Below are 121,896 nucleotides of genomic sequence, written 5' to 3'. Positions count from 1 at the left end.
TTTATTGCTATAATTTCAGTTAGAATGTAGTAATTCTTTTCTTTCAATTTTAATTTTAGACGCATGCTCCGCACGCATTGCGTACTCTTGTACCATTAGCAGCGCTTCCAATCTATACAAAGCGAACACTGAGGAAATACAAAATTAAGAAGCTAAGAACGGTGCAAAGGAACACATCACGTGATACTAGGAACCAAACTTGCAACCAAACTTTTTCTAACTTTTTATTCAGAACCGAATAATTAGGGAAATCCATCTCAGCGAAGCGATATGCAATATTTAACAGATTACAGGGGTCACTCGGAATTTGGAATTAATGGAAGCAAATGCAAGTTTACAACGAATCGCTAAATTCTTGGGTAACTATGCAACTTCTGAAAAAGACAGTTTTCGAGAAATTGTATCATTTCTCTTAAAAAGAGAATTAAAAATTACTCTTTCGATATTTTGCTTTATCGCGTCTTGCGATAATAAACGTGTTATAATTTCTTTACTTGTATCTCGTATAAAGTAGTTTAATCTGGAAAATATCGAACTGATTTATACAGCTTCTACAGTTAATCTAAAGTTAAAAAGAATTATTTCTAACAGGTCTTTGTTTTTTAAAAAGAACTTCAGCTAATACAGGTATGAAAAGCTTTATTCTATTCATCTGTTTATTCAGTAACAGTTTCAAAGTGAGGATCGTGATGTAAGAAATGTAGTGAGTATGAACGTGAGTATGAAACGTGAATAAAAAATTTCCGAGATACTCGTTCCTCTTCCTATTTTAAAAAAATGTTCTGATTAGTAGCTATCAAATATTTAAAACGTGTTATATTGCATTCAACATGTTACTTTATGCAAAGTGTGCTTATTAAGCAAAATACGCATTATATTTCTTAAAGAACGTTTCTCGTAACTATTTTAACCAATTTATTTCCTTTGGGAACTTACAGAATAAATCATGACCTGAAATTATGCAAAACATTTAATTTCACTGATACATTTGTAATTTTACATAATTTTTCTGTTCAATAAATGGAAAAGTAAGAACAGAAAAAAAATATGTACATGCTTTTTTTTAGGTTGCGTAAAAATAGTAGCTTTAATAATCTGCATTTATGTAAGCGCTATAAATTTAAAAAAAAAAAATCCCTTTTAAAGTATAAATATTTTAGCAGTAGTCTGAGAGTATTTCAGTATCTCAGCATCGCACCTGGATTTTGGAATCGTTTGGAAGAATGATAACTTGATCCTAAGTATGGAAGTCGAGCTGAACTGTCCATTTCATAGTACGTGGCACTTGAAGAAGCCTGAAAAACAATAACATGTTAAGTTTATTCGATAATAATGAAGAATTTAAGTACAAAATTATTTTAACATATTATGATAAATATTTGAATATTTTCTTAATTGAAGTACAATAATTATTTGAACTTCTAACGCTAAATGTTAAACAACGTGAACGCGGAATCGTTTTATGCAAATTGAATGCTATACGTTATTTTCTACCGAAATGTTTTAATCTAGCATTACAGTAATACGTTTAAAGTGGATTCCAGATAAAAAACAACTTTTATTTTAAAATCCCACTTGAATGAACGCCACATATTTTTTAAACTGAAATTTCATTTTAATATTGTAACAAACATCTTTTCCAACAAACCAGTAACTTCTATATTCAAAAAAGAAACTGCTATGTATTCGTTCCAGTTTTAAGTTTATTACTTCACTTAGCAGTAGTATATTTACTATATTTACGGCTTGCATTCACTTCTGCTAATTGTAAGATTACAGTTTTATAGAGATCACACATGTAGTTAAATAATTTGAAAGACCGATTAAAAAGAGGTTTCCGTTTAAAGTTAGAACCGTACGAAAACTTTGCTGTGGAATTGGAGGCAAATTTATCAAGCAGAAGGCCACCTGACCTGAACTTCCTCTTCATAAGACACAGCATACATTTGTCATTTTTAATCTTTTCACGAGTAGCACCGGCTTTAACGGCCTTAAGCACTTAAATGATGTTCATGCTCCTCCCTCCCATATATATTACAGAACAACGGATATTATTCGAGCTGACCTGCTATTCGAAAGTTTCGATTTCAAGGTGAAATTGCATATTAGATTAATTAGCTAAATTATGATACGATTTAGATAGTTTGAATTGGCGAACTTGTGTACAATGTGATAATGAATATTATTGGATCATCTATTTAAGATGGAAAAGGTATAAAGTATTAAAATGCTTGTGACGATAATAATTCAGATAGACGAAATATTTAGCGTAAGACAAATTTCACATTTGACTCTTTTCATATCTGCTATATTTCGGATATAAAAAGCATAATAATATGTAGTATGTGCATCAAACAACATAACGGAAATAATTTGTAAGGACTTTATTTTGTACTTATCAATTACTTTTTATTTTACGAAATTTTCCTTTCTCTTCTGATTTCAATTTCCTGCCAAAATGCAAATTTCATTAAATTCGGAAGTAGTATTTAAGTAGCAGAATTGAAGAGTTCGCAAGTAGAAGAGTTAGAACGGTTACGACGCGAACGAGTTGTGCCGCGTATCTTCAAGTGGCTCTGTAGCTGAATATTTATGCTAGCCATTTACTTTATATTGATTTCTAGACTCGGCTTTGCTGTATGAAGCCGATAAAGCGGATTTAGACTGAAGTAGGAGACAGTTCGTGTAGTTAATATTTAATTCGTTCTGATTGTACATACTATTTTGGGTTTATGTTACTTAGCTACAAGTGGCGGTTAGTTGTAAGCACCGAGTGTGTGCATGTTCTGTTCAATTTTTTTAAAATAAAAAGGTTGTTATAACCTTCGTCGGCAGTCATCTGTTTTTTTTTTTCCAAGACATTGCGAGAATTCGCTATCTCGTCTTCAGTAGGGTCTCCATTTTATTCTCCGAAAAAGAGTTAGACTCCATAAATTTAGACTTATAATTTCACAGGACAATAAGTCTTCTTCGTGGTGTAACGGTAGCACACACGGCGCTTATTCGAGAGGTCCAGATTCGAGTCCCAGTGAGGGCATTGCTCATTTTTCACGTCTCTAGCATTAAAAAACACCACTAATGATTCTACAGTGGCGCCCGAACTAAAAGGTGGTGGACAATAATTCGTTACCACCAGGGTTTGGCATTGAGGTCACCTAATCTCCAGCTGCCCTTTAAAAGGGGAAGTATATAAGGTATTTTTTCTCATTTCCTTCGTGTTGTAACGGTAGCACACTTGGCGCGTATTCGAGAGGTTCATCTTCGAGACCAAGCGAGGGCTTCGCTAATTTTTCATGTCTCCTGCGTAAAAAAATCCTAATGACTCTACAAACTATATTTTTTCATTTGCTGTTTCCTCTGATTTACCATTGCTTATGGCTGATGGGTCTGGGACCATATTCTTAGCCTACCAGAGTGATGCATTTGGAATCGACGCTCATCAATCCTTCCATCGATTATGGTCGCTTCCAGTCATGGATTTCTGTGGCCCATCCAAGATGCTGACAGCAGTTGCGTTCAATAAGAAGTACTCTTGTGGATCTACAGCTTCTAAAGGCGGTGAAGCAAGCGGTGAAGAAGCCATATGGTGAAGCAAACGCTGCACAGTTCATGTTCTAACTGTCACTTAGAAAGTCACCTGAGATAAGACTTGTTGTCGTTAGCTCTACAATATGTTTGAGTCGTCATAGACCACAATCATTCAAGCTTTCTTGTCTCTTACAAGGTTTGCCCTGTTACTCTTTCTTTTCTGCTATCCAAGTAGTCTCACCATACTTTCGATACTGTACAACGTGAGAATCCCAGTTCTCGAAATTTTTCTGAAAATGAATGAGCAATGCGTAGAACAATCTATTATTTTCCCTCTTTTGAAGGCGTCTAAATCGCAAAGTCTCAAGTTTTACCTAGCATGCTGCTTTAACAATCGCTTACTATGGGACTCTATTTGCAGTTCAGTATATATATTCTACGTCTGCTGAGGCAGCGGTGGCATGATATTTGCAATTTTAGTTTGAATTCAGTTTTTCTTGCGTAAGGAGATTATGATTCAGAATAATAACAATGGAAGTGATGGAATTTCAAAGCTTACGAAGGGCGTGTCAGTAATCTACTAATTGCTACGAGTTTTCGGGAATATTCTTTACGTCACGTGAAGTCACGTCATGCAAAGTTACTTTATAGTTGAAAAAAATGCTACAGTAAACCCTCGTTGATACGAATCGCAAAGGACCAAAAAAGAGTTCTTTTTAACTGGAGACTCAGATTTTATTTTTCGAATAGTTTTTTTTTTTCACACATTAACCATTTATGTACTGTAAGATCATATACAGCACTGCCGGGACCGAAATTTGCTTCATGTTAACCGAATATTCGCCTTAATTCTTTGAAAGGCAGTAGTTACCTACAGTATCCACCTTTTCTATTGAACGTCTTACTCCCTCGTGTGAGGGGTTTTCAAGACTGACCGTTTCTTGTAACTCACTAGATGGCAATCAAGAAAATCAAGAAACATAAGCCAGTTGTTGATGCAGCAATGCGTCTTCAAGAAAACAAGCATCAGCTATCGAAGACAACATCATGATGATTTGCACTCTGCAGCACCAAGAAAATGCCTGTAAGAACAGTGTGGGAATGCAGCACTTGTAAAGTTGCACTCTGTTTGAAAAAGAAAAATTGTTTCCATGAGTACCACAGAGACTGTTTTGTAGGGATGTGTTCTGTGGGCGATGGTCACTAACACTAACCACCAGAAGTGGTCAATTTTTCAAGCTTCCTGAACAAAATATGTGTAGTTGTCGCAAATAATTTCATTGTGATACCTGATATAGTAAATAAAACCAGAGTTTTACTGAAAAAGTTAATTGCCTTTTCCTGCCCCTCAAAGAGTTAAGCAAGTTCGTGTTAAGTAAGGTTTACTGTAGTTCCAAAGTTCTCATCAGTGAGCGGTATTTGATGAATTGAATGTAAACATAGTAATTTGTATGTGTGTTTGATAACGGGAAAATGAGTCATAATCACAAATAATTTGTAAGGTCTCGTTCATTTCCTTAACCAGTAGTTTTATGTTACTGCGTTTTCCTATTCTCCTCATTTCCATTTTTCTGACAGGATTTAAATTTCTAGCTAGCGCGATACTCAAATGAGGTAGAAAGGACTTAAACCCCAGTCGCCCTTTAAAAGCGGGAGTATATGAGGTATTTCTCCTGCCTTCTTAGCATGGCTTCGTAGTGTAGTGGTCAGCATGCTGAGCGCATATTCCAGAGGTACGTGGTTCGATTCCCAGCGAAGGCTTTGCTCACTTTTCACTTCTCCTGCTCCAAAAAATACCCAATGTCTCTACAACGTTACTTTAATTGTGCAGCTTACTTACTGTTACACAGTTAGTACAATTTTTTATCTTTGATTTAAGCCATTATTGCTCGCTATATTTTGTAAGCAAAAGTGATTCCTTCTTTTAACTTTTATTTTAAGTCAAATAAAAGGGTCCTTTACACCCTTTTTCCTATCTCTGTAGGCAAAACATAGTGATAATTCACTTCTAAGTCTTTAAAATGTTCCTTTTTTTATGCTTCCAAAGACCACGAGACGTTTTTGTGGCGCCTAAACTCTGAATAGAATCATGTCACAAGAAACACAATATTTAGTTTGGCCTCCTCGAGGATTGCAGCATTGGTGATAATTCTATTTTCTAATTAATCCAATTAAGTCAAACGTGTAAACCAAAAGTGATTATTTTTAAGTTATATAAAAATAAAATGATAAGTTTAAAATCAGCAACTATAACGCCTCTTCTCAAAAATTTTTAAAAAGTTCATGTCATAATAATATGTGGATGATAAAAAAAATTATTTTATTTAAAACATTTTGGCATTTGGAACATAAAATAAAAGTAGAGAATACTCTGTCAAGGGTATCGAGAAACGTATACAATTTTAAAAGTACCGTAAGGTATTTTTCATTCTTTAAGCATAACATTTTTGCTAAAATATATATTTTTGTAGTTCAGCAGCTTAGAATTTTATAAAACAAACTCATAATCAAAATCTCTGTTGTTAGTTATCGAAAAATAACCAAGATGTGATTTTTGCGTAAATGTCACTAAACTATACAAATTGCTATTATCCATCACACAATGAATGTTTCTTTTATGCGGAAATGTCCCGTTTTTCGATTTGTATGGAACTGTCGTGTGTTGAAATACTATCGAAGCGCTGTCAAGAGAGCTTCTGAATGTAAGCAAAAAACACCCCATCTGGAGACCGAAGCTTCGGAGCAGTGCTTCACTCTTAGTGTCGAGCTGGCCACTCCTTCCTTTCTTACCTCCACGGCTATAGTTAATCCCATGGAGGGATTTGGATTTATTACCGACACCATAAAACCTGCAGTCATATTCGATGGGAAAATCTCAGCCACAAATTTTCTCGAGCAATTAAATTTCCATTTTCTATTGTATCCAGTGCCAGAGGCACAAAAAGTTACCATCGCAACTGCTGCACCTAGAAGCCAAGCTTCCACATGGTATAAGTGAATTGGAAAGTTTGTGCTGGATGAGCCTGAGAGCTATACCTACACATTTGAAAATTTTAAAAATGCTCTCGTCAAAGAGTTCCCCATTGTGAAGGATAAGGCCAAGCTCGAGCCGCAGCTATTTAGCAAATTCCAGCTTAAAGTTGAAGAATTCACAGATTTTATTTTTCAAAAGTTCAAAATTTTGCTCTAGTGTACGGCAACAGGCCGGATAAAGAAATTACTCAAATTCTTTTCACGATGTTACTGTCTGAAATCTGGGATTATTTCGAGCTCCACAATGCAATGAATTTGGAAAGTCTATGTCAGTTAGCAACAAAGTTTCAAAATCAACGTGTGCCGAAAAAAAAAAAAAAAAAAAAAAAAACACGCATGACAAAGTAAAGTTTTAGGCCAGTGCCTCAACGAAGACCACAATTTGGCCAAAAAAAGACGATTCGATAAAAGAGAGAAGATTTCAACCACAAATGGCGGTGGCCAAAAGGAAGGACAAAATAAAAAAAGCTGAAAGTAATATGAAAAATTTAAACTAGGAAGGGTACTGAAAATAATAGGGTGCAGTTACCCCGGAATCAAGAAAATCCCTGAAAAATTTAATTAAATACCGTCATAGTTAAAAATGTTGCGTTGCCAGTTGTCCACGTGTTATTAAATAATGCCTCTGCAAAGGCACTGATCGATACCGGAGCTTAATGTACCTTTATTTCCAAGAGGTTTTTTTCGAAAATACATTAGAAAATGTACCGCCCAATCGGTATGGAGGTCAGGGAAGCTGACTGCTATATCGAAAGGCCTGGGTTCGAATCCCGGAGAAGGCGTGGTTGTAACTGTCCGTCCCTTCATAGGAAAGGCGAAGGCGGCCCACCTATTAGGTGCCACCATAATAAAGAGACCACCACATCTGCCTTGTATAGATTAATGGACTGGGTTACATTTGTAATTGTTCACAATCTGCCATTGGAAAAAAAAAAAAAAAAAAAAACATTAGAAAATGTAGACCCTTTAATTCCGAAGGGGGCAAAAGTTTTTGCAGCCCAAGGCAAGCAGTGCACAAGCATAGGCAAAATATTATCACATGTACAAGTTAAGAACAAACAATTAAGGTCATCTTTTTTTTATCTTGAAAAATCTTCAAACTGCCGTAATTTTAGGGATAGATTTTCTTAAGGAGGCAGGAACTGATTTAACTTTCCAGATTCTGTTTTACAGCTGGAGAAAAGACAGACGCAGCTACCGGAGATTGAACTGAATCACTTGGGGAGGGAGGAAAAGGAAAAATTTCAAGATCTGGTAAGCCAATTTTCAAATTTGCTTGATGATTGTCCAGGCTACACATATATAGTAAAGATACCGGTACCGTGGCCCCAGTGAAGACAAAACCTTATCGCTACTATGAAATAAAGGAGAAAATAATCGAGGAGCATATCCAAGACATAATAAAGCATAAAACTGTAACACCAATAAGCAGTCCTTATGCTAGATCTGTGTTGTTGTTGTGTAAAAAGATAAATTATCTCCTACCAGCCAACCACAAAGCACGGCGTTTCGCTGTTGCCTATATAAAGCAGTAACTGTATAACTAAGTATACTGTCTATCCCCTCCCCATAATTGAAGACATTATTCGGAAAATTAAATCAACCCGATTCAAGACAATGTTGGATTTAACATCTGGTTACTTGTAAATTGGAGTGAAAAACGTTCCGAAAACCCCATTCATTACGGAGTCCGGTGTTTACGCCTTTCTGAGAATGCCATTCAGCTTATGCAGAGCAACCGCCACTTTCTAGCACGCAATAGATACGATCTTAAGACCAGTCGTTGGGAAGAATACGTTTATGTACTTATAGGATATAATATTTATAGCTACGACTGAAACAATCGATGAACATATTAAAGACTTACATGAAGTATTTTCGCTTCTAAATGGAGATAAACTAAAACTATATGCTGCCAAATGTAAGTTCGCAGCTCCAGAACTTCGGTGCTTAGGATGTAAAATATCCAATAAAGGAATAGGAACAGAAAATTATAAAATAATAGCTATTAAAAGCTACCCTCCGCCAAATACTGCAAAGGAACTATCATTATTCTTAGGTATGTGTTCAAGTTATAGAACTTTCATTAAAGACTTCGCTCAGATAGCCGAATCATTATTACAATTAAAAGATAAAGAAAATCCGCTGTACTTGGTCAGCCGAGGCCGATATGGTGTTTGGAAAACTAAATCCTAAATGCAAGCACCTGAGTTAAAGTTTCCTGAACGCGAAGAAAATTTAGAAATTTCTGCAGATGCCTCCGATTACGAGGTAAGGGCTATTCTCCTGCAGAAAGGTCAAACTGTAGCATATTTCAGTAAAATCCTCAGTCCAACTCCACAGAAACTGCATCGCCACGGTTATAAACTCACTTTTGTACTGCCTCCACGCATTAACGTGTTACAGTGCTAGATAAGATACCCATCCAGTTACACCTACAAATTGCATCCGTTTATCCATTTCGTTTAATGTAAAACGCAACTGTTGCAGCATATATGTGCACATGTCTGCCTTAATTCAATACTGCTAAGTTATGGTGACGGCTTATGGTGACAAATTTCTCTTCGAAAAAATCGGGTCAGATATCATAGATTTTGTGAATGACGCAAATTCTATAAGAAATACATTACTGATATCTCTGACGGGGAATTTTCATTGAGAACATTTCGTAATGAATGAATGATGTGTACATAGTCCATCTGGAAATTTCATGGACGAAACACATGAATACTTAATTTGGCTGTGTTCAGATTACATCAGCAATGTCAGCTTCGATATTGTCTCTTCTATTATTAATGCATTTACAGCAAAATAATGCTTTAATGAAGAAAAATGATGTGGTGTTGGAAGGTATGTTTCGAGAAAGTGAATGTCTACTAACTACACTACTGAATGTCTGTTTTCTGATTGATCCTGCAACCTCTTCGCTACTTCCTTCCTGTTGTTTTCCACGTCTCCAAAATGCCGCTCGAGCAACACCATTTTGATTCGAAATAGAAAGGTCACAGGTAACCAGATCAAGGGAATATGAATGATGTTTAGACACAGTGATTAAGTTATGGCTAGGAATTCACAAAGAACTAATGTTGTGTGCAATGGTGCATTAATGAAATGCAAAATTTATCCGCTTTCTTCTTGGATACTTGCTGAGGATTTCGTAAACATCTCAGAGTACTCATATAGTAAGACGCAATTATAGATTATTTTTCTGGAAACGAATTCAAGGTGAAAATTTTCATAAATGTCGAAAAGAATAATGATCGGGTTTTGGTTCTAGATCTGCTTTCAGGTTTAATTGATCTGATTTTTCTTTGGTCTTTATTCCTTTGCTCTGAAACTTTAGTGTCAAATATAATTCATACACTTAACAATTTGCCATTCTTAAACGCTTAACGAATCAACATGGCGCTCCTCCTCTTTCAGGTTTTTATTCAGCAGTCAAAAGATTAGGACGATCATTGAATACAGTTTTCTCTTTCCCAATTTCTTGAATAATCATTTTTCCTAAATTTAACTCTTCAGCAATCATTCTAACAGCTAGTCACTGATCACGCTTCACCCAATATAGCATACAAGCGATATTTTCATCGATGCGCACAGATGAGGGCAATTCGGCTATCACGTTGTGTTGTTATAGTTGTGTATTACTAATAAGTTCACTTTAATTTGCAGCTTTCCTATATGTCTCACACTCGTCACTGAATTGCTCAATCCAGAAAGTTTATGAAGATATAAGTGGCAAAAAGCTCAGGATAAATTTAACGAAAGTAATCAAAACCGTATGAGAGTTCGGTTTAACAATGGTTGTCTGCCCGTCACTTAGACAATAGCCGCTGTCTCGCGGAAGACTAGAATCTCGAAACATACTTGGTTAATAAATTAAAAAGTGAGCTAGCTTATAGTTTCCGATTCATAGTTATAGCCTCTTTTAGATGTATTTAGCTTTGTAAATTTAAAAGACTGTTTAAGGACTATTTTGTTTCACCACGAAGTCAAGGCAACTGGTAATTCTGTTTTGCGATGTTCTCATTTTACTCCTCAAAACTAGTGACGTAAAATAACATAAGATTAACTCAAATATTTATGTCTGTTTATTTTTAGAACGTAGTTAAGCTAGCAGCGGTAACTCATTTGAGAACTTAAAATTTAAGGGGCAGGAGTTGTATTTGAATAGTAGAATAAAATCTATTTATAGCCTCTTATAGGTGCTATGGCAGGATCAGCCATATCTTATCCCCTCTCTTAATAAAAATTAAATCCATTAAGTAATGCGATTTCTGCATCATGAACTCTCTGTCACCTGCTTCAACATTTTATGGATTATGGTTGCTTTCTTTTACAGTGTGATGAAAAGTTTTAAATTAATTTATTACCGTGTCAACCCATGGCTTTTCATGTCGAAGACACACAATGAAACAGCTTCAGAAAAGAGTATTACGCATAATATACGTATCTTACGGGAACAAAACTAGTATTTAAAACAAAGAAGACTCCGATTTTGTTTTGCACCTTTTGTAATCTCATCTGTGTTCCTATGTGAAGAGAAGCAACTTTAGAACAGAAATTTCCTGGACAAATAAGATGTATAAGCTTTATATAAGTTCGTGCCCGGGAATGCTAGGCATGCACAATTCACATTTGAATGCTTGCAAGCGCATCTATAAAAACTGCGTTTAAAAAAAAAAAAAAAAGTTTACATTGAAAGTAAGCCTTACGTTCCATAAAATCATTCGCAACTATGCAACTCCATTAGCGAAACAAATAACAAAAAGAGCATTATCAGAAATCTTGAGAATTTGACTTTTGAGTCCGAATTCTCTTTCTTGGCTAGGCAGAAAGGGAGAACCCACCGAAGAATTTTTCAGATAACTGTGTAAGTTGCATAAGGTACTTCAAGTGCGTCTTAATATAGACGTATACGAACTTATAACAGGAAAGAGCCAAGTTATTCATTGTTTGCTCTATAACTGCAATAGTAACAAGTGGCAAAACTATCAACTCCGCTGATGCAGCTCTATCAACTCCGCTGATGCAGAGTTGATAGAGCTTGTATTATCAAACGATATTTTTTTCTTTCTTACAGCTAATAATGAATACGTTTCTACGTTTTAACTCTTTCTCGTGTTCGCAGTTTAGATCACCTCTTAATGAGGAAAGAAACTTTAATGCGACTTTAATATTTGCCTTACCTCAAGTTAACTGCGTTTAGTTGACAAACATATGAATTGCGCATTCCTTCAACAAATACATGCTTAATATAATTAACTAATCCAAAATCAGAAATTTAATGGAGATGCCCTAGATCTTTAGAACAACGGGAGAAAGGAATAAACATTTTCTGAAGCAATTTATTTGCTTCATATCATTGAGCCAGATTAAAATTACGGGAGGTTTCCATAGTGATGTTAAACATTTATCACCCAAGTTTTGAGTAACGATATCAAAATATTTTCTTCGTAAATAATAAAGGATTTTATTTGAAATGAAAATAAAAATTTCTGAATTTGAAAGAGACCATGCGAGTACATAATATAAGAGCAACTATTATAAGAACTGATCTATATATTGCAAGCATGGGTTTTGAATAAATCTGAGAAATACGTGTTTCACAAAAGAAGCGCGGTAAAAGCTTGAAACATTGCTCAGAATCTTTCGTAAAATCTTTGATGAATCTCTTTCTTATATAATAAAAATTCACAAAGTGATTTTTTCATTGAGAAACTTAATCAGGCAATTATGCTTACCGGTGCATGAGAAAGCATCCGTGAACGTGGTCGGGTGCGATAATCATACCACGATGCTTCATCTTCGCCCGGTAATTGGCAACGGGCTTGAAATCCACTTTGATCTATTGGTGGCACTGATGAGACATACGGCAACTCTGGATTTGGTTGCTGGAAAAAAAAAAGGCCTTAGATTAAAAGAACCTTGAGTATCATTTCGCCACAGAAAGTGCTGCTGCATCTAAGAATCTAAGAATACTCAACAGAATTTCGAAGTTTAATTGATTGCCAGAAGTCGATTCTGCATTATTAATGCAGCGTATACGTTCAAATATATCTGTCAAGTATTTAGTTTAATTAACTCATTTATATTATGATTTGAACTTCGCTATCAATTCTGCTTTGCTCTCACCAATATATAAATGGGATACGTGTGTATAAAAACAGAGCTCCTGAATGTCAGATAGAGGGCTTTAGATGAGACTTTGTAATATCTCCTCGCCCAACTCTGAGAAGTTCGTTTTCCGGCGTTAGCTTTTTATCACCTGAATTACTCGACAAATCTGAATCCAGTCCAGCTTGTTTAGCAGTTGTGAATCACCCATGTAGAGATAAAGTTAGACGGAGTGCGCTCCGACATAACAGGGGTAGCGTCATGGACCTAGGTCCATGACGCTACCCCTGTTTCAGTTCAGCTGCGCAGTTCAGTTCAGTTCAGTTTCAGTTCAGCGTTTGGTTTTACTTATTTTGCTATTTTACTATATTTTACCTGATTTCTTCACATGTTTAAATTTCTTAAAAATACCGAGATTTTTAAATGAAACATTTTATTTTACGATTGTTAATGGTTATTCGTAAGTTATACATTGAACAGTCCTTATTTACTTCATATTTTATGGTTCTGTTTTAATTTAGATGCTTTAAAGTTTCTCATTCTGTAATAGTCTTACCATTACTAAATCTAGTACTTTCTATCGTTATTAACTCATTCGCATTTTCAGCCTTTGTAATTTCTCTCCTGTTCATATATTTCCTTTTAATTTTTAATAAAATTTATATCTGAGTACCTGCTTTTAAGCTCTTTGGTGCTACCAATCCTTAGTTTCGAACCTCGATTACTTTTTAGCCAGCTTGATATATTCTGAATTTTTAAAGCGAAATCTTAACTTTCATACGTAATTTTAGAACTATATTGACTATTTCATGCACGCATGCACAAATTTGTCTTACTACTTCTAACATTTATTGCCTCTTAATTCAGCATTTTTTGTTAATTTTCACCACTCACAGTTATTTTCACATTTTAAGCGAAGTGGCTATGCGAATTTTGCAAAACTATGTTTTCCTGCACTAAATAATTTCAACTCTATCTGCTCTCATAAAAAACCTTCAAGAGAAACTAGAGACTATTTACGTCCCAATCGTCCCATGAACAAGGGAATTCAAAAAACCAACATTTCAATACCGAACCAGAGTTAAGTTACTACTGTTGAATGGTTTTACTCAACAGCATCTCTTTTAAACTTTAACACTTTACTTTTAGTTCTACCATATTATCATTTTAACTTTTTTAATGGCTTTTACTTTTAATTCTAACATATATCCTTTTATTCGGTAGTTCAGTATCAACCTAATTTACTAACCGACTTCACTGCAATTTATTTCATAACTTCTCATACTTCAGTTTTCATGAATTAAAAAAATTCAATATTTCATTATTTCTTACTCCAGAATATAGAATTCACAGACTGAATATGTGTGTCTAAATATACCTTAAGGTATAATATTTTGCGATAAGAAGAGGTTATCATGCATTACTTATTTGTAAGCATCCTTCGAGATTTCCAACTTTTAGTGCTTATTTCACAAGTTTTTCAAAATCATTAGGAAATACACCTGACAATCTTTACTCTATTTAGAGACCATATACTGCTTTACGAAGATTTTTGAATTATGTTAATAATAACATTCTGTTCTAAGCACATAGACTCAGAATATTCCTTTTATCTAAAATAGGACACGATTTTCATTCAGGAATGTCAGTTTTCATTAATATATTTTCCGAATCATTTTTTATGAACAAAATCTTTTTAAAGATATACATACTTTTGCACAACATAACCATTACCGATATACATATATTTACAGAACCAATAAAAAAGAGTAAGAGATATTTACACCAATGTACATTATATTTTCGAGTATTTTAACTTTCATATATTCCGAATACAGAAATTTCTTCATAAAATCCTCATCATATTACCTAATATTAATTTGTAATACCGGTTTAATGAGATATAGCAGCTTTTCAGTACAACATTTCGTGCAAAATATGTTAAAGATTTTCATAATTACAGGTGCAAGTGCATATGATATGAACTTTACGCATTTTCGAGGATTGTAATTTAATTAATAAGAGTAAATGTTATATTCAGATTTTGCTATATTGCTGTCTTAGTACAGAATACTGATCTTAGACCCATTTTCTTAACATATTATTAAGAACTAAATACGAAATAATCATGACTTACTGTAGAGTATTAGAACATTTATTTACTCAAGACATTACTCAGATAAGGATAGAACCTTTATCGCATTTTAAGTAACTTAACCAGAATTTCCGAAAGCAATCAAAGTTACCTAGATATGAGTCTTAACAGATTCTTATCGGCTTCAGATTTATTCTGATAAATCTGAAGCCGATAAGAATGTGAAAACCTGAAGCTTGCTTTATCTAGTCTTATCAGTGCATATCCCACAGACAAAAATTATGAATAATTTTTTAAGCAATCAGATTTTAAATATATTTAACACTGATTCAAGTAAATTTATTTAACTTTCAATTAAGGTTTTAATATATTAAGTTATATAATTTTAAATAATCTCAATCACGGACCATATTAAAGGGATACTTGTTGCGAAACAAGAAAGATATTTTTTCCATCATTTTTAATTTGCAAAAATTTGACATTTAAGTCAATATTTTGAGATGAATCACCTGGTATAGTTCGACCGCCTCATCCGCGACCATGAGCGCAAACACGCATGCGCCATTAGGACCGAATTATTCTCAAAATAGGGTGGAAGAATGGGCATTTTCTTTTTCTCGAGCATATCTCTTTCTAAAGGTCGTCACGTGACCTTTCAAGTCGCAGCAAGTAATAACGCCCCTTTTTGAGTTGCGTTTGAGATGGTTGAACTATAAATATGTTAATTTATGTTAATGCTTTTGCGAAAATCGTTACCAATTATTTTTTAGTCAGTTAAGTTTTATTTCTGTGAATATCCTTTAATGTTGATGAGCAGCGTAATAATAACGTCAGTAGCAAACAAAGTAGCACGAGGAAAGACAAATTGAGAAACTTGGTCAGCATTTATGACAAATTCATCAAAAAACGTTAGAATTGCCTTCAACCTGTTCTTTTGTATCTAGGTATCGAAACTCGTATGGCATTACTAGAATCTAAACAATCTTTTTTCGCGCCCCTTTTGGCAAATTTTTAAAGTGCAGAGAGAAATTATTTTAGAAAAGAGAAAGGGATTCTATTTTTAGAAAAGAGAAGGGAAATTAATCTACGCTGCTAATTTAATCTTTTACATATTCTTTATTTCTGTTACACACGCACACACACACACACACACACATATATATATATATATATATATATATATATATATATATGTAATAATAAAATTCCATAGTCAAGAATACACTTAAAATTCTAACTGTATGTTCTTTTCATTTTTAATGGCGACGTTCTCTTATTTGAAAGTACGTGGAATTAAATCCACAGCCCCGTAGTCAAGTTCTTTTTCCCGCCTTTTCTACACGTACAGTTTTAGAATGTTCTGGAGATATTTAAAGCGAACTGGATTGGCTGAAGAGGCTGACGTCATTTCTTGGAAGCTCCGCCTTTCCAGAGGCTATAAAAGGACTCGCAAAAGGAATATCGGGAGCTTTTTCTTAAATGTCACGATGCAGTAAACTACATATAAAAAGTTATTAGTAATTCTTTTTATTTACTCCGGATATCTTATTTTTGTAACTGCTTTTTCTCCTGAATAATAATAAATGGATCCTGTTTTTTAAACTTATCGTCTGATTATTTAAGCTACGACTAAAGCTGATACATCACATATATATAGTATATACACGAAGTTATATTGGTAGCCAAAGAGAAAATAAACTTTAATAAATATGTGAAAAAATTATGAGTTACATACCACCGACACATTCTTTGCAACGTCAGATATGTGTGCCCACCTCATTCTGTCTTCCATAGTCAACTGGTATGCGTTTGCATTTGCATTCATGATGTTGCTCATATAGCTGAATGTCTGATTGCTGTTGTAAGATCTTGCTGAAAGAACTTCGGCTTTTTGTTGTTGTTGTTTCCATTTACGGCTGTTTGGTAAAGTAATACAAGCAAATTAAAGTTACTGTAAAATTATTTTAATCATGCAATAAGAATAAAATAAAATGGAAGAGCTATATATGTGATTTAAAAATAAAAATATATTCTTACAAGAATCGCTTTTGTGCATAGTTGTTTTTATACATTACTTAAAATAAATTTATTGTATATGCTGCTTCTAACTGAAATTGTTTGTTCAAGCAACTGCTTTCATAAGATGGTTGTGGAAAAACACAAAAGGAGTATCTCGTGTGAATAGTCACTGGCTTTACATTAGGCGACAAAGCAACCTTAGATTGGCGCAGAGTTTGAATAAAACTCTATCTATTTCATAAGTTTTATCAGGTACAGATCCCTGCTCTTCGGGAGTAAAAAATGTTTGAAAAAAAATTGTCAGAAACCTGTACCAATCCAAGTTCTTTCCTCTAATTTTAAATTCCACACTCAATGTTTCTCTTTTAATTAAATCTTTGGCTTCTAGATCGTAATAGTATTGATGTAAATAAGAAAAACATATTTATCATTTGACTTGAAGTAACAAATAAATAAATAAACGAGAAAATACTTAAAACCAAATAATTTACATAATACACCTTTGGCCGAAATCTTAGTGTAATGTCTAAGATTACCAGATCTCTAAGTCAAAATGTTACATTTTTACCTATATACGGAAAACTTATTATGACTGTGTAAGGATCTTAAGTTTTACTAACTTTTACTTTATTTTAAAACTGTACCGCCCTTTCTTATTTTCTACTTCCGGCCAGAATAAATGCGTTAACTTGTTTATACAAATTATACTTGCTAACGCTGAAGTATTTAAGTTGTGACTTTTTGCCAAGAGCAGCAGACGGGGAGTTTTCTTACGGCTATACTTCGCTCGAGCTTCAATCAGTTGCTGGCTGCCTTTAAGGCCAGAGGTTTTAGTCCTCTTGAAAGCTACAGACGTATTGTGGTTTTCCGCAGTTTGCGTCCTACATACGTAGTAATTTAAAAGGACAGTGTTAGTCATTTGTGTAAAGCACTCAAAGTTAACTTGTATTTTTAGTTAATTAGTAGTTTTTATACTTTTACGTTCAGATCACAAGTGGTTGGTCTTTGTATCCCGAAGTGCGGGAGCGCTTGTAATACCGTGGAAAATAAAGGGTAATTTGACCCTTCTCATCTTGTAATCTATTCTACACTCCATAAGACATAGTTTGTAACCAAACTCACTGTCTAATCAGGACACGTCATGTTCGCCAAACAGATTAAAAGAAATACGTGTCCTGATAATGTAGCTAGAAGTGGAAATAAATGCAATGCCAGTATACTAATGTCTGAGTAATCATAAAAAAACCATTGTAAATCATTAATAACTTACATCTTAATGGATGCTTTTACAAAAATTGCGTATTTCCAGACGATCTTGTTGGACAATAATTGTACAACATTTAACAGTAATCAAGAGGTTAGACATGTCAATATGGAATATACCCAGCCAGAACTTAGTTATTGCTATGTCGTGTTATACTTAGCCCCAAGTAATCCATACTTTCATGGAACATTAATCCACTTTTGCTTCCGAATGCAGATGATTTCATACTTGTTTTCCATAGTGGATTTTTGAGTTCCAACCTTTCGAGTCCGAGGACTTTCGAGCATCTATCTTAGGTATCCCATACGCATTTGATTGAAGTGGTTAGGTATTTCCAGACGTATTCTATGGTCTGGGTAGCATAGCAGCCAGTCGAAGGTATTCATAGCGCGATCTCGTGTATCTGCACTATTTTTTACACAATCAGATGCTGTACCATGTACCATTTTCATACTAAATCAATTAAACTAACCTTCATTTGTGGAAACTACTTTGGTCCTATTCATTTGGATACAATGCTTTTGAAAATGGATTTTATATTAAGATCTGGATAGAGAAACAAAGCATTTTTGAGGATGTAATTCAATTTCTTCAGACATCCAAAATGATGTAATTAAGTTTGATCGAACTATCTAAATGTTATGATAAAGTTTGACATTCTTGCTAGATATAGTTGAAATACTATAGATCAGAGGTTTTCAACCGGTGGTACACAAGAGAAAAATATGTAGTACGCAAATAAGTAAAATATTTTAACTACTAATTAAAAAATTAAAACCCCAACATCCTGATGGAGTTTTTTTCTCTAACACACGTAAATTTATGCAATCTGAGCTTTGTTCAAGAGTAGTGGTGGTGGTAGTAGTACTTTGTAGTGGTGGTACTACAAGTTTTCAATTTTTGTATAGATGGTACGCGTTAGTCAAAAGGTTGAGAACCGCTGCTATAGATCTTCAAGAATTTTTTAAAAATTTTCTGTGCATTTTATATATATTTGAATTATTAGCAGCACACCTATAAACATAATGATTATTTTATTTACTTCGTTAATTTATTATTTTCTCATTTTAAACTTTGTGTCAAATTTTGAAAAGTAGGCAATTCAGTTACTATTTTCAGTTAACTTTGTGCAAGATATGGATACAAATACAAAGATATGCAACTTATTAGCTACAAGTAAATGACAAGATCAGCCACATCTTTTAAATGACTTAACTCATTTTATCCCCTGATTTCCAGTATTTATCCCCTGATTTCAAAAATACTCCACTATGCTAGTTCAGCATCTACAAACGCCCATTCTGGTTTGAATTAAATAAACTTAACTCGAAAATTTCCTATCCATATCATAATTATTACATATAACATTGCATGTAACCTGTGATTACAGATGTGATATCATAATCGACAGTTTTGTACTTTTTTCCTGCTTTTAGTTGTTTGATAATTGATGAAATACTTCGGAATCTTTTCAGTCTGTCCTAATAGAAAATACTGAAAACGCAAGTTTAGTTTAAAACTCATTTATAAAACTCTTAAACTTCCGAAACATCACAAAACAAGGAAAAGAAAAGTTTAAAAACTTAATTAGAATTAGAATTAAATAAAGAAAAAGTTTATTATTAATTAGCTTTACAATAAGATAAGGGAAAAGTGTACTGTAAATTACTGGAAGACAAGCATTTCAAAATTTATCAAGTTTCTGTTTAGTTTTTAAAACTAAACAAAAATTTAACATTTTGGGAAACTGAAACATATTTTCCATTGTAATTTTTTGTCCTTTAAGCTGAAATCAAAATTTGCAGTTTGTAATAAGAGTTTAAAAAAAATGAAAAATTCAGAGGTCTGTTGCATTAAGTAGCTTATAAGTAACCTGTAAAAGTCATTCTACTTATAATTTTCAAAAGAAAAAAAAGCCTTATTTTGAAATATTCAACTTACTTCCAAATGCAAAGACAGGCAAGCGTTAGTAGAATGATAATGATGGCAGCTAAAGATGCTCCCAAAGCTACTCCAAGAACTGAAAGACAAGAGATACTCAAGATTTGGAAATATAAATGAATAAAGAAATAAAAATAAATATGGACATAAATTACTGAGCGAATTTGATTGGTAAATAAAATAAATTCCCTAACATATTGATATATAACTTATAGTGGGTTTGTGTCAAACTGTATAACTGCAAGAGGTTGTGCTGATCTCGTACAAACACAGTTGTTATGAAAGTGGTGATGTAGGGAACCTCATTTCTGCAATGGCTACCGGACTGTAGAAAACAACAGTGTTCTGTGGATTCATGAAAACGAATCTGGTAATAAATGTCGCATGGTATTTTCTCTTAGAGTACAGATGATATCCTCCTAATACCGCATTAAACATTGGTACCAGCATTTTAAGAATACAGAAAATGTAAGAGTGCTGCTAGACCTACCGTTTCCGAGGAAGTTGTTGTTGACCGAGTCAGATAAGCTTTAACGAGAAGCCTGGATTAATCCATTCGTCGTAAAGTTAAAACCCGGAACTTACACTCGTCTGTCGATATCTGAACATGCATTGTCAAGAACTTAGCGCTTTTGATCAAAGCGTTGAAATCTTGAAATGCAACACAAAGTTGTTCATAGCTAATGAATGATTAGGGAGGCAGAGATTAGTTGAATTGCTCGAACTAGTACTTTTAATAGCCAGAGTGATCTTCATCAGCTAAGGATTAGTAGCCTCACTTATGCCTCAAGTAATAGAAACGAATATGTGATGCAGATTCACTACTCTGATAACTGAAATAAAGGGTGTCTCTGAGAGTGTCTTAAGAACTATGTTTAGCGATAGATTGTGTGAGAAATGAAAATGTGCCTTTACATAGCTATTTTACACCCAGGAACACGGGGTCGTTTACATGTCAAATTCCGCTACGTTTACATGACAAATGCCTTTGCTGAGTATTTGTTAGAAACTTTGGATGTTGTATCATAGCTGCAAATAAAAGTTTTCACGAAAACGATAATATCTTTCCTAATTAAATTTCGCAAACTCCAGTCATTTCCCTCAGTGGAACTCATTTATGTAACTTTAGGTGAAAAAATTACATACCTTCTCCATCTATTTCGCATCGGGATCCGATGTAATTGCCTTGGCATCTAAAAAATGGGGGGAAATAAATGTTAATTGCACTTTTTATCTCAAAAGCTACAATAATTAGTAAAATATGGCATCTGGTTATTTTATAAGCATTCGCTTTCATTTGATTTCATGATTTCCATTAAGGAGAACTGCATTTGAATTATTTTGCAGTTTCAGTTCTTGCTTATGTCGTAGTGACTATAACAAAAAATGATTTGTAGCGCAATAATTCTTCTTCATTATGAATATAAATTTTAAATATATGAGAAACGGCATTAAAGTAATTATCTTAGTACATTATAGGGGATGAAAATCACTGGATTGCTTTTAAAAATCAACACACACTATTCTATTCACCGTTACTTTGAGCAATGCACTGTGGAAAAGTATAAATGTTTAAAGGGAAAAAAAAATTATGCATCTGGCTTTCCTGCTTCACTTCACATTTGGGGGATTAATCGAAAATGTACTGCATGATTTCATATTGTGCGTTTCACGCACGAAAACGAAAGACGTTACTTGTAGAAAAGCACAATTAAACTGCTGGAAAAAGAACGGCATGTTTTAATAAAACTTATCGACAGACGAAAACAAATGAAGGGTAAGAGACATGGAGGTCTAACGAAAGCCGTGATATCTAAATAACACATTAGTAAGTAAAAATTAAAGTAGAAGTATATAACTGGAGCCTGTATATACAGAAGTATTATTCCAAGAGAATTTCATTCCATGAAGTTTTATAACGAGTATAGCGGTAATCAGAGCAGCATTACTTATTGAAGTACATGAATTCCCGTCACAATTTTGGAGATGACATTATTGTTGTATGGGGCTTTTTTTTTTATGGAGTATGGACTAAATCCACTGATAACGGTGAAAACAGCTTTAACCTTGACATCTTTGACAGTTATACTGTATCAACCTTTGGGACAATACTACGGCGATAAGAACCGTTGAGCCAGCATGAAGATGCGCTTGGCCACAGAGTGATATCAATTAAATAATTTTAAAATATACTTGCGGGAAATTCAAATGTTAACCAAGAAGTTTGCCTTGATATCCTTGACAAGTTTACCTTATCGTTTCTTGGTCAATAAGAATGGCAATGAGAAATGTTGGTAGCATGACAATGCACCTGACTACAAAGAGACTTCAGTCAAGTAAGACTTTAGCAGAATTACAAATACCCTAACTAAATGAGACCGTAAGTCCTTCCGGATATTCGAAAGTATGACTACTAGAATTGTCTTTTCCCTGAAGGGTAAATACTGACTTACATCAATGGAAGTGAGATAATTTTATTTTATCTTTTATAGTATTTCATTTTATCAGAGATGTGGTTATAAAAATATTACAACTGTATTCAAGAAAAAAAAAAACAATATTTTATTCTCAAGAATAAAGAAACCCTCCACACATAAAAAAAAAAAAAAAAAAAAAAAAAAAAAAAAAAAAAAAAAGAATTGCATGACACCGAAAGGCTTAACAGACAGTACTTGATTGTAATTATGCTGCATGTTGTAAGACAAAAATTCCTCGAGGAGAGAGCATACTGATATGTATTTGCATTATGAAGAAAGCACTTAAGGGCTATTTGCCCAAGGGATAGGATGCTTTCGTGAAGGATTTTCGAAGAGAAACTGGCTCATATTCTCGTTCCGCATGAGGAAAACCAGAAGAACTTCCAACAATCCATTCACCGAGATATGAACCTTTAATAATAAAGTGCAAGTATATTCAACGCTTTTATTACTCGGCCGTTGGTGGGCGAGAGAAATGACATAATCTTACTATGTTTATTTAATTTATTTTGAGAAAATAGAGTTCTTGTTATGGCTAATATTAGTTTAAAATCTATCTATTAGCGGATACGTACTTAAAAGTCTAATAATGTTCATATTTCGGCATCTGTGTCCTTGAGGTGTCTAGAGAACAAGGAAGAAGTTATGTTAAATTTTACAGCGTTAATAATTAACTCTACAAGGAGTAGCGTTAATAAATTTTTAGTTAAGTTTTACCTCTTCTTTATGTTACGTGAGTTTTAGAGCTTGAGTTTAGCTCGAAGGCAGTAAGTTATACAAAACACAAAGAGGTTAAACAAGTAGTTTCAAGATTCGAATAGATTTAACTTTACAAATCAGACAACAAAATAGGAATTTTGGTATTTATGCTTTCTATGCGATAAACACTGGTAATAGCATTGCTAAACAATGAAAGCTTATTTCTATAGATACTTTATCGGATTACAATTCGAGCATGCCTTGGTTTTACAAATATCAGTTAAGAAATGTAAAAATACTTTCTAAGGTTAAGCGAACTTTCTTTATCTGATAAAAAATACAAGAAATGCCATTCTTAATTGTAATTTAATGAGAAATTATGATATAAATTAATAAGTCATTATAAATAAAAAATGTTCTCAGTTCATACTTGCAATGTTTTTGTTCTTTTTCAACAAAACACTGGCCGTGAAAAGAGCAGTACTCTGGTGAACAAGCTGAAAAATACGATAAATCTCTTTTAGGTTAGAAATCTTTTACTCTCTATATACAAGAATTAAGATATCTGTCAACCACAAAATCCATTTGACATGAAATATGATTATTACGATGTTCAAATATAAAAAAACATATCAAGTTCACTAAATAAATAAAAAATATTAAGATCACTAAACAAATAAAAATACTAATTGTAATTTATACATGAAATTTTATCTGCGTAACTTAATTAAACATGAAATTTATTAAATTATAAATAAGAAGAAATTGTTTAATATTCATCTATAAAATACTTTGTTCTACATCTCTTCATTCTCATAATTTAGTTTTATTTGATTTTCAAACAAATACTGTCAGTACAATCATAAAATTGAAATTTGCATTTTCCTGCGGTGATCTTTATCATTTTAGTTTACTTGCTACTACATAAATAAGTTTAAAACTAAATTCAAGGCTAGTTGTTTATGTCAACGCAATTCCTTTACGCCTTAAGAAAAATTCCCTCTTTATGGAGGAATTTCTGTATTAGAAACAAACTTTTATTAAGTCATACATGGGAAAAATCAGCAAAACTTGTAGGCCAACCCGACCTATTGAGAATCAATATTTAGTAATTTTAACTAATAGACTTCTCTTTTTTTAGTCAAAATTTAGAAATAATAAAATTATCTTTGCCTTATAGAATATTATCTTTACATTTTTTCTAAATTTTATAACTGATGTACCTCACATTGTTAATCTACGACCATCACTTCTCTGGTACTTACCAGAACATCTCCTGCCCCTCTGACGCTCGTTATGAATGAAAGGGTCGACGTATCCTGTCTTACATCTACACAAGAATGTACCGAAAACATTTAAACATATAGCATCAACAGCACAATCATTTAGGTTCGAATCTGAGCATTCATTGACATCTAGAAGAAAAATGAATTTCAGATTTAAGATATAAAACTGTAAATGTAGATATAAAAAAAATCAGATCTCATATTTTAATTGTAATGATTTTTATATGATTTAATATCTCAAAAACTGCAGCTTATATTTGAAAGTTTCGACATAGTAAATTTCAGCTTTATTCTATTAGAGATATCTTCGCAATCTGCACTTCAGAAATAACAGAAAAATAATATATCTATTCAAAAATAAAACTTTTTTTCTCTTTTTTTTTCCGGCTATACTTTTGTTTTAAAATTTGTATCATAACATCTTATAACGAGTATTTTGATAAAGGAACCTTCAGAATGAGAGGAAGGGGTACTATGTACGTAATTATTACTATGTACAATAATTACGCTGTTAAAAATCCTAAATAAACCTCACAGTTAATTATCGTACACATAAACTGCATAACTACCGCTAATTATAATAGCCACGATTAGCTGAGCAATTTGAGTTTTCTCTACACTGATCATTGTATTATGCCTGAAACAAAGAGTTAACAAAAAAACACTAGTATTTTCTAGTTTTTCTTTGTAAATAGTAGTAAAATAGTATTTAATCAGCATTTACATTCTAATCAGAACTAAAGGAATTCGAACATGCTCTCGTCAAATATCCGTCTGCAATTTTTTCCTTAAATTTTAAACCTGCGTAATTTAAAATCGAATTTACTTTATTGATTTGATGTATCACAGATGCTACGTTAGATTAAAAATAAAGCAGGAAACGAATAAACCATGAAATATTTTATTGCCTTTTTTATAGTCGAAACGAAGTGTTAACTAAAATAATCAAATCATTCTCGAAACTATAATTTTAAAAAGCAAAGATGGGCAACCTTATTACGACGCATTGCTTAACCCTGTGTTTAAAAGACATAAAATTGCGTCACTGAGTACGGGAATGATAATACAAGTAATAAATGGGAAGAAAAAAGGAGAAAAATTTTCAGTTTTAAGAAAAGCTTATGAATTAAACCATACAGCATAATAGCGATACCAAATCAGTGATCTTAATGTTTTATTTGCGCAACTAAATAGGAAAATGCATATCTGAAAAATCGGAAAATATATCTGAATACCTAAAAAAATATTTGAAAAAATTTAAAAGAAATAAAAAGTATCTGGTATTATTTCATGGCTTGATTTATTCTATACTCCCTGACAATTATTAACCACTGTTTTAAAATTTTCCTATAGGTACATTTAATGCAATAAATGAAATATCAATCATACATTAAGTCAAGTTTTAAATTTTCTTACATATAATTCCTTGAATTTATAGATGAGGGTTCTAAAGTATCATTTAAGTTTCTGACCCATTATTTTATCTCAATATCCTTTTCTATCAATCTTGTTTCTAGTTCCTTGCCAAAATGTAAACTTTGGCTCACGCAATATTCAAATGAGGTAGAAGTAAAGAGAATTTAAAGGAAGGTTTTTAAAGGATGAAATCAAAGCGTGTTCTACCTGCTTAAAAGCCACGTTGCGAAATTTGATGCAAAAATTCATGCAATTCTGTTTTCTTGCTATAGTGGCCAAAGAATTAATTATAAGTACATTGCTATCCCCCACAGTTTTCGAGGAAAGTATTAATCAAAAATAATGATGTCACTTGCGATGTAGGGAAAATAAACTGTGGGATAGACGATTTAAAATTTAAAATAAATTATTAATACGATCGTAGAATATTTGTAGATTGTAAGCTAAAAGAAAAAAAACCTAATAATTTACCGATCGCACAATATATGCAGAAGTCTTAATTCTTTGTTTAATGCATTTCATTTGCAACCGGTGCATTTATTGCATAAAAATTATCGGGTCTCACTTGGCTGAAAATCATGTCGAACGGCAAAACTTCGCATGTTGAAATGCTACTGAAACATCTAACATTAATATTTTCTCAAACGAACTGCAATGTTAAAGAAGTTATTTATTCAATTTTAATATTAATATTGCTTAAAATAATGTCCCCTGTTCCTGAATGGATGTGACGTCATATTTTTTCATCTTTTACTCAAAAATTATGGATCCTAGAGGTACAAGGTTTGGGCCAAGTTTTGTACATTTTGAGTGAACAGTAACGTTATGTAGAGATTTTATGATATTTACAGGACATCCTGTATACATACACGCACATTAAACTCTGCAAATTCTTAAATAAATTTAGTCTCCCATTTTTCATGACAACCGTGGGATATTTTTTATTGGACACGATTATTGAAGTTTCAAAGAACTGAACATGAATTTCACACATTACTGTTGCAACGGGAATTATAATACAGTAAGTTAAATAAAACAGTATTGAATTGTATTATAAATTTAGCTATATATCTCTTTTTACCTTCAATAGCAATAAGAGGACTCAAAGAACCATCGACAGAAAGATGACTATCTCCAATGTTTTGATTTCTCCTCTTTAAAGATTCAGCAATTTCTTGTCTCAACCTTAATCGAACAGACTGCGTTCTAGTAGATTCTTTTTCTTCTAAGAAGACTGTAGAGTTGATTATTAATTTTCCTCCGATATGATAAAACATATTGACTGTCAAACCAAGGAATGTCCTCGAAAAAGCTGTTTGCGAAAACAATGATGATAGCTAAAAATAAAAACCGAAATTTATATATTTCTAACAAAGTAGATAAAAAGGCAAATTTTCATGTAATTGATAGGTAAATAAGAAAGAATTCTAAATATTTAGATATTTCCAAGCGTTATTCTCACTGAAACTGCCTTCAACTAGTTTCACAAAGATAAGTAAATATTAGGCATAACAATGCAAATAGTTCTTCTAATAACAGACATATAGTGCATAATTTTATGTGTATTTTGCTTGAAGTTGTTCCTCGATTCCCATTTTGTTCCAGAAAATATAAGTGTTGATAAATCAGTTAGTTGTACATGTGGAGGAGAACATGAATCTATAGGAAGCAGAAATGAGGTTGATGAATCTTTTGTGTGGAGCAACTGCTGAATAGTGTCCCATTGTGTTCTGAAAGTTGTTTTTGAAAACTTCGTTTTGCAGTCTAAGCTGTTCATGAAACAATTTGGCTTATTCTTTAATAAATCACTAGAAATTTTCACACTACACTTACAGGAAGATTAAACCAGGTTATGAGAACTTGGTCTAGTTCCAAATTTTCCCTTTTGTTACTGACTTTTCGACAAACATTTTATTTCTGATCCACTGTCAGAAAAAAATTTTAACAGAAAATAAATGTTGAAATGAGAAGGAATAAGCAACAATGCTGTTAACATGGGCAAGAAAGATACAGCCGCTATTTCTGGAGTACATAGCCGTCATAATATAAATAGAACCTTCGGAAAACCGTAGCGTGTCAATGCGGTAAGTTTGAAAATGAGCTCCAAAATTCATGCCGGAAATATGAAGGAACCGGATAATCGATGGCTGGATGTTTGAATATCAACCTGCAGCCATATGTTGTGCGTTTCTTAAAATGTGAAGATGTTAAAACCAACTAAATGATGAAAAGGATGAAAGCACAGTGCAGTGTATGTGTCCTTACAGCAAGTATGTTTATTCACGAGTCGTGTGAATAAACAACACACTTCTGACTTCAGGTATATTGTTACTGTATGACTCTGCAAATTTCTCGTTTAACGATTGCGACATCCCAGACTATGAAATCTGAAAGTTCATTTTTTTTAATCTGACATCTTTCCCAATAATTATCATGTCTTCTGACTGCTCAAAGAGGTGACGCCAGGTAAGCATTTCCGATTTCCGAAGCGTTTAACGCCGCAGTGTACGAGTGACTATAGTTACAACCAAAAGAAGAATTCTCATGAAGTATCCATTCACTTCCAACGTTCTAGAATACGTGCACTGCACATCTTAGGACCTACATTTAAAAATGATATGCATATAATTTTTCTGTATTTTTTCATTTGCCAGATAATATATAATTAAGATCTGTAAAGGGAGTTAGGTCACACTTTAAAGAACCGTGTGCATTGTAAACTAATGCTCCTCATTATGTTCTCACTTGCCTATGCTGGTAGACAAAATTTATGATAATCAGCAATATAATCCTTCAGTGCCACGCTAATGCATAGAAAGATATTTTTAAAAATGTTTCTGTAATACCATAGACTTACTTTAAAGAATTTTTATAATTTTATAATATTTTTCAGAATTAGGGTCGCTTATCTCTCTTTCTCACTAATATTATTTTATGGTTAGTATTTCCAATCTATACTGAAAATTATCTATTTCGTGGATTCAGAATCACCTGTGGATTACAGATTTTAAGCAGTTTTTAAATTCTGAGAGCTGAGTGAAAAGCTCTTGAACTATGTAATTTGGCAGCCCTAGCATGCTTTGCAATAATATAATAAATCCTAACTATATGTAATATAATGTAATAAATATGAAAAAGTTTCTAATTATCAGAAAAAGTTATTCAATTACCGTTAATTTTACCGACAGCCGAAAACAGTTTCCCTCACCTGGTTAGATCATATTTTATGTAACCATGCAAAACTAGCTGTTAGCTTTAATTAGGTAGTGCTAAAGTGTCACTCCATTAAATCAAGGTTCGAATTTCACTTGAAGTTGGCTGAGAAAAAGGACTGCAGATTTATGAAGTTGTTTCTCAGTGCACTGCGCATAACCTATTTTCATAACTCATTCTTCATGAAAAAGATTTCTAGCTTACATGTACGGGGAGATTTCTATTAGTTTCAAGCCTAAAACACTCGTAAAAGATAAATGTTTAAAACTATTTCATTGTTTTTCTAAATAGCACCTCTTGACTTCACTGCAATTAGCACCCTTAAGCTTCGGTTTCCAAGAGAAAAAAGTGTTTTGTCGCAGCCTTCAAACCATTTCTAAGCGGCATGTTTCAAATTGTTATCATCGCTGCAATGTGAACCACCTTAATTTTGCTTTAATGTTTTAATTAAAGTAAGTAACTTACGGACTAGGTCTGGTGAACACGATGAATGGGGCAAAAAAATCTTGTAACGACGAATAACAGTCTCGAAAATTTGAAGCTTGTGTGCAGGAGCGCTGTAGCGCAGAAGCAACACTTCGGCTGAGTTCGCTATGATGTTTTACATTTTTGACTCATCGGAGTTAGTTTAACAGATTAGCAGGAAAACGAAACTCGTGGTATTATGTGGATGTAGTCAATAAGTAGTGATCCAACTTTACTCAAAAGTCGTATCCAAAAATTTCTCGGTAGGTTTCTGAATTTGGAAGGTCGATGCGATCCATTATGTTTCCGCGCCATACTGTCTTGTTTAGTTTTGAGTCACAGTGGTTACGCGAGGTTTCATATCTTGAAACTCGCCGTGAATAAATTTTATCGGCGTTTATCATGGAAAGAAGTACTCCAAAACATTGGACTCGAATGTGTTTTTCATTTGTGGTATTAGCATTTAGGGTACCAATTCGGCTCAGAACTTCGACATCCCAATGCAGGATTTTCCTGTTGATTAGCTCTGATGACTTTTTCCATAGCAATCTGAGAAGTTTTCTTTTGTTTGTAATCCATCATATATTATTCAACTTGAGCACACAATTTCTTCAGTCATCGCAACCACGCTTAGGCCTGGCCTGGGATCATCTTCGAAAGACGGTGTATCTTCTCAAAACATTTCGCCCCACCAGGGTGGTATAAGAAGGTGCTGCACCATGGACTGCAAACATGTATTCCTGAATATTTGCCAATATTCTACTTTTATAGCCTACTTTTATCAAGAAATTAGCCAATATATGATGTTTACTATATTTCATATTAAGGGACATAAATGACTAACAGCATCTATTGCCTCTCAAAAATGTAATAATAACACCTGTCCCTCCTAAAGGGTGATGCGCTCATTTCAGCACGTATCTTTATCGCACAAATATTACATGGTACATAGGCTTAGAACATAGTTAGACGTCCTTTTTAATTCAAAGTTATTTTATTGAATGCCAATCTCATGCATCGCAAAGGCGTCTTAAATATGGTGCGCATTTATGCACTTGCTGTAATGAAGAACCCGATACCAAAATTTTTAAGAAAACGACATATTAATCTAAATTGCCATTTTTAAAATAACTGACCTAAAAATACTGAATATGAGTGTAGTAATAATGCATTTTTCCGGTGCAAAGCAAGTATCTGGAACAAAAATTAAACAATTAGATAGATAAGTGATTAACTTTGCATGTGCCTATGCATAATATTTAAAAGTACATTTACTCAACAATCTAATTAATTTTTGTAAGCAAGTTTTGTTTAAAATATTTTAAAGAAATTTCACTAAATTTTATAGATTCACTCTTTCTTATGAACTCTAAATAATATTTGTATTCTTATTATAAATTTTATTACTGGTATCTAAGGGCATTACAAACATGAAGTTATTAAATAACTTACTCCTTTTCTAGCTTCATATTCCATCATACGATATTCGTCCGAGTTTCTGTCCAAATACTTTGTGGAGAATGATATCTTTGTGTTCTTAAATCGGTCAACTTTCATGGAAAACATTATTGATACGATAGCTGTGTGGAATAAAAGGTAATTTAATATTAAATTTGGGCATTGTTTAAAAAATAATATTTGAATGAAATTCTAAAGTATATTATGTTTAATGAACTTTTGTTAGTTTTAATCACATGCTAATGAAGCAGGTAAATAATTCTTAAACGAAACAGCAAATTCTAAAATTATTTTAAAATGTTACATAATTACCTCACTGAAGTAGCAATTTTAATAGCCAACACTATATATATCTACATCTAGCTATCTATCTATAATAAAGTTTTGTTATATATATGTGTATGTGTGTGTAAGATAAAAAATATTTAAATCAAAATATTAACTGCAATTTTCAAAAGCTCCTTAACTCTATATTTTAATTTAATTATTTCCTCTTTTTGCTCTAAAAATAATAATTGCTTATAACAAAGTGTACTAAACTGCGTCATTCAGAATTAATCTTTGTCCCGTGACTCTTGCATAAAGCTAATGAATCAGGCACTTATGTAATGCTTCAGGCAATAATAATTTCAAATTTGCAAATTAAAACTTCATTTTAACCAATAAGAACGAAGCTGAACGAAAACTAACTTTTTCTGAATGGGATTTCTTCTAGGCTATGTCGAATTCCTTCTCTTGCTATTCTGCCAGCACGTTACTCCTTTCTTCAAATGTATTAAAAATATCTAAAAGTATCGAATAAGTACAGGTTGAAGCAAGACCGGCACCTTTGCGTCCAAATAAGCATATTAGATATCGTCGGACCTTGCTAACTGCTGAGGTTTCGGGCCGGATAAATTTCTGAGGGAAAAAACCCCAGGAAGCGGTCCGAAGGTCTTCCCTTACCACAATCTCTTGAAAGGATTTTAGCCTGTCGCGTATTTTGAATGCCGCCTACAGCCATTGAACCCTTACAAACATCCATGGCTTTTCCGGGATTCAAACGCGGGCCCTTCAAATACGACAATTGGAGACATTAACTATCACACTGTCTGGGCGGCAAAAGTATCGAATAGGAGCTCTTATTGCTCTAATTTTTCTGTGTTTACTTAAAAATTGTTTGCCAACGAAAATAAAGCAATATTAGCCTGCCACACTATTTCTGCGCATCAAGCTCCGTCACTCCGCAGTCGTATTCTCCGCTACGTCATCAATTTCTATATCATTTTATATAGAGACAGTTTTTTTTTTTTTTTTTTTTTTTTTTTGTTTTGAATTTCAACATTCTCTACCCCGAATAAAATAGTTCCAATTTTTAGGTACAATTATATGCAGTTATGAGTTATATGTAAATAAATAAATTTGAATTACTTGTGTGTTAAAAAGATCCGCAAAAAATGTCGTATAAATTGCAAGATGTATTAATGAAAAATCATATAAATTGAAAGACTATATTGTAAAATTTTTTTAAATAAAAATTTCTAGGAAATATAAATTATATTAATGGGAGAAAAGGCAACTGTAATGTAAATGTATCTTCAGATTACACCTTAAAAACATAAAGGCACTTTCTTCGTTCATTATTCTTAATACTTTTTTTAATACTTTTTTCCTTGCACTAATCCATTGCTAACTGTGCATTCTTTCATAAACTTCTACTCTGCTGTCCATCCGAAATGCAACACGAAGAAGAGCAACAGATATCAAAGCCAAATTTATTTCAGAGATTACACATAGTATTAATGCTAATTAAAATGAAATGCAGCCTTCTTTGAACTGAGGAAGAGGAGAAAATCAGTAATTAGTGTTGCCTCCACGTTTGTCAATAACCACTGCTACACGCCGCGGCAATGCGTGAATGAGGCTTTGGATGTGTTGCTGGGGAATGGCAGTCCATGCCACCTCCACACATAGCCAAAATTCACCTGGTGTACATGCGGCTGCGGCATGCAGCGCATTGCGTTTTCCAGTCATTGACCAGACATGTTCGTTCGGCCGTAGATATGGAGAGCGGATGGGCCAAGGTAACAATGCAATATGGTGGGCTAAGAAGAAAGTTTGAATATTGCGCGTAACGTGTGGTGCGCATCGTCCTGTTGAAATGTGGATGCCCATGTCCGCCGTACGGATGTAAATACGGATGCCCATGTCCGCCGTACAAACGCAAACGCGTGCGCTTATGTTTTAAAGGTGATCGAAACAATGGACGCTTAGCGGACAGTCCATTGTACTGTAAACGACGTCGAATTATTCGTGCAGACCCCGATTGTTACAGACTGCATTCGTTATGCTTTGCTTGCGCATGTGCAAGTGCGCTCCATCACACTCATGCGCACAATATGCCTGTCATCCAGTGGAGTAGTATGACGAGGCGGTTGCAATTGCTGCTGTCCGTAAGTCGTTTTCCTTTCAACATTCACCGATTCCATACTCGCATGATTGTTGCTTGGTTGCGTCCGACGTGATGATCTGCAATCTCTATATGCAACGACTGCCTCGGTCGAAATCAGAAACGTGCTCATATGATCCTCATGTTTGGTTGTGAATAATGTTTTGAATAATGTTTGAAGTGTTTCTTAATAAGCATACTGAAGTTGCCCACACAAACAAACCTCACGAGAGAACAATTCACGTTATTCAAAACGGCAATCGTTCCTCCCTTTGTATATAGATTGTAAGGAGCGCTGCACTTACATATGATATGCACGTGTGCTGAAATCGTAATCATTCGCGTACTCTATCGGTTGTATACACGTGATGCAAGTTTCATGCTGCTTTATTGCTTCTTTCATGGTGCTAAAGCTTCATCGTGCTTCATGGTGTTGCAGTTTGGATGGCCAGCAGTTTATCCTTGTTCTCTCGTGCTTCAACTTGTAGTTGTGTATTGCTTTGAATTTAAAATTTTTTGTGCTTTGAACTGGCTTACTCCTGCGACGCTCGTGAAATATTTTTCGCTTGACATATTTTCATCGTCCTCAATTCACTTTCGTACTCTTTCTGGCCCTTTCTAACAGTAACATGAAAGAAGTTGAAATTGTTAAGTTCATAATTCATGAATTAACTTATATTCATTCATCAATTTACTTATATTAATTACTATTTCTTTTCCTGAGTTTTACTGTGTTAAAAACAATATTGTTGTGCGACGGGTTTGTAGATGTCTCTTTAAATAATTACTCCTGATGAGCAGGAATAAATTAACAATTTATAACAAATAGTAATGACTCACAACAAAATAAATGACTGTAAATAAATCAAGGAGAACAGGGATATTAAGTAAGTCCTCCTTAACATACAAGAAATATCTTTATTAAATTATCGATATCACTCACAGAATAAACTTTATAATGGAAATCAGCTAACGCTTTAAACAGCAGTCTCTCAGACCCCAGCAACCACTGACTCAATCTGGCTGCATGGACGTTTTCGTGATTCTGCCAGTATGCAACGGGAATACGAGCCAGTTTATCTTAGAAAATTCTCCACGAAGGCTCCTCTTCCCTTAGGCAAATAGCCCCGGCATACTTTGTTATAACCTAATAAATCGACTCAATATGGTTCTCGGTACCGTATTTATATGGTGCTGAGCGAGATTCTGAAAACTTCGGGAAAAAACGCTGTCAGAACTTCAAGAATACTTTTTTCCGAAACTTCAGAAAATCGCCAAGTTGGAGAGAAATTGTTAAACGTTGTTATCATGGAGACAACAGTTTGTCACCCGTGAGGTATCGAATCCCCATCAGGAGTTTTTTTTTTTTTCCCATATCTCGCGTTCAAGATGAGAGCTATTTTAGCAATCTAACCGTTATTGGATTCAGAATTGAATGATCTATACATTAACCAAACACATATATACCATACATGTGGCCGCAAATTCAAATATACACAAAACAAACTCTAATACTATTTTCTTAAATGCAGAAATTAAAAATTAAATAATAAATGAACAGTATCACAATAATACATGAGAACAAGAATGCATTCCAAAGAAATTAGATATTTACAGAAACTTACCATAGTATTTACCTCTTTTCTGTTAATTTATTTCGTCATTATATGATAATCGCTCCTTGATACGTAATACGTAAGTGTGCAATAAAATACCTAAATTATTAAGATATGACAGTTTGTAACTCTTTAAACCGTGTTAAAATTATTCTAAAAATTCATTGAAAGAGGGAAATACCTAAAGTCTCAAATAATTAAAATAACGCCGTTTAAACGTAAATATTTTTAAATAAATGGTAAATTAACAGTAGATTGCAGCGAATTTTTGGAGAAGAGAGACTTACATCAAAATTTGCCACCTTTCCCACCGAAATATTTGTGATGCTAATACAGATACTCCAAATTCTTTTAAAACGTGTGCATCGAGAAAAGTAGCAAACAATCAAAGTCGCAGTTCCCGGTTATTAAACCTAATCAGCAACATTATAAGAAACCAAACTTTTTAAGAAAATCTGAGTTAAAAGATTGTTAAATTTATACAAAAACAAAATAACATTTCTAATATTAAAAAATTCAAAGTCAGATGTAAAGTAAAGATTCAAAGTAATAGAGTAAGATGCATATGTTTGATACCTCGCATTTTCATCATAAGCTTTCGGATTCTTCTTTTTGTAAATATTTCAGTGCGCGATTTGCAGGTTTTAGTACTGGCTTATTGTTTCTGCCACGCTTATGAAATATTTTTTCATGAGCTTCGCAGAAGTACCATATTTCATCTGGTGTTAAAAATGCATGGGTATCCATTTCCCAATGTACATGATTTTTATTAGGAAAACAAAGTTGTAATTTTGTAGAAATTTCTTAAATCATTCATTAGTCGATGCGAATAATAAAAATCCAAAGTATAAGCAATCAGAAAAGAAACTGCTTAATTTTTAAACTGAACCAATGTTAATATTGCCATTTTTTTCAATTCCTATTACCTAAAACGAAAACAGCATCAACAAAAAATACTGTTGTGTAGAATTTTTTCAAGAATTTCTTGGATGACAACGAAAGTATACCCAAGATACTGGATATCCACCAATCATATTTAATATGATCTATAAGATTAAATTTGGAATGAAGATCCATAAGTAATAATAAATCTGGATTGGGAAATTACTCCTTTCTGCAAATATCTTACTTTGCATTCCAGTACATGACATAAGTATTTGAAGCCATTAGCTGACTGTTACCTCATTCTCAAAACAATAAGGTGGCATCTGATAGGCTTTTTAAACAGTCATTCTCATTGGCTACATTCAATGAGGAAAGTTATTTCACATAAACTTAAGCAAGCTATGCTTCTTTTTTCTGGTTATAGCTATAACTTATGATAGAACACATTTAATTAAACAAACTTTTATGCATTACATTCTTGATTAAATTACCACCAAACCACAAAAATAAACTTTTTTCAAAAGGTTTTTCACAATTTCGTCCATTATTCATAGTAATGCTCATTAGTTACATAATATCTGATAAGATCAAACGTTCAGTGCTTCTTGGTACATGTTTAATAATCTCTCGTATTTCTTCTCTGTATTGCAGTTAATTAAATATTATTATTTAAAATAAAAGTGATTTCGAAGCACAATCTGAAACTTTCAATGTTTCAAGAATATTACCTTTTTACTTTTTAAAAAAGAGAAATAAATAACGTTGAAACTATAATGGTATCTTTACTTAATTTTTGTCATTTATTAAAAACCAAATTTTTAATCAATAAATTCAGAAGGATAATTTTAATGAAACGTTACACAGGAGCTTATCATAACATATTGCATGCAGATTTGCTCAATAATTCAGATTATGTTCTATAAACAAAGTGTGTAGGTTTTTTTTATGAAAATATAAATTAAAGTTTCAGCTGTATAAAGTTAGCTTCGGCTTTCGCTCCATGTTAATGATTTGCCTTTTTTGTTCACACAAATTATTTTCGTTAATAATAATAATAACTGAATAAAAGAAACTTTCCTAATTGTTTTTCTTCCGCAATATTGCAAAATTTCCCTTATTATCCAAATTAAGAGTTTTATACGAGCTTATTATTTTATTCAAGGTTTAGAAAAATCTTAAGAATTCTTTATTTAGGAGAAAAAACATAAATAAGAGTAAGGGAGGAATTAGCTAAACAAAGTTTTTATTTTTTATTTATTTTTTATTTTTGAATAATGCTTAAAATATCCGAATAAAAATAAAAAAATACTGCATATTAATACAAAAATGGCTTCAAAGTTCAAGGTACGGAAACGATTGAACAGTTCTAAAATTTTGCACACAGTGATAAAGGTTTGGATTACTCATGCATTTCTTGTTACATACTTTATATTCCAATCATAGTAATCCTGATGAACTCAGATGCTAACTCAGTACATTTCCTTCATTGATCAGTCAGTAGCGCAATAATACTTCAACTAAATAGTTGAGATTAATTAAAGAAACGAAAAGAATTTGTAAAGACTGACTCAGAAGTCAAATCCTCTTACGGAAGTATTGTACCAATGGGCTCCTATTTATTAGTTCATTTTATTTTTGCGCTTAGAATCGGGTCAAACTATTTGCACAACTTGTTTTATATCATTTGTGTATTATCGAATAGAACTGCATAAACTTGGAAATAATACAAATTCTTTTCCGTTAACTTTGGATAAGGTCTTTGAGTTTTGCCTTTAGTAATAGTTTGAAGCTGAAATATATGATGTTTATTTGAGACATATGATTCTTTAAGTGAGTTTACTATTTCGCAGCGAAAGCACCTTATACCTTGTCCAAGATATTACGGGAAGTAGGAGCCGCTTATGTAATCGCGATTACTGTTGTCATTGTCATTCGGATATATTGTCATCAAATTTCCCCGCCAGTTTGCATGTGAATTCCCCCCCCCCGTTTGTATCATGGAGGTAGGAAAGGGAGGAGGGGCCATTCCGCGCTAGAAGTGAAGCACTGCTTTGAAGCTTGGGTCACCAGACGGGGTGTTTTTTGTTTACATTCAGAAGCTCGCTTGACAAAATTCTGATAGTATTTCGACACACGACAGTTCCATAGAAATCGAAAAAGGGACACTCTCGCATGAAAGAAACATTCATAGTGTGATGGATAATAGCAACTTGTATAGTTTACTGACATTTACGCAAAAATCACATCTTGGTTATTTTTCGATAACTAACAACAGCAATTTTGATTATGAATTTGTTTTATAAAATTCTAAGCTGTTGCATTACAAAAATATAGATTTTAAGAAAATTGCTAAAAGAGATCTGCCAAAATTTATTTTCTAGAAGATTTGAAAAGTTTGAAACTTGATGGCTAAATGTAAATATAAAATTATGTATGTTAAAATATTTGTAATTAGGCACATAGGTCAGATTAAGTTTTTATTAAATAGAGTAACGCATGCAAGGGCTGTCTGCCTAAAGAGAGATATGCCATCGTGGAGGAATTTTGAAGAAAAACTGACCTTTGAGTGGGTATTAAAAATAATACTTATAATTTTCATTCAAATTATATTCATATATATTTTTTATGTAAAACTTTCGGGTGTATGCTAAATTAGTGTAAATTACTTTACACGAAAAATATAGTGAATGCACAGAAATTAAAGATTTGCACATGCCGGAAATGATAAATAGGAAATATGTATGGGTATTTATGCATGTGCTTGCAAAAAGCATGTATCTGCCTTTGACAAAATACTTAAATATTCATTAAATTATTTATAAATGTATTTGAAATGAAGAATTTATTCACTTATAAACAACTGTGATAGTACTGTGAAGAAATCTAATGATTAAATGTATCTAATTTATGATGATTATAAATGTTATCTAAATATATAATAACCTTAATATTGAATTGTAAACATAAATTGAAATCCTGTTGACAAATATGTTATAAAACTATTTAAGCAAGAATTGTTCGTATTGGAAAGCGATCTGTTAAAAGGTATTGTAAAGCAAATGCTATGAGATGCGCACTTAAGAACGTAATAAAGAGTTTTGGAATATGTATTGTTGAAATGAAGGGTAAAAAAAAAAATCTGATAATTATAATTAAAAGAATTATTCCCTTTACATTTTATAATAACTCAGTTACAAGTTTTAAATAATACTTAAAAAAAAAAAAAAAAAAAAAAAAAAAAAACTGATTTTATTCCCTTTCAGAAATGTTCAGAGAAAGTCAAATACTATTTTCCTAATAATTCTCTAATTTAAAATGAACCGAATAGAGCATTAATTATAAATTGACTTACATTTTTCGATTTAAAAGAAGCCAAAAAATCATGTCATATTTAAGAAAGTATTTTAGGAAGAAGCTCTATAAATAGAAAAGAAATAATGCATAATTTTAATATTAATAATACAATAAACTTTGATCTTAATTTTTGTACCTTAACCGAATAAAATCGAATTACCTTAATTTTTTTTTCTAATGTAATTAACGAAAACATGTGAAAATATTTCATTCAAATTAAACCATTCTGAGAAAACTGTCCTGTGAAAAGTATAGCATTTAATTCCGTTCAGAATGAAATGTTGTTTAAAAATATGTTGTTTTCACATACTTAGGACTTTGAAGTGTTGTAGAAAAAGAAAATATATACATTTATATGTATATTTGCGACGTAATTACAAAATATTTACACCCGAACGCGTCAAATCCCATAGAACTCAATGGTAAATGACCCAATGTTTTGGTCACCACGTAGGGATCGCCAGTGCTTCAGAGCAGGGTACGGAGAAACTTGTTTAGGGCGACTCCTTCTTACTTCCTACCTCCATGGTTTGTATAAGTAAACACTGGAAATAGATAGCTTATTGGGATCAACAAATAGGTTAATGTCATTAGAAGGTCATAGAGCTTTTTAAACTAAAGTAAAGTTGGCAAATAAAAGGTAAAATTACCATAAAAGGTCAAAATATAGAAATCGCCAACACACAGACATATGTCATCGAGTAAGGGAATAAGATGCTTTAAAGGAATAAAGAGGTCATCGTATGTTATTTTTACTAATAGTTATTTTAATTTCTTAGCCTTTTCTGTAATATCTTGTTTCTCTCGAGTTTTCTCGCCAGGATGTAAATAAGTTAGGGTGAACGAGAGAGTATTTAAACTGAAGTAGCGAAATGGTTAGTCAGAGAGTGTTTCGCTAGTGAGTGCGCATGTTATTGTTGAACCAGCTGTTTGAATTCTAAATCTCGGCTTCACATTCTTGCCGCCGAAGTTGAATATCGCGCTGGTGTTTTTTTCTGAGTCAACCTGCTACGTTAAATTAATTTTTATAGTCTTGAACTACAGTCTTATCTTTAAATTTAGTTTAGTTTACCATTATCTTTAATTTTTATCACCACAAGTGGATGATGTAAACACTATTTCGTCTGTAATAACTGAGTTCAATTTAAAAGGGTCTTTTACACCTTTCCCATACACCTTTCTCTTATAGCTAGCAGACTTTCACGTAAGTCTTGTAGCAATGTATGCTAGCCAAGAAGACTAGATATTACAATGTGGTTTATTTTATAAACATATGTAGAGCGAAGAACTTGGTACCGGCTACACTTTTATTTCTGTAACGAATGAGTGGGATAGGTTTCGAATTCCCCCCCCCCCTCTGTATAGGTGTATAAGGTAAGCTTGTAAAGTTAATGTTTAATAACCTATTTTCTAATGATTTAGATTTATGCCAACAATTCTCCTTTCCGTTAGCTCCCACCAGGATGCAAATGAAATAAGCATGTTTAAGTTGGAGGTTTTGAAAGTTTTAGATATAAAGTTTTTGACAGCGATACTCGTAGTTGTATTTTTATCTGGTCCAGCTCTGCTATATTAGTTATCCGGCATTAGCCATTTTGATTGCTGAATTTAAATCGCGCATGTAGAAATGCCCACTTTTATAACAGTGTCGAAAATTCCATGTCTCCAGAGTTCTAAAATATGCTTTTTTCATCTTAAAAAAAACTGTGGACACAACATGCTTCCTTGTACGGCCTATTAAATTATACACATTTTTGATGCCCTTCATTAATTTAATTTCCTCGAATTTCTAACTTAATTAACTGATTAAATAAGGCAAATTGTAAACGACACCAAAATTGCAAATTTTGAAATTAAATATCCCGGTCTGTTTTGTCGTCTAAAGTACTCGCTATGAAAAAACAATATAAGAAGTCAAACTTATTGCATTTTTATTTTTTTTTACAAGTATTAAAACTAGTATATGAACCAGGAGACAGCGTTAAAAGTTAGATTTCGTTATTTGTTCCAAATTATTATTATTTTTTTTTAATTTGACATTGTCAAAACACGAATATTTTCATCCTTTAAAATAATTCTGTAATTGGAAGCATATGAAAACTAGGACCAACGATTGCGAAAATAAAGGCCGGGGAAGGACTTTTAAGCCGGCTAAGGTTGTAGCAAATGTAGTATAGGGGTAGCAAATAATGCAAAATTACAACTTTCTACGGCTAATCATTTTTGAGTTATACGATACATTGTATACATTCATACGTACATGCTGACGTCACGAAAAAAACATTTTGAAATATAATTTAAATCCATTTCACAATGTTTTGGAAAAAAAATTTCCTTTATTTTGTAACCAATTAAAAATATAGTTACCTTGCATTGATCTAACAGCCGCTGGTCTAGTTCTTAATTTTTATTATATGTCAAGCGAGTGTCTGAGGAGAGTCATGCTTCACACTAGTTCAAGAATTTAAGTAATATTTTACCAGTAAATAGAACTCTTTATTGGATTTTTCAGTGAAATCTGACCAAATTTAGTGTTTTAGTAATAATTTCAGTTTAGAAACAGATACATTCGAATATTATAGTGATTATATGGATTTTTTTCCACTTTTCAGTCATTTTCAAACAATTTCATTTCCAGTGAAATTTGATTCTTGTCCAAAGACTAAAATGGTTGTTAATTTTTGCTTTCGAATGCATTTTTTATCTTGGATATGCTCATTACAATGACGTAATAAAATTAGAAACAAATTAGAAAGCAAGTGAATATTTCCTGAAAATTGTGTATGCATCATTTCGGTATGTTTACATGGATGCCTTTATTTTTAATCTTTTAACGTTTCGGCATTTTTCAATGGCTGTCAGCATCACAGGTAACAAGAATGCATGTAAACTGGCAAAAGAGGTCCGAAATCTTAACAATAATAATAACGTAAATGTCACTCTCTCGGACGCAAATGCCATGACCAAATACAAATTGAATGAACATTCAGTTCCAATAAAGCACCAACTTCATAACATCAATGGAGATCGACTTATAACTAAAACCACAGTCAGACTTAGGTTAAAACTGGCCATCACAGAGGACTGAAATTGAGAAAGCGGTTCAGAAAGCCTACAGAAACTGTAATAACTGCTCGGACACAGAACTGACAACTACACACATTTTTGACTGTCCAGCCACACTTGCTGAATTGTTAAAAATTGGGGTCTTTTAAAGAGACTGAATCTCTACGATGATAACACTTTGCAGATTGCCAGAGCTGCCATCTTCGTCCATGGCACTACTTGAATAGACTTCATCATAGACATGACAACGACGTTTCTTTTCGTGCATTACAACTAAAGTTTCGAGCATAAAATCTTAAAATTTAAGTTTTTACGGAATTTTACCCTCATTATAGTCATTGTGGTTTTTTCCCCCCTTCCAGAAAAACGATTTGGGGGGGGGGATGCCTTCCGGATAACCTTTTGGACATACAGAAATTTGTCTTTCTTTTTACATTGCTACCACTGCAAATCATCGAATTTTTCAGATACTTTTCTATTTACTTTTTAAAATGCCTTCCAAGGACTTGAAAACAATAATTACTAAGTACTTATATTGATTAATTTAACAATTTTTGTTACATATTTGGAAGAATCAGCTTTAACAATATTATTGTTTTAAACGAGGAAATTTGAAAAAAAAAAATTGGAATTTATCTTAGTATACAACTGTGAAACATAACTAATATAATCGTATTCACAGAAGTATACTAACTTAATAAACTGCTCTTTTTAAATACTCATCCAATACTTTGTTATCTTATGTGAAAAGAAGTATGCAATTTTATCATCATAGTAACACATTTTGCTGAATTTAATGCATGTGTATTCGAAGAGAATTTTTCATCTTCGGTAAGCACCCACTGTTTTTATGAAAAAAAATTATGTCATGCGTTAAAAAAATAAAAAGTAAAATAAAACAATTTATTCACGTGTGTCCTTATCTTTCGGTTCCAGATTTGTAGCATTTTATTTTTAAAATCAGATTTTACTTTTCTTTAGCAAGATTCCCACCATTTTACTATTTGCAAAAACTAATTTTATCTCATCCTTTTGGAGTTTCATTTGCATAGTATAGTTATATAAATTACTTGAAATAATTTAAGCATAATGCATCTTTAATGTGAAAGATTTTCACTGCTCAAGATTTTATTTACTGGAAGGCTTTTGTTGCTGTGAACTTCGAAAACCTCGACTGAACTCATCATTAATACATATTTATTAAATTAACTGACAAGCAGACATTGAAATTATCTTTTCCTAAAACAGTCACATCGTTTATAATAAAATCACCGCATGTTAGGGCTGTAAAAAATGTGTAAGTTCACATTTTTGTTAACACGCACAACGCACTTAATTAATAATAATAGTTTTTACCTCTCAACGCTGAAATTTTAATCCAGCGTTGAAAACAAATGTAAACAAACAATATGAAAGTGTACTTTTAAAGTACAAACAGACAAGGAATGATGCAATCGAAAAGCGTATCCAATCACGAAGATGGATTTTCCCTTGCGTCCGCTGTGCAGTATGGTTTGCTTAAATGCTTTCCCACGAGGTACTGTTAGCATTAATGAGACGTATAAGCAGAAACGATATAGGCATCGAGCTCTATGGCCTTCAAATCAAATATTATGTTTTTGAGTAATAGTCTGAATCATTCAGATTAAAGGGAGGAGTACTTACACAAAATACACCGTTTTCTTCTCCTTCCAACTCGGAAAAACAGAGAAGAAATACAAATTGTTAACAGAATGAAATTTAACTTTAATACCATCTATACTTCTTAATGAATCTCATGCATTTAAAAAACTATGATTGGGAAATCAGAAAGGTATGAAATCTATGACTGGTTTAAATCCTACCACTGAGAAAAGTTTATAATAAAATGCACATTAGATTTCAAAACAGGATGCTCTAAAAATGTTTTATTATAAAAAGGGTTATAAACAAATTATAAATATTTCCCAGATTTAACAGCAGATACTGTTTTTCACATTTTAGATACCTTTTGTTCTTTACTAAAATTGTTGAATTTTCTACATATGGTAGTATATTTTGGCTCTTAACATATAAAAACATATTATGTTGAAGATTTTCATTTGTAGAATTGATAGTCTTAATTTAATATTATGCACACTTTGAATTTTGATTGCTGTGAGATGAAAACATGAAATGTAAGTCATTAACGGTTTTATTTCTTCTGGTATTGGACATGATTTCTGATTTGGGGTACCATTTCCATAATTCTGAAATGTTGTTCTCGTCGAAAAAAACAGTATTTACAATATAAGATGTTATAAACCATTTTCACTGTACTTACGGATACAAGGTCCACGTGTGTAAGATCTCGCAAATCCTGGACGGCAGTGGCATGAACTAATTCCCTGTTCAGTTTTGCAAGTTTCATTCATTTTATTGTCACAAGTGCTGTCATCTCCAACGATGCAAGTATCTATCCTAAAATTTGAAAATAATGACACGTAAAGAGAACTGTAGTAAATAAGCAGAAAGAAAGATAAGAAAAGTTTAAAAAAAAATCGACCCTTTTTCATATACATCTCAATATAATCTTTGATCAGAAATCATATTTTTCACAAAACAACTTTGCTGTAAAGCCGGACGAGATTCCTTAAGATTCTTTAAACTTGCAAAAACTAGTCGCTATATCACAAAATGATGATTCCTCGCGTAACATGTTTTTATTGTATTTTAAGTTTTGTTAATTTATAAATGGCCTGAATTAAAGACTCAAAAGAAAACTCTTAAAATGCATTTTTTTAATTAAAAAAGACCTTCTTTTAATTTAAATTAGAAAAATTACATGCGAGATACATTTGAGGTAAGTTCTGTCAGTGAAATTTTTAATTAAAAGCACCATAAAATTTACTTTTGACAAAATTGCTCATTACGATTTTGGCTTATTACAAATGTAAGTTTTACAAAAACAAAAAAAAAAAAAAAGAAAAAATAAATAAATAAACGAATCCTGAAAAGGACAAATCGTGCAATAGAATTAGGAATTGGTTGAATGTATAAAGATGATAAAACTTTAATCTTAATATGAAAGAAAATTAATGTATGGAGTTTAACTATAGAGTCTCGTTCCCTTCGCGAGCATAAACTAACCGGCTCTTAAAAGAATGTATGGATATTATTCTCAGGTCTTATTGACGACAAGAAGTCAGACGAAGGGTGTAAAGAGCCCTTTATTCATTCAATAGAATTCCACAGATGGCTCCAATTGGGTTTAAACAAAGCCAACACTCAAAATAGAATGTAATAAATTTAGCCTAACGGCTCACTGGATAATTTAACGCGCAGGATGGCTCTGACTCATAGAAGTCGGTGGACACAAGCTTAATGGCTAGAAGCACTCAACGGCTGAGAATTAAATCGCTCGTAATTCAAAATAGCAACGTGGCCTTCAAGCAGGCATAAAACGCTTTAAAATCACCTTCTAAAACTTAAATAGCACTTCTTTCTACCTCATTTGAATACATGCGGGATAGCTTATAAACATTCTGGCAAGAAGACTGAAGGGAAAGTTGCTTCAACTAAAGATTAACTGTTAGTAAAACTAAATAAATCTCCACATAGTAATAAAATAAAGTTCTATTAAAAATGTGCCTAAATATCGCAGATCCATCAATGGTCGAGCGTAAAGCCGCTGAACACTTACAGTTCTACCTGGGCTCAAGTCTCAGCAAACAAAATCTCAGCTACATTGGAAATTTCGTAGTATTCCCCATGCGTAATGAGTCAGTTACGTCAGTAAGTCAACAACAGTCATTTTCTTTCAAAGGTTCCTTGTCAAAGGCATCTCTTCTGACAAGAAGACAGTTCTCGAGTGCTTTGCCATAATCCAATCCAGAATTCTACCTCATAAATTTCACTGATCCACATATCCGAAACACTAATTTATCTGCGCTAGATCTTTCCCCGCAGAGTACTACAAAGCCTGCTATCAATTTAACGTTCTCATTTTTCCCCGATTTAATTGTAAAAAATGATAATGCAAAAGAGTACACATTTTTTAAGATGGAGAATTATTCTTATTATTTTTGGATGAATATGTGCTTGTAGATTAAATTCGAGGTTCGGCTTATAACCATTAATAGAAAAGCAACAATGCATTAAATCCTACTGTTATTGGTTTACTTTCAGAGACAATGTTTAGCAGCAACAACATATCCTTTTATAAAAATTGATTAAACGAAAATAATGATCTTATGCAAATTCCCTTTCCATGCAAAATATATTTAGTTGTAATATATAGAGTAAGCTTCTCTGTTTGGTATGTGGTTAGCGGTGTAGGAAGCTATAATGTTGTGCCCAGGTTCGAATTCCAGAGAAGGCCCCAATATTTGCTGCTGCCTATCCCATTTTGTTGCGGGTGTAATATCGGCCTACCCGCTATAATGCACCCTGAACAACGTTTACGGAAAGGCGACGGTCAATATGCCGATGGCTTCGTCTGTTCTCGATTGAAGCTTACCAAGCAAGTGCCGTGCCCTTGAACATATAGATATAAATGTATAAATACAAAGTAAAAAGCAATTCAAAACCTAATCGAATTGCGCACTGGAAGCAGCAACAAGAGGTAATAATAAAGCAAAACTAATTAAAATGATAAGTTTAAAAATCCATTCTGAACAAACCATATGCAAAATAAATAAATAAATAAATAAATAAATTAGAAACACAGTGGCAAACTGCATGAAAGGTGCAAAAAGTATTTAAAGCCAAAAATGGTGTATTGAGAATACGGCGAAGCACACTAGGGCTATCTGCCTAAGAGGATGGATGCCTTCGTGGAGGACTTTCTAAGGGAAACTGGATCGTATACACGTTACACATGGGAAAAACCAGAAAACGCCCATGCAGCCAGCCCGTTCGCGGGATTCGAACCCCGGACCGAACTACCAGTGTTCAGCGATTTTACCGCTCGGTCGCTGGTGGGCTCTAAACCAAAAACGAAAAAGGGAGAAAGGAAATTTACATCTTTCGCTGCATCGTCATCAGGGGGTTGGTGCAACGAAAGAAGTAAATACATCAGTCTGTTTCTTTAACCAACAAAGGCACAAATTAAAGTTTAATACTTGATATAATATCAGAAAATTAATCAAAGTAATCTGTGTCTTCATCAGTCTAACCCCTACAGAGCATAGTAAGTAGTGGGAAAATTCCAAAGTTTACTTAAATCATTAAAATCGCAAAAATCATAAACAAACTTAAATTGTTTTCCCTATTTTAAGCAGACCAAGTCCAGCAAACAAAACATGCAAATACAAGGAATACAACACATGGGAAAGAAATGACATATGAAAATTTGAACCACACAAGGCCGGAGTAAAAATTTTTTTCAAGACTATAGCATCAAATCATAAATAAAAATCTTAAAATACTAATAAAAATTATATTTTGTTCAAGCTGACACAATTCAAAAAAAAATATGTAAACAGAAGCAATTCAACATAGGAAAAAATAATAACAAATGAAAAATTGATTCAAAAAACATAAAATAAATGCAAAAAGTAAGAAGGAGAGTTACCTCTTAAATTCTGTAACATTAGAGAAACCAAAGTTTAAGCCTAAAATGTACTAAGTAATGAAATTAGGCAAATTACAAATTTTAAATTGATTCATCATAATAAAAAAATAATTAGAAAAAGCTTCTAATGTAACATTAAATATGGTGCAGTAAAAAGAAAAATTTACAGGAGGGGAAAAAACATCAAATTGCCTGGATTTTAAATCCGAAAAAGAATTCCAACGGTTACTCACCAAAAAATTAACCTCAGGTGTAGTTTTAGTTCTAATGTAACATTAAATATAGTGCAGTAAAAAGAAAAATTTACCAGGAGGGGAAAAAATCATCGAATTGCCTGGATTTTAAATCCGAAAAAGAATTTCAATGGTTACTCACCAAAAAATTAATCTCAGGTGATGTTTTAGTTCGTTTCACTTCAACAAATGGAAAAGTTGGAGCTTAGTACCAAAATAATGATTTTTTTTATTATTATTTTAGCGATCGATTAGTCGTACTAAATGTAAAAATATTTTCGAAAAAGCAATAAAAAATTTTATAATAACTAAATAAATTCGAAGAAGCTAAAAATTAATTCTAGTGATTCAAAGAAGCGTGTGGTATTACAAACATTAACCGTGTGGTAAAGACCGGACAGTATTTAGTAAACCGTGAGTAAGCTTAGGTAATGCAAATGAGTAATTAAGGGGAAAAATTACAAATTATAGGTAACCTAAAAGATAAAAAAGTCAGGAAACGAAAAATATTGTCAAATGATACAGAATATAGAACTAACTTAAGAGGGTTTCCTTGAGAACTGGAGACTGAAGAAGGCCATTTTTATTAACAAGATAAACACACACACACACACGCGCATATATATATATATATATAATTTTGCAGAAGAAGACACCAATTAACTTTTCACTATGGGAGTGTTGGTACATATTACATACATACAAATTGCGTCATGACCAGACGGAATATTGGGAAACCCGCAATAATGCTTGGATAATCACAGCGTGCTTTAACAACCTACAGCTTTATTTCTTGACGATTAATCTACTAAGACATATCTTCTTGATTGGCACAATATTATGTGTGCTATAAGCGCCCACAATTCTATATACCCTGATCACATTTTAAATAGTAGAAGATACAGCTAAGCGAAGAGATGTGAGTTACTCAAGCAGGGGAAGGTATAAAATAAAGACTGCGTACTTCAGCAGGGCTTGTGCTTGAATCCTGAACAGAGATTGGGCAACAGTTTTCGCATTGCGGATAGAACTAATGACATCAGTGACGCAGTACCTATTCTTTGAGAGGAGATGCAGGCAAATAAAATCAGGAATTAAAAGGGCTATTGCCAACTGATGTAGTAATTTGTTAGTAATTTTCTTTTATATTTTATACCTTACATATTCCCTCCTCCCTTGAAGAAGAAAAAGGCTTGACGATAGTTAAGCCTTTTGAGAAAAAGCATTAGAACGTTAGGAAAGAAAGATAAATTTTGTACAATGTATACAATATGTATGAATAAGCAAATAAGTTGCTTCAAGAACACAGCCTTTGGGTTTCACTAAGCCACGTCATTGGGTTCATGAACCTTCTCATATCTGATTATATAAAACAATACATAAAAATGTAATTTGGAAATATTAGAGCGAAATATTATATAATATTCAAATTAAATGTAAAATATAAGTTTCTAAATTTCTTGAAAAGTTTTCTCCAAATAGTACAAACATATTCTAAATTTTGAAGTCTGCATTTTTTCATGTAATAATTGAAAACTTTCAGAGTTTTTGAAATGTCGCTTGAAGATAATGCAATAAATTTGACAGTTCTTGCCTTTTTTGAAAATATTTCATAAAAACTAAGTATTGTACTAAAGACAAAATCGAGATATTTCTATTACATATTCATGAAATTCTATTAAAAGTAATACCAGGTTTCTTTGATTTTTTTTTATCGCATAGTTGTCATTACTTATAAAAAACTCAGCTGAATTAAGGGACGAATTAGCATCAATTATATTTTCAAATATTGCTGAGGTTCACGTTACTGCACATGCTTCTGCTATCTTCCAATAATTTAAGTTCTTGTTTTCCCTATAACAAACTCCAAATTACGCAAACTGAGTATTAATGGCTACGCAATTTCTTACATTTCCTTGGTACAGACTGAATACATAAAGACCCACTGTAAAAGCATCGAGATACTAAATAAAGGTGTTTGAAAATGAAATGTACGGTATTATCAATCTTTTTCGAAAACGTTGCCACTGAAGAAACGCATGGTTTAAGATTTTGCCTTGTTCTCTCCATACGTGGATTTGCACCGGAATTATACTGTTGGTTTATTACGGTTATTTCTGGAGCAGTTACACACATTGCTGGACGGATTAAAAATTCGACACCGTATTCGTCGTCTAGACTGTAACGTAGACATTTAAAGTAAGACATGGCGTTTCTTTGTTTAGTTGCTTCATTGCTTATAATGAATGAAACAATGAAGTAAATTGTTTAGTTTCAAAGAAAATAAAGAAGGTTCAGCTTTTTGAAATTTTTGCGGAAGATTTAAAACAAGCCTTTATGGCTTATTCTAATATAACTGATACTATAAAACGACTGCTAAACTGTATAAACAAAGCTGTTGACTTAACGATTTTGAAAACTGAAACTGAAATATCAAAATCAATAACACTTGTTATAAAAGGGAATTTCTTGGTGTTGGGCACTTGGTACATTGGTATTAGGACTATCAATAACAATCTGTCAATTGTTATTAACCCTTTTCAAGTAGAAATTTTTTTTATAATATTCTTATTTCTTATGTTTTGATGAAGGACTGTGCAAAGAAAAACATAAAATCTATAAGAACTATACGAGCCAAAATTGTCAACTGATGCCTCCTAAAGGGATAGAAAAAAAAAAAACGGAAAGAGATACATTTGATTACCAATGTGATGGATCAGTATTCATGATTAGATGGTATGATAATTCTGTAGAGATAGTTTTTTCAAATTATTCTGCTCATATTCAAATCGATTTAACTAAAATATTTACACGGGAAAACGTGGATTTAATTGCAATAATAACTTGATTTATAAATATAATTCTATGATGAGTGGACTTGACCTGACAGGTATAATGCTGAGCAGCTCCCGTCCCCAAACTCACAATAAGAAATGGTGGTGGAATTTACTTGCAAATGCATTAAAATGTGATTGTCGTGGATGGATTGCTTTTACATGCAGCAACTTACATAAAAAATAATCAGCTCATTCACCTGGCATTCCGTCTAAGAGCTACAATTACCTTTTTTACCAACTTTGCAACGAGAAATAATGGACCATAGCCAGGACCAAAACTTCACCATCGTATATCACAACGTAAGAATGATGACCATTACCTCATAGCACAAACTCAAGGTAGATAATATACAGTGCGATGCTTAGAAGCACAGCATCAGTCTACTACTGTCATTTAGCACAATTATTCCTTTGACCAGTTATTTCTCTTTTCGTCCTAGGGCTTTTCTTATAATATACTAAGAAATATAACATGCACTTCTGTGTCAATTTAAGTGCTGATCGTTCGTATACGAAAATAAATGTTCTCTGGAACAACTTCCGGAGAGAAGAATGAAAGTCCATTTTAAAAAACAAAGGAGGAAACATTGACTCGTGGTCATCTTCCCAGGAAACGATCCTGAGGAATTGACGACTAAATGCAAGATTAGAATGCAATAAGTACAAGGAAAGTTTATATTTGAACTGGTTTAAGTTTACCATTGAGTATAGGTAAAAATAAAATCTTTTGCAGATTTTGAGCAAAAAAAGGATATTTTTTCATTTAAATTTATAAATTTTAAAATGAAAAACTATCTAAAAGATTAAACGTTTTTTAAGGTTAAGGTTAAATACGTACACGTTTCGTCCAGATCATACAGCCGATATAGGATTATACATAATTAATCGTTATACCCGTGAAGATTTATCGACAAACGTTTAACTCTCTTCAAGTATTCAAGTTCGTAATTTCAGTTATTGTACTCACAAATCAGGAATTAATAAACCTATTCGTATGTATTAAACATGTACGTATGCATATCTTACTGTATTCTTGTTCTTTTAAGCTAAATTATTAATTTTAGTATTAAAGCCATATAATTACCTGGAATGAAATAAAGTTTGTAGAGAGATTAGGTATTTCTTGGAAGCAGGAAAGATGAAAAATTAACAAAGCCTCCTCCGGGAATCGAACCACGGACCTCTGGAATACCGGCACAGAGTGCAGACGACTACACCACGAAAGATCGTCAATGTGGTGGGAGAAATACCTTATAAGTTATCTATTGAGTATTCTAAAGAAGGCGAAAGCACATTTTATACTTTCAAGAATGATGACAGTTAAACCTGCGATACGAATCCTATCAAATACAATTAACCCATAACCATTCCTAAAGCAAAATGAGATAAAAAATTATTCTATGCTTAGTTTAAGAAGCTTTCTAGTTTACAAATTTTTTAAAGGAGGGCATTTTTTAAAGGAGTATGAAACTATTTTACTGTTTCTATTGAAATTTCTCATTGATTTTCGCTGAGAAAACTAAAAATTTGAACGAAATCTTGTATAGAATATTACCCTTTTAAGTTAACATATATTTACTTCTAACAATGATACCTTTTGGACACCCGCATTTCTTTGGACGCTGTTAAGCGTAACTCATTTTCACCCTGCATTCTCTCTCAACAGTGTGCTTTCAAGCGGAACTAACATTCTTCGTCACTTTCAGGATCATTCTCTCTCTCTCTCTACAAATTTCTTTTTTATATGCAGAAATAAAATATCTTAACTATCCTGAAACATTGTAAACTTGTTACCGCATTGCGTGTTTTCTCAGCAAAGGTCAATAAACACTTGCTACCGACTTTGTGACAAATTCTTCCTGTAACAAGTCACCACGACTGTCACGCACCGAAATCATTTGTAAACCGGCCGTATATTTCTTCACAAATTTCAGGAAGAGAAGATGATTATAAAATGATGCTTATTCAATGCAAGAATAACTCTGTTATCAATTAAAGAACACCTTTTATTTACTCGTATACTATACTTTTCCCATTCATATAAATTTATGAGTACTTCAGTAAGTATGAAGCAAATAAAAGTAGTCATTCACTGAAGTAAATCTGGTATATGACATAAAGCAAAAAAAAAAAAAAAAAAAAAAAAAAAATCAGTGATTCGCTAGGAACACAGGACAGCATTGTGGAATTTCAGATAATTTTTGTAATGCCGATAAAAACTAGAAGGATAATTGGATAACGAAGGATCACGAATGAAATGTGAAAATATACGAAAATCTTACAACCAACGGACATATGTATCAGTACTAGTGTGATTAATAGCAGCAGTTGTAAATAATAACAAAAGTTATTAGGATATAAACCGCATTAAAAGTAATCATGTTAATCAAATTTACTCAAAGCCTATTAAAACTGAATACTGATTTGCAACTATCTGATTTGGATTTGCTACTATTTTGTTATTATTGATTATTAATATATAATACAGTCCAAATAAAGGTTAGAGAGCTTTTTAATAAGCGCTATTACGTTCATTGAACTGATTAAAAATAAGAAATAGGAAACACTAACATGTTTTAATGGTCTAATAATACCTTTGCCTGCGAAAAGAGAGTATCGGAACGAAAGAGATAGTTATGCATAAAATTAAATCTGTTTTCTGAATTATTTAAAACTAAGTATTCAAATAAAATTATTTATATTGGCTTTATGTATCATTGTATCAAGCTGTAACTGAGCTGATATAGGATAATTTATTGTTTCAATGTGTGTACGTAATGTATTTGAGAGTATCTTTATTTTATGTGTAAATGCATTATTAAAATGCATGTACATAACCTATTTCAGAGCACTTTATTCTATGTCTAACAATGTACTAATGTAATGTGTGAAAGGTGTAATGTTTCTTTATTTAATGCATTGATGTTACGTTACGAATTTACGTGCAATGTCTCCTATCATACTATTGTGAACTAAGTATAAAAACCTCCCACTATTCCCTAGACTTAGTACGATGTAATATATTTAGCAATATAATTTATATGTAATGCAGGGTGAAAAATCATATTGCAATGTGCAATGGATATATGTAGTGTGTTTAGGCAACGTACAATACCTGCCAATTACAGTAATGCGAGCACTCTTCTCCTGCAGTGTATGAATACCATATTGTACATGCAAATTGCTAATGTTTTTAATATAAAATGTCGTAATGTAATAAACAGTGTTGGGAATGCAATGTAATATTTTCATGTTATATTAGAAAATCAGGAATGTCTGTAGGATTTAAGTCTCTATTGCTGTGATGGGAACTATGATGCGTATATCAATGGAACTATGAAGCGTATATCAATGGAACTATGAAGCGTATATCAATGGAACTATGAAGCGTATATCAATGGAACTATGAAGCGTATATCAATGGAACTATGATGCGTATATCAAGTCATTATTCAAGACATTGCAAGCTATAGTATGCAGCATTAACACCTAACGCTTTTATGCAATGTACCATTCTATGCTTCAGTGTGTTTTGAGTAATGTTAACTTATAGCTGTAGATGACATTATTCTTATTATATTTTAATTTTACAAGTTTTATTAATTGTATGACTTCAATATTATTGATCGTAAAAATGCATGGAAATTATTAAAAAAACCTTTTATCACTTCTGATAATGTGAATTAATCTCAAAGCTCGAAAAATATTTTAATTAGCCTTTAAAGAAATTTTTGAACATACAAATACATTTAGTTACAAATGAAATAACTTTAATACTATGATGTGTAATATAAGAGGATTTATTGGTGTATTTTCAAATTATGGGCCTTTTTACTCTTATCTATGAGTTTGAAATGAAAAAGTCTATATATAGTGTCTCGCTCTCATCACTGAGCTGCGATAATCCTAATTTACCACATCCTACTACTAACTGATGTAATGTGCAATAATATGGAGCTATACAAATAATATCTAGCAATGGTATACTGTGCAAAACTCTTCCCTGTTGTTGGTATGATACGTGCATTGTCTACTTCAGGCAATGCAGCTGGTTTGTATCTAGTTAAGTTATAAAGAATTCAGAAATTAAGGAGAGGACAATGTTGAAAAATTTACCTAGCTCGAGCGAAGAGGAACACCATACCATCGGGGTGTGCTGAAGTGAAAAATTAATTGTGGCGCCATAAGAGTGAACGAGTGAATGTTTTAATTTCTCACCAAGATTCCTACAAATCAAATAAGCACTTGTTGGCTAGAAAGATGATACGAAGTAAAAATGTGTACTATTACCATTATTACTATTCTGATACCAGTAATAAACAGAGCGCCATCACCTCTAATTTTCAAATCTGCAGTTTTTGATAGATTAGCGATTTCGCTATATATTTGAAACTTACTTTGAATAGTTGCATTACTGTTCCATGGAATTTCGTGAAAAAAAATTCTTATTTATTACTCAGCTAGACTTGCTGCTTAACCTAAATTGAAGCAAAATTAAAATTTTTTAGGAATTTTTTCAGAGCGTTATATCTCAGAATTTAAAAAAAAAAAAAAAAAAAAAAAAAAAAATTCTTAATAAAGTATTGAAGATATTTTAAAGGCGAAACTAAATTTTAACTAATTATTCGAAATCAGAATTCCGCGCCATATGACCCCGAGCTTCATTCGATGTGCTACGTAGCTCCTGTAACTGAACTCTAGCACTTATGATTCATGGACTGCCTTCTGAAAATAATTATTCTTATAGGCCTCATTTATTATTTATTCTATTGCAATGTATTTTGTTTACTGCACTTTTGGATGAATTTATAAGGTATTTCTCCCACTTTCCTAGCGAGCCTTCGTGGTGTAGTGGTTCTGCACACTGAGCCGGTATTTCAGAGGTCCGTGGTTCGATTCCCGGCGAAGGCGGTTGCATATTTTTCATCTCTCTGGCTTCCAAAAAAAATCCTAATGTCTCTACAGTGGCGCCCGAACTAAAAGGGTTGGGGATGATTCTCCGCACCCAGGATTTGGCGACTAGGTTCCCTAAAACCCTAGTCGCCCTCTAAAAAGGGGAGTATATAAGGTATTTCTCCCACTTTCCTAGCGAGCCTTCGTGGTGTAGTGGTTCTGCACACTGAACCGGTATTTCAGAGGTCCGTGGTTCGATTCCCGGCGAAGGCGGTTGCATATTTTTCATCTCTCTGGCTTCCAAAAAAAATCCTAATGTCTCTACAAATTCAATCCGAATCGCTTGCTTTGATATGCTCTCATCAGTACTGTTATCCAAGTTTAATCTTCATAGCGATTAGGACTGTAAAGCTCTTTTATGTATCAATTACTCACCCTACATTCATCCTATCTGTCCTCCTAGACTCGTTGTCCATGTAATCACTCTACTTCAAGAACCTACTGAAGCAAACACATTTGGAAAACAACATTAATTTAGCATGCTAATCCCGGCGACTAGCGGAACCTGGGTTTTCCACGTGAGGTTTCTCCTGACCGGAGTCAGGCTCACCAGCGGCCGAGCAGTCACTGAACACTGGTAGTTCGGTCCGGGGTTCGAATCCTGGCGAATGGGCTGGCTGCATGGGCATTTTCGTAGTTTTCCCCATGCGTAACATGTATACGAACCAAGTTCCCTTAGAAAGTGCTCTACGAAGGCATCTCTTCCCTTAAGCAGATAGTCTTCGTGTGTTTTGCGGCAATAAACTAAACCAAACCTAGCTGGGCTCACTTGAGGTGCTAGTAATAGTGTGATAAAAATTCACGCTGGTATCAGCCTAAAGCTACTATCAGAGTGTGAAAGGAGATAGGGTACGGAAGAAAGAGGTTGATAATTATGTATTCCATTGAACAATATGCCTTTATGGTACTGGAATACCAGGGGTTAGATCACTGTCCTTCTGGCAACAAGGCGTAGTTTTCAAACACGACTGAATGTTCCCAAAGGACCCGATGTGAAAATCATTCACAAGCTCTTCGGTAAATGTCGAACGGACATGCAGCGTAGCGGCTGATCTGGTAGGGTGTTTTGGTCGCTGTCAAACTGTAGTTACTCCTAAAAATGTCGCCACTGTTTCTGGAATTATTCAGCAAAATCCAAGGAAATCAGTCCAAAGATTTCCAGCAGAGACTGGCTTAAAGCGTTTCAGCACGCAGAAAATACTGAGAAACAGGCTAGACATGTTTCCATTCAAAATCCAAAGTTACCAGACGCCAGCGTATAGCTTCATCTGTTGGCAGCTTTTAAAACTATTATTTCGAAATTTCTCTGTAACAGTCTTACAACTTTCACAATGAATATACCACTTGTTGTATTCCTCTATTGATCTTTGTTTTCGAGATTAGGAATTTTGAACTCAGGGACTCCTTTTTTGGACATCCTGTATATAGACTGTGAAAAGAAACAGTATAGATGGGCATTGCGAGTATTCTTAATACAGAAGAAAATGGTGTTGGGATGAGGAAAGAAATCTTCGTTGAATCTCAATGAATTATAACATCAATTTTCTTCTGATGCGAAATAAAAATCAATGTGAGTACTTTCGAAAACTGGGGGAATGTACATAGTATGAAAAGATGGCATGAGTTACTCTTACATTTTCCCATTTCAACCTCTCATCTATTGCAAGCTTTTGTTTCATATTACATTGTATTCCTATAAAATTTAACATTCATAGAGATATAAATATTAGAAATATTTCAAGACTGTCTCGCGTTCTCGCTACCTGTAAAATAATTCACAGTGTTAACAGAAAACGTTTTTACTGTATAACGTTTTGCCAGAATTTGACGGTACACTAAACCCCAATGATATTTCATTAAAAGTTAAAGGCAAAATTAATAATTGTTTGAACACGAAACCAATGAATAGAGCAGAACACATACTGTTGGTAAGGTTAATTTTTCCCTCCTTACCGCGTGCCTTCGTGGTGTACTTGAAAGCACGTCTGTCCAGCAATCAGGCGGTTTGGAGTTCGAATCCGGCGAGAACATTGCACGTTTTTCATGTTTCCTGCTTCGACAAATCTAGTGACTCTAGAGTGGCGTCCGAACTAAAATGGATGGAGGATAATTCGTCTTCACCAGTATTTGGGGTTTAGGTCCTCACCTCTCCACTAGCCTTTTAAATGTAAGAGAATGTAAGGTACTTCTTCCCTTTTTACCTTGTTGTGTAATTGGAACCCTTTGGGGTGTAACTGGAAACACGTCCGGCTAGGAAGCAGTTCGAATCCCAGAGAGCGCATTTCCCATTTTTTTCCTGTTTCTTGCTTCGAAAACTTAATGACTCTATAGATTATTACAGAGATATTATATTATTATTGTGATATATTAGATTCTCTTTCTAACGTGTCTTCCCCAATTAAAAAAAAAAACAAAGCTCCTATCTGGGCGACAAACACACAAATAGACACTACATACCTGATCGTGTTTGGTCTCGGTCGTGGTTGCCCTCGAATGATAGGTGTTAGACTTGGTTTTATGGAAGCTGTAGCTTGAATTGGTCTTTCTCTGGAATTGTCATTAATGTCAATCCTAGGACGCTGACCTTGAATTCCAGAAGAAGGAAATGCTCCTGGATAATATGTAGGTGATATCCATGGCCAATCTTGACCGACAGGATTGATAGCACCTACAAACGGGTGAACTCCTTCCATGTCTACAGGTACCACAAATGGCCGTCCTAAAGGTAGTTGCACGCTTGGTTGTAATGGTGCAGATATGCTAGACCGTGTTGGGAAGAAAGAACTTAATGTTGAAGTTGCTTCGTACAAGGGTAGGAAAGAATCATTTTTACTTGTCGCAGTGTTTATTATTGCATAGTAAGTTGATGACACATGTGATATATCATCATCTATCTTTAAACTTTGAGTTCTTTCCCTTATATAGGAATTGCTTAATTCGTGTGTAAACATCTGAGATGAAATTTGGCTTTTGATATTGAATTCGGAAGTAGATGGAGCGTGACTAATGTTATTTCCTTCTGTAAATGACACATCCTTCGAAGACTCCTGTAAGGCAAGTTTATTTTGCGTAATTGTTTGGGATACTATGAGTTCTTTCCCATCATTAGTGGAGGTAGATAACCTTGGAAGCTCCGAGCTTGATGACTCTGACTGAATGGATGTTGATTTACTCTGTGTTGTTGGAATTTCAGAGTTTTGTATCTCGTTTAATGAGTTGCCTACAGTGAGATCAAACATTACTGGCTCCACTATGATAGATACATCATTATTAGAAATAGTTGAACCTGGGGACTGACTAGCACTTATGGACACTGGCTTGAATTTCATTGATGGCCTCTCAAATATAGGTACCCAATCCGTTATTGGCCCAACAGGTACATGATCTGTTTCGAAAGATAAATTTTGGGCGTTTAAAGTTTGTATGCTTCCTTGTGGGAGCATTTCATCTGTATCAGAAATTTCGGAAGGTTTCGAAAGGAAATCGGTTAAAGTTTTAAAAGGCACGGGTGTCTTTTGACTTGTTGCATCAGTAAGTACTTCAAATGTTTTAGTGGGTGAAATTTTTGCAGCTGAATTTGAATTTGTATCTGTTGTTGGCATATATGCATTCGGCTGAAATTTAGAAGAAGGAGAAGAAACAACAAATACTACTGAAGAATCAGCAGCATCGGAAAAAATGAAATGGGAATACGTGTTTTCACCACCGATTTTCTCATTCTGCAGTTTAGAAACTTCCGTGAGAATGGGCAAAACTACTTTCTCATTCTCGTTTACTGCAGGTAATTTTGAATGAACGTGTTTGTTTTCTGACGTAAATATTTCTCCAATAAATGGTACATGCCCCTGTTTACTCGGAGTTAATTTTGTCACTGGTTTGTAGAAATGAATAACAGATACAGCAGTTGGAGTTATTCCACCTGCTTTAGTAGATGGTCGAATATGATGGGATCCTCCTGCCAATGAAGGTAAAATATTACTTGGTAATGGCTGTGTTGCTACATTAACGTGATTATGAGGCTGTGAAAAGACAACTACCGTTCGACTGAATGGAATAGATTTTATAGGACCTCTGTTGTTTATTCTTGTTGAAGGTACAGGAACTATCTGTTGTGGGCGAGTCGATATAATATTAGGTGCAGGTCGAACAAGCTGCACATTACCTGCTAAAAGGTGAATAATACCACTGATGATATCGTCGATTTCACGGTCTTCCTTTCTAGAACTCTTATTTTTTAGCAAATCTGTATCTTCAACGATTTCGTGAAACTCTGCTGTGTTAGACAACTTAGATGCAATACTTTCAGATTTCGATGATGATACAGATGTTTGAAAAATTTCCTGTAGACTATCTGAATGAAATAATTTATCAATAGTGTTTTTATTTTGAGAATTATTTTTTTGTAATGGAGTAGTGTATGAGGCTTCAGGTTCTTCTGATATGCTATTAGTAAATGGAATGGGATGTGATTCAACCATTAAACTGCTCGAAATTGAAGAAGGGACAACCTCTATGCTTTTGTTGTCCTTTAAGTATTCACTTCTTTCTTGGTTGGAATCTGTCACTGGTTTTTCTGATGTTGATGCTTGAGATAAAATTGTCATATCTGGTGTCTTATATTGAACTAAACTAAGTGGTTTTTTGCTGAATGTTCGAATTTCATCCACAGAAAATGAAAGTAATGAATTCTCTGAATCTGCTGATAAGAAACTATGGATTTCAGTTACTGGATCTTTTTCACTTGAAAATTCATTTCGTGCACTGCTATGATGTTCCTTTAGATGACTATGTGTTTGAGTTTCAAATGAACTATATATATGCGTTTGTATTGTTTTTGAAGATGGAATAACTGAATAAGAGTTCACCTCAGTAGCTGCAGGCCTTTCAATCAGATTTGAGTCTTCTAATAAATAAAATGAATTTTCTAATAAATATGATGAATCTCTAAATAAATAAGATGAATCGTCTAACAAATAGGATGAGGATATTTCAATCTTAGTACTTGACATGAGAAATGAATTTTTATTAGATGGAGCTTTTTCGATCAGAAATTCTCCGGTATTGTTGATTTGTAAATCGTGATCATTTGTGGAAACTGATGTGCTTAAGTATGGCGTACTCATGATAGGAAAGGAAATGTAGTGGGAATTAGCATTGAACTCTGATGAAATGTCACTTGCTTCTAATTCTGGTGCCGGTGCTGGTTGTGTAGCTTCTGTCCTGTGAGACATCATTTTACTGTTGTCCCGCGTTGCCTTGGATTCTTTATCTCTCATTAGCGTAGATACATTTTTTGTGTAAGTTTCTAGCCCTGAAAAAGAAAATGTAGATTAATAAGCGATAATTTTAATACTCAGAATTGACAGTTTGGAATACAGTAATAAAACTTATAAATAAGTAATGTGATAATCTAAATTTTACGATAAATCAAGATCACTACACTTATACCGTATCTTCTCTGTATTTAATATTACAATATAATTACATTTTAGAAACAAAATGTGCCATTACAAAGTACTGTAAGACGTAATAATTTGGAATAAGAATTTTTAAATTTGATGCTTTTAAGTTATCGAGTGTGTGAATTTTTTTAAATATTCCTTTTAGTCAACATATAACGCATTTCAAAGTTCAAAGTTTTTAAATGTTTGACTGTTAACATTCTAATAGCAACAGTATAAACTTTGAAGCAGCACTATTTAATAATATACTGCATAATTTCAAGTATTAATTACAAAAAACTTGTAACAAGGTTTCCGAAACTTATTGCTCTAAAATTATTCGCTATGAATTCTTGAACTATTACTTCTCATCGACATGTAATGCATCAAAAAATTTTTAGAATTTGATTATTTATATACTAATAGCAACGCTATAATCTTTCCCATAACACTTTAATAATATGCTTTATTATATTCGAGTAATTATATTAATTTTATCCAAAAATTAATTTTCGTAGCAATTGTTATTTCTTACTACATATAACTCGAATCTTCTCTCTCCACAGATCAAACTTCTATTTCATTCTCCAATAACACTTTAATTCTCATTTATTTACAGTAAAAATACTCTTAGCATAGAATCTACTACATTCCTATACAATCAGATTTCAAAAAATGATTTCTCTTTCGTTTTTGCTATGATTTCGGGTATATTCGGGATGTCATTTACCACTATGAGATCGTTCTTTTGACTTAAGATCAAATAAACTTAGGCCTGTTAGCAAAAGATGCTTTGAATCAACAAGTACACCTGGTATAAAAATCTTCTTTTTAAGCGAATTCTAGGAAAGAGATGTAATGTTCACAGAATTTACTCTTTACAGAAACATAAAAGGATACAAAATGCAGAATCCAAAGAAAAAAAAAAGTCTTAACGCTTTTCTTATTTTAAAATGTAAGATGTCCTCACTGTCCACATAGGTTTGTCTCTTTTTCCACATAGGTCTTTTTATTTTATTTTGCTAGGAAAACTTACAGCCGTTTAGAGAAATTTAGGTAAATTATCGGAGTTAATTCTAGTCGAGTGAAAAAAGGGAAATAGTTGATTGCAAAGTTTGTCAGCGTATCAATTTACTATGACTCGATGTCCAACTATGCAGCTGCGAGCAATAATTTCCAATTACAAATGATGGATTATAAATCGTTAAAAAAAATTATTAAATTTAAAAACACAAAGATTTTGACTTATTAATTTGCACATTTTGACCTCAATAAGAATATGCAGTTTCTTATCAATTAATGTCATTTTTTACTAATGTCCTTAATTCGAAATTTTGGTTTTCTAGTTTTATTATTCACTGCATTCTAGTGTTTGATATTGCTTGCATCATTCCATTTTACGAAATTTGTTCAGAGACACATTTCAAGACTTTTATAATTTTTTAATTTTTCTTCGCACTAAACCCTTTCTTCTAATCCCCCAGATGGTACAGTGGTTAGGAGAGCCCACTGCGGTACCAAAGGGCCCCGGTTCAAATCTGGGAGAAGGCATGGTTGTAACTGTCCGTCCTTTCATAGCAGACAGCTGTGGCCGGCTATTAAGTGTCTCCACAGTAAAATGACGACCACTTCTGGCTTTAGGAGTGGTTAGTGCTGAATAGGCAAGTGCCCACCAATCGATAAAACATTTGTTTTTCTATGCCTACATTAATTTCGTTTTATAATTTGCTGTATTTAAATTTAAACCAAGCACTATTTTCGATTTTGTCCTGTCAGGATTTGAGCTCCTACTGCACAATTTAATTTGCTTTTTCTAATTAAAACAATTCTAAATATTAAATTTTTTAATTCTGCATTTGTTAATTCAGAAACAAGCCAATTTTCTCTTATATTTCTCGCGACACTAATCTCCTGATAAATAGGTTCCGGGAAATGTAATATCCATATTTGTTTAGATACAAAAACTTGAAAAAAAATTTTTTGTTTTTGTTTTTATTTTGCATTTTTTGAGATTGTAAACTGATTATTTGTTTGTTTGAGTTTCGTGCTTGCTCAGCTTTAGTTAATCTGGTGTTTCTGAAATCACTCTCTTTGATTTTGTTTGTAATTTTTAATTTTAATTTATTACATGATTATTTTTAGGGATTTTTTCACTTGTGTTAGATTTGTGCAGAAATTCTTTGTCCTTTTTTTGAATTTTTTTGCGCATTTGTTTACTAATTCATTTTGGTTTTACTTTGCCATAACTGAGTACATGATAGTTGAATTGGCTTAGATTTTGGCTTAATTTTTAATTATTGCCACTAAATTACTGCATCTTTTAGGCGTAATTTAGTTTCAAGTATTATTTTAGATCAACACCACTTAAATAAAAGAAAAAATAACTTGAGGATAAAATGTATCCCGCCGTGAGAAAAGGGAAAAACGAAACAATAAAGGTTTAAGGCTATTGATCTGCTAATTTAAGTGAACAGCAATGAAACTAATCTGGTCGAATCATAAAACAAATTCTCGAACAGCAATATTTCGGCAAATTCTAATTTAAGGAAGAAAAGAGTGAAAAATAAGTTCCAGTATTTGAACTGTTACTCAGCAATAAAATACAAAATTTCGGATATGCAAATAACCGTTTCGAACGACTATTTGGGTATATTGCTATCATACCCAAATGAGTATTCTAAGTACTGCCATACGAATTTTCTAATTCTGCGGTACAAATTTATTCTCTCATCTTAATAGGCTGGTTGGTGTATTAATTACCGTGAATGGCTCCAGGCTATTTGTCTAAGGGAAGAAATGCCTCCATTGAAAATTTTCCAAGGAAACTTAATTAGTATGCATTTATGTTACACGCTGAAAATGTATCGGCTGAGAAATATGACAGTTACATGGGACAAAAAGCCCCATCCAACTGCTGTAACCGAGTTTGGCTAAAACTACAGGTTTAAAAGTTGCTTTCAACATCATTTCGCTTTTATGAAAAATTTGCATTAGAACTTGGTTCCTCTAATCGAAAGAACTCTCAAGCTGATTTTCGCTGTTAACAAAACATAATAAATAACATTCGCCATTTTTATTTTTATTTATTTAATTATTTATTTTGTATTGATTGATGAAAAGTAGGATTTGAATTTTGAAAAGACACATATGTTCACAACAGTTCTACAAAAGATTTTGATTGCCTTTGAAGAATTGTTTTTTACAAAAATGAGTGAACATTCACTATTTTATCAAGCTTTAAGCACTACAACAAATCACACGCAGATCATAAATTTTGACATCGATTTGAGCAGATAAGAAGAAATTGCAGACATTAGTAATTTGATAGCCCTGGTGTTTTTATACAATGATGAGATGTTAACAGTTAATTCTCTTCCACTTCACAACCCGGTCTCCTGCGCTTCCCATGAACGAAGCCTCCAGCGATTTATCCTAACACACTGTTCTTCCTCAGGACTACTACTACCTTTGATTCTCCCTGCGTATTCCCCCACCCCGAGCATGAGACGTGAAAAGACACTGTACGTACGTTACTTCTACTTTTATATAAGCTGCGTATTTATTACATTATCCATGTTTTCGTTTTATCAATGCTACTTATCTTAATGCTAGTTCGATTAGCTTATTCGCATTATGCCTTTTTGGTATATGAAAAGTTTCATAGGAAAGTTCTGTTTTTGTACATTGGGGGACGGTTGCGGTTGTTTTCTGTGGCTGTATCCACTCATACTGCCAGTCTTTCTTAGTCGCATACAGTAATCTACGAGCTTGAAAATGATTACTTTTAAAAATAATTCATATTTGAAACTGACTTGGGATTTGTACCGTAACTTCTAGACAGTCTATTAATTGAATTCTAAAAATTAAATTTAGTTCATACTTAATGTCCGAAATTAAATATAGTCCATATTTATCACAGTATTGATTGTTCTGTACTATTAAGTTGAAGTAATAAAGAAGAATTTTCACAGAAGCACTAGCACATAAAAGCCTTAATTTTTTAACATGACTGTGAAATTTTAAAACATGCATTTCAATCAGTCTGATCAGCACGTATAGTGGTGGGCATTAAATGAAGGCGCATCATGCATTTTCTGAAAAAAAAGGGGGGGAAATGGTGAAATTCATCATTTTTAGCAAAACATTAAGAAAATAGTAAGCTTTAGAATATTATAAAAATAACTGCAAAATGTTAAATCAAAACTCAAATTAATAAATTTACAAAAATAAATAGAGCGTTTCAACCCATTAAAATTAAAAACAAAAGTGAAAGCAGAGTATTGAGTTTAATGCAAAATAAGTTGGATTGTATCATTCTGTATATACCCATAACGGTGCTAATATACAGGTTATAGTTTTATTTACCTAAAGCAGCTCTGAAAGCTTGGCTATTTCTCCTTAGTTCGTCGAAATTTTGAAATGGCTAGTAAGCATGTGGAAACTACATCTGATGAAAGAAATATATTCATCCGTTTATCATAATCAAAATAAACCACTCAAAGGAATACACAGTAAGAACTGTAACAAAAAAAAAAAAAAAAAAAAAAAGTCAAAACATCTAGTAACGTGATGTTTGCCCACCCGTCCTTATAAGCTGACTCGTAGAGAAGAGGTAAAAGTTGTAAATATCGTTAAAGTGAAACCAAAAATTTCTTGAAGGGCTGTCGTAACAACATTCAATGAAGACTTTAACAAAATAATTCGTCCAAAACCTATCCACAGAATTCTTCATCGGGCTGGTTAAAAATCTAGTGTAGCGAGAAGAATCAGCAAAACTAACCGAAAGAAAAGGCTAGCTTTTTCAAGGGAGCATTTGAATTAAGGTAGTGCATTTTGATCAGATGTATTGTTTAATTCTCATTAATTCGTTGATGTGGTAGGAATTTAGTTTGAAAACAACCGAAAATTGAGCTTCGAGAAAAGCATATTCAAACAACAGTAATGAATGGGAGCAAAGTGTATAATGGTATGGGGCTGCATGACGGGTGTAGGTGTCATCAATCTTCAATTCATTGATTACACCAAGGATCAGCACGTCTGTTTGAATATCCTTAAACGCAATCTTCCAACAAATCGACCAAAAGCTTCATTTATGGTACTACGTATACTTCCAATAAGACAATGATCTGTCCGGCCGGTGGTTGCTCTATAATATGACCCACACTCTCAATCATCCAGCTCAATTCTGTGAAAATCCTATCGAACATTTTTGGAAGGAATTTGACAATAGAGTAAGGAAACGTGATATACTGAATGTGGTCCACTAAGGAGGGGATAAAATTATAGAGACATTAGGTTATTCCGAAGCAGGAGAGATGAAAGATGAGCAATACCCTTGCCGGGACTCGAACCACGGGCCTCTCAAATACGCGCCGAGCGTGCTGACCATTACACCAGAAGGCATGCTAAGAAGGCGGGAGAAATAAATACCTTATAAAAAGGGAGAAATACCTTATTTCTTCTGAAACAACGAAAGCACTGGGGAATTCCATGCCAAATAAGCTCAAGGGCAGTTATCAGAAACACAGGATTTACTACAAAGTTATTCATTACATTTCATTCTGATATTTTCATCACAGTGCTTTCATTTTTGTCCTTCATATTGATGGGCTTAAAAGTGCTATTTGTTTTTGAAAGTTTATTAATTCAAATTTTAATTTAATATATCGCAGTTATCTTTATAGTATTCTAAAGATTATATAAAATATGTGTTTTGATAAAAGTAATGAATTTTAGAATTTTTTCCCCAGTCTTTTGAGAAAATGCAAAATGAGCCTTCACTTATGTCCAGCACTATATTTCTGCAATGTGATAGTTTTCATTTGCATTTTCTAGGCTAAATATTAAGCAGTGTAGTTATTATATAAAAGTGATTTTATAACCAGCACAAAAAAAGGGGGAGAGAGAGAGAGAAATCAATAAAAATATTTCGAGGGCGTAATTTCCCCTGATTTCGAAATCGCTGAATTAAATTTTAGAAATTAGTTTCATTTCGGAATAAATGACTCATATAAAAAACAAACCCACTTTTTTAAAGAATACAGGATATTTGTGAATTAACTGATACTTTGATTTCCATAGGCAGTATCTTACCAAGTATCTGAAAGATACCTTTCTGTTTACCTTTCTATTAGAGTTAGTCTAACTTTTCAATGAAGATTTCACTACTTTTTGTAGATAGGTTTTGTTTATCATCTCTAAAGCTTGTCAAAAAGCTTAGTTTATTTAATTACGGTAAAGCAATCGAGGGCTATCAGCTTAAAGGGGGATGCCTTCGTGGAGGAATTTCTGAGGGACACTTGGTCGTATACAAGCTACACACGGGGGAAAATACGAAAAGGCCCATTCAGCCATACCATTCTCCTGAATTCGAACACCGAACTGAATTACCAGCGACTTTACCATTCGGCCGCTGGTGGGAGCATGTCAAGAAGAAACTTTATTTATTCAGCCAGAAGTTTATTTTAGTTTTTTCAAGTACATTAAGAAAGATTTGGGATTGAGCTAATTCCCACTGAATGAAATGATATATTACTCAAGAACACAAATCTTGGTAGTGCAACACTGTTTATGCAAATAAACAATCAGAATTAAAAGAAAGGAATTAAGTTTAAGGACGAAGATCAAATTTATGATTGATATAAACATATTTACTACTGGTGCCTAAATGGTTAGATATGCTTGTAAAAGCGAAACACACAATTATTAGCAATTTATCCTAGTGTAACCATGGGCGTAAAAGGCATTAGTGTTATTGTTATGACTTTATCGCAGTTGTCTGACAGTGACATCGGAACATGCACACGAAATTCTTTGTGGCAAAGAGTGCAAGATTGTGCCTGTCGTTGATAAGAGTCTTGAGCAACATACAAGTGATAGTAAGATTTTGCTCAATTCCGTCCCCAATCTTAATGAACAGCACCCCGAGGGAACGGGTCTGAGTGACTCCCACTCCTCTTCTCCTACCAGCAACTTTTCGAGAGGACTTTTGGCTCGCCGCGTATTTAGAGTGCCCCTATGTCGTACAGACACTATGCATTTACACACATCCATGCCTTTTCCGGGATTCGAACACAAGCTCTTCGGAATGTCAGTTAGCGTCGCTGACCACTATCCCGGTTAGGCGGCGAGGCATTAATTTGCATGTAAATACCGAATGCAGAATTATTACTTAAAAATATCGATCTATGTTAACTAAACAATTTTGTGCTTTCTAAGATCTTGAAATCTCACTAATGATAGAAGATAATAATTTTAATGCTAGAGAGAACAACTATAGCTAAATAAATGAATTATAAAACCAAAATTAAATCTCACTTCATTCGCATTAAAAAATCTCTTAGATCTTTATATTATAATTTAGTGTTTAAAAAAAGAGTTCATATTTAATAATTTCAAAATTTTTTTATATAATAATCATACAAATTTTAAACATTCTTAAAGCTGTGGCAACCATTCTTCTATGAAATACGGGCTCGACAACAAACAAACAATAAAAATTTTGAAAAGAAAGAATAAATGTTAAAACGTCTTTTATTATCACAATAAAGCTGAAACGTTCATAAGATTTAGCAGTTCGATATATTATAAATTAAATATCATACAATATATAACGATCAGATACATCATTAAAAAATTTTAACAAAGATTTAAATTATAAAGAGGTGTGTTTACTGCTTTTAAATCCTTCTGTTTGTTAATCAAAGCAGACAGACTTTTGATAGATAAACTAATGATCTTACGCTTTGCCAAACGGTAACATTCTGAGAATCGCTGCGTTCGAGGGCACGTGGAAATTAGTCTTACGTTTCGAGCTGCGTCAATGATAAATTCGACTTCTAGACTCTCCCGTTCTACATCAGTCAGTTTCTGTCTGATGTTTTTTCAGTCTTTATTTTATTGGGATGTTGCTTACATTCTAACATAAAAAGGATAGACCTCCTTCTTTGACGTAAGGGGGGAGTAATTATTATATATGCAATTAGAATATTTTCCAGCTTATTGTTTACTTATTTTTAAGAAGTACATCATTAAATGTAATTCGTTCAGATCTGCATCTAAGAAAATTTAATATACTCGAATCTGTATTGGCTTACATTTCGATCATTTTTAAAAGAATAACTTATTTCGGAAATGCATTTAACAGAAAAGACTTATTTAGAATTTCAAACACATTCTTTTTCGCAATTATTTTTAACATTTGCTTTTCATGACGAGAACAAACAGAGGCTCAAAATTGATAAATATAATTTTGAAAACATATTTCTAGTATTAAGATGCTTTAGTATATTAATTTCGTTCATAAAATACAGCAAAGAGAAATATTTAAATAAACTGAGCTCAGTGCTGTTTCATTCTTTAGAAAATTTAAGTGACAAAGAGAATTTTAAGAAATGTGTACTACTTTTAGGTAGGTCACAGCAATAAGAATCTTTCTTATTTATTGCGAAAAAGAAGAAAAATTCCTTATTCGAAAAAAAGCACAAATTTTGAGTCAATCAAGATAGTTTTATTTGTTATTCAAATATGAAAATTAAAGAGATTAAACAGAAATTTAAATCCAGAACTTCAAGAATGGAAAAGTTATTAGAAGAAATAAAAATGCATCTTAGTGAGAAACTCTTAAGCGTTTGAGTTCAACGACAACAGTTCACACAAAGAATCCTACGCCCACATTCTTCACCTTCTTGGAACTAATCAAAGCATATCAATAAACAAGCCCATTCCAGCGAAATGTCAGCATGCATGATTCATTTCAGTAAACAAATCAGTAGAACTTTCATTTCCCTTTCTAAAAAAATTAGCAAAACAAAACAAGCAAAATGGTCACGAAACAAGCGAACTGAAACCAAAAATTGTCTAGTTTTGGCAGAATTTCTAAGTAATGTTTTTAACACCAAAGAATAATTGCGTTACTGGAATTATGTACGGCAGCTAGAGGTGGTTGTACTATTCTGTTTTCAGTAAAATCCTGTTAAGATTGCTAGGTAAAGGAAGCTTAAAGTGCTTCTTAAAAAAACTCATATATGTGATAAATATTAGAAACTAAACTAAGTTAGTTAAGAATATGAATTAATAATTTAATTAAGAAATGAAAAGAAAAGATCTAAAACATTCATCATTAGACATCTGCGAATGATATCGAGGAGATAACGAAATACGTATTAAATATTGTTAATCGATTACAATAATGATACAATATTTCAGTTTAGTATATTATAAATTACATAAATTAGCTGCATTATAAATTATGATAATATTACTGAAAATGTAATATAGACGCTAATTATTAAAAAGCGTGCTTTTAAAGCTCTCTGTTTGCTAAGCAGTATGAATTTTGATTTGAAAGACAAATGAAAGCAAACGTCACTTAGAATGGTAACATTGCTGGGAACTAAAAAGTTTTTAAGCTGCGTTTTGGTGGCAAATTAGCAATCTTATGCCTCTTGGACTTTTTACACTAGCTAGACTGCGTAGGCAATAAATACTCTTCAAGTGTAACTTGATGTAATGCAAAATATTCAAAAAAGAAAAGATTCCAAGCGTTCCAAAGATTCAAGAAACAGAAGATATTCCTAACTTCAAAATACACGTGTATTTAATGAAAATTCGTTTTTTCGTCAGTATGAAGCACATTGTAATTAACATGAACCTTCATATTTATTCCTAACTCAAAGTACTGCGCAAGCGCATACCAATATTGCTACCGAAGAAAACTGTTTAGTATTACTTTCGACGCATAATACACATCCCTAAAGCTTGTCAAATAGCTTAGTTTATTTAATTACGGTAAAGCACTCGCGGGCTATCAGCTTAAGGGGGGATGCCTTCGTGGAGGATTTTATGAGGGAAAATTGATCGTATACACGCTACACACGGGGAAAAACACGAAAACGCCCATTCAGGCATACCATTCTCCTGGACTCGAACCCCGGACTGAATTACCAACGACTTTACCATTCGGCCGCTGGTGGAAGCATGTCAAGAAGAAACTTTATTTATTCAGCCAGAAGTTTATTTTAGTTTCTTCAAGTATATTAAGAAAGATTTGGGAGTGAGCTAATTCCCACTCAATGAAATGATATATTACTCAAGAACAGATATCTTGGTAGTGCAACACTGTTTATGCAAATAAACAATCAGAATTAAAAGAAGGAAATTAAGTTTAAGGACGAAGATCAAATTTACGATTGCCATAAACATATTTACTATTGGTGCCTAAGTGGTTAGATATGCTTGTAAAAGTGAAACACACATTTATCAACAATTTTTCCTAGTGTAACCATGGCCGTAAGAGGCATTAGTGTTATTGTTATGACTTTATCTCAGTTGTCTGACAATGACATCGGAACAAGCCCACGAAATTCTTTGTGGCAAGGAGTGCAAGATTGTGAGTGTCGTTGATAAGAGCCTTGAGCACCATACAAGTGATAGTAAGATTTTGCTCAATTCCGTCCCCAATCTTAATGAACAGCAACCCGAGGGAACGGGTCTGAGTGACTCCCACTCCTCTCTCCTACCAGCAATTTTTCGAGAGGACTTCTGGCTCGCCGCGTATTTAGAGTGGCCCTATGTCGTACAGACACTATGCATTTACACACATCCATGCCTTTTCCGGGATTCGAACACAAGCTCTTCGGAATGTCAGTTAGCGTCGCTGACCACTATCCCGGTTAGGCGGCGAGGCATTAATTTGCATGTAAATACCGAATGCAGAATTATTACTTAAAAATATCGATCTATGTTAACTAAACAATTTTGTGCTTTCTAAGATCTTGAAATCTCACTAATGATAGAAGATAATAATTTTAATGCTAGAGAGAACAACTATAGCTAAATAAATGAATTATAAAACCAAAATTAAATCTCACTTCATTCGCATTAAAAAATCTCTGAGATCTTCATATTATAATTTAGTATTTAAAAAAAAGAGTTCACATTCAACAATTTCAAAAATTTTTAGTATAATAATAATACAAATTTTTAACATTCTTAAAGCTGTGGCAACCAGTCTTCCATGAAATACGGGCTCGACAACAAACAAACAATAAAAATATTGAAATGAAAGAATAAATGTTAAAAACATCTTTTATTATCACAAAAAAGCTGAAACGTTCATAAGAATTAGCAGTTCGATACATTATAAATTAAATATCATATATAATATAACGATCAGATACATCATTAAAAAATTTTAACAAAGATTTAAATTATAAAGAGGTGTGTTTACTACTTTTAAATCCTTCTGTTTGTTAATCAAAGCAGACAGACTTTTGATAGATAAACTTATGATCTTACGCTTTGCCAAACGGTAACATTCTCAGAATAGCTGTGTTCGAGGGCGCATGGAAATTAGTCTTATGTTTCGAGCAGCGTGAATGATAAATGCGATTTCTAGACTCTCCCGTTCTACATTACTACCCCGTTCTACTACGAATAGTCAGTTTCTGTCTGATGTTTTTTCAGTCTTTATTTTACTGGGATGTTGCTTACATTCTAAAATAAAAAGGATAGACCTCCTTCTTTGACATAGGTGGATGTAATTATTATATATGCAATTTGAATATTTCCCAGCTTATTGTTTCCTTATTTGTAAGAAGTACATCATTAAATGTAATTCGCTCAGATCTGCATCTAAGAAAATTTAATATATTCGAATCTGTATTCGCTTACCTTTCCATCATTTTTAAAAGAATAACTTATTTCGGAAATGCATTCAACAGAAAAGACTTATTTAGAATTTCAAACACATTCTTTTCCGCAATTATTTTTAACTTTTGCTCTTGATGGTGAGAACAAACAGACGCTCAAAGTTGATAAATATAATTTTGAAAACATATTTCGAGTATTAAGATGCTTTAGTACATTAATTTTGTTCATAAAATACAGCAAAGGGAAATATTTAAATAAACTGAGCTCAGTGCTGTTTCATTCTCTAGAAAATTTAAGTGACAAAGAGAATTTTAAGAAAAATGTACTACTTTTAGGTAGGTCACAGCAATAAGTATCTTTCTTATTTATTGCGACGAAGAAGAAAAATTCCTTATTCGAAAAAAGGCACAAATTTTGAGTCAATGAAGATAGTTTTATTAGTTATTCAAATATGAAAATTAAAGGGATTGAATAGAAATTTTAAACCCATAACTTCAAGAATGGAAAAGTTATTAGAAGAAATAAAAATGCATCTTAGTGTGCAAGTCTTAAGCGTTTGAGTTCAACGACAACAGTTCACAGAAAGAATCCTTACGCCCACATTCTTCACCTTCTTGGAACTAATCAAAGCATATCAATAAACAAGCCCATTCGAGCGAAATGTCAACATGCATGATTCATTTTAGTAAACAAATCAGTAGAAGTTTCATTTCCCTTTCTAAAAAAATTAGCAAAACATAACAAGCAAAATGGTCACAAAACAAACGAACTGAAACCAAAAATTTTCTACTCTTGGCAGAATTTCTAAGTAATGTTTTTAACACCAAAGAATAATTGCGTTACTGGAATTAGGTGCGGCAGCTAGAGGTGGTTGTACTATTCTGTTTTCAGTAAAATCCTGTTAAGATTGCTAGGTAAAGGAAGATTAAAGTGCTTCTTAAAAAAACTCATATATGTGATAAATATTAGAAACTAAAATAAGTTATTTAAGAATATGAATTCATAATTTAATTAAGAAATGAAAAGAAAAGGTCTAAAATATTCATCATTAGACATCTGCGAATGATATCGAGGAGATAACGAAATACGTATCTGAGTGACTCCCACTCCTCTTCTCCTACCAGCAACTTTTCGAGAGGACCTCTGGCTCGCCGCGTATTTAGAGTGCCCCTATGTCGTACAGACACTATGCATTTACACACGTCCATGGCTTTTCCGGGATTCGAACACAAGCTCTTCGGTATGGCAGTCAGCGTCGCTGACCACAATCCCGATTAAGCGGCGAGGCATTAGTTTGCATGTAAATACCGAATGCAGGAATATTATTTAAAAACACGAAGGCATCCCTCCCCTTAGGCAGATAGCCCTCGAGGCTTTGCCTTAATCACACACGCACACATAAAATGTTTTAGGCTTAAAAACTCTAAATAATATGATTAAGATTTTTTGCACCTGATATAAGAATTGGGTTACTCGGTGCTACAGGATAAGCGCTGCTGGAGTGGTTTATTTTATTCTCATCTAACAAAAATCTTTTAATTGAAATATTTATCTTTTGGACTTTGCTCTAAACTTTATTTATAGTTAAAATGTCTAGAAGCTGTCTTCAGCTGAAACGCATTTAATGCAATTGATATTAAAAAAAAAATTAACAAGAATGCAAAATTTATGTGTAAATAGAGTGTGTGTGTGTGTGATTATGGCAAAGCCTCGAGGGCTATCTGCCTAAGAGGAGGGATGCCTTCGTGGAGGACTTTCTAAGGGAAACTGGCTCGTATACACGTTACACATGGGGAAAACCACGAAAACGCCCATGCAGCCAGCCCGTTCGCGGGATTCGAACCTCGGACCGAACTACCAGTGTTCAGCGACTTTACCGCTCGGCCGCTGGTGGGCCTATATGTGTAAATAAGTGTAACAATCTAAAAAATCTTATTTTGTGTTTATTATATTATAAATTAAATATCGATCTATGTTAACTAAGGAATTTTGTGCTTTGAAGATCTTGAAATCTCACTAATGATAGATGATAATAATTTTAATGCTGGGGAGAACAATTATAGCTAAATAAATAAATTAGAAAACCAAAATTAAATCTCACTTCATTCGCATTAAGAAATGTCCAAGATCTTCATATTACAATTTAGTATTTTTTTAAAAAAAAGAGTTCATATTTAACAATTTCAAAAATTTTTAATATAATAATCATACAACTTTTAAACATTCTTAAAGCTGTGGCAACCATTCTTCCATGAAATATGGGCTCGACAACAAACAAACAATAAAAGTTTTGAAAAGAAATAATAAATGTTAAAAACGTCGTTTATTATCACAACAAATGTTCATAAGAATTAGCAGTTCGATATATTATAAATTAAATATCATATAATATATAACGATCAGATACATCATTAAAAAATTTTAACAAAGATTTAAATTATAAAGAGATGTGTTTACTGCTTTTAAATCCTTCTGTTTGTTAATCAAAGCAGACAGACTTTTGATAGATAAACTGAAGATTTTACGCTTTGCCAAACGGTAACATTCTCAGAATCGCTGTGTTCGAGGGCGCATGGAAATTAGTGTTACGTTTCGAGCAGCGTGAATGACAAATGCGACTTCTAGACTCTTCCCGTTCTTACATAGTCAGTTTCGATCTGATGTTTTTTCAGTCTTTATTTTACTGCGATGTTGCTTACATTGTAACATAAAAAGGATAATTTAATATATTCGAATCTGTATTCGCTTACATTTCCATCATTTTTAAAAGAATAACTTATTTCGGAAATGCATTCAGCAGAAAAGACTTAATTAGAATTTCAAACACATTCTTTTCCGCAATTATTTTTAACTTTTGCTTTTTATGATGAGATCAAACAGACGCTCAAAGTTGATACATTTAATTTTGAAAACATATTTCTACTATTAAGATGCTTTAGTACATTAATTTCGTTCATATAATACAGCAAAGGGGAATATTTAAATAAACTGAGCTCAGTGTTGTTTCATTCTTTAGAAAATTTAAGTGACAAAGAGAATTTTAAGAAATGTGTACTACTTTTAGATAAGTCACAGCAATAAGAATCTTTCTTATTTATTGCGACAAAGAAGCAAAATTCCTTATTCGAAAAAAAAGCACAAATTTAGAGTCAATGAGGATAGTTTTATTAGTTAATCAAATATGAAAATTAAAGGGATTGAATAGAAATTTTAAATCCAGAACTTCAAGAATGGAAAAGTTATTAGAAGAAATAAAAGTGCATCTTCGTGAGCAAGTCTTAAGCGTTTGAGTTCAACGACAACAAATCACACAAAGAATCCTTACGCCCACATTTTTCACTTTCTTGGAACTAATCAAAGCGTATCAATAAACAAGCCCATTCCAGCGAAATGTCCACATGCATGATTCATTTACAGAAATCCAGACGTGTGTCATGCATTACTGCCTACTTTTGTTCTTTCTGAGAGCAAGCAACGCTATTTTTTAAATTAAAGCAGCCAAAAAACAACCAGTAAACAATTCATTAGAATTTTCATTTTCTCTTCTAAAAGAATTGCAAAACAAACAAAATGGTCACAAAACAAACGAACTGAAAACAAAAATTGCTTATTCTTGGCAAATTTCTAAGTAATGTTTTTAACACCAAAGAGTAATTGCGTTATTGGAATTAGGTACGGAAGCTAGAGGTTGTTGTACTATTCAGTTTTCAGTAAAATCCAGTTAAGTTTCCTAGGTAAAGGAAGTGTAAAGTGCTTTTTAAAAAAACTCATATATGTGATAAATATTACAAACTGAAATAAGATTGTTAAGAATATGAATTCATAATTTAATTAAGAAATGAAAAGAAAATATCTAAAGTATTCATCATTAGACATCTGCGAACGATATCGAGAAGGTAACGAAATACGTATTAAATCTTGTTAATCGATTACAATAATAATACAATATTTCAGTTTGGTATATTGTAAATTACATAAATTAGATGCATTATAAATTATGATAATATTTCTGAAAATGTAATATAGACGCTAATTATTAAAAAGCATGCTTTTAAAGCTCTCTGTTTGCTAAGCAGTGTGAATTTTGATTTGAAAGACAAATGAAAGGAAACGTCACGTAGAATGGTAACATTGCTGAGAACTAAAAAGTTTTTAAGCTGCCTTTTGGTAGCAAATTAGCGATCTTATGCCTCTTGGACTTTTTACACTTGCCAGACTGCGTAGGCAATAAATACTCTTCAAGTGTAACTTGACGTAATGCAACATAATCAAAAAAGAAAAGATTCCAAGTGTTCCAAAGGTTCAAGAAACAGCTATAGATGTTCCTCACTTCAAAATACACGTGTATTTAATGAAAATTCGTTTTTCCGTCAGTATGAAGCACCTTGTAATTAACATGAACCTTCATATTTATTCCTAACTCAAAGTACTGCGCAAGCACATACCAATATCGCTACCGAAGAAAACTGTTTAGTATTACATTCGACACATATTAAATTTTTAGTTATACAGCTTCTAGGGAAAAACAGTAGAATTTAGATTTTTCTTATGTTCATTTATGTAGTCTACATTAGAAGCAGAAAAGAAGTGCTAAATGTCGGATATTTCATCTATATTTTTACACAATCTGCAAGAAAAAAAAACAGTACACTCACTTCTCCTAAAGTATTCGAGAAAGAAATACTTACAGATATTCTGACTATATATGTTAGCATAAATACGGGTTTTAGGAAAACTCCAAAAGTTCAAGAAACAGAAAGTTATTTGTTAAAAACAGGGGGGGGGGAATATCTTTCTTCTTTTAAAAGAAAAATTATTTTCCAACAGAATTGTGAATTCGACTGACATAGATCCTTCATTTATTTAACCGAAACTGCATGTTCCTTACGTACCTAACAAATTTAACCATTTAAAAGCAATACACTCCATAATAATATTTCGATACTTTTGAATGTCAGCGAGATTATTAGTAAAATAGTTTTTTGTTTGAAAAATTAGCAGAAAGCGTTTCTTAAACAATATATTACGTTTCCTGAGCTAAAACGCTCCTTTCTAAGTTTCCTATTTGTGCACTGCTCTGAGAAGGTGTGTGTGTGATTATGGCAAAGCATCGAGGGCTATCTCCCTAAGGAAAGGCATGCCTTCGTGGAAGACTTTCTAAGGGGAACTGGCTCGTATACACGTTACACATGGGAAAAACCACGAAAATGCCATGCAGCAGCCCGTTCGCGGAATTCGAACCTCGGACCGAACTACCAGTGTTCAGCGACTTTGCTCTGAGAAGGACATTATAGTAATATAAAGCAGACATTGCATTTAGAAAGCCTAATAGAGTTTGTGTGCAGCAACACCGAATAATACTATCCGTTTTGAATCTGCGGCTATTAGCCTGTGATCTTGGCACCAGAAATGAGCTGTTAAACAACATTCAAATCTGTTTACAACCGAATGAAACAAACAGGTTTTATAGTCCTATTAATTTCTTATAATCAACTGTATTATTGCTCTTTGGTATATCAACTAAGAGGTCAAGAGGCGTAAAAGATGATGTTAATAAACGTAAGCGCAAATCGGAGTTTCAAAAGACAGAATTAACGAAAAGTTAAATAAAACAACAATCAGCAAAAACAATGAAATCAATTGTGCTAAATTTGAGTAAACAAAAAAGTCTGAAAGCTTTCTAGGGAAAATAAAGTCAAAATATTTTTAAGTTGCAGAACTTTGTTTAGAAGTATTAATTAAACTACTGTTTCTTGTTTTAAGCTTTTCAAACTGCAAGCTTTTACAGGTTTTTTTCTAAATTAGTGCCTGAAAGGATAAGAGACCATATCACTTGTATTCTTGCACTGCATATCGCTAATTAAAAAGCTGAGAAGTATTTCATACTTTAACTTGTCAACCATAGCACTATGACATTCTCATAAAAACTCAACGCTTTGCCAATAATAAATAAAAACAGAGGTTAATATTGTATTTATCATATTAATTCCCTCCTTATAAATACTATTTTTTTTCAAAGTGAGCTTTCGATAGTTATGAAATTTAAAAGAAGGTGCACTGACTATAAACCCGAAAACACTTGTTAAACACTTTCTTTTTAGGAAATGATTTCCACATCCTTAAATTTCATTCTTTTGTTACATATATTCAACGTACTATTGAATTTTTCCTCTAATACAGTAAGAATTAAATATTTCTGTTTTTTTCCCTGATTCAGTAATACATCATATAGTCTTTAATTTGCGATTCTCTCAAACTCTCAGAAAAGTATCATACGTAATATGGTAGTTACCCGCCCTTATGAATGCCCAATGCAGATATAATATTCGAAAATCTAATGACATACACTTTTGTGAGAAATGAGAAGCTTGCATATCAGTGTATAATGATGTACGTATGTACCTACGTAACCACAATAATACAATACATACACATCTATACTCTTGCATAACAATACATATATATATTATATAACACTTTCTATTTTCTTTTCTTTTTAATTCTCATCTTAAGTTGCATAAGTTTTGCCTTATGATACAATCAAAGATATACTTTGATTCTTGTCATTTTTTTCTATCCGGAATCAGAGGCTTTAATATATTTTTAATAAAGAAGGCAATTAATTTAGGAAGTAATGATATCTGCGAGGAATATGCTGCCATGGCTTTCGTGAAAGAATGAATCTCGGTAATATCTCTTCTGTTGCCTAGACTCAGAAGAATCTCACTGTGCTTTTGTTCTCCCAACTAGTATATGAAAAGTGAGTGATTCAGAAGAAACAGCTTAAGTACTCTCAAATGTATAACATTTCCTGCACATCCTATTGCAAACAATGAATTGTAGTGAGGGCTGATGGAGAGGGGGGAACAATTATCAAATCATTTCATACTCATTCATTAAGCAAGCAAAAAAAAAAAAAAAAAAAAATGCTTTATGACCCTCTTGTTGCCCGATGCGCAACGTTTTGGAACATTGTGTTCGTGACCGAGCGATTCAGAAGAAACCAGTCTGGTAATATTTTCGAACATTGTGTTGCTTCTTCTTGGAATATAGTTTTATGAAACAGGTCAAGACATTTATTCGCCTTCGTTTCGCAAAAAACTCAAATATCGGCATTGTTTCTGCTTGTTTAATAATTATAGTGAGGAAATAGAAAAATGAAATGAATAAAAGGAACTGCAATCTAATCTTCTATATTTAACATCAGAAAGAGTTTTACAAAGCACATTCGTTTCCCAGGTTTGGGCCCACCAGCGGCCGAGCGGTAAAGTCGCTGAACACTGGTAATTCCGTCCGAGGTTCGAATCCCGAGAACGGGCTGGCTGCATGGGTGTTTTCGTGCTTTTCCTCATGTGTAACCTGTATACGAGCCAGTTTCCCTTAGAAAGTCCTCCACGAAGGCACCCCTCTCTTTAGGCAGATAGCCCTCGAGGCTTTGCCGTAAATAATAACCTAACCTAACCTAACGTTTTCCAGGTTTGCATTCTTGAAGGTAGTAAAACAGATATGAATTTTGGATTTAGCTTTATACATACACAAAATTTATATTGCTGACTCGTTCATAGTAAATAAAAATTAATTTACATGATTTAAAAGTTTGAAATGTCGATAATCACAGCTAAAATATCACAAATTAGTTAGGGGGAGATATATAAGCGAATATAAGAATTATGCAAGAAGTAAGTGATTTTTAAATAATACTTTGATTACTTGGTTAGCTACCGTATTTGTTTGATTGTGAAAAGAACCCTTAGTTTCAGCTCTGGAGGAAAACCTTGATCCTAAGGAAACCAATAAATAAAATGAAATGCTAAAATGCAGCTAACAAACATTTTAATATAATAGAATTCTACCTACAAACAACAATAGTACTAATTTATAACTAGAATAATTATAACTTCTTTCCCAATAAAAATTGGAATGCAATTCTTCCCAGATGTCGATATCTTCGTCAATATCAGATTTCACATTCAGATTCTGATTCTACTTATCTACTTTCAGTATCAGTGTCAGTGCCGTATAACTTGCTATTGTATCATCTCTATAATACCAAGAGAGTAACGTAACATGCTTTAAGTGAACGAAGAGCTTAAAACCGAGCATTAGGCTGCTAAGGTTTGGTTTGGTTTATATGATTATGACAAAGCCTCGAGGGCTATCGGCCTAAGGGGAGGGATTCCTTCGTGGAGGGCTTTCTGAGGCGAACTGGCTCGTATACACGTTACACATGGGGAAAACCACAAAACCTCCCATAGAGCCAGCCCGTTTGCGGGATTCGAACCTCGGACCAAACTACCAGTGTTCAGCGACTTTACCGCCGCTGGTGGGCTACTAAGACCAAAACAGAAAAAACTGGAGAAAGAGGGGGAAGAGGTAACCTGAGATTCTGAGACATCATTGATTATAAGAAGCACCCAGTTTCTAAACAATTTTAAAGCGTGGAAATGCGTTTTAGAATCGAAGAACTATAATATTATACTTTTCATTTTCATGAAGTGAAAAGATTAAATTTATAAGATGATAACGAGGGTCTGCCTTTTACATATATTTCACATTTGACATCGCGTACGAATTTTTCGTTAAAAAAACAGCAAATTAATATAATAAATAAATATCTTTCAGTTTTTCTGGAGTAATTAATTACTGCATTTATGAAAGCTAACGGTTTCAGTATCTGATTTTTCTTAATTTTTTAATAGTATATTATTTCTATTGACAAATTTTAACTGAGAAAGTAATTGTAGGTCCCTTTTGTGGTAAAATTATGCTGAAAACGCGTTCTTTACATAAACTGCATAAGAAAACCTGTTACAGCTGAAAGAGGAGAAAAAATTGTATTGTACGCTAAAATTGTTAAAGTTGTCATACAAGGAACTTGTTATAAAAGATCCGAAAAACGTTTGAAAAAAATTAAAGGAACTTTAAAAAATGTATCTGGTGGGAACTAATGGGAGGAAAATTCTAATTACAATGAAATAAAAGATATAAGTCTACATTTACTAAGTCTATCATACCTATAAATATTTATTAAATTTATCTGTCATCTCTTTAGATCAAAAGTTCAAGATGTTTTAAGATACTGCTAAGAAGAAAATCTCTCTTAACACAAACACGTTAGCTATTCCTTAGCTTGGCTTGGTTTATTGATTATGTCAAAGTACGCTAAGGTTGTTTGCCTAAGAGGAAGAATGAATTGGGGGAAAACTTTCTAGGAGAAATTGGCTCGTCTTCAAATTACGCATGGGAAAAAAAAAAAAAAAACGGAAATACCCATTCAAGCATCCCGTTCGTCTAGAATTGAGCCCAGGTCGAACTACTAATATTCAATGACATTACCGCTCGGCCGCTGGTGGCATCCCTTAGCAATGTAATAAAGATTATTCTTTAATAGTGGGATGCCTTTGTTCTTTTATTTTTCTGTCTCAATGAAAAATGAAGAAAATGAAGGAAATGTTTGCAGTATTATGATACCAAAGGAACTAAACATATGTTGCTATTCTTAGGATATGTACTGAAAAAAAATAATCTGTCTAAATACTGAATTTCAATCTAAGGATTTCATATTGAACTTCTTTCAATGCTTTCAGCCGAGTATATAAATATTTTTAGTTTGTTCATAAAAGATAAAATCATTACTTCGTGCAAGCTAGTTCAAATTGATCCAAACTATAAAATAAATTTAGGAAATCGTTGTACGGCTTTATTAAGTTCAGCATGTTTTGGTTGCAGTGAAAGCGGGTTTAAAAACGATGGTTTAAAATTTCTTGTTGAACTTTGTATGCAAACTGATAAAGAGATTTCTTGTAAATGTCAATGAAATTGTAGCCATTCTCATTGTTCTTGATCCAGTAGTGACACATAATCATGACAAACCCCCATCCTCAATTTTACATTTAGCAGTGCGGTTCCCTCATCTTGTTTCTGAACGCAAATTAGATCTAGATAATGAATGGAGATCTTTTCATTTAAATCTCGATTTAGATCACTCTTACAAAATCACCCCTGAGCTATGGTATTTGTTACGCAATGTAAAAGACGGCCTTTAATAATTATAAATGTGATATTTTATCTAACTTGATAACCAGTCTAACTAATTTACCTAACTCTTCGGCTAGCGTAGAAAGAATCGCATTCCAATCGAATCTTGTAAAACAAAAGGCCACAAACTCACTTAAACCAGGAGTTGTGAAAGACCAACTAATGGCAAAACAGGCAATAAACAGATCTAATGAAATTGGCTATATATAGAAACATCAACTAAAATTCTTAAAGTTGTCATACAAGTAACTGAACAAAAAAGATCTGAAGAACGTTTGAAAAAAATAAAAGAACTTCAAAAAATGTGTATGTATGGAACTGAAGGAGATAAAAATTCAGATTACAATTAAATAAAAGTTAGTTTAGTTTGCAAAATTTTATCTCACATCTATTTTATTTCTGCGCCTCTTATGAAAGAAGGGAATATTCGGTAATGTTTCTACTGAACGGCCAGCGTGGTTGCTGCGGTTCTTTTGTCTAGGCAAGAGGGCACCAAGAGTTCAAATACTCAAGAGATATTAAACTGATTCTTCTTATGTAGTACATTGATACTGTTTCTTTTAAAACTCTTTACAAGTGCCTTAATTTGCCTCCTAGTCACTTTTAATGTTTGTGTGCTTGTCTAGCTTGCATACTAACATTGAAATCAATACGTAAAGGTACTGAAGTTATTAATGAGGGAAATACGATCATCTGCAGCAAGCAGGAGATCATTCAAACTAGCAGGGATTTCACTCATTTGGAGAAGAGTTTTCATAGGTCCACAATCGTATTATAATTCATTATTGAGATAAAAGAAGACCAAAGAACCATTTATTCTATCATTTCCATATTAGTAAAATTTCCTCCTGTTTTTTTCGCATCAGATTCATAATAATTAAACAATTTTCTTTAAAGCGGCTCATCTGCATATTTAGAGGTATAGCCTTCAGAACGGTTTCATGATTAACCATGGGTGTGCCCGAATGCACCTGACATTAGCTCATGATTACTTTATGGCACTTTCTTCTCATTTATTACTAAGAACCCACTAGAAGATGAAATCAGAGGACCTCGTGCGCTGTTTCATTGCCACCAATCATTTGAGAGAACATTCGATTCAACAGATTTTAACTGCTTCCATGCAGCAATGATTGCGCAATTACAAATGTCCATGCTTTCTGCGGGATTCCCAAACACAGCATTGTCAGTATGCAAATTTCCGAAAATAAAATAATTTTCAAGCATTTTTTTCTGATTATTGAAAATTTCGGTACATACAACCTACATACATTCGCGTTAAAGTTTTACTTCAGTTTACGCTAGAAATTTCAGAAGCCTAATCCTGGAACAAACCGATTTATAAATGCCTTTTTTCACTAACTTATTTAGCGTTTGCAACCGCTATTTGGTTTGAAATAAATAATCTGAGAGTTTCAAACGCGTGGGTTTGAAGTTAAACATAAGTTTACGTAGTAAATCGAGTCTGGGATGAATGCAAACACTCAGTCATGCGCATAAGATAGATTACAGGCAAACGTGTTGTGGTTCAGTGCTCGGCTGGGATACGGTCATCTAAACCCATGGGAATTTAAAAAACTGTAGATGTTTACGATTTTGAGAAACATTTCAGGCATTACACACATTTTCACTGAAACTTTCCAGAAAATCTCCAAATCGCAAAATTTAAAATCATACATTGCCAAACATATCATATGGATGCACTTTAATATTTAGCTGTTAATATTTTTCAAATATTTTAGATTCTGCCATAACATATTGTATTTCTAACTAATATATTATTATAATTTTCGTCTCATCTTTACTTAGCCAGACGATTACTGTAGATTAGCTATGACAAATATGCATGCAAATAATAAACTTTCACGTCACCCCAACAGATCGTTAAGTATCATGGTTTTATAAATATATGAGCTTTGTTAGCTTCATTAGAAAGAGTTTCACCCAAAAAAAAAGTAATTTAATGTTTTGTGGTTTTATAGCATGTGTATGTAGTTTAATTAGTTGTTATGATTTCAGTAGACAAAATATTTTTGTAAGAAATTCTTACCTTTTGCCCCCTAAAATAATAGTCTTTGGGAGGAACTTCTTAACAGTGCTGAACGAAACCTCTGTTCAAATATAAGTATAAAATAACAGTGGCAAGGTAACATTTGTTAAGTTTCCAAGCGAATGAATTAAAAGTTACATAAATTTTTGGATTTGTTCCCAAATTTTTGGAAATTCAGCATGCTTTTCAAAAATTTCAGAAATATTTAGAGTTTAACCTCGGAGTATACTACCTGGGAGGACTGTGGAAGAACTGTAAAGATTTCTAAAATTTGCTGTTATTTCTATTGTAACATACAAAAAAATTCATTAACATTAAATGTATTCCAAAAAAATTAATTGTTTAATACTGGCAGAATAAGATTTACTTCATTTTAAATAAGCGAACAGTTTCAGATTAATAGTACATTTACTAGTAACATTAAGTTAAAAAGGGAAAGAAGGATATCCGATTTTATTTAAATTAAACGAACTAATGCAGCATTTTAAGAGTAAAATGATATATAAAGAATTATGAAAGTAAAATTTTAAAAATAAATTTCGTCTTCTGCTAAAGGAAGCTACTAAAAATTAGATTAGTGGTTTCAACATAACAATCTCTATGTGGGCACTGAATATATGACTATAAATGGAATGGACATTCCTCTCATCAAGCTTTGTAAAGAAATTAAAACTGGTTCCAGGTTGGAATCTGGATCCATCGCACATGCTAAAAAAGGAAAGAATGCTAAGCTGCCACCACGGTCGTATAATTTCTTGCTAAATGTAATCCTTTCAGATTGAATTTTTGTGATGCGACCTGCGAACGGGCTCTAGCCATTTAGTTTTGGCTAATGTATCCTCCTACACAAAAATGAAAGTCGAATCTAGTGTTTTGGAAGTATAAATATGAATTTTGTATTTTTACTTTAAAAAAAGATAACTTGCATACTAAAAATAAAGACTTTAATCGTTAAAGAAAGGTTGGATAGACTAAAAAGTCAATAAGTGATAGGCGGACAAAAACGTTTGTTGAAAGGTCTAAAAAAAATGTAAATTTCAAAATATTGTTTATTGCGTTCAGATTTATATAGTCTATTATTCTTTGAATTTTGTTATTTTTTTCATGCATAGGCTTTTATAACAAAGGTCTGCTTTGTTTCTGGTTTTCTTTGATTTTATTGATATAAGCTTCTGGCATATAATCTGCTTCGCAATAACAGAACCTTCCTGTTCTTACTACTTACCAGTGTACAATAATCTAACAGATCATGAATAGGCTGTTTCAGTTTTAGACAGTATGTGTACTTCAGAGTAATAGAATAAATAAGATAGAACTGCTTCAAAAATTTCGTTAAACCGTCGCTTCAATCTCAGAGAAAGTCACTGATTCTTACATAGTAAATTAAAATTCTAATTAAAATTAATTTACTTAAAATTTAAAAAATCACTGTTACATTGATATATCTAAATTAAATAAACAACGTTTAACCAATACATTTCAATTAAGAGAAGCGTATGATATTTCATTTTATTGCATAACTGCAGAACTTTCCTGCTTCATACCTGTTAACTATGGAGAATGGACCTTGATACTTGTAAAACAAGTAGTTGTGAAGACGAGGAGTATTCACATAGCCACAATGTATATCTTTCAAATTTTTATATGTATTGTGGTCAGGATATTTCATGAAAGCAAAATAAGAATAACGACAGTCAAGAAATACAATTTACAGTCCAATAAGTAATATTTATTTACTTTAATTCGACCATTAATTTTTTACAGGAATGAACTTTCTTTAAAAAGTAGCATTATTTTTATTAAGTCATAGGTCTCAGTTTAGCAAGTCTTCTCCGCATGTATGATAACCACAATTTTACCCAAGTGTTGATCTTTGTGGTAATTAACATTATATTCATATTTTATAATCAATTATTTAATATTTATTTTTGTATATGACACTATTTTTCCACAAGATTTTTTTTTTTTTTTTTTTTTTTTTTTTTTGTTATAGCAGAAATAAACTTTAAAGCAGTCCGTGAAGTGTCTTAACTCAGCAGGCGAAATTCTAAGTGAGCAATGCCGAGGAGTTAGTAATTGAGTTGCTTTAATGCTGAATAAATAATGTTAAGTTGTTGCTCGCTAGCGGCAATGCCCATCCTTGACCTTCAAACATCAAGTGAAGCTTAAACCGATAAGTTGCTGAAGAGGCAAAACCTTTCCGCGTGCTTCGAATGCGCAATTATGAAACAGACACATCTGGTTTTTTTGCCAACCCGGCAGTCCAAGATGAATGCGGAAAACGTAATTTGATGAAGCGACCGTTGAAGAGATAAAAGATCATGTCTAGAGGAATTTTAAGGGGTTAATTGAATCTACGGCAATTTATTCCAATTTACTTCGAAAGTTTAGTTTTTTGTGACTTCTTTTTATCACTTAGAATCCGTAACACCTTTTTTAAAAGCATATTATTATTCAAGGATAAAAATGTCACTATACTCATCTTAGGTCTCGAATGAATGTTAATATAATGGATACATTTAAATGGACACTTTTTTTTTTTTTAACTCTAATTAATTCTCTGATCTCCCTCCCCAGTCATTTTCCTTACTCCTTCCGTATTGGTTCGCCAGAACTATTGCACTTTCTTTTACAGTGCACGTACAGTTTTTTCTTGTTCGTGTGTGGTTCCTTGACCACTGCAAAAATGTATGATTCACTTAAAAAACGCTATTTAATTTAGTAAGCTGAAAGCGTCGCAATTCTCACGTCTTGAGATTCCTTTTTTTCCCCATATTTATATAAAATAAGTATTTGCAACAAATAAAAATCTTGAAATATAATACATCTAATTATGAGAAACGCGATTTTTTTTACACGACTTTGAACTTACATAGTTTAGGAAAAAAGGTGTGCTTTCTTTCAGTCGATTATTCTGATTTTACATCACTTAAATGGCAAATGAAGAATCTTCATTTGACTTCAAAAATATTTTCGCTCGAGGAAACAGTACGCAAAATTTACATCTAGAAAAACATTTTGCTTAAGATAAAAGAGAAAAACTACACATTTTAGTACTAAAATCCCTAAAATATAAAAGGCACTAATATAGCTGTTGAATACATGTATGAAATTTTCTTTATTTTTACTTAGTCCGAAAAGAAATGGTAAAATAGCAATGAATAAAATCTAATTAATAGCTTATACGTAAGAGATATTTTGTTGCACAGCTTACGTGATATATTATTTTCTTTATGAAGACTAAACTACTTATATATGCTCATACATCTTTAGGAATTAACAGAAAAAAAGTACATTCAACTAATTAAAAAGAAATTTAAATTTAACTAAAAATGTTAACATATATTACTTTAAAACCAGCTTATTTTTCGTAATGAATATTTTTACATCTGGAACCGTACGCACCTTTTTTTTCCCACACGGGATTTTAAGCATATTTTTTGGATGCTCTCTACCGTGTAAAAAGATAAATAAGCCTTTTAAAAAAAATAAAATAGGCACCTTACATATTTATTCATCCATTGTATGCACAAAAGGAATTAGAAACAAAAAACTGATTTCAGAGATTTTGAAAGTTGTCTCCATTGCGACATAAATGAAATTAAATGAGATGTTACTGAAAGATTCGAAAATTCATCAGGCAATTTCCTGCCTGTTCAAAATTTCGTACCTAACATGAAACTGAGGATTAATGCAGCTTCTCTTTCTTTTTTCTTTTTTTTAACAGATATTCCTTTCCTCACAAAAAGATTTTTTTTTAACGTATCGCAGTCTTAGAACTTTCATCTTCCACCCTGTCCTCCCTGTGGTTAACTTTTTCTCAACTGTGACACTACTGTTTTTCTATAAACAACGAAAAGAATAACATACTGAAGTGAGTACAGGTAATCTGACGGTTGAGCGACCATATTATTAACCTACTACTAAGTTATTCCAACCTCTTATGCCTTTCGACCCCCATCGTTGAATTATTTTTTCTACAAAAATGTCATTCTTTGCGATCAAAAAGATGCCCAGTGAATAAAACCTAAGGACACCGGCATAGTTTTTTCAGCGTTTCTATTTCTGGGGAATGGTGCTTCGTACATTCACGTTGTCGTAGTATTTCTTTGCGTTTAATATAAATACATGATGCGATAATTTAATTATAGGAGAATGGTCCTGCTGTGTCGCTCCTGTAATTATACCAAAATCATGTAAATATTTCAGTCTGAACATATCTAAGCTAATTATGCGTACATATTTTAAGCTGCTAGAGGCTAGTTATTTGTGAGCAGGAAATAAGTATACATCTCTCAAGTGTAAAAGGAGGCGATCAAAGTTTATAGCACTGTATCAGTATCAAATCTAAAGTTAAAATCGCGAATGGCACTACTAAAGCATCAGAATCTTTGAAAGCTGGATGTAGTGAACATGCCGGTAAAAGGTCGAGAGTATCTGAATGTTAGAAGCGATTCAAATGTGGGTGAGGAAACGTTATGGGTAGCTTCAGAAGCAGATATCCAAAAACAACAGAGACTGACGTTTGTTTGTCTATTTAAGTTGATTAAGATAGAACAATCGAGTGATAACTGCTTTAGAGGTGGGATACTTTCACGAAAGGCTTTGAAAGGGGAACTGGTTCGAACTGATGTTACGCAACAAAGACGGATGTTAGCAGCAGCAGACTGCAAGATGCGGTATGGTCCAGCAAACGATTACGTATAAGATTAAGAGCTGCACATTATAAATTAGTCGAGAAATAAATCTGCTATTTTAATTCAAAGATTTCGGCGAAATTTACGCCTCACACACGTAGTAATAGTGCTCATATGATTTCTGATTACTTCAAAATTAAAAGCTGTACTGAAAGGAACATTTTCTAATACAATTGGATCCAACAAAATACACAGGTACTGAAAAGTATTCTGGTAAAGGAACTCCAGATCTGTTTCTGGAGATGGGAAAGCCATCTAAATCAGTGCATAGATGTATAAGGTGAGTAGACAAGTGTGTCTGTTAGAGTAAAATCGCACAATTCCTGTTGTTAGATTTGCATTCCGGGAATATTTCGCACTCTGTGCAAGCCTTAATAAACGGCTTTTTTAAGGACCTCCTTGAGAGGGCATATGTAATTATTACATTTACCATTGTAAATTACTCCCTGTTGCGTAAAACTTATATTTCAGGATACAAACTGTTTTTAAATAATTATAAATCTTTATGATACTTAACCTCCTGAGTTTCATGATCGCTTTATCTGCTCATGAGATCTTTTTGTCATTTGGTATATATTAATTTATAATTTAAAATATTATGCGCTCTCACTTTCATTAAAGATGTAAATATCTTCTTAATCAATAAAAGTTTATGAAAACAGAGATTAAAATAAGTAATTACCCAAATTAACTAATAACTGCTGTTTAAATGTAGATTTTCATGGGCAGATACTAAACCTCCGTGTCCCTTGGAGGGTTAAAATTGATTTGTTATTAAAGAAAAATCGTAATTTAATATTAGATTGTATAAATACTTATATTTTGTGCCATTTGGTGTTAAAATGTAAGTCTTGTTTCTAATATCAAAAGCCTTTTGTTTCAGTTCATCTTTCGTAAATATTTCAAATATTTACAGTTCTGCATCAAAGTAGTATATTATTTCTAACTTTTATTTAACAGAAATACCGATTTAAGTGGAATGGTTGATCTTGATTGTTGCAGTGGTATGTATAAGTCTAGAACTAAAAAGCCTAATGCAGTTCTTCAATGTCTATTTTCTGAAAAATCCAATTGATTACCTAACTTAGCCAATTTAAGATGATGACTACAGATTTTTTCCCCCTAGATTAGAAGACGGAAATGTCACTATTCCGTTACCTTATTTGCGCTTAAAGCCTTGACTGGTCCAAAAATCCTATATTTTTGCCATGTGAATGCAGAAGATCTGCGAATGATAAATTATTTAGCGAATTTTTTAGCAATTATATGCCGCCCTGAAGATAAACAATTTGACTTAAATCTATCTTTTCTGTGGCGTATGTAAAATAATATTAGAAACTGAGTTAAATTTAATGGAAAGCAACAATCATTTTCCTTTTGTGGTGGTAACATGACCAAATGTAAATCGGGAGAAATTCGTTGTGGAGCAAACCAGAAGAGTGCAAAAGTTTCTTTTGCCACTATAAAATGGTTCATTACTTGTCTCTGCAGCGTGCATGCACAATCCTCTTGGAAGGGGCCAGGTAAAGCGGACATAGTAACACATAGCGCGTCTTATTTTAAAGTTCATAAATCTAAAATTGGTGATGCACTGCATATATAGAAGTAGAATTGGTAGAAATATATATATAGAACATATATAGACTTAACTAATAGGCTATATATTACATATATAGAAATACAAATACTAGAAGTAGTTAATTATGATTTTGGTACACGATTGTTTTTAAAAAATAATGCTTTTTAAGTTTATTGCTATGTGGCACTTGCATTCCTTGTGCTCTTTCCATTGATAATAGTTAAAAATAAAATAAGAGGTTCTTTTAATCTAAAACGAGCCATATGCTTTACTTGTACAGCTCATCTAAATGAAATGCTAGTATTATATAACCATATATTTCATAACACAAAAAGACATTCATGACGCTAAAAAGCGCAAACGTTATTGAACACAATCTTTTGCAATCATAACTATAAAAGATGACTGTTAAATAACATACATCGATAAAGAAGTAAAAATATCTTTAATCAAGCTATCTGACCATTACACCATAGCAACTCCTTAAGATTTCGACCTCTTTGGCCCGACGATCGTTTTCAAGGAGATCGGCACAAAGCTGGGAATCATTGTCTCAGGTAATAAATTATAGCAAACCGAAATTATTCAAATTTGAGCTGTTAATAGCCTGTTGTTGATCAGAAGCGTTTAGCTGATAATAGATGAATCTATGTTTTCCAAGCTGTAAGCATTATGCCTTGTTTTCTTACAAGTTAATTTTTTATTAACGCATATATGGTAAATGTACCTATTGTAAGCCACCTACCGATAGTGGACCACTAATTTTCTGCGTTAAAATAATTTTCAAGGTAAGTATTCGAGAAAATTATAAAAAAAAAAAAAAAAAAAAAATCATTTTACAATAAAATGCTATATATATTTCATGTGTGCTCTTAATATTTATATACGATGTTTAAAAAGTATAACATACATAAAATACATATGTATTTTATTAAATTTTATAGAAGATCCACTTCTGGATCATTTTTTAATTATTTTATTAGTAGACCATTATTAGTAGACTGGAATAATCTGTAATCTATATTTTAATATAAAATACGAATTTTATGTTCAATTTATATTTTAATAAGTCTTCAATACAATTCATTCAGGTTTATGACATTCAAAAACCAAAAGTGAGCCATATGGCTCACTACTTAAGGACAATATTTAGTCTTTGCTGTATAGACTAATCACCGATGTGGTAGCGCTAATTTGTGTAGCAATGGGTCATGTGGCCCACTACCGAGACAGCCATGTTTCGGTAGTTATTTCAACTCATATGTTAATTACATTTTGTAGTAAGATAATGGAGAAAGAAGAAACAAAATTTTATGACTGAAGAAATAAAAAGCGGTCGATAATTGGAAGTCGAGAAAAGTATTACTGTCCATTCAGTAGTTCAGCAATAAGACATTAGCAGAACATTTTTTAAAACAGAAGATGAAAGAAGCATAAGCAACTAGGAAAGGGCCTATGCACTTGTTTGCAACGGATAAAGAAAGTAGCGTTGTTCTGTGGATATAAACTATATTAGGTTCTGAATTTCTTATTTCACTAATAATAATAGTGATAATAATAATAATAAATAAAGAGGAAAACTTTAAGACACAGTGCAGCAAAATTGGCAAAAGAAAGCATATATATAAATTCTGAGTTTCTTGCTTCAATAAATAAAAGAAAGAAATGAAAGGAAATGAAATGAAACTTTAACACACAATCTAGCAGAACTGGCAAGTAAATCAAAGTTTCTTCCTTAGTAAAAGATAACATTCCAGGAAGATCTGAGGTTTGTAATCTGAGACAATTCCAAAAAGTCATCTTGGTATCTTAATGCATACTGATCAAAATTTAATTACAGTTAGACTAGAATTATCACAAAAGGTGCAAAAAATTCGTAATTTGTTTAAAATGCAACAAAATAAATAGTTATTTTTAAAATGCAACAAATTTTGAAGACGCTTCGTGTAATTCATAGAATTTTTCTTACTGGGAAGAGGTTGCTTTCTTTTTAAATCTCAAACCGAAGATCGTTCTGATAGAAGATTAAAAAGTGTTTTCTAGTAGCAGGACGAATCTCCTGCATTTGCAACTGCAGAGGCAGATGAAAATTTTAATTTGACTGTTCTTTTATTAGTCAGTGCAGCTGACGAACTAGGATGAGGAATAGCAGTTTCTAACTAAGTCGGCTTCAAATTTCAGAGATCTGTTTCAGTAACTTTAGATATTTAAGTGTGATCTTATCCTACATTTCTGTAGAGAAGAGTAAGCTGAGCCTCCTGAGAACGAAAATGTTGAATCTATTATGGCGGATCAACTATGCAGAAAGGAGCAGTTGAATCGGATGTGAATGTGTAGCGCGTTTCATTAGATATTCTTATCTCTAAATCATCTCAAAATTTACTAGGCCTTTCAAAAGAGCTCCTTTCGAGCCAGACGTGTATGCTAACAAGGAAAAGAAAAAGAGAAAGAGAAAAAATCTTATAGCATTTGTGAATTGTCTTCAGATCGTTCAAGATTATTAAAAAAAAATGCACTAACATATTAAAGTTCTTTTTAAGGGGAGGGTAGAAGAAAAACTGATATATGGAGAAGAAAGGTAGTAGAGGGGGAGAAAAAAGCGTTAGAAATGTTTCGTTTGAATCTTTTTCCCTCTTCATTTGAAGCTTTGTGAAAAAAAAAAAATGGGGCATCTCGATTTATTTGCAGATGAAACTGATTAAACATGGAAATCTATCTTGCAGATATCTCACGTGTAGAGAGGATAATTTGTGTTTGTGGCAGTATTTGAGAAGCAAAGAAGCAGATAAAAATATAGAGCGCGATTCATGAAATAGAAAACATTATTATACGTGTTCAATGCCTAAAATCAACAAAAGGTGACTATTTCTGTTATCACTAAGATTGGAGTTTTCACTTTATTATTCTAGAAATTATTGCAATGGTATGCTGCAAAGACAGTTCTGAATAAAATACTGGCAACTAATGCACACTTTTCATAAAAAATTGATTTTTAAAGAAAAAGTTTTAGAAAAGTAAAATTTAAACTCACTCACTTCTAAACATTTTTCGCAAAGTACTTTGTTTTGTGTCATGTTCAGTTTCTTACTGTTTTGCGTATGTTTTAGCAATTACGTGAATGCCATTACGGTAAAAAATTACTTTTCCCTTTTCAAATCTTACATTTGAGTAGCCTGCATTAGATAATCTTACTACAGGTACGTCTGAATTTTAATATGCTAATATCGGAACATAAATTTAAAAACAGCAACAATGGAAATTAAAGATCTTATTTTTTTAATATAAATCTAAATATTATTTTTACGATTTAATGTTATAATTATAAATGATAAGGGTTTATAATATGGCAAGAATATACTTATGCTATAAATCTCTAAAGCTTCAGTGATAATTGAGTGAATGCCTTTAAGTGGACTACTACTGGTATGTTTACTGTAAATTTTAAGCACTGGTGAAAAAGCAGTAGCACTGAAATTACTTTTTAACAGCAAGACAAATCCAGCGTTTATTACCACTTTTTGTGATAACTTACCTATACATTCATGAATTACTACTTTCGTCATGAAGTTTTACGGCATGCAATATATATTCATATTCATAAAATAATCTGTTACCTGTTATGAATATAATATTCATAGTCATAATAGCGATCTAGAATACTGTTCCAATGAAAAATAGTATTTTTCTTAATGTTCCTTTTCTTATCTCTGCTTCCTGGAAGCAATTCCAGTATAGCTACAGGTTTCATATGAGACTTATCGTATTGCTTATGGTTTTTAGAATTATGCATAAACAACATGAAAACTAACGCTGGAAATTCAGTTTCATTTCACGCAGCAATGCAGTTACTGCATCGATGATCTTTTGCTCAGGCAAAGGTGACCAGAATTCGTCTGGTATTCTAAGAAGATGTAACGGCGAGCTCACCAGCATATATTACTGATAATTTTATGCAGATATGATTTATGTTTATGCTTTTTTATGCATTTCTGTAACTGCCAGAGGAGCCATGAGAAGACTGCAAATGCTTCTGAGCTTACATCTTGGAGTCAACTTTTCAGTTTGCTGTAATCTCCAAAACATTTTCCATCGCATTTATTGGGAAGAAAAAACGCCGTTAAATAAAATTATATGGATCTTTTCAAACCAGTATGCTTTAAGACTTAACTATATACCATCAACATACATGAAATATCTACCTTTACATCGTAACTCTCATTTAAATTACCACACTCTTGTCTGTATAAATACCACACTCTCAAGTTAGATCTTTTCATGAAAAGCGAACTGAAGTTTAAAAGGAACATTAAAAAAATACTGGCAGTATATAAAGATTTATGTCAACACTTTTAAAACAGAAAAGGCAAAACTCGTTAACAGTTTTGTTCCACCTCGTTAATGGGCTAAATATGGATCAATACTTTTATCGTAAATTTCGTAAATTATAAATCTTATTGTATCGCATCGTAATTATTGTATTAAATTGTGTCGTAAATTTTCATCGTAAATTTCGATTAGTACTTTTTTAGAGCTTCTGTTTGTATTGCTGTCACTTCAACTGATGTTATTTAAATTCTGTATGAATGACCAATATTTTTATAAAGTCCATCATTTTGTTACTGCTTCCTATTTTTACTACCCCCGGTTTTATTACCTCGCAACCGATAACGCAAGATAATACTTCTTTTATTCTTTCTAAACGTTGTCTGGATTATAACTTCTGAATTACCCAAAAACTTACACATCTTTTGAAATGTTAAATAAAATCATTAAACTATCAAATGGAAAATTTCAAGCAACACTCGGGAAGTGAATTTTATTTTAAAAGATTTGGCCTTCAAAAATTGGTGTCAGGATAGGTTGAATGATATTCTGACTTGAATAAAAATGACTTTGAATTCTATAAGCCAGAAATATAAATCTCTCCTCTTCTGAGGCAGGGATCATACTGAGATTATTCATTATATTATCTAAAGTAACTCTAATTAATGTGCGTTATTATTAAAAGTCACAGTGTGCGTTAAACACTCAAAGATATTCTTATTGTCTTGCTTTCAGAATACTAGCGTTAGTAATGGAATTGTTTCAAAAGTTTGAAAAGAAAGGAATTCTGGAATAACTGGAAAAGTTCTTAAATTAAGTTCATAGGTTAAACTTATACTGACGAACAATCAGGAATGCATAACAATAATTGTACAATAAGAATCTCTTTATCACTACCTCAAGGAAATCATGTATTTAAATTATTATGTTTTAAAATGAGCTTCATTATGAAACCTATTATGAACAAAATGCAAAAAAAAATTACTGTAAAAATTAACAAACATCATATTTCTTACACTGTGAAATGTAGTTAATGCATTATACTGGTGTTAATTTGCTCTTTCTTTTTTCGCTCTCTCTGCAAGTTTGCTGTAAGTTGACATATAGGGAAAGATTAAAGCTATTTTGAAACACGAAGTAGATTACACTCTGCTTAAAGTTTATAGTATTTCATTAAAGGTCGTCCATGAGCGCAGTCTGCTTAAAATTGAAATTTCTTTAACATGAGAAAGAAGAGTTAAAAAAGTGCTTAAGGGGGTAATACACAGCTTGGATGTGCGGTGACCGGATAACCTGAAAATGGAGTTTCCGAAGGTTACAGATTGAAGTTTCGCGTGTTTACCAACTTTACAAGTTCGACTTCTTTTCTGAATGAGATTCTGCTCCAAGATCGGGTCGAAGAAGTGAGAGGAAAAGGCCAAGTGCAGCAATGGAGGCTTCCGTGCCTAATATATCATAATTTGGCGAAATCACATTCACTCAGCGATTTTCCAGCTCGAAAGCAAATTACGTTCAATTTACTTTCTCTGTTACTGTGAAGTTTACATTAAACTTGAATAATTTTCATATGCTATTAAAAACATCAAGTATATCATACTTATCATGCACTCGCATATTCCTCTAAATTACATAACACTTCTCTAATTACACAGGTGAAAAATTTAGCCATACCCATTACGCTTACTCAGAGATGAATTTTTCTAACAATTAAACCATAAGGATATATTTTAAAAAATTTTATTCAAACATTTTTCTTCAACTTTCATTCTTACGTAACATATAACTTCATTAATTCTGTGCTCATTAAGTACACACAAGTCACTTGCCTTTCTCTAAGAAAAACATAAATGCACTTTGTAGTCTGGTAGTGTCTGCCAACAGCTTAAATTTTATTTAAGTCTAGCTGCATCGAGCATCATATTCACTGGCAAAAGTAAATTACTAGTAATCAGTATACGGGTAACTATATTTTCTGTTCGAAGAATCGGTATTAAACATTTTCATAAAATAAAACATTCAAGTTTTTATTTATGAAACAATTCAACTTATTTCATGATGGAAGAGTCTTCAAAAACAAAGAGCTTCACAGATGGTTCTCCAAATTAGTTTAATTGAATTTATACGTAGTCGGTTTGCGACTGAGCCATATTCAGTAGATCAGATAATTAAAGTGCAGTTATTATTTTTTACTCACAATGAAGCTCATGAACCCAGATTAAACGAAATATTTTGAATTTCTTTTACAATTTCAAAAACTAGTGTTCAAATTTTCTATAAGTAATGAAACATTCGTGCTCTTTCTCTGTGCTCTGCATCTATGAATATGTAATTGAAAAAATAATTCTGCAATAAAGCTTAATAATTCTACAATTATCAAAGAATTTTGTGACCAGGATCAACGTTAGAAATGCAGATTTCCTTGCTGAAATATTGCCATGAATGGGAGCGTAGATAAGGCCAGAAACCATTGATTGGAGCATAGCTGAGAACCAAGATTGAGTTTGCCAGCAAAATGAACTGGTTGTCTGACTATCCTTGAGATTTTCCGGACGCACAATATCATTGCGAATTACGTTTTTGCTTAAGAAACCATTCGTTAACCCATTCTTTTTCTTAAGCGACGTAGACTACGAGTATTGTGACATTCGTAATTAAATTGAGCAGTACTAAAGTACCATGTTTTAGAAGTATATAGCTTATTATACTATACTAGTTTTAGCATAATTTTTATATTAAATAACAGTTCGGCAATTATTAGATAACAGTTGCTGAACTATCGACAAATTATTAACGAAGAAACGTGCCAAATTACCCCCCCGGAAAAATACTGATATATACCGAAGTGCAAAAACAAACTGAGGTAGACGAGTCTAAGCAGAATACATAGTAAAACGCTGCTTTTGGAGCATTACTACTCGCATCTGTCAGATAATGTATAAAGAGGGAGACATCTACGAAAAGTTCTAGCGCTTTTATTACGGCTTGTTTTTACGAAGTTTTTACGAGTTAAGCGATGTGTAGTGTGGTCTAACAGTTAGTGTGGTGAAATGGTGTGGTGTATTTAATTACGGCAAAGCACACGAGGGCTATCTGCCCAAGGGGAGGGATGCCTTTCGTGGAGGACTTTCTAAGGGAAACTGGCTCGTATACACGTTACACATGGGGAAAACCACGAAAACGCCCATGCAGCCAGCCCGTTCGCGGGATTCGAACCTCGGACCGAACTACCAGTGTTCAGCGACTTTACCGCTCGGCCGCTGGTGGGCTGTGGTGAAATGGACCATAACATTTTGGAGAAAAAGGCTGAAGTTTATTTTGGAAGAAAGTTCAACAGAAATCAGCGTCAGAACTGCCCAAACTTTCCATTCCTTATATAATTTTTAGGAGCCGACATCTGTCCAGAGTGCATTAGAAAAATACACGCTTCAGATTCATACAAACTTGCCTGAGCTAGGCAATCTGACAGTAGGCACGTCATGCCTGGAAATTAGTCACCTAATTAACCCGGCTTACATTTTCAGCTGTTTTGAGTAAATGGAATGATCGGTGTGTGGGAAAAACTGCATGAATCCATGAGTCTTATATAACAATAGGAAATTATACAGGATGTTTAAGTGAATTCATTAATAATATATACAGACCTCACTGACAGGTAAATGTTATGAGCATGTCCATTCTAACGAGTTACATTTATGTATGTTCATCATCTCCGTTCATTCTAAGGGATTTAGCCTCTTCTAATACCGCAATGGGCAGCCACATCAATATAGAGACGCTAAATTGCAGTTAGAAGAGAATTCATCTAAGCTTTAAGTCCTGTCGTGGTCATCTGTCGTGGTGCTGTGAAACATACTAATTCTAGACTTCCGAATTCAAGAAATATGCGGGCCGATGTGCAGGAAATATGGTTTTCATTATCTATAGAATGTTCCCTCATACTCTTAGAATCAATTTTTCAATGTTTCTTCAGCTATTCTTTCATGAAGGACAGCAGAATTATTAGGCTGATATAACTAACACTCCTGATGCTTCAGTATATCATGCTGCAATAAACAGAGAAGACGTACGCGAACTTAAGCTAATTAGAAAAAAAAAAGTATAAGGTATTTCTTTCACTTTCCTAGCGTCCTTCGTGGTGTAGTGGTTCTGCATGCTGGGCCGGTATTCCAGAGGTCCGTGGTTCGATTCCCGGCGAAGGCGTTTGCTATTTTTCATCTTTTCTGCCTCTAAAAAAATCCTAATGACTCTACAAGTGGCGCCCGAACAGGGACACTTGTAGAGTCATTAGGATATTTTTAGAGGCAGACCTCTGGAATACCGGCCCAGAGTGCAGAACCACTACACCACGAAGGACGCTAAAAAAGTGGGAGAAATACCTGGTAAAGTAAAGAGGCTAGTTTTTTGTTTTGCTGAAGCTACAAACAATTCAAGAAATATCTAGATGTAAAATATTATCAGCAATCTGGCAGCTCTTTATAAAAGTTAATAATTGATAACGTACTAAATTAAATGTATAACTTTTGAATTTGCAAGTACATTATTCCACGAAATAGTGAACTGCAGTCACGTGCAAACGTTTAAGACCAGTAGCCGTTTTCCTGTATTTTAACAACGTGCACCATTTTCGCTCGTGATTGCGTTAGCTCATGCGTTGATTGCATCAAACGCTTTCTATTCTTATAAATATAACGTGGTCTCGTTTATCAGTAGTTCGTTATTGGATTTTGCGTACACAGTGCTGTTATATAATTCTTGTAACGGTAAAAAACCTTCACTTACTGTTGAAAACCGGACAAAAATAGCGTCTCTGTATGAAGTTGGCTTTTCTGAACGTGAAATAAATTTGAAGGTAAATGTCATCAAGACAGGCATGCATCAATCTATCAGTAAATTCAAAATTTCGGGAAATTATACGGATCTTAAGAGAAGTGGTCGTCCAAGAAAACTTGTGTACGTGATGATCGTGTGATAAGAAGGATGATCACTCAATGTGCAACAACCTCCTGCAATAAAATTAGAGCTGCTCTGCCTGCAAAAGGTACCAACGTCAGTTCGAGTACTATTTCAAGACATTTGACTAAAGATTATGGTTTATTTTCCTATAAACCTGCAAGGAAACCTCGACTTACTCAAAGTATGAAAAAAGAAGGACTGTCGCCAGACGATATCAGAACAACAGTGGAGTACAGTGCTATTTTCCGATAAGTCAAGTGTGCAGCAATTTTCTGCATGTGCTAAATGTATTCGCCGCCCATTTGGAAAACGATATGATGACAGATATACAATTCCGACTGTGAAACACCCTCCAAGATAGATGATATGGGCTGCAATGTCTGCGTCTGGTACTGCTGCTGTATATTTCCTGCCACCTAAAACCACGATGAACGGCAGTCGGTACCTTGATTTGTTACGTGACAAGTTGAAGCTTCACTTGGATGTTCACAGATGTTCAATTTTCATGCATGATGGGGCTCCGTGTCACAAGGCAATGAATGTTAAGGACTATCTGAGGGCTACTCAAATCCAAGTGCTTGATTTGAATCCCATAGAGAATCTGTGGTGTAGTGTGAAAACTAAAGTCGTGGAGAAGCTACCACCCAGTGCTACAGAGCTTGTTGAAGCAATAAAGCATGTGTGGTGTACAGAGATTTCTCAAGCTTACTGCCAATGTCTTGTTTATAGCATGCCTAAGAGGATTGCAGCAGTGATAAAAAATAAAGGAGGTTCGACAAAATACTGACTATACTTCAATAACCTTGTAAGTCTATTTTTTAACTTATAACATATGTTTTTGTTGCAGAATTCCAATAAATCTGATTTTTCCATGTGTGGTCTTAAACTTTTGCACACGACTGTAAATCTTCTTAAAGGCATTTTATGTACAATAACGTTACTGTATCATATTTAAATGAGTTAAGATAAATTTTCCAATATTATATATCGTAATCATTTGTCTTCTTCATATACATATTCTGAAACATGTAAAATATGTAGGTTGAACACAAGAATTTCAGTTGCATTGAAAAGAACTTAAGATAAGAATTGAAAAAAATCTAAGACTGTCTTTAAAGAACTATTTCTCAAGTTCAAGATTCTTTAGTTACCATTTTGCTTGGAGCCTTTTTTATGTTAGGGAGCCATTAATTTTTTTTAATTCCATTTTTTTAATCACTCATATTCTCTCATAATTAACTACTTCTTTGAATGATTCGAAAGAACGTCTATTCAATCTATGTAACTGAACATGATTTAGATAAGTAGAATTTATACATAACTGTAAATGACAACATTGATTAATTTATTTAGTTACGCTTGAAAATACAAATTTGTTCTGTTGGACCGATTAGATCAAATTAAATCCCTTAGATTAGCTTTTGTGAGTTAATACCAGAAAATATTTGTAAATTTAATTCGCTTAGAGAAACAAGCTCTAAATTTCTTTTAGTGAAATCCTTAAATCTGTTTATTCATACTTTTCAAAAATAAGTCAAGACTTTTCTCTGTTAATTCATATACATTAAGCGTGCAGTATAAAAATATTTTTTACGGCAGTGTGGTAACAGTCTGAAGATTAATTTCTTTGTCAGATTAATTTTAAAACAAACACATACAAAGTTTTAAAATACTTCTTGAGATATTTCTTTGCATTGCTCAGTATTTTATGAGATAAAAAAATTCAGGATATAATGTCAACATTTTTGGATGATATTCCCAACGTTGCAACACTTAAGACATGATTAGTTACCTCATGCTGTAGAATTCTTTATTTTTGTTGTGGAAGCACAAATTCTCCACTTATTTGAATTTTAGGGGTGAGAAAAGTCTTATTCTTCTTGCGGTTTTATGTTATTTCTGAGTTTCTGAGATCATGTTTAAAATGAGAATAAAGTAATGTAAAAAGGTTAACTCTTCCATTCTAAGTTTCTGAAATGAAATTTTAGAGCGCATATACCTTTACTTGAGCGTTTGCCTGTGTACAGAATTATATCTATAAGGTATTTATACATATCTCTGGAGCATAAAACTAGATTAAAGATAGGGCCGGCTCCAGAGCCGATGCAGCTCGTGCGGTCGCTCCGGGCGGCAAAAAGCTTAGTGACAGCACTGCAGTTTACTGTTCTGTTTCTTGGTAAGTAATTGACAAAATATTTAATGAATGAAATTTTCATAAATAAAATATGCCTGATAAGAATTAAAATGTAAAATGCAATAAAAATACAATACTTGTTTGTATTATCATTATTACACATACTTAACCCAAAACAAAAATATCTAAACTTCTGAATCTGTATCCGGACACATTTGTATGCTAAGAAATTTCTTCGTAATAAAATGTATCTCATTTCAAAAATTATTCTCTAAACTCTATAACTAATCAGGATATGACTGTCAAAAGAAATGCAGTGCTGGAATTTTCAAAGATATTTGATTTCCATAAAATGTGTTTATTTTAATAATAAAAGAGGATTATTTCATTTCTTTCCTAGGATTTTCCTATCCCGTCACTAAATATAAAGAAAAAATAATCACTATCTTTCCGCCGCTTGTCACAATATCCTACACGTTTAACTATACCTAGCATGTGTAGGATTCTACTCATTCAAGCTTCTTGAGTAGTCATAAAATTTTCAGTTCAGTTAAAAAAAAGGGAGGGAACGGAAGTGCAAAACTCTGTCATTTTTCATTTAATTAGACATCAGAAAAACACTGAATAAATCTGCATGAAACGGTGCTTTCCATATTTTTAGGCGGTTTGACGTTCCACCATGAAAAACTATGATTTCACTTTCATTCTATATGGAATAATTTAAACATATGCTCATGCATCATTCGGAAGAATGAAAATGTAGTAAGAAAGTTCATTAAATTTACTAAGAAAATCAAATTACAGAAATAATTAATTCAGAAATTCATCTTATACAATCTTTTCTACCTGAACTGAGTATGCCATCACTACAATATAGTGCTAGTGCTATATCGCGTTCGTATATAAAAGTAAATAAACAAGTGAACACTTACCTTCTAGTGTGTTTTCAGCCAAAATAATCCTAAAATAATACAGTATGATGGAGATACTAATGACTAATGGTCTTTTAGTTATATTATTCATGATTTTGGGCGCACTTTCCACGATATTTATATAACTGGATTTCGCTGCACATCACGATATCCTGCGTATCTCTTTAAAAGGATTATCAATAACGTTTTCTCCGGTGCTCATTGCAGACATCTGTGAACCCTCGTGTTCGGCAGGAGAGGGAATACGCTTGACTTCCTCTCCTTCATCGCAAAAACTGGTTTCGATTCCGGCATGGCTTGAGGCGAGTCGATGAGTTTCAGGTTGAACGGCCGAGAAGTCTTCGGTCAAATCTTAGAAATCAGAGCCATAATTTCTTCCGATGGCGCATTTTTTCATTCTGTGCAACAATTGCTATAAAAGGGTTCTCGTAACTATAACACATAGGACTTAGGTGTCAGTTGTAATAATGGGTACTTGGTGCAAAGGACATCGTCTAATGTTTTTTCTACCGGAAACACCGAGCAAACTGTCTCACTGACAAAGGAAACAAAACTGTTCTCCTTCCGAACTAAAAGAACCAACGTTCTCTGATGCAGATTTTGGAAATCTACATAATTAAATATTAATTTCACTGAACTTCTTATTATTAAATAAATATACGAAAAAGTTTATGGTCTCTGCCTTGAGCGATTTTTTTTTAATTGTCTATTCCTATCCAAGAAATCCTTTATCCTTATCCTTTCAAGAATCATTTAATCATCTTCTTAATTTTAAAATTTTTATGAAAATATTCTTAGAATTTTAAACAAAAATTGTAGACTTGATGAAGCCAGAGCCATCCCTACTTATTTTTTCACCTGAGGCAAAGAGGTAAATGCGCGCCCCTGTATACACTAAAATTAATTGCATCTGTATACATCTATGTTCAACAAAGGTAATTATGCAAAATCGTACCATAACTCTTAGAATGTTTTGAAATAAATTTATCCATTCAGAAAATTAATACATGTGATAATTTACAATTTTTAAGCGAAAACGTTCAAAAATATCTTTTGATATAAATAGAAAATTACACTCAAGTAATATGAACAGTGTACAACAATTAATATAAAAAAGGTTTTACATTAATATTCAAGTCTTTTTTTTTTTTTTTTTTTTTTTTTTTTTGTAATTTAATTTTTCTTGCTTTTAATGAAATAAAATGGACAAAGCTTTTTATTTCAAAATTTACTTGATTACATAATTTACGTTCTATGCAGGTGATATTTGAAATTTTGGGGGGCCAAGAGAAGATTTTCGTATTTTTTCCCCTATTATTATTATTTTATTATTTTTAAGTATTTTTAAGCTTTTTTCACCTTAACGTTAGTGACTGGCAACGCTGAAAATAGTCTTAACGTAATTTCCGAATTTAGAAGTGACTGAATTAAACTGTAGTCCTTAATTATCTTTAAAAGTTTTGATTTTGCTTTAGCGATCAGAATTATTGAAATAGTACGGATTTTAAGACTAGATATTGCTAATGGAATACCTGAAGTATTTAAATTATTTGTATATTTATTTTTTATTATTATTTATTACGTGCTCCGCCCTTAGGCACTACACGGAAAGGGAGGGATGCCCCGTGGAGGTCTTTTTAAGGGAAATTGGCTGGTATCCACGTTACACATGGAGAAAACCACGAAAACGCCCATGCAGCCAGCCCGTTCGCCGGGACTCGAACCCCGGAACGAACTACCAGTGTTCAGCGGCTTTTACCGCTCGGCCGCTGGTGGGCCTATTTGTATATTTAAGTGCTAAGTTAAAAGCTTCTCGTTTTAGAGCTTTTAAATCCAAAGACAATTATTTTTCACCGTTCACCAGTATGAAACTGTAAATCAGAAGCTATCTCGTTTAATTTTTCATATCTCCATTTCAGTTGCAAGATTAAAATATGTCTCATTTCTCCTGAGTAAAAATATTTTTCCGACAAAATTATTTCTTTTTTCAGTTGATTGTTGACAGTCTTATTTATTTATCTTCGTTTTCACTTCTCGTCATATTCTGCTAATACATTCCCTTTTTCTTAAGAATATTTGCTCTCATTTTTTTGTAAAGAAATAGGCATTAATTAGGACTGTTTGTGTGAGGTGAGCGAGCCTTTCGATGAGGACTTTTTAGGGAAAACTGGCTCGCATTTACATTACACATGGGTAAAAAGTACGGAAACACTCGTGCAGCTAACCTATTCGCCTGGATTTGATCCCTTTGTTAAGCGAGCAATTTTTATATCTTCAAAAATTTTCATGGAAGGCTTTATTACCTCTCTTATTTTTGCAGTATTAAATTCCCCGAAGATATATGTAAAATTTTAAACAGATTTGTTGGAAGAGATTATTAGTTTCGAACCATTATCATTTAATGCCTTGTATCCATTTCAAATTTGTATAAAATAATAACAACTATTGGAAACATAAAATACATCACAATTATTTTTCTGTTTCACTTTAAATATTTAATTTTTAACTGTTAATTAAATTTTTGATTTGGTTTTGTTAATCTATTAAGAAAAACTCGCATGTAAGTAGTAAGCGGAGGTCCTCAGCCGGCGGAAGTGACGTCACAGAAAAGGGGCATGGTCGCCGCCATCTTGAATCACATGACAACAGGAAGTGACGTAGATCGAAGGAATGACGTAGACGGAATGACATCATCAAAGTTTCGTTTTTATGGTGTGGCAACGACCTTTTCAAAGTTTTTATATTTTGTGGCAGATATTTTTTATGCTTGTGGCAACGAACGCTTGAACCACGTGACGTCAACTTTATTATTTTCCTTATTTACCTTTATTATTTTAGTTATTTAATCATTTTTATTCATTATTTTTAATTATGAATTATCCTTTTTAATTATTTTAATCCCTCATTATTTTTAATTAGTTTTAATTGATTCCATTATATTTTAATCCATTTTTAATGAATTTAGTATCATTTTCCCTGTATTTTAAAAATAACTCCACGGCTGAGATTCGAACTCGTTATCTCTGGGATGGGAGTCTAGCACTTTACCGCTCGGCTACCCGGTCCTCTTATCAGACTTATTATTTGAAACTCTATTTGGCCCTTTGACTTTTTGCACCATTGATGACATAAGGCTGAAAGTCGGCGCATGCGCTTTGACATGAAAACCGCGTCACACATTTGTTTTTACACGACGGCTAGAATTTCTTTTGGCTTCTTAATCATTACTTTATTCATTGCTGTTTTAAATGAAAGATTTTCCCACAGTTTAATTTTTTTATTATTAAGATATTTTTAATTGTTTTCATTTTTCATGTCATTCTTACTTTTCTGTTAAGTTATTAGATAATTTATTAATTTTTATTTCATTTTTTTCCCTTTCCCAAACATAAATTTTATTTTGAACTTTCGCAAATTGACGTTTACTTCCAACAAAAGTGAATTTAAATTTTCTTTTTACTTTTTATCTTGCAAAGTTTATTTTTACAAACTGAATTTTTCCTTTTCACATTTTTATTTTGCAAAAGTTTTTTTTTTTTTCCAAAATTTTTTCCTTTCCGTATTTTTACTTTACTTTATTTTAATTTTTTGTTTAACTTTCTTTTTGGTTTCACAAAAGTAATATTTTTATTTACGAATTGAATTTTTCTTTTTCACTTTTTTAGTTTTTTTTTTTTTTTTTTTTTTTCCAAAATTTATTCCTTTTCGTATTTTTACTTTAATTTTTTTTTTATATTTAATTTCCTTTTTTTTTTGGTTTTACAAATGTAATTTTATTTTTACGAATTTATTTTTTTCCTTCTCACTTTTTTATTTTGCAATTTTTTTTCATATTTATTCCTTTTTGTATTTTTATTTTATTTTTTTATTTACATTTAACTTTTTTACTTTAAAATGTTTTTTTGTTGAAACCTTTTTTTTTACAAAAGTAATATCTATTTTTACAAATTTAATTTTCCTTTCCGCTTTTTATTTTAAAAAAAGGTGTTACTACATTTTAACTTTATTTTTTACAAAAGTAATATTTAGTTTCATAAGTTTAATTTTTTTTTTTTTTTTGAGTTTTTTGTTTACACAAATGCAGTTTTTTTGTTTTTTCCCTTATGCATTTTACTTCCAAAAGTAAATTTTATTATTTTCCCCTTTCCTTTAAAAATTTTTTTTGTTACATTTTTATTTTACCCTTAATTTTTTCCCTTGTTTTAAATACAACATCATATTACACTTCCATTTCTCCAAAAGTAAACTTACCTACATTTCTCCGTCTTTGAAATTTTAAGCTGGAATTTACATGCATATAACTTCACTAGATAATATTTTCTGTAACTTTAAACCAATATACACAATGTTCATTCTATATAGTTTAACTGGAATACTACATTTCTTACTTTTTTACTACTAAGTTGGAGATACTCAGAACCTTTCCTTCTAAAGCATTGTACAAACTATAAATGACTGTATTAACTTTTTGGCCAACTATACAAAACTTTGTTGATTCCCTTTTACACGTCTTACTTTTATTCAAAGGATTCACCAAACTATGTCTACCAAATGTAATTTTTACACTTTCCATTTACACATTTAGCCTTATATTTAACTTATAAAACATATTCATGCTGATTCCTTTTCACCATAATAAATACAGACTTACACATGTTTCTTTATTGTAAGACCTACTGACTTTAAACAAATCTTATAAGGAGCAATAAATTTTCATGGTATGAAGCCCACTCAAACCAATGCATGGAGCATTTCTACCCAGTTAAATTTAGATACATACCAATAGTACTTCATTTCTTCTTATTTTACTCTACAGACATTTATACATATATATTCAGAACACTCCCTTTTATTCAGTAAGATTCATTTATACTACTAACACAAATTTTGCTAACTCTTTGAAATATTTTTAACAAAATATCTTGTATTTTCTTGCACATATCCTACTTAAATCACCAAACATACACTGAAACCTTGATTTTTCCTTCATGTGAAAACTTCACTCGGATTCTTAATATGATTCCACCATTTACCGCAGAACTTTATAAACACTACTCTAATTTGAACTTATCACAGCCTAACTCTCTTAACAAGGTACAGAAGATTGAATTATATTTTAACTACAGAGAAGAATATTCACATTGTAACGTATTATTTTAAACTTGAATTATAGTCACATTTTGGTGTGTGTGTTGGTGTATTTAATTATGGCAAAGCACACGAGGGCTATCTGCCTAAAGGGAGGGATGCCTTTCGTGGAGGACTTTCTAAGGGAAACTGGCTCGTATACACGTTACACATGGGGAAAACCATGAAAACGCCCATGCAGCCAGCCCGTTCGCGGGATTCGAACCTCAGACCGAACTACCAGTGTTCAGCGTCTTTACCGCTCGGCCGCTGGTGGGCTAGTCTCATTTTGTGAAGGAGAATTTAAAAGTCTATAATACACATGGAATTAATATTCAGTCATGGAAAATGAAACTTTATCGCCTTTCTCCCAATTTGGAATATAAAAAATTTGTTAACTTGGAATATTTTTAACGTATTCATTGTAATTTAACTGAAAAATACCCATATTTCACATTGTCAATAATTTATTTAGCACTGAACTCTTACAGCTTTTTGAGAACGAAATTTAATTTATCATACCTGATAAAGGACTCCTACATAGTTATGATACATTACACGAAATATTGAGTAGAGTTCCAAATAATGATCTAACATAGTAATTAACATAAAAGACCTAACACAAATAATTTTAAGATAGAAATTTGAAACTGACATTGCTTAACTCTTACAGCTTTATTTGATATTTAATTTCTCATAGATAGTAAATAAACCTACACACAAATAATTATACATAACAGGTAATAATGACAGAAACTCCATATAATCTACTATAATTACCAACTTTAAAAATTTTAACGCATTTTGCATATGTCACAAGAAAGACCACACTTTCAAAAAAGCATTATTTTAATTAAACATTGGAGTCATACAATCCTGCGCACATGTTTTTATTTATCATGAGCATGACACATAATAAGTAAATAAAATATATTTCACAAACTACGAAAAGCATTTCTCTTTTAACCGACTGTAATCTTAAGAAAAGATGCAGTATGGAATGCTTAGAACACTCAGTGCCACAGTACCTCATTTCCCCACGCATTGACCAAAATATACATGTACTTTAAAATCAGTTAAAAAAATTCAAATGCAAGTATTCAAACAGGAATACTTCACAAATTACATGAAAGATAGATACACAATGAACTTAAGTGATAAATACAGAAAAGCATGTAAGGACCAAGAAAAAGATGTATTCGAGGAGAACTTTTTAAGATAAACTTGCTCTATTTTTGCCCATGGGTTACATTTTGCATTTCAGGTTAAGGAAGCATTCAAGATAATTCCTGTATCACTAAAGATTTTCACATGTTAGTAATGTAATTTATTAGAACAGTGACAGACATATAGGACAACTATGCCATTTCCACGGAAAACAATTTTCCCAAGCCAGACATTAACAGTGAAATATAAAATGGAATAAGCAAATGTCCTATTTCCAACATAATTAATACTTTAGTATGCAAAAAGATAACAAGAAATGAATATTTTTCTGAAAATGTTCCGAATGGAATAAGTCAGGACTAGTTTCATGAACAGAGCATGAAAAATAATGATGAATTTTTAATTTTATTTTATCTGTAGTACATTTACTTATGCTAAAATCTTCCATTTGGTTGACTGTACTTTACATTTAGACACAAGTTGATAAATCAGAGTGATTTTGTGTTTTAAAGCTTCAGATTCAGAAATATTACAACTTCAGAAATAATACAACTCAAAAACAAAGAGATTAAAACGACAAGAGAATAAATATACTGCAAGCAAGCGAATGTGATAAATGACATTTTTGGGCCGATTTTCATGAATTCATAGATCGGGTGCAAAATTTTAATGCGGTGTATATGAACTATTTTTCAAGTGTATTACGATCACTGTTTTCCAACTTTACATAGTAACATGAAAGTAAACATTTCATGTTAATTTACCATTTTTTCTGAGATTTATCTACGTATTTACTAAATTTTTGCATTTTGTTTATAACTATAATGCCAAAAGGACATAAGAGAACATTTGTTTCTTGAAAATGTCCATATTTTTTAACCCAACTGTTATTTCTTTCATAGCTTTGAAGTAACCTATTAAACACATAGTTATCTTGTATTGACCAGACAGCCGTTGGTCTTGCCAATGTCTGAGGGAAGTCTCAAAGCTAGAGAATTTAAGTAATATTTTACCAGTACGGAGAGCTTCTTACGGCGTTTTTGATGAAAATTGACCGAATTTAGTAACCTAGGAGCCTTTAACTATTTTTTTATTCGAAAAAAACACACAGAAATTATCATCAAGATTTTCCATACAGATATATTGTACTACTTTTCATGCCATTACGTTTCCAATGAAATTTGATTCATTGTCAGATAGTTAAATGTTTGTTATTTTTTCGCATACGAATGCATTTCGTGTCTCACATACGCTCATTACATATGATTTAACAAAATTGCAAACAAGTTGGAAGTTAAATGAATATTTCCTGAAATACTGTACATTTCATTCCGGAAAGTTTACATGAGTACCTTCATTTTGAAACCCCTAGTGTTTCTTTTCCTGCATTCAAAGGAAATTTTGAGTATAGAATTTTCAGTTTTGACGGAAGTTATTTATGGGTGGCTGTGATGTGTTTGTTGGAAGAGATTATTAGTTTCGAACCATTATCATTTAATGCCTTGTATCCATTTCAAATTTGCATAAAATAATAACAACTATTGGAAACATAAAATACATCACAATTATTTTTCTGTTTCACTTTAAATATTTAATTTTTAACAGTTAATTAAATTTTTGATTTGGTTTTGTTAATCCATTAAGAAAAACTCGCATGTAAGTAGTAAGCGGAGGTCCTCAGCCGGCGGAAGTGACGTCACAGAAAAGGGGCATGGTCGCCGCCATCTTGAATCACATGACAACAGGAAGTGACGTAGATCGAAGGAATGACGTAGACGGAATGACATCATCAAAGTTTCGTTTTTATGGTGTGGCAACGACCTTTTCAAAGTTTTTATATTTTGTGGCAGATATTTTTTATGCTTGTGGCAACGAACGCTTGAACCACGTGACGTCAACTTTATTATTTTCCTTATTTACCTTTATTATTTTAGTTATTTAATCATTTTTATTCATTATTTTTAATTATGAATTATCCTTTTTAATTATTTTAATCCCTCATTATTTTTAATTAGTTTTAATTGATTCCATTATATTTTAATCCATTTTTAATGAATTTAGTATCATTTTCCCTGTATTTTAAAAATAACTCCACGGCTGAGATTCGAACTCGTTATCTCTGGGATGGGAGTCTAGCACTTTACCGCTCGGCTACCCGGTCCTCTTATCAGACTTATTATTTGAAACTCTATTTGGCCCTTTGACTTTTTGCACCATTGATGACATAAGGCTGAAAGTCGGCGCATGCGCTTTGACATGAAAACCGCGTCACACATTTGTTTTTACACGACGGCTAGAATTTCTTTTGGCTTCTTAATCATTACTTTATTCATTGCTGTTTTAAATGAAAGATTTTCCCACAGTTTAATTTTTTTATTATTAAGATATTTTTAATTGTTTTCATTTTTCATGTCATTCTTACTTTTCTGTTAAGTTATTAGATAATTTATTAATTTTTATTTCATTTTTTTCCCTTTCCCAAACATAAATTTTATTTTGAACTTTCGCAAATTGACGTTTACTTCCAACAAAAGTGAATTTAAATTTTCTTTTTACTTTTTATCTTGCAAAGTTTATTTTTACGAATTGAATTTTTCCTTTTCACATTTTTATTTTGCAAAAGTTTTTTTTTTTCCAAAATTTTTTCCTTTCCGTATTTTTACTTTACTTTATTTTAATTTTTTGTTTAACTTTCTTTTTGGTTTTACAAAAGTAATATTTTTATTTACGAATTGAATTTTTCCTTTTCACTTTTTTAGTTCTTTTTTTTTATCCAAAATTTATTCCTTTTCGTATTTTTACTTTAATTTTTTTTATATTTAATTTCCTTTTTTTTTTTTTTTTTGGTTTTACAAAAGTAATATTTTATTTTTACGAATTTATTTTTTTCCTTTTCACTTTTTTATTTTGCAATTTTTTTTCATATTTATTCCTTTTTGTATTTTTATTTTATTTTTTTATTTACATTTAACTTTTTTACTTTAAAATATTTTTTTCTTGAAACCTTTTTTTTTTGTACAAAAGTAATATCTATTTTTACAAATTTAATTTTCCTTTCCGCTTTTTATTTTAAAAAAAGGTGTTACTACATTTTAACTTTATTTTTTTACAAAAGTTATATTTAGTTTCATAAGTTTAATTTATTTTATTTTTTTTTTTTTGAGTTTTTTGTTTACACAAATGCAGTTTTTTTGTTTTTTCCCTTATGCATTTTACTTTCAAAAGTAAATTTTATTATTTCCCCCTTTCCTTTAAAAATTTTTTTTGTTACATTTTTATTTTACCCTTAATTTTTTCCCTTGTTTTAAATACAACATCATGTTACACTTCATTTTCTCCAAAAGTAAACTTACCTACATTTCTCCGTCTTTGAAATTTTAAGCTGGAATTTACATGCATATAACTTCACTAAATAATATTTTCTGTAATTTTAAACCAATATACACAATGCTCATTCTATATAGATTAACTGGAATACTACATTTCTTACTTTTTTACTACTAAGTTGGAGATACTTAGAACCTTTCCTTCTAATGCATTGTACAAACTATTAATGACTGTATTAACCTTTTGGCCAACTATACAAAACTTTGTTGATTCCCTTTTACACGTCTTACTTTTATTCAAAGGATTCACCAAACTATGTCTACCAAATGTAATTTTTACACTTTCCATTTACACATTTAGCCTTATATTTAACTTATAAAACATATTCATGCTGATTCCTTTTCACCATAATAAATACAGACTTACACATGTTTCTTTATTTTAAGACCTACTGACTTTAAACAAATCTTATAAGGAGCAATAAATTTTCATGGTATGAAGCCCACTCAAACCAATGCATGGAGCATTTCTACCCAGTTAAATTTAGATACATACCAATAGTACTTCATTTCTTCTTATTTTACTCTACAGACATTTATACATATATATTCAGAACACTCCCTTTTATTCAGTAAGATTCATTTATACTACTAACACAAATTTTGCTAACTCTTTGAAATATTTTTAAAAAAATATCTTGTATTTTCTTGTACACATCCTACTTAAATCACCAAACATACACTGAAACCTTGATTTTTCCTTCATGTGAAAACTTCACTCGGATTCTTAATATGATTCCACCATTTACCGCAGAACTTTATAAACACTACTCTAATTTGAACTTATCACAGCCTAACTCTCTTAACAAGGTACAGAAGATTGAATTATATTTTAACTACAGAGAAGAATATTCACATTGTAACGTATTATTTTAAACTTGAATTATAGTCACATTTTGTGAAGGAGAATTTAAAAGTCTATAATACACATGGAATTAATATTCAGTCATGGAAAATGAAACTTTATCGCCTTTCTCCCAATTTGGAATATAAAAAATTTGTTAACTTGGAATATTTTTAACGTATTCATTGTAATTTAACTGAAAAATACCCATATTTCACATTGTCAATAATTTATTTAGCACTGAACTCTTACAGCTTTTTGAGAACGAAATTTAATTTATCATACCTGATAAAGGACTCCTACATAGTTATGATACATTACACGAAATATTGAGTAGAGTTCCAAATAATGATCTAACATAGTAATTAACATAAAAGACCTAACACAAATAATTTTAAGATAGAAATTTGAAACTGACATTGCTTAACTCTTACAGCTTTATTTGATATTTAATTTCTCATAGATAGTAAATAAACCTACACACAAATAATTATACATAACAGGTAATAATGACAGAAACTCCATATAATCTACTATAATTACCAACTTTAAAAATTTTAACGCATTTTGCATATGTCACAAGAAAGACCACACTTTCAAAAAAGCATTATTTTAATTAAACATTGGAGTCATACAATCCTGCGCACATGTTTTTATTTATCATGAGCATGACACATAATAAGTAAATAAAATATATTTCACAAACTACGAAAAGCATTTCTCTTTTAACCGACTGTAATCTTAAGAAAAGATGCAGTATGGAATGCTTAGAACACTCAGTGCCACAGTTCCTCATTTCCCCACGCATTGACCAAAATATACATGTACTTTAAAATCAGTTAAACAAATTCAAATGTTAGTATTCAAACAGGAATACTTCACAAATTAGATGAAAGAGAGGTACACAATGAACTTGAGTGATAAATACAGAAAAGCATGTAAGGATCGAGAAAAAGATGTATTCGTGGAGAACTTTTTAAGATAAAAACTTGCTCTATTTTTGCATATGGGTTACATTTTGCATTTCAGGTTAAGGAAGCATTCAAGATAATTCCTGTATCACTAAAGATTTTCACATGTTAGTAATGTAATTTATTAGAACAGTGACAGACATATAGGACAACTATGCCATTTCCACGGAAAACAATTTTCCCAAGCCAGACATTAACAGTGAAATATAAAATGGAATAAGCAAATGTCCTATTTCCAACATAATTAATATTTTAGTATGCAAAAAGATGAACAAGAAATGAATATTTTTCTGAAAATGTTCCGAATGGAATAAGTCAGGACTAGTTTCATGAACAGAGCATGAAAAATAATGATGAATTTTTAATTTTATTTTATCTGTAGTACATTTACTTATGCTAAAATTTTCCATTTGGTTGACTGTACTTTACATTTAGACACAAGTTGATAAATCAGAGTGATTTTGTGTTTTAAAGCTTCAGATTCAGAAATATTACAACTTCAGAAATAATACAACTCAAAAGCAAAAAGATTAAAACGACTAGAAAATATACTGCAAGCAAGCGAATGTGATAAATGACATTTTTGGGCCGATTTTCATGAATTCATAGATCGGGTGCAAAATTTTAATGCGGTGTATATGAACTATTTTTCAAGTGTATTACGATCACTGTTTTCCAACTTTACATAGTAACATGAAAGTAAACATTTCATGTTAATTTACCATTTTTTCTGAGATTTATCTACGTATTTACTAAATTTTTGCATTTTGTTTATAACTATAATGCCAAAAGGACATAAGAGAACATTTGTTTCTTGAAAATGTCCATATTTTTTAACCCAACTGTTATTTCTTTCATAGCTTTGAAGTAACTTATTAAACACATAGTTATCTTGTATTGACCAGACAGCCGTTGGTCTTGCCAATGTCTGAGGGAAGTCTCAAAGCTAGAGAATTTAAGTAATATTTTACCAGTACGGAGAGCTTCTTACAGCGTTTTTGATGAAAATTGACCGAATTTAGTAACCTAGGAGCCTTTAACTATTTTTTTATTCGAAAAAAAACACACAGAAATTATCATCAAGATTTTCCATGCAGATATATTGTACTACTTTTCATGCCATTACATTTCCAATGAAATTTGATTCATTGTCAAATAGTTAAATGTTTGTTATTTTTTCGCATACGAATGCATTTCGTGTCTCACATACGCTCATTACATATGATTTAACAAAATTGCAAACAAGTTGGAAGTTAAATGAATATTTCCTGAAATACTGTACATTTCATTCCGGAAAGTTTACATGAGTACCTTCATTTTGAAACCCCTAGTGCTTCTTTTCCTGCATTCAAAGTAAATTTTGAGTATAGAATTTTCAGTTTTGACGGAAGTTATTTGTGGGTGGCTGTGATGTTTCCGTGTTTTCATAAACCGTTTTTGTGAAGCACCTTATTGGTAACCTTTAGAACACTTTGAATATTACCATTTTTTACCTTACTGCCACCGCAAATCATTGAATTTTCAAATATTTTCCTATTTATTGTTTACAATGCCTCCTAAAGTCTTGAGAACAAATTTTTACTAAATAGTTATATTATTTGATTGAATAATTTTGTTACACGTTTGGAAGATTTAACTTCAACAACACTATCACGCTAAACCAGAAGTTAAGAAATGAAATGTTTTTATCTTAGTATTCTATGGGGATAGATTAATTTTCTATGACATTGGCGTATTCGTATGTAGATAATAGAGACTTTTAACCCAGCTCATACAAACTTGGAATATTTTCTCTAAGTCACCACGATCACTGACTTGCATTGTCATAGACTTTTTCTCGTGAAGTCTATTTTCTTTTTAAAAGTTTATATACTAATTTCATTAGAAACATGTCTAAGAAAATACCTCATCTTCATAAGAAACATCAGCGCTTTGATTGAAATTAATAATAAAATAAGAATCATTGTTTTGTAAATATATTTCTCTTTGACTCAAAATTTTCTTCTTTATCATATTCAAAATGAACAATTAACTGTACATAACTAATATATTGTATTGATGAACCAGAGTTATATTTTGACTTCTGCATTACATTTCAAGTGAATACGTTTCTAAAGGTTACCAATAAGGTGCTTCACAAAACGGTTTATGAAAACACGAACACATCACAGCCACCCACAAATAACTTCCGTCAAAACTGAAAATTCTATACTCAAAATTTACTTTGAATGCAGGAAAAGAAACACTAGGGGTTTGAAAATGAAGGTACTCATGTAAACTTTCCGGAATGAAATGTACAGTATTTCAGGAAATATTCATTTAACTTCCAACTTGTTTGCAATTTTGTTAAATCATATGTAATGAGCGTATGTGAGACACGAAATGCATTCGTATGCGAAAAAATAACAAACATTTAACTATCTGACAATGAATCAAATTTCATTGGAAACGTAATGGCATGAAAAGTAGTACAATATATCTGTATGGAAAATCTTGATGATAATTTCTGTGTGTTTTTTTCGAATAAAAAAATAGTTAAAGGCTCCTAGGTTAGTAATGAACTACTAAATTCGGTCAATTTTCATCAAAAACGCCGTAAGAAGCTCTCCGTACTGGTAAAATATTACTTCTCTAGCTTTGAGACTTCCCTCAGACATTGGCAAGACCAACGGCTGTCTGGTCAATACAAGATAACTATGTGTTTAATAAGTTACTTCAAAGCTATGAAAGAAATAACAGTTGGGTTAAAAAATATGGACATTTTCAAGAAACAAATGTTCTCTTATGTCCTTTTGGCATTATAGTTATAAACAAAATGCAAAAATTTAGTAAATACGTAGATAAATCTCAGAAAAAATGGTAAATTAACATGAAATGTTTACTTTCATGTTACTATGTAAAGTTGGAAAACAGTGATCGTAATACACTTGAAAAATAGTTCATATACACCGCATTAAAATTTTGCACCCGATCTATGAATTCATGAAAATCGGCCCAAAAATGTCATTTATCACATTCGCTTGCTTGCAGTATATTTATTCTCTTGTCGTTTTAATCTCTTTGTTTTTGAGTTGTATTATTTCTGAAGTTGTAATATTTCTGAATCTGAAGCTTTAAAACACAAAATCACTCTGATTTATCAACTTGTGTCTAAATGTAAAGTACAGTCAACCAAATGGAAGATTTTAGCATAAGTAAATGTACTACAGATAAAATAAAATTAAAAATTCATCATTATTTTTCATGCTCTGTTCATGAAACTAGTCCTGACTTATTCCATTCGGAACATTTTCAGAAAAATATTCATTTCTTGTTCATCTTTTTGCATACTAAAATATTAATTATGTTGGAAATAGGACATTTGCTTATTACATTTTATATTTCACTGTTAATGTCTGGCTTGGGAAAATTGTTTTCCGTGGAAATGGCATAGTTGTCCTATATGTCTGTCACTGTTCTAATAAATTACATTACTAACATGTGAAAATCTTTAGTGATACAGGAATTATCTTGAATGCTTCCTTAACCTGAAATGCAAAATGTAACCCATATGCAAAAATAGAGCAAGTTTTTATCTTAAAAAGTTCTCCACGAATACATCTTTTTCTCGATCCTTACATGCTTTTCTGTATTTATCGCTCAAGTTCATTGTGTACCTCTCTTTCATCTAATTTGTGAAGTATTCCTGTTTGAATACTAACATTTGAATTTGTTTAACTGATTTTAAAGTACATGTATATTTTGGTCAATGCGTGGGGAAATGAGGAACTGTGGCACTGAGTGTTCTAAGCATTCCATACTGCATCTTTTCTTAAGATTACAGTCGGTTAAAAGAGAAATGCTTTTCGTAGTTTGTGAAATATATTTTATTTACTTATTATGTGTCATGCTCATGATAAATAAAAACATGTGCGCAGGATTGTATGACTCCAATGTTTAATTAAAATAATGCTTTTTTGAAAGTGTGGTCTTTCTTGTGACATATGCAAAATGCGTTAAAATTTTTAAAGTTGGTAATTATAGTAGATTATATGGAGTTTCTGTCATTATTACCTGTTGTGTATAATTATTTGTGTGTAGGTTTATTTACTATCTATGAGAAGTTAAATATCAAATAAAGCTGTAAGAGTTAAGCAATGTCAGTTTCAAATTTCTATCTTAAAATTATTTGTGTTAGGTCTTTTACGTTAATTACTATGTTAGATCATTATTTGGAACTCTACTCAATATTTCGTGTAATGTATCATAACTATGTAGGAGTCCTTTATCAGGTATGATAAATTAAATTTCGTTCTCAAAAAGCTGTAAGAGTTCAGTGCTAAATAAATTATTGACAATGTGAAATATGGGTATTTTTCAGTTAAATTACAATGAATACGTTAAAAATATTCCAAGTTAACAAATTTTTTATATTCCAAATTGGGAGAAAGGCGATAAAGTTTCATTTTCCATGACTGAATATTAATTCCATGTGTATTATAGACTTTTAAATTCTCCTTCACAAAATGTGACTATAATTCAAGTTTAAAATAATACGTTACAATGTGAATATTCTTCTCTGTAGTTAAAATATAATTCAATCTTCTGTACCTTGTTAAGAGAGTTAGGCTGTGATAAGTTCAAATTAGAGTAGTGTTTATAAAGTTCTGCGGTAAATGGTGGAATCATATTAAGAATCCGAGTGAAGTTTTCACATGAAGGAAAAATCAAGGTTTCAGTGTATGTTTGGTGATTTAAGTAGGATATGTGCAAGAAAATACAAGATATTTTGTTAAAAATATTTCAAAGAGTTAGCAAAATTTGTGTTAGTAGTATAAATGAATCTTACTGAATAAAAGGGAGTGTTCTGAATATATATGTATAAATGTCTGTAGAGTAAAATAAGAAGAAATGAAGTACTATTGGTATGTATCTAAATTTAACTGGGTAGAAATGCTCCATGCATTGGTTTGAGTGGGCTTCATACCATGAAAATTTATTGCTCCTTATAAGATTTGTTTAAAGTCAGTAGGTCTTACAATAAAGAAACATGTGTAAGTCTGTATTTATTATGGTGAAAAGGAATCAGCATGAATATGTTTTATAAGTTAAATATAAGGCTAAATGTGTAAATGGAAAGTGTAAAAATTACATTTGGTAGACATAGTTTGGTGAATCCTTTGAATAAAAGTAAGACGTGTAAAAGGGAATCAACAAAGTTTTGTATAGTTGGCCAAAAGGTTAATACAGTCATTAATAGTTTGTACAATGCATTAGAAGGAAAGGTTCTAAGTATCTCCAACTTAGTAGTAAAAAAGTAAGAAATGTAGTATTCCAGTTAAACTATATAGAATGAACATTGTGTATATTGGTTTAAAGTTACAGAAAATATTATCTAGTGAAGTTATATGCATGTAAATTCCAGCTTAAAATTTCAAAGACGGAGAAATGTAGGTAAGTTTACTTTTGGAGAAATGGAAGTGTAACATCATGTTGTATTTAAAACAAGGCAAAAAATTAAGGGTAAAATAAAAATGTAACAAAAAAAATTTTTAAAGGAAAGGGGGAAATAATAAAATTTACTTTTGGAAGTAAAATGCATAAGGGAAAAAACAAAAAAACTGCATTTGTGTAAACAAAAAACTCAAAAAAAAAAAATTAAACTTATGAAACTAAATATTACTTTTGTAAAAAAATAAAGTTAAAATGTAGTAACACCTTTTTTTAAAATAAAAAAGCGGAAAGGAAAATTAAATTTGTAAAAATAGATATTACTTTTGTACAAAAAAAAGGTTTCAAGAAAAAAACATTTTAAAGTAAAAAAGTTAAATGTAAATAAAAAAATAAAAATAAAAATACAAAAAGGAATAAATATGAAAAAAAATTGCAAAATAAAAAAGTGAAAAGGAAAAAAATAAATTCGTAAAAATAAAATATTACTTTTGTAAAACCAAAAAAAAAAAAAAAAAAGGAAATTAAATATAAAAAAAAAATTAAAGTAAAAATACGAAAAGGAATAAATTTTGGAAAAAAAAAAAACTAAAAAAGTGAAAAGGAAAAATTCAATTCGTAAATAAAAATATTACTTTTGTAAAACCAAAAAGAAAGTTAAACAAAAAATTAAAATAAAGTAAAGTAAAAATACGGAAAGGAAAAAATTTTGGAAAAAAAAAAAAACTTTTGCAAAATAAAAAAGTGAAAAGGAAAAATTCAATTCGTAAAAATAAACTTTGCAAGATAAAAAGTAAAAAGAAAATTTAAATTCACTTTTGTTGGAAGTAAACGTCAATTTGCGAAAGTTCAAAATAAAATTTATGTTTGGGAAAGGGAAAAAAATGAAATAAAAATTAATAAATTATCTAATAACTTAACAGAAAAGTAAGAATGACATGAAAAATGAAAACAATTAAAAATATCTTAATAATAAAAAAATTAAACTGTGGGAAAATCTTACATTTAAAACAGCAATGAATAAAGTAATGATTAAGAAGCCAAAAGAAATTCTAGCCGTCGTGTAAAAACAAATGTGTGACGCGGTTTTCATGTCAAAGCGCATGCGCCGACTTTCAGCCTTATGTCATCAATGGTGCAAAAAGTCAAAGGGCCAAATAGAGTTTCAAATAATAAGTCTGATAAGAGGACCGGGTAGCCGAGCGGTAAAGTGCTAGACTCCCATCCCAGAGATAGCGAGTTCGAATCTCAGCCGT

General features: G+C 32.2%; 1 protein-coding gene across 1 annotated transcript; it reads right to left on the bottom strand.

Annotated features, from left to right (window-relative positions):
- Nucleotides 1–900: 900 nt before the first annotated feature.
- On the bottom strand, nt 901–103,956 carry LOC118197406 (uncharacterized). Its single transcript, XM_035368914.2, has 12 exons — nt 103,716–103,956; nt 58,374–61,227; nt 44,663–44,799; nt 31,006–31,133; nt 26,957–27,212; nt 24,439–24,588; nt 23,604–23,670; nt 21,144–21,190; nt 19,998–20,076; nt 16,509–16,689; nt 12,306–12,455; nt 901–1,295 (listed from the first exon to the last, which is right to left on the bottom strand). The coding sequence occupies exons 1-12, from the start codon at nt 103,804–103,806 to the stop codon at nt 1,179–1,181; spliced, it is 4,257 nt and encodes a 1,418-aa protein (XP_035224805.2). The 5' UTR covers nt 103,807–103,956; the 3' UTR covers nt 901–1,178.
- Nucleotides 103,957–121,896: the final 17,940 nt, after the last annotated feature.

The sequence above is a fragment of the Stegodyphus dumicola genome, chromosome X1 (genome assembly GCF_044657685.1).
Source record: "Stegodyphus dumicola isolate Sdum_Otavi_A_Nest chromosome X1, ASM4465768v1".
Lineage (NCBI taxonomy): Eukaryota > Metazoa > Arthropoda > Arachnida > Araneae > Eresidae > Stegodyphus > Stegodyphus dumicola.
The sequence above is the reverse complement of the archived record's forward strand: the minus strand, read 5'-3'. Positions and strand labels throughout refer to the sequence as shown.

What these genes read in the sequence shown, in the direction of transcription:
- LOC118197406 (XM_035368914.2), bottom strand. Translation starts at nt 103,806, where the DNA reads ATGAATAATATAACTAAAAGACCATTAGTCATTAGTATCTCCATCATA. An exon ending in CACACGTGGACCTTGTATCC is followed by an intron (nt 31,134 to 44,662) that starts GTAAGTACAGTG and finishes TATTCCACACAG; the next exon opens with CTATCGTATCAATAATGTTT. An exon ending in GGATGCTTTCTCATGCACCG is followed by an intron (nt 1,296 to 12,305) that starts GTAAGCATAATT and finishes ATTGTTTTTCAG; the next exon opens with GCTTCTTCAAGTGCCACGTA.